This window comes from Hemicordylus capensis, chromosome 3 (assembly GCF_027244095.1).
Source record: "Hemicordylus capensis ecotype Gifberg chromosome 3, rHemCap1.1.pri, whole genome shotgun sequence".
In the NCBI taxonomy this organism is placed as follows: Eukaryota; Metazoa; Chordata; class Lepidosauria; order Squamata; family Cordylidae; genus Hemicordylus; species Hemicordylus capensis.
In genome coordinates, this window is record NC_069659.1 from 103521550 (window position 1) to 103665728 (window position 144179).

The 144179-nt window shown below is 42.4% G+C and overlaps 1 protein-coding gene across 2 annotated transcripts; it reads left to right on the forward strand.

The window, feature by feature from the left end:
- Window positions 1-21409: 21409 nt before the first annotated feature.
- On the forward strand, window positions 21410-74701 carry TMEM47 (transmembrane protein 47). Of its 2 annotated transcripts, XM_053310178.1 has the most exons (4): window positions 21410-22189; window positions 56693-56833; window positions 59408-59542; window positions 66271-66405. In XM_053310178.1, the coding sequence occupies exons 1-3, from the start codon at window positions 21964-21966 to the stop codon at window positions 59497-59499; spliced, it is 459 nt and encodes a 152-aa protein (XP_053166153.1). In that variant the 5' UTR covers window positions 21410-21963; the 3' UTR covers window positions 59500-59542; window positions 66271-66405. The 2 variants fall into 2 exon arrangements, with proteins under 2 accessions (XP_053166153.1, XP_053166152.1); XM_053310177.1 differs by lacking the exon at window positions 59408-59542 and having other exon boundaries at window positions 66271-74701.
- Window positions 74702-144179: the final 69478 nt, after the last annotated feature.

Genomic DNA, 144179 nt, shown 5'->3' on the forward strand with positions numbered 1-144179 from the left:
TACTCCTATTCTCCACCACCACCACCGGGATAGCTGCCCCATAGTCAATGAAGGCGCCCCCTGTCCTCCCATCTTTAGATGAACCCAAACACATTACAGCAACTTCAACCCAAGTCTAAAACAGCTTAAAACTAATTAAACAGAAGCCATCTAGCCCTCGCCCTCGTTCTCCCCCAAAGTGGCTCCCACAAAGGGGTGATGCCCTTTGGTGTCACCCCGCCGTTGGTGACCCCGCCGGTGGCGGGCCCGCCACCACAAGGGGCCTTCCTATAAAGCCCAAAACTGAGCAGGTGACCTGAGGAACAGCTGAGTCCCTCAGGGGCTGGTCCCAGTCCTGCCCACACTTCCCACAGATGTTGACCTGAGGCTGCAGTCCCACAGGGGAAGCAAAAGCAGGCAGGCAACAGCAGAAGGAACCCCAGCACCCACCTGGTCTCTCACTCCAGGCAGCACTGGGTAGGAGATAGATGGACTCTCCCTTTCCCCCTCTGCTTGGCTTCTAACCTAATAGAAACGGCAGCCCCCGACATCCAAGGTATGTAAAGTCTGCAGTTTCTAATAGAAACGGCAGCACCCGACATCCAAGGTATGTAAGAAAAAATGATGGGAGGACAATGTTTTGATTTAAGTGAAATTCCGTTACCACTTTAGGTAAGAAAGAATGATCAGTACGCATGACCACTTTGTTGGGGAAAACTGTGTATATAGTACATCCAATCTTAAAGAGGCTATTTCACTGACATGACGGGCAGTGGTAATGGCAATGAGAAAGGTTGTCTTTAGCATTAAATAATGTAAACTTGCAACATGGAGAGGTTCAAAGGGAGTTCCCATTAGGGACAACAGTACTAGGGACAGACTCCATTGTTCAGTCGGAGAGTGTACAGGGGGGTACAGGTTGTTAATACCCTGTAGAAACTTCTTGCATTGAGGATAATAAAAGGCAGTTTTAGCCTGCCATCCGGTATGCTTAGCTGAAATAGCAGCAAGATGTTCTCGCAGAGACACATTTGCTGGGCCTGATTCGTTCAGACTGGTAAGGTACAGCAGGACCTGATCCACAGAGGCTTTGAATGGATCGAAGGCATAATCCTTGGCATAATTGGCAAAACGTTTCCATTTACTGGAGTAATTCTTACATGTGGAAGGCCTGTGACAGTTAAGGAGAATCTTCTTCAATAGCCAACCTTCCAAGCCGTCAGTCTCAGCGTTTGCAGAGCTGGATGTAGGATCCGACCTCCGTCTCTTGTTAATAGATCTGGGTTGAGAGGAAGGTGGTAATAATTCTTCCCTGTCACTCTGAGTAGCGATGCAAACCACTGTTGGTGTGGCCACCACGGCGTCAACAGGATAGCCCTTGTTCTGTTTTGAATGAGTTTCCCCACAGCAGTGTGTGTGGGGCGGGGACATGTAAAGTAGACTTCTGTTCCAATTGTATTGAAACACATCCCCCAGAGGCACTCGCCTAATGCCCGCTCTGGGACAAAATCACAGAAACTTCCTGTTCTCTTCTGTCACAAACATATCCACTTGGGGAGTACCCCACAGTTAGATCAGATGGTCTAGACACGCTTGTTTGAGCTCCCATTCATGATGTTGGTTGTCAAATGTCCTGCTCAAGTCATCCGCTAAGATGTTTTCCATGCCCCTGATGTGGATGACCATCGGCAACACCTTCTGGGAAATGCACCAGTTCCACAGCGGTATGCTTAGTGCACACAGAGACCTTGAAACTGTGCCGCCTTGTAAATTGACATAAGCAATCGCTGTAGTATTGCCCATCTGAAGTTGAACTGTGGAGTCTTTTATCACGGGGCAAATGACTTCAGATCCAAAAATGCTGCCATCAGTTATAGGAAGTTGATATGCATCTTGCATTGCTGTGCCATCCACACACCTTGAGCCTGATGGCTCCTGCAATGGGCACCCCAACCCGTCAAGGAGGTGTCTGTTGTAACTCATCTTGTCGGAGTTAGAGGTTTAAAATGCACACCCTGAAGCAGGTTCTGCTGTACCTTCCACCATGGTAGGGATTTCAGAACAGGTTGGGAATCTCCAGCAGCATTTGCTGGCTGTTGACATTCAGGCAGAACAATCTCAGAAAACATAGTTGTAGCTGGTGCATACATAAGCGGGTATGTAAGATGGTCGCCTTGCATGATGCCATCAAGCTGAGTAACTTTTGAATTTGATCGGCCTGTTTCAGTGGTTGGGTCTTAAAAGTTTCCACCGGAGAGTCAATGTGGAGATAACACTCCAGTGGGAGATACACTCGTTTGGACAGTGTATCCAACACTGCTCCGATGAAATCTATGGACATTGTCAGATGCAGCTTCGACTTCTCCCAGTTGACTTGGATCCCCAAGTCTTCCAACAGTCGTAAGACATACTGGATTTGTGACTCCAATTCTGACCTGTTTTGATGTACCAGGAGTCAGTCGTCCAGGTTTGAAAAAACAATTGTCCGCAGATGCATGTGCAGATATGCTACAACTGTCACCATACATTTGGTAAACACCCTTGGTGCTGTAGACAAACTAAAGGGCAGGACCCTGTACTGGAACACTGCGCTTCCTATGGCAAACTGTAAGTTCTTCCAGTGGTTGTGTTGAATCTCGATATGAAAATATGCATCCTTGCGATCTAACGTAGTAAGCCATCCCTCCCTGGCAAGGAGTGGAAGGATACCTTGCAGTATTGTCATGCGGAATTTGTATGTATTGATGAATTGATCGAAGCCACAGAGATCCATGATCACCCTGATCCCACCATCCCACTTTGGAATGAGGAAATAACGCAGGTAGAATCCCTGCAGCCGGTCTGTCCACTTCACCTGTATTATCGTTCCCTTGTCCAACAGAGCTTGTATCTTTTCCCATAAGGTGAGAGTTGGGGGAGTTATTTTCATACCTTCGAAGCCTGGCAAAATTTCAAATTTGACTGTAACCCGAGTTGATAATTCTTAAGACCCATTGGTCTGATGTCATCTGGTGCCACGATGGAGCATGCCTGGCTAATCTGATAACATAAAGTGGCAAGGCAGGAGGTGTTATAGGCCTGCCACTGATGCCAGCATGCTGGTGCTGAATACTCCGACAAGCAATGAAGAAATGTGCGGTAGACGATCTGGGGAATCAAAGGAATGGCATGGAGGCATCCTTTCCAGGACCAGGCCCCTAATTCCTGTTCCTTTGAGCAAAGCTCTTCCTATGGTATGACTTGTACTATTTCTTTTGTTCTTTACGGTCCTGGTAATGGTAGCCAGAACATTGTCGAGTGAAGTTCTGGTAGTGGGAGAACTTTGTGCTGTCATCACTGAAGAAGAAAAACTTTTTGTTGTAAATCATGATTTCTTTACAGTTTCCATAGTTGAGTCAGTCGAGTCACTAAGAGACCTTTGCCACCGAATGGTAGATTTTCAATGCGGTCTCATATCATTTTGCAGCATTGAGGAACATAACCAGGCATGATGCTTGAGGGAGACTGCAGTAGCCACTGACCGTAATTCAGTCTCCACAAAGTGTTTAAAAGTATTTAGCTGCTGCCTGGTAAGGGCACTGGACTTGCTAAGCAATTCTTCACATTTAGCCTTGAATTCCTCTGGTTTTAATGAAGAGAATTCCTTTAGTAAAGAGTTCCACAAACCGTGATTGTATCAAGCCATGCAGGCTGCATAGTTCACAATGCGAATGGACAAGCTCGCAGTTGAGTAAATGCAGCATCCAAAAATGTCCCATTTTCTCCCTGCCTTATCCAAGGGCATTATATGACAGTGGCCCAATTTAGATGAGGCTGCACATTGTATTACTAAAGAGTTTGGAGTTGGGTGCTTCAAAAGGTAACCATTCTACTCTTCTTAAATATGGTACAGGCCTTCCAGGCACTTGGAAGTTGGGGTAGAGGTCTGCAAAACCTCCAAAACTGTTTTGGCTGCTTTTGAAATAGCTGGCAGCATGGGTAAGGCAACAGCCTGTGTCGATTGCACTGTGGCCATCATTTTGTAAACAGGGTCCTCAAGGTCTGGTGTTGGTTGTTTTATTTCCAAACCTAGAAACTCTGCTATTTGTTGTATCATTTTTGTGTAGGACTTCATCTCTGTGTTAGGTGAGGTAGATGGGTTGGGGGGAACATCCGAGGGTAGATCTGAGGGATGTTCAGGTATTTTGCCTTCATCATCAGTGTCAGGTTTGGACGAATCAGAGGAACTTTAGGAGTTGTCAGATGGTACAGGAACTCCTCTGGGATGGTTTCTGGAGCCCCTACTGGGTGAGAAAGTGGAGGTGGATGATGTTCCTCTCCAGCTGGATGTGGAACAATCAGACGTGGAGGCACAGATGGTGCCACAGGTTTGGCAGGTGCATTTACAGGAAGAGGAGCCACTTGAACCCCTTGGGCTGCTTACACGGGCAGCACAGGGGGAAGGTGAGATGGAGCAGCAGGCCAAGGAGGCAGAAGGCGGTGGTGTGCAGGAACAGTTTGCTGATGTGCAATGTGGCCCTGCAGTATCTGCTGTGCTCTCCTCATTTGAAATTCCGCAAAGTCCTATTGTGTTGCTGGAGACAAAGTGTGTCTAAAACCACACCCATGAAGAGGATCTCTTTGTGGCATCATAGGTTGCGCAGGAACGAAAGTAGAGGATGGTCTCTACAAAGATGTAGTACCCGGAAGGTCCCTGCACAAGCGCAGTAACCCATTTCTCATGATGATACTGGATCACTTCCAGATTATAATTATAACAACAACAACAACAATAATATAAGCATTTATATCTCAGGTCTAATTGTTCGAATGTTTGAGTGCTCCCACATCAAAAAAAGAAAAATCTTCCCATTCAAAATTAGCATATCAGGGGAAGGCTAGGCTAGAATGTTCTCCATTACTGATAGGTTAGTTTTGTATGCAATGATATGTTTTATTAGTATGAGGCAAGCATAGCAATAATCAATTCCTCCCCTGCAGTCTCCAGTGGTACTACAATCCAGCAACAGGTATATTGAGCCAATGGAGACTGCTGATTATGTTCTAGCAAGTCTAAGAGTGTCATGTTCAGCTTCAAAATGCTTATTTGGTTTCCGTGAGCTGTGATCATTTCTAAGGTGGAAAAACACTAGAGGATCTATAAGTAGGAAACTGAGATGAGCCACCAGGGAGAGGCAATTATTATATGTGAAAATATAATACACTAAAGAGCACAAGTAATCTCATTTAATCATTACAGGTTGGCAATGTGTGCCACTTATCTTCTCAAAGCCCCTCTAAAACTCCCTTGTTGCAGTCTTTTATATTGCAGTGTTGCTGCACTGATGCTAAGGAGTTCCTTAGGAGTTCCCATCTTATCACATTGTATAAGAATGAGATAGATCATTAAAACATTAATACTACTCATCTGATGATGGCCAAATCCTGAGCTAAAGCACACCCAACAGATGGCTGACCAGCCTCTGCGTGAAGACTTCTGAGGAGAGACTGAGAGCCCACCTGCACATGTTTGGCCCACCTGCACATGTTAGCCTACAACTCTCATCATCATTGACTATTAGCTCTGTGGCTGGGGATGTTGGGAGCTGTGGTCCAAAAACAGCTGTCCTTTCACTTTCAATAGCATTGCTTGGAGCACTGCAATCATGTTAACCCACAGCCACCACCAACTAGCCCTGTCCTCTTCTATGTAACAGCCTTTCAGGCATTTGAAGAGGACTATCATATTCTCCACTTCAGTCTTCTCTTATCCAAGCTAAACATTCCCTGTCTCTGCAGCCCAACCTTTCCTTATAAGGTTTGTTTCCCAAAGTTCTGATTATCTTTGTTGCCCTCCTTTGAGCCTGTTTTAATTTGTCTACATAATTCTTAAAGCACAGAGTCCAGAACTGGGCACAACTTACAGTTAGCCCTTAACAGTCCAAGCTGTGTTGGATGCTTAGGTTAGGAAGACAAGGATTCCATGACTTGTTGTGTTGAGCAGGGTCAACCATGACAACAGGGGGCAGAAGACTCAATTGGATGTGACTAGTCCTACATTCCTCCCAGAGCAGCTCAGCCAGTGGTAGCTGGTCAGTAAGGGCAGGAGCGGCTGTGCCCACCTTTCTGCTTCAGCCTCCCCTCTCCCAGGGCTGATGCAACACAGTAAGCAGGGACCGCATTGCAGGGGGGCGCTGACGCTGGGAGCTCCTGCAGCATGACCGGCCGGGGCGATGAGGGTTAATGAGTTCCAATGAAGGAGGAGGAGGATGCTGGACTGGTGAAGGACAGCACATGCCTGCTGTGCTCTCCTGACATTGCAGGCCAACTTACTTAATCCATTGGCTTGGTCCCTTTAATCAGGAAGATGTTTTAAGTAATAAGAAAAGCTTGCAAAGCTATTGGGAGAGATCCGAGTGGGAGAGTGTGTGAGTGAAAAGGGGGCAGGGTGGCAGGCAGTAATTGGTGCAAGGAGAGGGGTGGCTGGGAGAAAAAGAGACCTTGCAGGAGATCTCCTCTCCAGCCCTGATTGTCTCCAATGATCCTTTCAGTACCCAGTGAGCCTTGAACTGGGAAAGTCTTCTTTTTTTGCAATTAATATTTCTTTTCTTTCTATTCTCCTCTTACCCACCCCACTTCTCCTCTTTGCTTGTTGGTTTCACTTTAGATTCAACTCAGAAACTGAAAAAGGAAAAGAACGAGGTACGTGCTCTCAAGCAGCTGAGAGGCGATTGCTACTTTTTTTTTGAGTGAAAGGTCGTTGGCTTTACAAGGGGAAACACCCTCCAACCCCCCCAACTCTTAATTTTTGTTCTCCCTCTAGCATAAATGAGGCTGAAATTATATCTCTATTGTTTGCAAAGGTTTTTTTTTAATCGCTCAACGTTTGGCGAGTGGGGGTGGGGGACTTTACCAGTGAAGCTGGAGACCAGGCAGATCTTTTGGAGCAGAGGCTCAGACAAAATCGAAGGCATGAGTAAGTTTTTTAAAATAATGGGGATCAGGGGTATTTGAACACCTTCCAAACACAGTAATGGATGTGATTATATACATTTTTTCTGAGCACCCAAGTTTGAGAACCCTTGGCCTAATAATTTCCTTTCCTAGTCACTTGGGGAAATCCTTCCTTACTCTAAACCAGGGGTTCTCAACCTTGGGTCCCCAGATGTTGGTGGACTTCAACTCCCGTAACCCCCAACCACAATGGCATTTGGCCATTATGGCTGGGGATTATGGGAGTTGAAGCCCACCAACATCTGGGGACCCAAGGTTGAGAACCCCTGCTCTAGACTATCAGCCAATGGTTATGTGTAGTTCTGCTTTTTGTAAAATTGTTGGCATGTTGGAATAGGACAATGAATACTACCAGTGCAGTGTAGCCTTAGGAGTGTTGGACTTTGGAGACTCAGATTCAAATCCGCCTCAGTGACAAAACTTACTGAATTTACCTAAATGCAAAACTAATACCCCCCCACCCCCACCCAAGTTATTTCATGTTAGAAATCAGGAGAATCATTTTAAATTTAGAATCCTCTTACTTTTGGGTAAATAAGGGTATGACCTGTATTTAACCTCTATTTTTAAGGAGCTTGTCTTAAATTCAAAGTTGTCTTATATTCAGGCAAATATGGTATTAGTAGCTTTCCTTGGCTAATCACTAGCTTCTTGATTAGATATCAGTGTTACTGCTGAGACCAGCTGCAAGTTTTATTTTTGATTGTGATTTTTTTTATTTAAATAGCAGTACTTCATCCTAACTTATCTCACAGGATTGTTGCAAGGAAGTGAAAATGCATAATCAGTTTACATAATTGATCATGTCTTGACTGAAGTTCAATGCTGCAAGATGTCAAGATGGCCACTAGCTTAATGATTCCATGAACCACTGACTAGAAAGTGCTGAGGTGCTGGTGGGGCCCCATCCCTGGTATTGGCCCTGCCCCCTGCATCTGACACCAAATGCACGGGGTGGTGCTCAGTGGCACATGCATGCTTTGCACATGCATTTTTTAAAAAAGAGTGCAGGGAGATATTTTGGCCAGGGGTGCCACAACCTCTTAAGCCGGCACTGGAGCTAAAGCTGCTGAATAAATAGTTCTTAAAAGACTTTTAAAAGACTCAAAATAAGTCTGTGCAAATCAGTTGATGGGGATTTTTTTAAAAGCTGCCTTTCTCTCCTACAATGTTCCCTTGAGTTTTTTTCATCTGTGTGTGATGAGTTTGTTCTGGGTGGCAGTATCAAGGCAGTGTGCACACATTCAGAGTTGGGCCTTCCTGATTCAACCTGGATGAGATCTAAAAGTAGCATGCACATCAAAAACTTCTGTGCATGTGCACATGCAAAAGCTCTGGGTGGTGGTGGTATAGCCTGCCATCAATACTCATGAGGGAGGGGGTGCCAATTTATAGGTTGCAGGGGGGTGCCAGAACCCCTAGCACCGGCCCTGCTTAAAACATCTTCCTGATTAAAGTGACCAAGCTGATGGATTATTAAGTAAGTTGGCCTGCAATATAAGGAGAGAGCAGCAGACATATGCTGTCCTTCCCCAGCCCACCATCCTCTTTCATCAGCATTCATTAACACTCATCACCCCTGGTTGGTTGTGCTGCAGGTGCCCCTCACCCCACATCAGCAATGAGGTCCCTGCAATGAGGTCCCTGCTTACCGTGTTGCGTCGGCCCTGCTTTTTGTAGGAATACAGCAATAACAATGTACCACTGGTTCTCACTGTTCCACCAGGTTTCCATTATGTCCACTATATCTATTTTTTCATTTGCAGCCAAGCACGCTGGCTCACCCATCTTGGCTTGGAGACTGCTGGCTTTGGGATATAAACACCTTTACACTGAGGCTCTTACCTGGTGTTGGAGTGTGCTATCTCCCTCACTATCGTTTCACCTCTTTGACCCGCTCTTGTTTGTTTCCATCTGCTCTCCTTCTGGTTCTACTCTGAAATTTATCTGAAATGCTTTGCACCCTCACACTTTAGGGAATTTTGCTTGCTGAACTAGATACCATCCAGTTCCTGTCAGCAGTGCCTCTGGCATCATTTTAAAAGTTCCTCTGCAAACCTTTTTGATTTTAAGCACCAGCAGTCTGGTTCCATCTTGGTTCAAGTGGACTCTGTCCCTTTTGTACAGGATTTACTTGCCCCAAAAGGTATCCCAGTTCTTGACAAATCTAAACCCCTTCTCCTGGCACTACTGTCTCATCCACACCTCGAGACCCCTCAGCTCTGGCTGTCTCTCTTCACTTCAGAGAGTGTTACCTGGGGATCCTGGACTTCAATATGCTACTTAGCAGTCTAAATTTGGTTTCCAGAACCTCCCAACTGCATTTCCCAACACTGTTGCTGCAATGTGCACCACGGCAGCCAACTCCTCCCCAGCACTGCCTAATGTCCTATCTAGACACAGCATGACATCATCATCAATCATCATCATCATCATCATTATTATTAATTTGATTTCTATACCGCCCTTCCAAAAATGGCTCAGGGTGGTTTACACAGAGAAATAATAAATAAATAAGATGGATCCCTGTCCCCAAAGGGCTCACAAGCTAAAAGAAACATAAGATCGACACCAGCAACAGTCTCTGGAAGTACTGTGCTGGGGGTGGATAGGGCCAGTTACTCTACCCCTGCTAAATAAAGAGAATCACCACGTTAAAAGGTGCCTCTTTGCCAAGTTAGCATGGTTAGCATCCACAACCTTCACACCAGGCAGGCAAGTCACCATTCCTATTCTGTCCGCCAAAGATAAGAAAAGGAGAGTGGCCTTAAACAATGGGCAAAGAGTTTTAGATTAAATGTTAAAAACTGCAGGAGTTAGACAATGGAACAAGATGACTATGAAGTCTACTAAGAGGCTTTTTGAAAGGGCAAGCAGACACCTATCATGGATTATTTGGGTAAGAATTGTAAGAGCTGGCCTAAAAATTGCATTGCATCCCTGATTCTGTGGTATGAATGTAATCTTTTACCTGTGCAGCTCTGGTATCTCAATAAAAGACTACTTTGCACCTTGAGGCAATGTCTGTTGGCATAGAGGGAACTGGCTAAGTGGACCTCATCTTTGTTTCTATGCATGTGTGTCAGTGTGTAAACAATAAACTTGATTGATGGAGAATGCAGATAAAATGATGGGTGCTCAAAATTCATAGGAACATAGGAAACTTACTTATATTGAGTCAGACCATTGATCCATCTAGCTCAGTATTGTCTGCACAGACTGGCAGTGGTTTCTCCAAGGTTACAGGCAGAAGTCTCTCCCAGCCCTATCTTGGAGATTCCTGGGAGGGAACTTGGAACCTTCTGCATGCAAGCATGCAAATGCTCTTCCCAGAGTGGCCCCATCCACTATGGGGAATATCCTACAATGCTCATATGTGGTCCCCCATTCAAATGCAAACCAGGGCAGACCCTGCTTAGCAAAGGGGACAATCATGGCCTTCCCTACCACAAGGCCAGCTCTCCTCCCCTGAGACCAGCTCTCTTCAAGTGATACATTCTGTTTTGTTTGATAAGACTGTATCATTTATCTCTTCTTTTACACACAGAGAAGCTGAATTACAAATACAATGAGTTTGTGGTATATCCAGGAAGGAGGTTGCAGTTCTTTATATCTTGTTGTTATTTATGTCTTGTGAGGTACTCCCTCAAATAAGTATATTTTGAGCACTGCCCCTCCCCCACCACAAAGATGGCACTGGAACCATCGCAAGAATTGAAGGATTTGGAAGCATTGTCCTTTGGGGCAGAAAAGTAACCTAAAATAAACTGGCAGCTCCTTAGATGCAGGCCTACTCAACTTAAGCCCCCCAGCTGTTTTTGGACTACAACTCCTATAATCCCCAGTCACAGTGGCCAATAGCCAGGGATTATGGAAGTTGTAGGCCAACATCTGCAGAAGGGCCCAAGCTGAGCAGCCCTGCTAGAGGCTTCTTCGTCCATAACAGCCAGCACAACAAACGAATTCAAGGCCCCATGAACAAGCAAAAACAAAAACAGCAGCAACATCAATTCCTTCAGTAACAAATGGATTCCTGTTCTTGCTTGCTTCTAGGCACACATGAAGTCTCAAACGACGAGCGAAGAAATTCACTCTGTCAGCAATACAAACTGCAACAATTTGAGGGGAAGATTCCAAGATTCAGTGTGAATAGAATTCTAAGAGCAAAATAAAGCCAGTTCCTCGAGTGTGCTGGCTTGGAGGGTTCATGGTAACTCACTTGGCTGCACTGGGTAATATTATGTCAGTGGATAATAAAGAGTCCTCATAATCATAGGCTCATTCTCCTTGCTGCAGGATAAAGACATAAACATTTGTCATCCATCACCTCTCTTTCTCAGATAACCACCATTTTTACAATGTGCAGCATCTTAATCAGTTGCTGTCTGCCTTTGCTTTGTGTGTCATACTCTTGTCTCTTTTTGGTAAGAAGTAGATAAAAAATACTTCACATTTAGGATTGATCCAGAGCAACTCCCCCATATAGCCCACTGATAGACAACAGTAACAGAGTGCAAATATCTGACATAATAAATGCAAATCTGAAAAAGGTCAAAGGAATGCAAGGAATTAATTGAACAAGAGTTTTGCCCTCCAAACCTGCTTTCAGTACCCAGGCAGGATACTGATTAATTGCAGTGGTTTCGCCTGTGAAAGATGATTTCCCAGCCAGTGCAGGAATTGGCCTTGAGACACTACTACCCCTCTTCCATAGCTACAGGGTGGTACAGAAATATAGAATAGGGTGTACACAGAAGGAAATATAATGAAAATGATTTATTTTATCTTATGTTAGCTCAATTTTTAAAGTGATGCTCAAGAAAAGCGTAAGTCTATATTATTCTCAAGTTAGATAGCTAAAGCAGATTTATTTCTACTGTTATTACAGTTTCTAGAATGACCAGGGGAAACATTAAACCTTTCATGTACCTATCTTTGCCATCTAGGATTATTGTTTATAGCTTGGCTGAAGTATACCTTTATCATCTTATAATTCCATTCTCATTTTCTAATTATATTTCATGTTCTAATTAATAATTATCATCAGGTGAAAGGAATGCTGAGATTAGCCTAGCAGTCTGGTAGGCTTATGGATAAATGTCTTATTCATACTAATTGAAAGTCTACCAGACATTAAAAAATCTATATTTCTTCCAACTTTCAATTTTTATATAGCTATTTTTCAATATCAGCACAGGATCATTCCAGGTGATGAATGGTGTTAGAGCTCAAGTACTTCAGCTTTGCTCCACAGATTTCTAAGGTGTAAAAATGCTAAAAAGTTTTAATCAGACTTTAAACAATATCACAATCCTCAAATCATTTGCTTCCAAAGTATTTACACAGAATCAGCAAGACTATCCTGGAATAAGCTTTGAAGCCAACATGGTGGATTGGTTATTGTGTAACAAAGATATATATCCCCTGTTTCATTTTCTTATTTTCCATGTGTTGCCTTTTTTTTTTGTCTTTTGGTTTAATTTGGAGACTTTCTAAAATTAATTTTGGAATTAGTGCATGCACATTTCCTCACAATTTTCATTTTACACACACACACACACACACACACACTTTTAAGGTTACTGATACACAGAAGTGCACATGTACTTTGATTAAAACATCATAAAAAATAAGAATCTTGATGCAATCACATGATTCAGATCACATGAATTATAACCACAATGTGCTTGAACATAGTTGCACATTGAAAACACTGCACAAAAATGGATCTTGATCTGAATGCACAAATGTATCAGGATTCCTTTTTGCACTGTGATTTAATTCATGGAGAATATGCATTGATTAAACCAACACACAAAAAGGAATCTTGGTGTGATTATGTGATCTGATCAGATTATTGTTATTATTTTTTTAAAAACACGCTATGTTTATATTAAAAAGAAAAACAATTTAATACAATTTTTAGAAGAAAAGACATGAACAAGATACAAGAAAATAACAATGTAAGTATGGTAAGGAAGATAGAGAGGCAGTATAGTAGTATAACAGAGCTTATTTCAAAACTCAGTCACATAATGCTAACAAAGGATGCTCTGCTTTCTTTCAGGAAAAGATTAACTGATGGTACATTATTTACATATTAGATGAATGGATACCAATCATTCATAAATCAGTCCAAATAATATTGCTTATTATAGCCATCAATTTATTTTCTTAATAGTTTTTCTTAATGTTCCCATTAATGCCAGGGACCATAACTGTTGATACTATTGATTTAATGTGAGAGGATCCTGACTTTACCACTGGTGTACTATTTTTAAGTTCAATGCACATACATGCTTAAGCTCATTATTTACCAGTTAGGAGGGAAAAGCATGAACTAAAAACATGTGCAGTGATCTGAACAAAGTCCAGAAATCAGAACTGGAAGAATGGCAATTTGAGGATGCATCAGTGCCACTCCACAAACATAATCAAGTAATTCAGGACCCCAGAATCTGGAGGGAAAATTAAGATGCAGATTTTTAAATATATATAAGCATCCCTACTAGAGTGTTTAGGTTGGATGTGAGAAAGCCAAGTTCCAGTCCCTACACAGCTATGAAGATTGTGAGCAGCCTTGAAAAAATCACTACCTAAGTCATCTCACAGGATTTTTGTGAGGCTAAAATATCACCCTAAGATCCCTGCAGAAAGAATAAGTTTAAATTTTACAAAAATTAATACAATTATTCTGTGGATTTGTGCTGCCTCAGCTAAATCAACATGCTGTCCTCTTCCAGAATTGTACCAGCATTCAAAATGCTGATGGGTTGAAAACTCCATAAAGATGCTATATATAGGGGCTGCCATGACTCAACCTCCTCCAGAGAACCTGACACAGTTGCTTGCATGCCTAATTGCCATCTTACGCCCAGGCTATTTAAGAAAATGTCTTCTTCACTATGAGCCCCACCACCAGTTGCAATGCCTCCAGCTCGTCTGGTGGATAATAGGGATGCGCAAACAGATTTGATGTTGAACATATTTGATGTTGAACTGGTTCGGTTTGAAAGTTCAAGATTGAACAGAACCAAACCATGTTTGGTCTGACCCCAGACCAACAGCCACCCCCCTGACCATTCAGGGGTTCATGAGTCAATTTTTTAAAATTAGTACTTACCTCCTCCGGGGGTTTCTCCAAGGCCACGGGGATTGTGGTCTGCGGAGTTTCCCCCTCCCCTGCTGGCTCTCCTCATGACAAAAATTGCCTGGTTTGGGTGTTCTTCAGCCCTTTCTGGGCCTTTCCCCCATCAGGGTGGCCATTTTGGAGGCCGCTGCGCATGCACAATGGGCCCCTGCATGGCCAGGTCATGACCCAGCGAGAGGGAAAGGCCCAAGAAAGGCCCAGGAAAGGCTGAAGAATGCTCGAACCAGATGATTTTGGGCATGAGGAAGGCCAACAGGGGGTGGGGGAACCTCCATGAACCCCCAGCAGCCTCGGAGAAGGCCCCCCGGAGGGTATTAAAGAAAAGTACACACACACACACACACACACACACACACACACACACACAGAATTGATTCGTGAACCCACCCAAACAGAACCTGGGGGTTCGATGGAGGGCAAAACTGAACTGGCCCGGTCTTGTTCGGACTCGAAATGAACTGGGCCAGCCAGATTTATGAACACCCCTAGCAGATACACAGGGACAGGCCTTCTCTGTTGCCACTCTGAGACTCTGGAATGCACTCCTTGCTGAAATAAGTGCCCCATATCTCTGACAACTTTTAAAAAGTCTTTAAAGACACATTGATTCATCCAAGCTTTTAAACTAGATTTGTGTTTTTAAATTTTGTTAAGGTTTTAATTTCTGTTTTAATTTGTTTATGTTGCTGTAAACTGTCGTGAGACAGAGGTTTGGGGTAGTGTACAAATTGAATGAATGAATGAATGAATGAATGGTGCACTGCATAAAGGTCAACAATGGACAGAGAAGCACAGATGGAGAATGACATAATGGTAGTATGACTAGGTTTGGCATCAGTGCTGGTGCAATTATATAAGATGTGGCGATGAGCGAGAGTCAGGACTTAGCACTAGATGTTCAGACAGTGAAGAGCTAGATCTCAAGACTGTATTGCTCCACAGATAAAAGCATGAATAAATTTGAAATGATAATGATAATAATGCTGATAAATGTGTGCATGTACTGAGGAGGCCAATAAACATGATTAAAAAGCATGTACAACACTTTGTCCAAATGAAGTTATGGCCCACATTACTCTGTCAAGATCTTATTGAAAGCAGTGGAATTTTTGCATGTAGAATTTAAGCTTTCCTACAAAAGGCTATAAATGGAGGAGCAGTATGAATGTGCAGGAATAATGTATTGTGCATTGTTCAGTCAGGATATGATCTTATAACCATGGAAGGCAACATTTACATTTGTCTAAAGGAAAAAGAAGTATTTGATATTTGGCAGTTCCTGTATTTGTAATATATATCAACCTTCCTATGTAAATCATTCTGTCTCATGCACATACTTAATATAGATAGCAAACATGCTATGTGTTTGAAAGAATTTGCATTAGGTGATTTCTTTCACAGCTATGGAAGCTAGGACAAGTTACCTTTCTTTTCTTTCTAACTTTCTGTTGGCAAATGTTGTTAGCATCTTCTCTTTAAGGCAACTAAGGACACATCTGTGCAGTGGTTTGTATGGTGATGATTTGTGCTTCTAATAATGCTTCTCTGACCTTCAGAGAAGTGATTTCAATTCATCATACTCTGATCCTGCCTTTTTGCCAGCCCATCCATACCACACCTGAGGTGTTTGCAGGATAAGGATCAGCTGTGCACATACATTGCAAACTGGGATTCTTTTCTTTTTTTTTTTAACATGGGGTGGGGGAAATACATCTGATTTACCAGATACCTGTACTACCCATCTTTCATATCATTGGCTTTTGTGTGAATGTACCAAACAGGTAGCATAGTAAGATGTCATGCACAACTTCCGCATCAGAAAGAAATGAATATATGTTTGGTGTTATTAGACAAGCCTATTTAGGGGCAAGTCAAATACTTGCTTGTCTCACAGAAACAATAAGGATGGTGATTGTTAACAGACAGTCTTTCCCCTGCCCCATTCTTTGGGAAACATTGAGGCTATTCACACGAGCAGCCTAACCCAGGCTAGAGAAGCCCAGCCTAGGTTAGGTGCACGTGTGGAGAGCCGGGATAGCTCCTGATCCTGGTGCTCCCACCCCACCTAATCCTACTTTTTACCCAAGCTTTTAGGCAGGGTTGAGGGTGCAAGCAAGAGCACCCAGCTGAGGGAGGATCCCTCAATGCACAGTCTCCTGGAGTGCTGCATTGAGGGATGCCGGAGGACATCCTCCTCTGGCTCTATGCTCTGCCACTAGCTGCGGCATGTGGGAGAGTGAACTGGGGAGGGAGATCATGTGTGGGGAGGCAGGCAGGAGCCTGATTACCTGCTAGCCCTCCCCACACCCAGCTGTATAGTTGTGTACATGACCTTACTGTCCTTCTATAGAAAATGAGGGAAACAGATGGGCACTTGGTGCCAAGAGGAAATTGGCCTCTGCTTACGTCAAGCAGCAGTGTCATGCAGAAACTGAACTGCTATAAAAGCTGCCTCCAAAAAGGTGACACACCCTCACTGAATCCTCTGCATTCTTAATGAAGCCAGAGTTCTTGACACAGCAAAAGAATTCAGGTTGCAGAACCTTTAAACCTTCAAAGCACCCCAGAATGCAGTCAGAATCAAATCCCAAGTCTGTTATGCAGATGAATTTTGCTCTGAACTGCCATGAATTCATTTATGAAAAATGGCAGCATATACATCTTTTAAACAAACAAACAAACAAACAAACAAACAAACAAACAAACAAACTTTGGCATAATGCAGTCCTTTTGTTGTGTGCATCCTCTGAATAGCCATACCCACACCCTCTAGCCTTGTCTCTTTGTCCACCCTGAAACATAAAGCTTTCCCACCTTTGGGATTGTGTAGAGGAGAGAATTTTATAAAAAGTCCTGACCTTTTATAGGCTATAGGTCACCTCCAGCCTAAGAGGAAAGATTCCTCTAAATACAAATTGCAGGGGAGCAACAGCAGGAGAGAGGGCATGCCCTCAACTCTTGCCTCTGGGCTTCCCAGATATATCTGGTGGGCCACTGTATGACACAGGATACTGGACTAGATAGGCCTTGGGCCTGATCCTACAGGGCTGTTCTTATTTTATTTAATTATTTATTTAAAAAATCTATACCAGCAAAATGTATGTCTCTGGGAGTTTTACAATAAAAATAATTTAAAACATCAAATTAATTATCAATTAAAATCATTAAAAACATTTAAAACCCAGTATTAATTTTTTCAAACTATAAATCTAATTAGTAAATCTGGGTGAATAAATGTTTCTTCAGTGCCTTTTTACAAGTTGCCAGAGATGGGGAGGCTCTTATTTCAACAGGGAGTGCATTCCAAAGTCCAGAGGCAGCAACGGAGAAGTCCTGTTCCCGAGTAGCCACCAAACGAGTTGGCATCAACCACAGACAAACCTCTCCAGATGACCTTAACATGTGGTGGGGCTCATGGTGAAGAAGACGTTCTCGTCTTCTTCTTACACAGGGCCTAAGCTGTTTAGGGCTTTATAGGTAATAACCAGCACCTTATATTTTGCCCGGAAACGTATTGGCAGCCAGTCTTTCAACACAGGAGTAATATGGTCTCTCCTAGATGACCCAGAGACCAACCTGGCCACTGCATTCTGGACCAACTGCTGTTTCCAGACTACATACAAAGGCAGCCCCATATACAGTGCATTGCAGTAATCCAGTCTAGAAGTTACCAGCATATGTACCACTGTTTTGGGGACATTCATCTCAAGAAACGGATTCAGCTGGCATATCAGCCGAAGCTGATAAAAAGCACCTCTGGCTACCACCTCAACCTGGGACACCAGAGAGAGGTTCGGATCCAGAAGCACCCCAAGAAGGTGCACCTGTTCCTTCTGGGGCAGTGTGACCCCATCCAGAACCGGCAGATCAAAATAAAAATAATAAATAAAAAACAAGATGGATCCCTGTCACTAAAGGGCTCACAAACCTAAAAGAAAATATAAGATAGACACCAGCAACAGTCACTGGAGCTACAGGGTTAGGGTTAGGAGGGATGAATAGGGCCAGTTACTCTCCCCACTAAATAAAGAGAATCACCACATTAAAAAGATGCCTCTTTGCCCAGGTAGCAGGGTTTTTTAATATAACATCCACATGTGTGCAGAGGCTCAAACTAGATGACTGCCACCCCCGCCTACTCTGGGGGAGGCCAGTGGGGTGGGGAGCTGCCACTGCCTCCGCTACCACACCCCACATACCTGTCGCAGCTGGTGGTGGTGACTCCTGTAAGTACTTATTTTCTCCCCTCCTGCTCGCTCCAAAATAAGGCAAGCCCCCCTGCCCCTTTACTGGATTCCCCTTTACCAGTAGAGCTCAGAGCTGGTTGAACCATCTTGGTTCGAATTTGAACCAGTTCTGGTTTGACCAGGCCAAAAAACGTACCGGTCCAGCTTGAATCCAGTTTAGATTTGAGCTGAACTGGCAAAAGCGTACATCCCTACTGTTTCGCTCTCCATGTACAAAGAAAGAGTGACTGAATGAGGTTAATTTATGCCACAATAAACATGTTAGCCTTTAAGGTTCTATAGGGCTCTTGCTGCAAAAAGCTAAGACACTCCTTCTTCGGAATTTAACTTGCATAGCTGTTGTGATGATCAAATAAGATAGTTCCATGTACACCATCACACACTCACTGGAGGAAGGGAAGGATACAAATGAGATAAATAAAAATTCTGCTACATGCTTTTTGAAAGTGTGAATGTGCTTCCCTGATGTGTCCCAAAGTGGTGGTGATGATTGGAGATCCTGCTGTCCTGGCCTCGAAGAATCCATTCCTGCCTAAATAGAAGGTCAAATATAAGGTATTATAGGGCAGAATGTGTTCTCAGCACAAAATAGCTACAGCATGTATGTGCCTTATAATGAATTAGTAAGCCATACTTCATTGCAGACTCTGACCCAGAAACATAATTTCATCTCTTTTCTTTATTTCTTTTAGAAAATAATTACATTTGAATCAAGAATTAACAGCTGGAAACTGTTGGCTTCAAACGCATTCCTTTGCCTCTTGTTTCTTTCAGTGTTCTTTATGTTTGCTCCCCCCACCCTGCCCAAACGGATTCATTATTGACCTAGAAATAACGGTTCATCAGAACTGAAACAGACTGTGACAAGCCTCTGAAATCCAAAAAAGCTACACAGCATACAAGTATGTCTTGGGTGGATTCTTTCACATAATAATACATACAGGAGTTTAAGCCAAGCCAAGCCTGAGTAGTTTGATTAGCAAGTGCATGGGTTGACTTTTACACAGAACAGTCGCTTGAGATCAGAGGTTCTGAAGGTCAAATCACACTCTTAAAAGATGAATTGGAATCCCTTTTAAAAGGCTGCCAGGGCCACGCATTCAAAGGAAGCATCCGTTTGCACAGTGCAGTGTTTATTGCTTACATGACTTGGAATCTAGCATGCCTCTCAGCCAAGTTGGAATCACTCCCAAACAAGCACTGTGTGGATTTAATCATACTCCTGAAAGTGTTTGGTTTTGGGTTTTGTTTGAACAAATTGCTAAGAAATGAATGCAGCCAAATTAAAAAGAGAAATGGAGGTTGGGGAAAGAACAAGTGTGGGGATATACTGGAAAATGGATTGATTTCAAAACTGTGAAAATTGATTTTTAAGTCTACCAGGGATTCAAAGGTCTCTGGGGCATTAAAAAAAATGATGAAAAGGCATGACAGGCATAACAAATGAGGATAGATTGACAGTGTCTAGAGTACAATGTAAGTGGAACAAAGCAGTTTGAACTCTTGTGTTGGATAAACATTTTCTTCTAAATTTTAGAATGCCATCCATTCTAGAATTTAGAAAATGTTTATCCAACATCATCTAGGATGGACTGGTTCTATTCAGATTCTAGAGAGGAATGACACTGTGAGAGAACGACAATGGAAAAGAAATATCTAGAAAGGAATGGTGATGAGATAGCATGGGCCTAGTAAAATATTTGTTTAATGACTATTCTAGATTGGATTGACTATGGCGTCAGTTATCCCAGGCAGAATGGATATCAGTGTCATTTCATTTACCACAGTTTGCCTACCAGGTGGAAAGGTCCACAATTTCCCCATTTGCTGACTATCTGAATGGGATATTTTTAACACAGTTACCTGTGTTAAGTTAAATAAATATCGTGTATATGAATAAATATTGTATATAAATAAATAATGTGTTAAATATTAATTAATTAAGGTGTGGTCAGACACACTAGTGCAGGGCTAGGCAACGTGTGCCTCTCCAGATGTTGATGAACTACAGCTCCCAGCATCCCAGCTGTAATAAATTTTGGCTGAGGGTGATGGGAGCTGTAGTTCAACAATATCTGGAGAACCATATGTTGCCTACCTCTGCACTAGCTAGAGGTTTATCCCTTGCTTGTAACTCACTTCAACCTCAGATTTGCCCATATTTCCAGCATTTTATTACGGGTGCTGCCATTTTCATTTCCTTACTGTCATAGTGCCATTGCTCCATTTTGGAACCTGTCAATCCACATTGATTTCAGTACAAATATTGTCATTCTTTCTTTAGGCACTCTAACATGCTGTCATTCTGTTCTAAATACTGTAACTCCTCTAGTTCTCCGTTATTTGCTTCTGTTAACATTCCCCTATAAATCATTTCTGGATTGGATTGAAAACACTCCAATCCAATCCAGAAATGGTCATTCATTCTAGGGGCTGTCATTCCAATGCACTCCACTCGAAATGAGGAGACTCCATTGTCACTCTCTACAATGACATGTATTACCCCTGTGCTCTATTATTTGACATTTCTTTAGCACAACGACGTATTGGGAGCTTAGAAAGCACACGAGGGACAGGGTTCCACCTTGAAATTTTGCAATATATGCAGTCTACATTAGTCTGACAAATGAGTTGTTGGCTGGGAGGACTAGAGAGAGAGAGAGAGACTCCCTAGGGCTGCAGTTGATTTGAAAGTGCATCAAATAAACTGAGGAGGGAGACAAGGAATAGATTATGGAGACAGGCTGGAAGAGGAGCGTGCCAACAAGCCATTATTTTCCAGGCTGTTCCATGGTTCGGCTCTTGCGTACCACCAGTCGCGTTGTTCTGCTCTTGCTTTTTGGTATTTGTTCTGGATCTGGAACAGGGGAACTCTCCCGCCACCGCCAGGCGTCCCTGCCCAAGGGAAGCCAAGGGGCACCCAGTAGGGAAGCACAGGAGAGAGAGCAGAGATGGAAAACAGGCGTAGCCCTAGAAAAGCGTAAGTTCCCCAAACTCCGCCCCCACCCCAATCTGTTTACAGGTGCAAAAGTCCCCGGAGTAAATGAAGGAAAAGTGGGAGCGGAGGGGATGAAGCGTTGAAAAAGTACTGGGCTGTACCACAGGGCTCTCTCCCAGGTCAACTCAGAAGCCAACAAGGCTACAGCGACACCCCCTGAATTCCCGCCCCGCCGAGCGGGACTTAATCGAGACTGGAATGCGCGATTCAGTGTGGCTAGAGTAGGCGGAGGAGGACGAAGAGGCTCCTCTCTTCCCGCCGGGGCAGCTGCTGCCTGCGAAGGGGAACCAATGCCTCCCCCAGCCTCCTTCCCTGGAGGAAGCCTTGGGAGTGACGTGTGTGGCTCGACGCTGGCCCCCGAGCAACTCCTCCCGCCCCTTCCCTAGACAGGGGGAGGGAAGATGGGAGGAGTGAGGTGGGTAGAGCTGGGCTGTGCGAGCCGCGAAGTGTTGACTGGAGGAAGCTGCCGCCGCCAGCGCTGCACCTGAGCGGCTGGGACTAGAGAGAGGGGCACAAGCAGCGGCGCTCCCTTGGCGTCGGCGGGACTAGCAGGGGCGTCTGGTTGCCAGAGGCGGCTCGTGCTGCTCCGCTCGTCCATGGCTTCAGCCGGCAGCGGCATGGAGGAGGTGCGCGTCTCCGTGCTGACACCGCTCAAGCTGGTGGGGCTGGTGTGCATCTTCCTGGCGTTATGTCTGGATCTGGGAGCTGTGCTGAGCCCGGCGTGGGTGACGGCAGATCACCAGTCTTACCTTTCCCTCTGGGAGTCCTGCAACAAACTCAGCAACCCGGGGACCTGGACCTGCAAAACTACCTTGAACAGCGGTGAGAGAGGCGACCTTCCCTGTCGCTGGTGCCCACAAGCCCAGGGCCTTTTGCCTTCTCCCCTCACCCCACCCCTCCTCCTTCTCCTCCTCAGATTCCCCCGCACGGTGTCTCTCCCTAGCTTTCCTCTCTGACCCCACCCATTGCAGCATCGTCCCCGAACATCCCAGTAAGTACGATCTCCTCCTTCCCGCCCCCTACCCCACTCCTGTAATAGCGTCTGGATGCCCCCTTCCCACACACACTTTACTCAGGTCAGCAGCCCCCCTCCCGCTGGAGCTTCCAGCCCCCTGCATCACCCTGGCTAGCCTTTCTCGCTGCAGCAATGTACTTCTCCCCTGCCCCTGTTGCACCCGATTCCCCCATTAGGCTTCTTGACTACCACCTCTTAAAAGAGCAGATAGATTCTTCTTCTGCTGCTGCTGCTTAACTCGCTTCTATCCATAGCCATTTCCTTTTTTGCCCCCTCAAGTGAGTAGCTATTTGTCTAATCATCCAAGACCGAAGAGTTGCTTGTTGTACATATGTAGGGGCATTGCGAATGACTTGCACAGCATCTCCTGCCCACCAGGATCCAGAATAAACCACCCTCCCATCCGTTACCACTTTTCTATCCCACCTGACCTCCTCCACAGCACACCGATCCCTGCAGCCTAATTTGAATCTTTTAAAGCCTGTCATTTATTTCCAGGATCATTCTTCCCATCTCAGGCAATCAGAGATCAGAATACTACAATCTCCCTTAATTTTTATTAACCTATTTTACATGCACCTCTTCCGAAGTAATACACACACCTCATGCCCAGTCCTTCCCAGCACCCTATGATATGAGTCTCTAGTCTGCCGTTCTGCATTCCAGTCATCTTCTGCCTTTTCCTCCTGCTTACCCCCAATTTCTTGTTTTATGTTTGCCTGCTGTCTTCCACAGCTGTCCCTCCAAGTCTTATGAGCCCCAAGTAGGCAGAGAAGCAATTTGTTTAAATGATGCCTCTTTGAAGCAGACTGTTTTGTGGTCATATAGAAAACACACACACACAGCATGCTCTTTCTCTGTTTTGGAAATCAGACTGTATCAGAGGTTGGTTTATGCTAAATGTTTTAATTGAGTGATCCCTTGATTTTCTGACTGTGCTTTTTTAGTTCTTGACTGAGTCTGAAATCTTGTTCAGCTATAGAGGTGATTCATGGAGTAACTGGTTGTTGTGTTCAGCTCTCACACTAGTATTTCATAAACTGTACTTGATTCACAAACCCCCAAGCTGCAATGGACTAGAAAGTTGTGGCTTTTCCAGCTCCTTGAACCTTCAGCCAATCTAAGAAGCAACATTCTTCTTTCACGTTGTATTCTGACATATTCTAGATGCTGTTATCCCCCTAGCAGAAGCTCTCCTCCTCTGCAGCATATACATTTTCTTCTCTCATGCTCCCTTTCCCTGTTTTCACATACCTTGTTGGCTTCACTGGTAGCATATTGTCTCATAGCGTATTGAATAAGGCAAAATTATTCTCCCCTAACTGAAACTTTGCCAATTGAAATAAGCAAGATTTCAAAATAACTGCCCCCCCCCCACAACCAAGTGAGTGGGTTGCTCTGTCTTTTTGGTGTTCCTTTGTCCTTCCACTGTGTCGCAACAACTTTTAGAACCTCCTTTGGAAACATTTCCAAATTAAACTGTAGCCCACACAGAATTAACCCCAAATCAGCTTTTGTGTCATGTATTGCCCCCATTTTTTTCTTTTTAGAAATTGTGCAAGAAAGCATTGGTTTTCTACTTGTTTGACTGCACATCCTCTGTTTTAAGTTTGTTGCTTCTTGCCCTTGCTTTTCTTAAAAAAAAAAAAAAATTATGGCAGAAGCTTTCTTTGGTTTTTAGACTTCTTATCATACCATCAAGTAATATTTGGTTTTTACTGAGGTTTGCTTTCAGCTGTGTCATTTAAACATAGGTTTTTATTTTTACAAAGTAGCTTTTCTGTGCAGTTACTAAGGGAGTCTAAACAAACTTTGTAGGAGAGCTTTATTTTTCTCTTCCCCCCCCCCCCGCCCTGAAATTTATGTAGGAATGTCAGCGTTGACATGTCTCCTTAGCAACAGGAATCCTTTGCCCCCTTTCTCTGTCTCCTGAAATAATATCCCCTTGATTGCATAAAGACCTTTCAGATGGACTGGGTGGGGGCATGGGTTACTGAGTTTCAACTCTACCCCTCTTCTTCTTTTTGTTTAATTTCATCACCTCCTAAAGCATGTGGGACTTAGCAGCACAGTCCTATGCAATTAAATTTAACTGTTCAGTGGACTTACTCCCAGAAAGTTACAAATAGGGTTACAACTTTGGTCAGTCTAATAGTACACAGAACAGCATTGGAGGATTGCTAGATCTTCTCTAATTGTATCTGACAGTAACCCACATTTTCAGGCTGTTTTTTTACAGGAGGTGTGGGAGAAAGGGTAGATAGAAGCTATAGGCTGGACACTGATGGTTTTTTTCTTTTTTAATAGATGGGTAGAGCAGATAATTGTTGCTATATTTTCCTGCTACTTTCAGAAACTTCAGGACTCTTCAATTCCATCTAAGTTCAGTGAGGTTTGCTCATTTTTGCTAAAAATAGTTTCTCAGCTTTTACAAGCTGGCAGGAAGGAAGGAACATTGAGGTTCTCTGAGAAAGACCTTTTCTTTCATTGTATCTTGGCTGAGGGTCATGCTTTGAAATATCTCCTGAAACAGGAGAATCTGCACTGTTTGCACATACATGCCCTCATGCGTATATAGATACTCGTCCTTTGGTACAAGCAAATCATCTCAATTAACCAGGAGATGGTTCACATTGAGTCCACTCTGCTGGGTAATGGGTCAGGCCCATGATCCTCAATGTAGTTTGCTCTGCATTGGTGGTAGCCCTTTGTCACTGAGAGCTTATATTCTATTTCTTCTCCATAAAATTCCCTCTTCTGTTGTATCCATCCACTCTTCAGACATTCCTTATGACTGCATGGCATGTGTACAGCAATTGGGATATACAGGAAATAAGCAGACAGTTTCTGTGAGAAGACTGTTTAGTTTTGGCACCATAATTGGAAAAACTGAAGGAACCATAGGCACAAGACATTTTTCCCACTGTCTGAAAGCATTTGCTTCATTGTCCCTTGAAGGAGAGCACCTCAAGTGGCACTATCAAGGGCAGGCACACGCTGGAGCCTGCTAAAGCATAGCCAAGGTTTAATTAAAAACCTTTGTCTTAATTAGACTTTAGGCCCCGACTGGTCTCAGAAAGGGCAAATTCAGTTGTGTGTGTGCAGCAAGGGATGTACTCTGAGCGATTATGTCAATTGTAGCAGAAAATAGTCCCTTTGTCCAGTTTTGCTAACGGCCAGCATATCCCTTGTTAACTACATAGCATGCTTTTAGCCTTGCAGGTCTTTCTGTAATGCTAACTGAGCATCAACATGTTTCAGCTAACAGTGCTAATACTAAAGCAGAAGTGAGGGTTGTGTATGCATGGTAAATATTTCAGGAGAAGCCTAACTGTATTCAGTTTGTCTGAGAATCAGTTTAGCATGCTGTTGTCACTCATCTGAACAAATAATCTGATAAATAAATCAAGATATAAAAACATTTTGATATGTAATTTTAAAGGAAAATTGAATCAAAAGATTTCAGCAGCAATCTCAGATTACTTCCTCCAGAGCAGCCTCTTTTGTTTCTGTGGGGCTGCCTTGGAGTAAAACTGTGGAAAATCACAGCTTGGGAGTCTGACTTTGTTCTGATGCAGATTAGGTGCTTTTAAAAAATAAAGTGGTTTCTTACATCAGAGGGGTGTGTGCGCGCACACACTCTTATTGCATTAACTAAGTAAAGAATGTACTCTGCATGCATGACATAACTGCATAATGTTCTCAAGGCACAAACTGTAGAATCATATGTTGGTGAATTATAGACTGATATGCTGTGCTGTTTATTACAGATCAGCCATTCAAACACTGTAGTATTGTTGAAGTTTGTGTGGCAGTTTGAGATATGATCTCCTTGGAAAATGTAGGGTTTTTTTTGTTTTTGTTTTTTTTACATAAATACACACATATGTATTTATACTCAAAAGCCATGTGGAAATTTCCTGTGATATGCTAAGTGATCTAAATAATAATGCACACAGAGAAATATACTCAAAACATTTTTGCTTTATAGGACATTATTGTTCTTTCTGGTGAACCACACAATTTAATGTTTATGCAGCATTCATATCCTTGAAGAGGGTGCTCCTTTTAACTTTTAAAAACTCATGGGACCAAATAAAAAACTTGTTTGTATAGCTTTAAAGATAGTTTTAAAAAACCAACAATGTTAGGCAAAATCAGTAACTTTTCCATTTTTCCATTATACATTTAAAATGTTAGCGATTCAAAATTCAGCTTCTATGAATTGTTGCGCTTAACAATAAAAAAGCACAGACAATTGCTCGTTAAAGGGGAAGAAAGGGAAACACTTGAAGAGATTTAGCCTTATACTGTATGTTAAATGATCTGATCTAACCTCAGCTAGATAATTATAAAATTATTCATTAAATCAACCTGGTTTCAACAGTCATAGTTGACATGTATGCTTATTTTGCATGAAGAGTAGTTCCAAAGCAAAACTGACAGCTCAAAAAGAATCCCCTCCTGAGAATATGTGGATCATGGCTCTAAGAGAGTTGATTGTGATGAATATTTGCAAATAGCTCTGCGAGACTGGTAGTCACAACACACTGTTCTTTCCTGGCTTACTAAAAATGTCATAAATGGCACAAGTGGTGTTTTGTTCAGGTTGAAACATAGCAGAATAGAAAAAAGTCAGAGTTAACATTATAAAGTTTTACACAGTGTCCAAAAAGCTGTATAAAAGGCAAGTTCATAACTTACTCTTATTAACAGAAGATGGGGTTTTTTTTACGTTCTAGATTTCTAGAACATACTCTCTTATCAAAGGAGTAATTGTGTCTTTTCAATATCCTTTTCTCAGTGGTTGGAGGTGGTGTTGGAATCCCATGTCTACTGCTTTAAGATATTTGCTGTTTCCTCATTCAAAGCAAGAACAATCTATGTATGGACTACCTCTTATGAATGTCTTTCTCTGCAAATCAGATGGTGGAGTAGGATGTAAAAATTACAACCAGTTATCTGTGTGCGTTGTACTGACCTGCAACCACACCACCGAATATATGGTTGCTGCAGCTGGGAATTTGTACTTAAAATACATGTGCTCAAAAGCAGACTTAAAAAAAAAAAAAAAAAAACACCTCCACAAACCTCATGATTCAATTCCAGAGATCCTCATGTACAGTGGATTGTGCTCTTGGCTCTGGACGAAATGATTTGACTCGGTATAAGGCAGTTTCATATGTTCACTTCTTTTCTTACCTCCAGGTGGACTATAAACACTGTCAAATCTGAACAGACCATCTATCAGTTAGATGCTTTGTTGTGCTTTTAATCTGGGCAGGTTTAATATGAATTGATGATTCAAGTTGTGGTGGTGGATACAGTGGCTGATATGCACTGTGTCTCAGCAATATGTAAGGCAGCCCCAATGCTGTTGAGGATGGGTCATTGTGCAATCAGCACTGTTGCTGTCACATTGCAGAGTAGTGATGTGCATGAATGGGTTCATGCGCTCCCGGGAGGTAGGGGGGGCTTTAAGGGTCAGGGAGGGTGCCCTTCCCTTCCCTACCGCTTCCCCCTCATCGGCGATGTGCAAAAAACTGCTGGTGTGTGGGTGGAGCGTACCTCCCTGCAGCCCCAAGTCAGTGACATACCAGAAGTGGCTGACATGCGTGCCATGTTGGGAAAGCGGTGGGGAAGGTAACGGCACCTTCCCTTCCCCTTAAAGGCTCCCTGCCCCTTAAAGGCTTCCTGCCTCCAAACAGGCTCGACTGCTGGACTCCATAAAGGAGCACCGAACCAGTTCATGCACATCCCTATTACAGAGAATGGGTAACGTATTTGTTACTGCAACAGTGCTGATCGAACTTCCACTTGTTCTAACAGTGTCAGGACTGCCTTAGGCACCTGTAGGAGCCCTGATGCAGTTTTGCAGCACCACTGAAATGTACATCATGTCAACTAGTGGCTAACATACCATGAAGTGTTCTGGGGGCACTTGGTACACCATGGACTCTGGTGTATCTTCTAAATGCAAGTTGCACTAGAGTACACTTGTGCAAATGTTGAAATCGTGAGGGTGTTGCACAATCACATTGCCGTTGGAAATAATGGTGAAACTTCTTCACAATTTCAGCATTTGTGCAAATGTGTTCTAGCACAGCTTGCATTTGGAAGATGCAGCAGCATCCATGGTGCACAAAACCTCCTCAAAATGCTGCATGGTATGTGGCCGGTGAGGTCATTCAAACAACCTAAAACTGGGTAAGACAAGTGTCCTACCCAGGTTTGGGAACTGTGTGTATTCCCAGTTTTTGGTTGTGTGGGAGCAAACAACTAGGTCAGAGGAGAGAGAAGTGATTGTGTGGAATCAAGGTAGGAGGAAAAGCTGGATAGAACAGTGCTTTCTTACCCAGCATTTGACCAAAGGCATGAGGAAAAGTTGCCCTACCCAGCTTTCTGGGTATCAAGCTTCCTATCTTGATTCCACACTATCACTTCTCTCTCCTCTGACCTAGTTGTTTGTAGGGATATGCATGAACCTGTTTGGAACTTCAAGGGTGGGGGAAAGTACAGCCCCCCGCCACATTTCCCCTGCTGGTGCTCTATAGTTGGAGGGCTATAGGCCACCTCCAGCCTCAGAGGCAGGATGCCTCTGAGTACAAGTTGTAGGAGAGAAACAGCAGGAGAGAGGGCATGCCCTCAGCTCCTGCCCATAGGCTTACAGCAGCATCTGGTGGGCCACTGTGTGAAACAGGATGTTGGACTAGATCGGCCTTGGGCCTGATCCAGCAGGGCTGTTCTTATGTTAGGTTCTCTTTGTAAAACTGGTCCGGTGGGGTGGCAGTATACATCCCTGCTGCCCTGTCCTCTCCTCAGACCAGAAGTAACCCGCATACGTCTGGTCACTTCCAGTCCAAGGAGAGGACGAAGTGGTAGGGAGGTACTCTGCCGCCCTGCAGAACCTGATTTGCAGAGAACACCAGCCATGGTGCCATGCCTCTCTCTGTCTCTTCCCCAACTTTTCCAGTGGCCAGTTCATTCTTATTCAAGAACTCTGCTCAACAAAGGTGTTTAAAAATAGGTAATTTTTTTGTGGGCGGGGGGCAGGCAACAAAAAACAGTGGCAATGCATGTGCCTGTGATGTTGATTTGTCCATAGTTAATTCATGTCATCATCAGTCACCATGTTTTACCAGTGGATAGAATTTATCTTCCTACCTAAGGCTCAATAGCAGGAATGGCTGTAATTATTTCCAGTTTGAAAGAGAGAGAGAGAGAGAGAAAGAAAGGGGACAGGGTGGGGTGGGGGGCGCAATAGGAAAAGCTGAGTCCCCTTGAATCCATTGAGCAAATTGGACTCTCTGGGAATCAAGAACTTTGTGAGACAGGGAAGGTTGCCTGTTGGTTCTTAGCAGAGTCTGCCAACACAAGTATTAGAGAAGACATATTATTGCTTATATTGCATTAACTTTGACATGGTGTATCTCTGAATTATCAATTGGTCCATCAAGAATGTATAAAGCACACACGCATGCATAGAGCGCACACACATGCACTGAGTGGTGGGGTGTCAGGGAACAGTTCACACATCCCTTTGAGACTGCTTCAGAAGCCACGTTTTGCACTTCAGGGATCATGGTTGTAGGTAAGAATTCTCTAACATTGTTACAGGAAGTTACTCAAGTCAGGAGGGGATTTGTTGTAGACCCCTGTAGCTAAGAGACAGCAAAGATAAGTAGTCAGGCCTCTTATTCCTCTTCATGGATCCTGGCAGATGATTTGGAAAAGAAATGGCAGGGAAAGAGAGGGAACAGAGCTGCAGAAGTTCAGGAGCTTTACGATCTCTAAGGAAAGAACACAAAGGTAACACAACAAACAGCAGCTTTACGTAGCCTCCACTAAACCTCTATTGGTCAATATAGAATTGTGGAATCACAGAGTTGGGAAGGGCCATGAATGTCTTCTAGTCCAATGCCCTGCTCAGTGCAAGTATAATGAACGAAGGCACATAGCTGCCCAGATTACTTTAGTTAACATATAAGAAGATGGCAACAGATCCAAATATCCAGTTTTGAGACAACAGAAATTTATACAAAAATAAGAAAAAGAGAATGGGTAAGAGGAACAGGAAGTGGCTTGACCCTTCCCTAAAGGGTGTTTGTATTACACTGAGAAGCCTGTCTTTAGGCAACACATCTCCTATTTTGGGTACTCTGATTTAGGTGTTTGAGAATGTTATACTGTCAGGGCCTAGCCGCATTGTCAGTCAAGCTGTGGTTCAAGTTCCAGGATGGGCAGGCAACAGCTAGAAGGCAGTCTGGTGCCCAGGTTCTGGAATGGACTGACAGAGATTCAAGGGCTAGAGACATTTTGATGTGGTTAAGGGTGGGTCGTTCATTCCAGCACAGGTAAATAGTAGTGGTGGGGAGCAAGGCATGGACTTTTTGGAAGGACAAGTTGCCCAGGTTGGAGAACCAAGCCCGAGACTTGTTATATAGGGACCAGCAGGGCCCTTATATTGTCTTACCAAGTCGTCTGCGTCTTTTGGGGCTGGTGGAATTTCTCCTTTCCCCTCCTGCCACTGTGAGGGGTGATGCTGTTGTATAGCACAACTCAGATCTGACATACTTGTAAGGTGTCTCAGTGGTGCAAATGCAAAGGCATGCGGGCCCCACTGCCAGCGCCCCTAGCTCAAGCACCTTACACATGTACTTCTTGAACCTGTTCGAGATTATACAAAATGATTACACCACCTCACAATGTTTTTGTTTCTTTAAAACATGGTAGAAATCGTAAGTGAAGTGTATTCTAAACTAATTTATCTTGCTGTAACTGCTTTTGTATATAGCTGCATTTAAAATTTTAATGCCCACTACTCCTTTAAATATTTTTTAATTGGACTCCCGAAGTTTTAAGGATGCCTTTACTGCTCATGATAATATAAAGTAATCTAAATATTTTATGAGGTTTATATTTAGAACCAAGCGGACTGTAACCTTGACTCATAATCTGCTGGAAAATATGGCGGCAGTTGGATTCATGATCATAATCAGTTGGATGCAGGGTCTATGAGATTGTATTATTTTATGCAATGTTGCTTTCTTCAGCAATACAAGTAGTAGTAATTACTGTATCATTGCCAAAATGAGAGATAGTAACAAGTGGCATCCAACAAAACCGCTTCAGTTCAGTGCTGTCAGCATTTCATTATGACTCTGATGGAGAAAAGGAAATATTATCCTTCAAGGACACCATCCAACCAAAATTAAGACTTTTTTAAAAAAAATTGCACTAATTTCAATAGAAAGCTAGGCTCATGACTAGCTTTTTCTCTACTGATATCAGTGAGATGTAAAAATGTTTAACTTTGGCTTGATCATTCCCCAGATTTGCAGTTCTATGAAATTAATGGGAACTCCAGATATTACAGAGGCTGAGTTAAACATTCAGATTACCTTGACAAAGAAAAACACACCGACTCATGAACAACACATTGCCTTGTTGATTCAAGAACAGGATGCCCATGCTGCCTCTGCCCATCTGAAAACTGCATTAACACTGCTGAAGAGCCTCTGCTACTCTTTAAAATAGCATCAGTGCTTAGCAATTCCATTACTGCTAATCAGAGGTGCACCTAGGTAATCTTGGAGCCTGGACCTAAAGGCTTTTGGAGCCCCCCACAGTATTGTTAACATAACCACACCACACGGAACAGACTAAAACGGATTTGGAGGGGCCCCCAGTGGTGTGGAGCCCCTGGACTTTGGCCTGGTAGTCCATGGGTAAGAGTGCCTCTGCTCTTAATAGAAGAGGCGTCGCTAAGCCCTGATGCGGTTCTAAGGAGCCATGGAGGCACTCTATTAGTGTCAAAACATTTTTCAAATAGATGGAAGCAGCGCGGGTGTCACACACTTGGATTAATGATATGTGTGTCACCAGTTAGAGTATAGTGGACAGGATCCAATCTGCACACATATACCATGAGTGAGCAAAAAGTGCTTCCTCCTGTGCATATGGAAAGGTGCAAAGCTTCCTTCCCGTGGCATCCTTTTGTGCCTTACTTAAGGGGTGTCATTCCAGATGATCCTTGATCTGGGTGAGCTTTTGTAGCTGTAGGGGTTGCCAATGCAAGGGGGAACTTTAGTCCCCAAGTACAGACAGGGCACCAGCATGCAGTGGTTTAGGTTCTGGACAGTGATATACAATTCTGTAGGTATAATGTGTACAGCATTCCCAGCGTGTAGTATGCATTGTAGAAGTTTAAATGCCATATGAAAACAAATGACTTCATTTCTATTACAATTATGTCTGAATTATGGAAAATAGTCTAAATATGTCTCTGCCATGTGATACTGATGGAGGGAGAGAGAATGTTGGGCCATATCCAAACAAATATGGTATGTAAGACACAGGAAGTACTGGAACTGTCTCAATACCACAAGAATAATGTCAGTTTTTAATCGCTTCATTATAAGAAGGCTACAGAAAACCTCCAGATTATTTAGAGAAAACCAATTACTAAGCTTTTAGGATGTATGGAACACTGAGTTGCAAACTGGAAAATAATGTAAAAAAATATATCTTGTGCCTCTAACAGTAACCCACTTTGCTTTCAAAGGCAAAGCTAAAGGGCTGGTATAGAAGATGTTAATTCTAATGGCACATGAGGAAACGTATATTTATGGAAGAGGGTTGTTAGCAGAAAGACTTATCAGACTACCACAAAGAAGAAAGATAACCAGTGTTTACAAGAGCCAAAGAGAGAAAGATAATAAACAGTAGTTTCAAGATACCACAGGCAATCTTTTGTTGTTGTTGTTGTTTCAGAATGAATAAAAAGCACGATTCAGCCAAAATTAAGCACAATTTAAGTCCCATTGACTTCACTGGGGAGCGAAATCAAGGGAGTGGAACCATTTCAAATCTGAGTTCAGTTCAAGTTCAACAGCATTTTTAAAAAACTCTGATTTAGTTCCAATTCAGACATTCTGAATTGGTTTTGAACCAGTTTAGAATGCATTTCATATACAATAATAACAGACTCTAGCTTGCAGTGTAAATCTACAAAAGAGTTCAATAACAACTATTAACCTGAGAAAAATATTTATTTCTTGTTGCTCATTGTCAAATGTTTAAATCAGTTTTTCATATCCCTCTCCCCTCTTTCCTTCTCCAAACTCATCAAGGCTCTATCTAAATATCCATTTCCTCTCTCTCAGGTAAGACTCTATCTCACCTTAACAAAAAGGATATCTAGCTAACCTAGCTTAGGATGGATGGCAAGGAAATAATAAAAGAAGCTTATAGAAAACTTGAATTTTCTTCAAATGTAGCTGGAATAGAGAGGAGCCCTCGCCACTCCTTGAAAAAGAATCGCTGAGTGGCCAATTATTGAATCGCTTATTCTGAATTATTGTTACTGCATTTCCTGTTTAGGAGTTCTGTTCCAGTTCAGGACAACTGTCAGATTTTAGGTTCTGGTTCAGTTCCGCTTCACTGAAAAAGCCTCTCTAAACTGTTATTTGGGTTCAGGTTTTGTTCGACTCTTTGCTTACAGCTTTCAAATGTAAATTAATAGGGGTTAGGCTGCAATACTATACACTAGAATTGTGTTAGTTTTGATGGCTGAATCAGAGCTGAATAGCATTGGCCCAATTTGACCTGAATTGAACCACCATCTAATTTGTGTCAGAACTGGGCCCACTACAGGGTGCTTCAGTTTGGCTCCAGTTTGGCAGTTGTAACCATTTCAGTGGTTTTTAATTTTTTTAATGGACAATTTAAAAAATTGGATTCTAATTCCTAATCACTGGCAATCAATATGATTCAATCTTTACTCAGTGCCAGTATGGATCCTTTTTGCTCTGTAAGTTAGGCTTTTTCAGGGTTAAGAGGGGTGACAAACATATTTCTGCACAGAAATGCTTTCATCTATCTGCCTGCAGTTTGGGGTGGGGGGTGGGGATACCATTCTGCCAAATTTTTTGTATTTCTACCATGAAATGAAAAGGTTATAGGCATTTTAGCAATTATTTCTATCAGTAAAGCTTCTAATCCAAATCAAACTGACCCTTTAAATCAGGTAAAATCACTGTGGAATGCCTTGCCAAATAGGCAAATCAATTCACAGTCCCCTTCAAAATCTGATCCAAATTGAATTTTTATTTCATATACATTGACCAGGTATGAGTACAACCGAAACCAATGGGACTTATTTCTAAGCAGACACGCATAGGATTGCACTGTTAATATGTTTAATTTCGGCTATGTTGTTCCCAAACATGCTTACTGAAAGAAATAGTTTATATTGGAACAAGTTGTCTGGAAAACACAGGGAGCTTTCCAGAATGTGATGGCCAAAGAATAATTTGTTAGAGTAACTTTATCAAGTCTGTAATTTGTTCAGCTGTGAGACCTACATCATATCTGTTATTGTAAAATGAAGCAGGAGGCTGCAGCAGAGTTTAAGCACGTGTAATTATACATTTGTCTCATTTTAATTCTCCTTTTTGCACATTATTATAAGGTGTTCATGTTGCTCTAAATATGCAGTGAATGCCCAGTAGGTAGTCACTTAAAATATTGAACCTTGGAACAGATTCCTATTACCCAGTGCAGGGAATTCTTAAGAGCACAATGCACTTATTCTCCATATGATGAATTATAGACTGCATGATTTCCTGTAATGCTTTGCTCATTTTGTACTTGGGCAAATGCTTGGGGAACTTGACAGATGATGTGTTTTCACTGAACAAACATTAAATATTTTATATCAAACACTTTGGTGTTTGGTTTTTAAAAAAAAATTCTTTCCCATTGATCACCCAAGGAAAGTTTCTTTTAGGTTTGCATCTTTCTTTCAGTAATGCTTAAAAATGCAGACAAGCATATCCACAAAAAAGAACAAGAGTGGCAAGACTGGCCAAGCTAAGGCTGAAAACCTTTGTATGCTCACTTGGAAATGAGCTCCATTGTACTCAGTAGGTTCTAGTTCCAAGTAAATATGCAAAATAAATGGACCAAAAGATTCATTCATTAACTACCAACTTAATTTCTTTACTCCCAGACAGGATGGGATTTCTTTGCATCCACAGATAAGTTAGGTCGGTGCATACCTTTCTTATCATCCACTGGTGACTTTCCATTTCACCATCTGTGTCTGCTGTGTATTATTTTATTAATTGATATTTTTTATATCGCCTGTCACTAAAATCTTAAGGCAGTTTACAAAACGTTTAAAAACATGAAACCATATAAACTACACAATAAGAATTAAATGGAATATAAAAATACAAATCTAATGAACAGTTTAAAAAACATGTACAATATAACCATAAGATGCAAAGCAGCAGCAAACAAAACATTCATTTAAAAGTAGGGATGTGCATGAATTGATTTTTTTCAATTTAATTTGTGCCTGAATCAAATCACCCCAATATGTTTTGTGTTCAAATCTGTTTCCCCGAATCTATTTGGATTTGATTTGATTCAGATTGATTTGGACCACTCATAAAGGTCCTAGGGGCACCAAATTTGGTTGGTGGGTAGGTCCCCATGGCTGCTACCTACCACCCAAATTTCAAGGCAGTGGGGCGCTTGGTTGATTTTTAATGATTTTGTAGATTTTGTATATAGTTTTTACTGATTTTGTAGATTACCACCATAGGAAATAGAGTGACCTCGAATCTCCATTACCCTAACATGGATCCCCAGCTTGCTTGATAAATAGATAGATAGATAAAAGCTAATCTCTAGCCCTTGTAAAAGTGGAGTTATGGAGCAAAATGTGCAGCCACTGTTTTTCAAGCGTTTGGATTCTTTGGTGTATAACAACTTTTCCTCATAATGAATCCCTCTGAGGATTCATTGCACACCTTCATTTCTTCTGTTCATTTTGACCCCACTGCTGTGAGCATGGGGAATTAGTGGCATTCCATGTGACAACTACCCCTCAACCTGCAATCTGCTGGGTACTCAGTTTATATTTTAGGAATTTTTGAGGTGCTTAGACTCTATGATGTGTAATGAATCCTTATAGGGATTCATTATGGGGAAAGGTTATTAGACACCAAAGAGTCTAAACACTTGAAAAGATTCCTAGAACATTAACTGAGTAGTACCCCACTGCCTTGCTGGTGGTAGTGGGGTGGATAGTCGGTACTGTCCATGGACAGTCAAAATGAATAGAAGAAATGAAAGTGTGTAATGAATCCTCATAGGGGATTCATTGAGAAAAAGTTATTATACACCAAAGAATCCAAACACCTGAAAAATAGTGACCACACATTTTGCTCCGTAATTCCACTTCTATAAGGGCTAGAGCTTATCATATCTTAACTTTTTAAAAACAAAAGCTGAGAATCTGGAGAAAATGATAGGAGGAATCCGCATCGAATCTGGCACGATTAGATTTGGACCTGAATCTAACCAATGGACCACAGGGGTGATTTGTTCTGTCTCTAAATCATCTGAATCAGTTAGATTTGGGTACAAATCGATTTGCACATCTCTATTTAAAAGCCTACCACCTTAAGTGGCACAGCTGGGAAATGCTTGACTAACAAGCAGAAGGTTGCCAGATCAAATCCCCGCTGCTACTACTGTATATCAGATAGCAGTGATATAGGAAGATGCTGAAAGGCATCATCTCATACTGAGCAGGAGGAGGCAATGGTAAACCCCTCCTGTATTCTACCAAGGAAAACCACAGTAGGGGTGTGCACGGAACCGCGGAGTTGCGGTCCGGCACTGGGGTTGGGGATTCCAAACAAGTTCGGGGGGGGCTTTACTTACCCCCTCAAGAATGCCTCCGTATTTCTTGAAGTAAGCGGGCGGCATACCTCCCTGCCGCCCACTTCATTCCCCCTCCTCCGCAGCTGCTAGTGCTGCTAATCTATCTTCGCTTTGGATCAATACTCAATCGGGCGGCAGGGTATCTCCCAGTCCCTGCTGCCCGGCTCTTCAATGCCCCCCGACTTAGGTTGAATAACCCTGCCGCCCCAGGACCCCTGCCGCCCCTTTCCTTCCCTTCCCTTCCCATGCTCAGGGGGTCGGCGGGAGAACTCCCCCGCCGACCCCGTCCCCTTCCCCGGGCGGCTGCGCTCTAAAGTTAGAGCGGGCGGCGGGAGAGCTCCCAGCCGCCCGCTCGCTTCCCCGGCTGCGGCGCTGCAAATGGCTTCTTGGAAGTGCGCCTGCGCAAAAGGCTTCCAAGAAGCCATTTGCAGCGCCGCAGCCGGGGAAGCGAGCAGGCGGCTGGGAGCTCTCCCGCCGCCCGCTCTAACTTTAGAGCGCAGCCGCCCGGGGAAGGGGACGGGGTCGGCGGGGGAGTTCTCCTGCCGACCCCCTGAGCATGGGAAGGGAAGGGAAGGGGCGGCAGGGGTCCTGGGGCGGCAGGGTTATTCAACCTAAGTCGGGGGGCATTGAAGAGCCGGGCGGCAGGGACTGGGAGATACCCTGCCGCCCGATTGAGTATTGATCCAAAGCAAAGATAGATTAGCAGCACTAGCAGCCGCGGAGGAGGGGGAATGAAGCGGGCGGCAGGGAGGTATGCCGCCCGCTTACTTCAAGAAATACGAGATTTTACTGGAAGGGGTGAGTAGAGCCCCCCCTGTTTTGAATAGAACCCCCCACCCGAACCAAAACCACCCCCTGCCCGGACCGGTCTGGAGGCCTTTAGAATGGCCTCCGAACCGGTCCGTGCACATGACTAAACCACAGGGCTCCGTGGGCTCCAGGAGTCTAAATTGACTTGATGGCACATTTTACTTATTTAAAAGCCTGGGTAAAAAGCCAAGATTTTGCTTGCCTTCTACAAACTGTGATGGAAACTGGGGAGTGGCAGCCCACCAGGAGAGCACACCAAAGGAATTGACTATTATAGGAATTACAGCAGGTGCCCAGCATTTAGATAAAGTTTTCATGGTAGCAAGAGCCAAGTACAAAACTGTAACCATTATACAAAAGAAAGGTTAATTTAAGAAACTGCAGTTTCAAGTTCATAACTGCATTCAAGTGCATAATTAGAAACATAAATAAACATTCTAATTGATTGCTACCCTTATTCCCAGTGGTAGAAGAATAAGGTTTTCTGTCTTGGTGACAAGTTAGTTCTTTTAGTCCATAGTGAATACAGGAAGAGCAGTCTGTCTTCCAGCCTCACAGAGACTGTTGCAAAAGATCATGTTCATGCAGCTGGTCACTCAAGATGACCCTGACTCAAATGGGACTGCTGCTTTAAGAAAACAACAATTTGTTGAAAATGGAGTGACATCAAAGCACTTTGTTGGATGAATCTTATCAGTCTTTTTTTTTTTTTAAGTCCTCACACTAATAATGGATGTTTATGTAGGGCTTTCCCCTGCTTCTAGAAAACACAGTGAATTGGCTCTTCACAAACCTACTTGGGAAAGAGCCATTACTCAGGTAGATGACATGTTATGCAGGCGAGGATCTGAGGTTTGATCCTTGGCATCTTCAGCTTGGAGATACTCTGTTGAAACCCTGGAAAGCCACTGGCAGTCAGTGTAAATAAGTAACACTGAGTTATATGGAACAAGGCAATTCCATACGTTCACTTATGTACGTTCACTTCAGTGGTGGCCACTGAGGGCAGGGCTGGTGGGGTGGCGAGAGATGCATTTAAAAAATGATTACCAGCAGTACCACTGGCACCTGCAAGCTGCTGTGAACAGCAGTGTCCCATGTAGCACCCTGAGCTGTGGCTGCTGCAGCTCCAGCATTCTCCTGGTCTCTGCATGTGCGCAGAGGCCATTTGTGTGGACAGCATGGTGCTGCTGACCCATGCAAATAGCCTCCACACACATGCAGAGGCCAGGTGAGTGTCAGAACTGTGACAGCTGCTGCTCATGGTGGCTTACAAGTGCCGGCCATACCACCAGGAAACACTTAAAAAAGGTACCTCTTGTTGCCCCATGACCACCACCCTCGCTAGCCACCACTGGCTTACTTGAACAGTATATTTCAGATAGTGGGTGGTGCACTATCTTTTAAGTAATATTTTAAATATTTAAGCTGAGCATAAAATTGTTGCTAGAGGTTTCTTTTTTCCATTAAAGAGGGTCCCATGTTTCAGCTTCACAGAATATAACAGGTAGGTAGGTACTCTTGAACATTGGATCATTCTGTTCCCTACACATGCCTTCATTCTGACTTCCTGCCTGCATGGTTTTGCACCTTCTCCCTACTTGCAGAATTCTGTGACCTCTCATTTTAAATACCATCCTTACATAGTAACGTAGGAAGCTGCCATATACTGAGTCAGACCATGGGTCCATCTAGCTCAGTTTTGTCTACATAGAATGGCAATGGCTTCTCCAAGGTTGCAGGCAGGAATCTCTCTCAGCCCTATCTTGGAGAAGCCAGGGAGGGAACTTGGAACCTTCTGCTCTTCCCAGAGCGGCTCCATCCCCTAAGGGGAGTATCTTACAATGCTCACATATCAAGTCTCCCATTAACATGCAAACAGGGCAGACCCTGCTTAGCTAATGGGGCAAGTGATGCTTGCTACCACAAGACCAGCTTTCCTCTCTTTGCCCTTACCTATGTTTGCCCTTCCATAACTTTGAAGCAGGGTTTGTGGAGGGAGGAGAAGCTGAGGCACAAAGTTGAGATTCTATGTTTACTATTAATTTTTTTAATTTGACATTATTGTTTATTAACAACTTAAATTTTTTGGCCACCCCATAAGAGTTGTTCTCTGAATGGCTCACACACAAGGAACAAAACATACAATTAAAAGCACATTGAAATTTTAAAAAACTGCTCAAAAATACCAAAAGGTTTTTTAAAAGCCTGGGTGAACAAATTCTTTACCTGGCTTCTAAAAGAAAATAATGATGGTGCCAGGTGAAACTTACTGAGGGGGTTGCTCCATAAATAGGGTGCCACTGACAAAAATGTCCTCTCTCTAGTGGCTACCCACCTCACCTCATTTGGCAGGGACAGTTGGAACAGGGCCTCTGAATAAGATCTTAAGGTACAGGTAGGGACATACAGGTGAAACTCGGAAAATTAGAATATCGTGCAAAAGTCCATTAATTTCAGTAATGCAAATTAAAAGGTGAAACTGATATATGAGACAGACGCATTACATGCAAAGCGAGATAAGTCAAGCCTTAATTTGTTATAATTGTGATGATCATGGCGTACAGCTCATGAAAACCCCAAATCCACAATCCCAGAAAATTAGAATATTACATGGAACCAAGAAGACAAGGATTGTAGAATAGAACAATATCGGAAAGTATACAGTGTACTGTGCTTGATTGGCCAGCAAACTCGCCTGACCTGACCCCATAGAGAATCTATGGGGCATTGCCAAGAGAAGGATGAGAGACATGAGACCAAACAATGCAGAAGAGCTGAAGGCCGCTAATGAAGCATCCTGGTCTTCCATAACACCTCATCAGTGCCACAGGCTGATAGCATCCATGCCACGCCGCATTGAGGCAGTAATTGCTGCAAAAGGGGCCCAAACCAAGTACTGAATACATATGCATGCTTATACTTTTCAGAGGTCCGATATTGTTCTATTCTACAATCCTTGTCTTCTTGGTTCCATGTAATATTCTAATTTTCTGGGATTGTGGATTTGGGGTTTTCATGAGCTGTACGCCATGATCATCACAATTATAACAAATTAAGGCTTGACTTATCTCGCTTTGCATGTAATGCGTCTGTCTCATATATCAGTTTCACCTTTTAATTTGCATTACTGAAATTAATGGACTTTTGCACGATATTCTAATTTTCCGAGTTTCACCTGTATGAGGCAAGGCGCTCTTTCAGGTAACCTAGTCTCAAGTCATTCAGGGCTTTAAAGATAAAACTAGCATTTGAAATTGGCCCTGGAAATAGACAGAGAACCGATACAGCTGATGAAGAACTGGTGTGATGTGGTCAAAGTGCCCAGTCCTGGTTAATAATCTTTCAGTCCTATTGTGGGCCAACTGCAATTTCTGAACTGTTTTCGAAGGCAGACCCACATACAATGTATTGTAGAATCCAGATGGGACATTAACAGAGCATGCATAACTGCAGCCAAGCTATTTCCATCCAGGTAAAGCTTCAGCCTGCACATCAGCTGAAGCTGATAAAAGGTTCTCCAAGCCGCAGAGGCCATTTTAGCCATTTTGCTGAGTTCTCCACCACTTGATGAGTCTGAACACTTATGATTTTATTGATCACATGGATGCAAGGGTGGCTTCAGAGGAGGGCATGGAGGCAAGCTCCCCCTTTCAGTTTCATAAATCTACTACTACTACTACTACTACTATATTTATATATCGCTCATTAACCAAAGTTATCAAAGCGATTTACATAGAAAAATACATTAAGAATAGGGGTGTGCAAGGAGCTGCGGAGCTGCGGTCCGGCACTGGGGTGGGGGGTCCCTTTAAGGGCGAGGAGGGCTTACTTACCCCTCCCGCCGCTTTCCCCCCTCCGGCACCCGTATTTTATTGAGTAATTGGGGTGGCAGGATACCTCCGTGCTGCCCCTTCTCCCGGTGCTTCTCTGCTCTGCTGCTGCAGCGCATGCACGCATATCTTCTTGAGTAATTGGGCGGCAGGATACTTCGCTGCCGCCCCTTCTCCGGTGCTTTGGGAATTCTTTTTACTAAAATCTTTTAGCAATTCTTCCCTTGCTTGACGTGCAGTGCAGTGCAGTGCAGTGCTGTGCAAAAGGCTTTAAGAAGCCTTTTGTGTGTGTGTGTGTGTGTGTGTGTGCGTGCGTGCGCACGAGTAAACGGAGCAGCAGGATATCTCCCTTCTGCCCATTCTCCCACTTTGCTGCAAATGGGAAAAGAGGCGGCAGGGAGATATCCTGCCGCTCCGTTTACTCGAGCAAATACCTGCGTGCATGCACACACACACAAAAGGCTTCTTAAAGCCCTTTGCACAGCACAGCACTGCATGTCAAGCGGGGGAAGAATTGCTAAAAGATTTTAGTAAAAAGAATTCCCAAAGTGCCGGAGAAGGGGAGGCAGGGAAGTATCCTGCCGCCCAATTACTCAAGAAGATATGCGTGCATGCGCTGCAGCAGAGCAGGGAAGCGCTGGGAGAAGGGGCGGCAGGGAGGTATCCTGCCATCCCAATTACTCAATAAAATACGGGCACCGGAGGCAGGAAAGCAGCAGGAGGGGTAAGTAAGCCCTCCCCGCCCTTAAGGGGATCCCCTACCCCGAACCACCCAAATCCGAACCGCCCATGTCCAGACCGTTCCGGAGGCCTTTAGAATGGCCTCCGAACCGGTCCGGGCACATCACTAATTAAGAAGATGGTCTCCTGTCCCCAAAGGGCTCACAATCTAAAAAGAAACATAAGGCAGACACCAGCAACAGCAACTGGAGGAAAGCTGGGCTTGGGTTGGATAGGGCCGGTTGCTCTCCCCTGCTAAATATAAGAGAATCACCACTTTGAAAGATGCCTCTTTGCTTTGTAAGCAGGGGTGATATAGGTGGTATAGGTGGGACACAGCTCACGCACCCATCAATTCACTTTGCTCCTGCTGTGCCCCCCTCCTCAATCTTTTTTCTGAAGCTGCCACTGCATGGATATAGTCCTTTTTTACGGTGACACTGCAGGAAAATGCTCCTCTTTATCTGACAAAGGAAAAATGGTCCAGATTTGAGCATGTCAGCACAGTTTTGCAATGTTTCTTATTTTTTGTGTATATTGTGGCTTGACTGGCAGCCTTAACTTAGGGCTGTTTAGTTATCCTGAATTGTTGTCTAGGATAGCAATTGGCAGAGGGGCAACACCACCGGAAACACATGTAAAGATCACATAGGACTCCAGCAAGTGAGTGTGTGAGAGAAGGATTGCTGTGGAAAGTGGGAGTTCTGGTACTGGAGTGGTGAGTAGTGTTATGTGGTATAGCTGGTTTGAGACCGTATAAAGTTATTTGAGTTGATTGTATTGGAGTGGAAGTTCATTAGGGGAATGAGAAGCTTCAGCATAATGTGCAGAATCTAGCAATGTCTTGACACGGTAGGTAAAGGTGTTTGTGAGAGATGAAGCAGAGGCACTCCTGCCCCCAGACCTCAGGGCCCCAGCCTGTGATCTCCAAGCCCCGAGGGAGGCTCCTGCCACTGCGAGTTCTTCTCCTCACCGCCACAAGGCCAAACCACTCATATTCTAGCCACTATGTGCACAGCCAGAGGGAGGTGGGGGTGAAGCGAGCAGGCCTCCCCCTGTGGCGGCAACGGTGGACGGAGTGGGAGCAGCCAGTCAGCGGACACTCAGGCTTAGGGAGTGGACACTCAGGCTCAGAGGCCGCTCCCGCGCTGCCTGCTGTCGCTACTACCATGGGGGAGAGACATGCTCACCTCCCCCCCTCCACCTCCCCAGCTGCACACATGGCAGCCAGAGTATTGGTGGTTTGGCCTCACAGTGGCAGGGAGGAAGACGCATGTCATCGGCGATAGGGGGCCTTACGGCAGGGGCAGTCTGGGTGCCCAGATTACCTAGGTGCGCTACGGAGAGGGGGAAGTATGGTGTCTGTTTGTTTATGGAATTTCAAGGTGGCAAAGTTCACAGAGTTCCTTGAACTGCCTTCTTATTTCATCTATGGCAGTGTAATACTGAAAAAGCGACACTATGTTAGAGGAAAGATTAAGATTGTTCTAGACACCAGCACCATCTTGCATATCCCTTTTCCCTGGGGGAAGGAGAGAGTAGGCAGCTGTGGCAATGGTATGAGATGCATGCAGCGGCTATTTATTTATTTAACAAATTTCTATACCACCCCAAACTCAAGTTTCTGGGCAGTTTACAATACAAATACCATTAAAACAAAACTAAAACAATCTAAAATTTAAAACACGTTAAAAGTGTTAACTATTAAAGTTGTAAAACTAATTAAAAGCCTGGTTGAACAGATGTGTCTTAACTAACCTTTTAAAAGTAGTCAGAGATGGGGAGACTCCTATTTAAACAAGGAGCGCAATCTAAAGCCTCGGGGCAGCTACTGAGAAGGCCTATCGCTGAGTAGTCACTGGACGGGCCAGTGGCAGCTGTAGATGAACCTGTCCAGATGATCTTAATGGGCAATGAGGATCATGGCAAAGAAGACGTTCTCTTAAATATCCTAGGCCTAGGCCATTTAGGGCTTTATAGGTTATAACCAGCACCTTGTATTTTGTCTGGAAACTAATTGGCAGCCAGTGTAGTTCTTCCAACGTAGGAGTCATGTGATCTTTCCTAGATGACCCAGATCTGGTCATTCTGGTAAACCTGGCTGCCGCATTCTTTACCAACTGCAGTTTCTGGAGTATATACAAAGTCAGCCCCACATAGAGTGCATTGCAGTAGTCAAGCCTTGAGGTTACCAGCATATGCACTACTGTTCTGAGGTCATTTATCTCAAGAAATGGATGCAGCTGACGTATCAGTCGAAGCTGATAAAAAGCACCTTGGCCACTTGCTCAACCTGGGATACCAGAGAGAGGCTTGGATCCAGAAGCACCCCTAGACTGTTCATCTGTTCTTTCTGGGGAAATGTGATGCCTGCCTCTGTTGATTCCCAATTGTAGATCATCCATCAGGCTGGCCTGGGCAGTCTCCACCCCATAACCACCCGAAAGCCAGTTTGAAATGGGTCTAGATAATCAGTTTCCTCCAAGACTGTCTGTAGCTGGAAGACCTCCATCCTCTCAGTTACCTTGCCAAACCATGGAAAGTTAGAGAAAAGCCTGTAATTGCTTAATGGGCTTCTTCAAAAGAGCTCCAATAATTGCCTTCTTGGGACAAGGAGGCATTCTGCCCTCCCTCAAAGAAGCCTTTATAATCTTTACCAGGCCTTCTACAACAACCTGCACTGGTTGATAATATAATATAAGCCAAGTTGGACGAGTATCAAGAGAACAGGTGGTAGGACATACTGTTCCAAGCTTGTCCTCATCTTCAGGAATCACAAACTGAAACTTATCCAGCCTTATCACATAAGAGGAGTTGCTAGACACCCGTGCATCAGACACTGTGGTAATTATGAGATCTGAATCTAAGTTGGCCCAAATACGAGATATTTTATCCACAAAGAACTCGTTAAAAATGTCACACTGGGTAATCGATGGTTCCAGATTCTGAGTCAAGGGAGAAGGGACATGGACTAGCCTCTTACCACCTTGAACAGCTCAGCTGGATGTGAGCTTGTGGATTCAATACGGGCAGAAAAGAAACACTCCTTTGCCACACATATTGCCTGATCGTCTTCAGATGTGTCTATGTTTCGTAATCTGTTGGATTTGATTCAAGCCTCCACTTGCACTCCAGTCGTCTACCTTGCCGCTTCATCTGCTCTAGTTCTTCCTTATACCAGGGTATCAATTTGAAGCAGGTTAGAGAGGATGCTTAGGAGCAACACTATCTACTACCCTGGTGAGTTCCAGTTCTCTCCCAGGGCATCAACAGATCGCCGGCATAGCCAACACTAAATCCCACCAAAGCTTCTTGGAATCCCAAATACAAGTACACACATTAAATATGGTCAGACACTTCAACAAGGATAGGAACATAGGAAACTGCCATATGTCAGACCATTGATCTATCTAGCTCAGTATTGTCTTCACAGACTGGCAGCAGCTTCTCCAAGGTTGCAGGCAGGAATCTCTCTCAGCCCTATCTTGGAGAAGCCAGGGAGGGAACTTGAAACCTTCTGCTCTTCTCAGAGTGACTTCATCCCCTGAGGGGAATATCTTGCAGTGCTCACACATCAAGTTTCCTATTCATATGTAACCAGGGCAGACCCTGCTTAGCTATGGAGACAAGTCTCTTGTTAATGGAGATGTTGTTCTTATAGACCACGGCCACTCCCACTTGCCGCCCACATCCTCTGACCTGCTCCTCGACAGAGTACCATGGAGGGAGAAACTGGGATCAGACTCGGCCAATGGCCTCCTCCAACCAAGTTTTTGTGCTGTAATACATAGCAGTTTGTCCCCTTCATCCAGAATCAAATCATGGGTGGTTCTTGATTTATTCTGGACTGACCTAGCATTACAAAGGAGCAAGATGAGGCTCTGTAGATGGTTGGCACTGCTCCCCAAGGTCAAAGCACTGACGACAGCTGCAAGGGGAAACAGCTATTAGATTTCTGATTCTTCTTCCCCTGCAATGGCCCACTGACCTGCCAATGTTACATCTTCTATTCGCCATCACCACTGAAATAGCTGCCTCAGTAGGGATGTGCACGAACTGGTCCGGAGCCTATTCTAAGGGCCTCCGGACCGGACCGAACCTGGGGCCAGTTCGGGGGGGACCTTTAAGGATGGGGGAGGGTGTACTTACCCTCCCACCGCTTCTTCTCCTCCAGCGCTCCCGGTTTTGAAAGCATTTGGGGTCGCAGCGTACCTCCCTGCTGCCCTTTCCCCTATTCCTCATCAAAAGGCTTCAAAAGCCTGACTGCGTGTGTGCGTCACGTCTGTATGTCGCGTGCATGCGCACATCAGACGGGCATGCACGCGATGCACAGACATGATGTGCACATGCAGTTAGGCTTTTGAAACTTTTTGACAAGGAACAGTGGAAGGGGCGGCAGAGAGGTACCCTGCCGCTCCAAATTCTTTCAAAACTAGAAGCACTTGGAGGGAGAAAATGGTGGGAGGGGTAAGTACACCCTGCCCGGCCCTTAAAGAGCCCCCCTCCCCAGTGCCAGACCATGGAGGTGTGGTTCCATGCACACCACTACCCCATAGTCAGTGGATATGCCTCCGTGTCCCCATCTCCAGATAAACCGAGGCACATTATCAAACAATCCCACCCAGGACTTGAATTAAAACAGAAGCCACATAATAAAAGCCCACCCCCCACTAACACATACAGTCAAAATCCTAGGCCAGGGAGCCTGGAGCTCACCCTCGCTATTCCCGAAGTGGCTCCCCCAAACGGATGACCCCCTTTGGTGTTGTCCCACTGGTGGCGGGCCCGCCACCACAAGCACCATCGCTACAGGCAGCATGCCCAGAGATGGCCAGTCTGGGCAGGTGATACTGAGGGACTGCTAAGTCACCCTGGGACTCAGTCTTGCGCAGACTCCCCTCAGTAGCAGCAGTAACCACTAGGGATGTGCATGAATCAGTTTTTTCATTTCAATTTGTACTCAAATTGAAACACCCCTGAATTGTTTTGAGTCCAAATCTGACCCCCCAATCACCCCAGATTTGATTTGTAACTGAATCTTCTTAATCCAAAACTGAATTGATTCATATAAGAAAAGGGTCCTGGGGCCAAAAGGGAGGGGGCAGTGGTAGTGCCCAATGGGTGGAAGCTACCACCCAAATTTCAAAGATATTGGGCAAAGGGGTGATTTTTAAATGAGTTTTGAAGTTTACACATCATTAAGCTTTTTCCCATAGGGAATAATGGGGATTTCAGCAGCCTTAGTTATAACTCCCTGGGGGGCGGTGGCACCAGGTGGCCCAGAGAGGGTTGTGGTGGGTGGTAGTGCCCAGTGGGTGCAAGGGGCACCCACAGTAGCATGGGAGAGAAGAGTCTGACGTAAAGGGTTATGGAGTAAGGGAATGAAAAACTCCCTTCATCTCAGCTCTCAAATCCAGTGAAATCTCATGGGCCTTTTAAAAGCATCATGATAATATTCTGTACTTCATTTGCAATGTGTTTTAATCATTTATTATTCTTTGATTTCAGTGTTGCAATTCAGTTTCTAAAGGAGGGTGATCTTATTTTAAATCTGTAGTAGGAACAGAAGCAGTGTTGAAGCATTAGAGAAAAATCTGGAAGTCTTTTAGGAAAAGACTTTTTATGGGGAAAACATTCCAGATAAGTCAGTTCTCATAAGCACTTTATTCAGACTATTATGGCGGCTCATCTGAATCTTAGCTAGGAAAATGTCAATGCCGCTCATAGCTACTGTCACAGAAACCAGACATCTTTTTTTCTCTTTTCATTTCATTCTGTGCAAGTAAGGGAAACGAAACATTCATGGTGGCTGTTCACATGACCACATGGGCGGCTGGCCGGCGGGAGGCAGGGTTTAACCTACTTTCCCCCAGACAGCCGCTCATAGCCTGGGTGGCACACAAGCCATGCACCCACACAGCCAGTGCTGCCAAGAACAGTGCAGATGAATCTCCACACTGCTCCCAGCAGCTCTGGTAAACAGAGACTGGGACTCGTTCAGGCCTCTGTGAATCTCACAATGCACCACGCGGTACATACAATGCATTGGGGGATTACACCAAGAGACGGGCGCTCTAGGCACCCATCTCTGTGTGCAGCTGGGCTAATAGTAGCCTGGTTTGCACATGAGCCCATAGCCCTGGTTAAGGGAGCGCTCACTCCTTTAACCTTGGCTAACAGTTGAGCTAAGAAGGAGACAGTAACTGGCATAGACTGTTCTTAACTCTACTGTTATGGGTTTTTTTTTCTTCTTATGCTGGTCAAAGACTGAAATAAAGGGATTGATTGATAGATACTTAAAACTGAAAAAGGGTAGCCTGGGATAAATAAAGACTTTATTAAATAACGCTACCTTTGAATATGCTAGTCTAGGCACCAAGGTTAAATTTCTAGGTGCCATGACTCCCTGGCACCTGAGTTTGTCAAGCTCTGTGATAAGGGTTCCAGTGAAATAAATGAGAATTGTTTCTAAGTTAACTTGGGCTGTTAGGGTATTTTCAAGAAACAAGCATGTTATGCACTGTCATCATTCAGAATTTCCTGCACAAATCATGCAAGCAAAATTGTGTCCAGTTTGGCAGATGCTAATGTGCTTTCAGTAATATTTTCTACTACTGACAGGCATTACACTGAGGAGGAAGAAGCAGGACTATGGACTTCCTTTATGGAAGTGTATGTTCCCTTTTCATTAAGTGATGGGGCCTGCCCCATTCCTTTGCAGATTGTCTCTGCGCATCACAGTCAAAAGAACTACTTCTTTTCTGGAAAGAGAGCAGCAAGAACTCTGGTATAGGCTCAAAGGACATATCACTAAACATGTTCATCCTTGTGGGTTAAAGTGTATTCCTATACATAAATGCATACCTGCCAACTTGTCCCTATTTTCCTATTCACCTGAGTGGAAAATAGGGACATGTTGGCAGATATGTAAATGTGTAACTAGAAGTGGGGAGAAGCTAAAGGTAAGGTACTGCTCTAAATAGGTATGTGCAACTGGAGTAAGAAAAGGGGCTATTAGGTTGGCTGCTTCAACTGTGAAATGGTTCCCCTTCTCTCCAACACATGCTTCCTTGTGAATTGTTTTGTTCCCTTTTGCAAAAGGATGTGAAAGTCACTAAAAGGGGGATGGGCATATTTCACAGGGACTGAAAAAGTGTGCCTCAGCACTATTTTTTCTCCTTCATTGGATTTTTTCTACTTATTGATCATCATCTGTTTTCATGTTTAAAAATGCCTGTGCCTTGTATTTAGAAATCATGTATGTATTTAGTAGAGTTCTAAAAGTTGTCAACCCGTAAAACAAGGTTTCCAGAAGAGCAGTGCTTGCCCACCTGAAAGAAGAGAACCCACCTTGTGTATACACAAGGTGGGACCATAGTGGTAGAACCTGAACCTTTAGGAGCTTTACAGCACCACATTATTAATATATCCCAGGTGTGTGGATGGATGCACCAAGGTTGAGTGGAAAGGTGGAAACTCAGGTAATGGAGGAGTAAGGTTTGCACAGTCCCTAAAAGTATATAGAGGAATTTGTGAAAACAGTTATAGAAACCCTAGTTATAAATTGCACTGTAGTTGGCAATTCATTCCATAGTTTCCAGATCCCTCACCAGAATGAGGTAGGTGTGTGAGTGAGAGAGAGAGAGAGAGAGAGATCTGATTGTTAGGGCTCATTCTGAATGGTTAATTTTGCACATTTCCTCAGAAGTACTGTAGCAAGCTCTAGCCGTAGTCCTGTGGGAGCATACTTCCAAGGAAACATGCATCTGGACATATGCCCCCTTGAATTCCATAGTGTTTGTTATAAGAGAAAACACAGAGCCTCAGGCTGGCCAGCCTGCCCAGCTGCGAGCAGTTCAGCTTGCTGAAGAATGGTGTTTGCACTGGTGCTGAATGGGGTGCTTTATGTTCTCAGGTAGCAGGGGAATAGCCCCCAAGGGAATAACAACTGGGATGTACTAAAATGAATGACAAGAATGCCCACTGAAAACAGTAGGTGCTTCCTGAAGGTTTATTGGAAATACTGGAAGTCATGAATACCAGTTGACATGCCTGGTCTCTACAGAAATAAAGTCATTATTTTTTTAGTATATCCATTTATAACAATAAGTCACAATAATAGCAAAGTAAGGTATATAAAATAATTAAAAAAAATCAAGCATAGCATAAGAGACAGCCAACAACTATTGCATTACAAAGGTTATGACTGGCTCTTCTCTCCTGTCCTCTGCACCGTGCACCCCCTCCCCACTCCAGTGAACACCAGCCACCATGGATTGCAGCACCTTGATGTGTAAAAGGTTTGCACACTGGGAACTGACATAACTTGTGGCTTTATCAACTCCAATTAATGCTCAACTTGTATATCTTGTATAAATGTATTATAAAGACACCATAAGCTCCAGTGATATCTCCTTCAGAGGAAACCAGAATTTTTCACTGCTCAGAGAAGTGGGGTTGAGAGTATGTAAGAATATTAGCAGCACACACACATACCCCACTTCATACAATCTCAGTTAACTCTGTTGGGTAAACATGAGGTTCGTCCCAAGTGCAGCCTAAACCAAGCTAGGAACACCCAGCCTGGGTTAGGCTGCACATAGAAAGTGGAGACAGTAACTGTAAAATTAAAGCTTATTGTTGAACTAAAATCTGTGGTATATTATAAATTTAATTAAAATGTGATCAAGTAAATGCATAAAGGTTAAGAAGTTAAGAGAGTGTGGACATAAAACGAAAATCTGTGAGAAGTTATAAAATAGTTTAGAGTTAAAATTTGATTAAAATATGATAAAATAAAAACTGTATACAGGCAAACCTTGTTACTTGCAAGAGTTCTGTTCTTCACCTACTACCACAAGTAATGAAACTGCGAGTAATGAGGCATTATTCCCAAGGGAAAGTGGGGGAGGTATGTTCCAGAATGGAGGGGAAATGCTTAAAAAGGGGGGGAGACCAGTGAAAAAATGCAATTTTTTAATATACCATGCTCCTCAGGATCTGCATGTGCCCCCAAAACCACAAAATGCTTTCCAAAACCATGCAAAATCATGGGGGAAATGAAGAGGAGGAGGAGGAAGAGGAAGAAATGAGCCATAAAATGGCTCCCATGGACAAAATGGCGGCTGGAAGTGGCCACTGCTGTCACTTCCAGCCCTCTAGGAAATGCGGATACATGGGTTTTAACCATTTATTTATTCATGTATTTATTATATTATATTTTATTTTACATGTTTTTATACAGCCCAAAACTTACATCTTTAGTACCTACAGATAATGAAAAGGGAATCAATTAGACACACACAGACATGTGAAACCATGAATGGTGAGTCCACAAATAGCGAACCCTGTAACTGGGTAGCAGGGGCGACAGTGCAGGTATGAAGTGTGTCAGGCCTGATTAATTCTTGCTAGCTGTCAGATCCCAGCAAATACTGTATGCTGCCGTGCAGTGCTTAGCAACATTATGTGTTATAAAAGGATTGCAGTCAGAGAAGAGTAAGTAGATGTAGGACTGGCTTGTGTGGCCTGGCAACCTTGTAAGTAGTGGGAGAATAAGGGTACATAAGAACAGCCCTGCTGGATCAGGCCCAAGTCCCATCTAGTCCAGCATCCAGTTTCACATAGTGGCCCACCAGATGCCACTGGAAGCCTACATGTCATCTCTCCTGCTGCTACTACCCTGCAACTGGTATGCAGAGGCATCCTGCCACTGAGGCTGGAGGTAGCCTATAGCCCTCAGACTAGTAGCCGTTGAAAGACCATGAAGTTATCCAAACCCTTCTTAAAGCCATCTAGGTTGTTGGCTGTCACCACATCTTGTGGCAGAGAATTCCACAAGTTGATTATGCATTCTGTGAAAAAGTCCTTCTGTTTGTTGGTCCTAAATTTCCTGGCAATCAATTTCATTGGATTACCCGTTTCTAGTGTTATGTGAGAGGAAGAAGAATTTCTCTCTCTCCACTTTCTCCACACCATGCATAATTTTATAGACCTCTATCATGTTTTATAGACCTCAATTTTATAGATCTCTATCTCCGCAGTCATCTTTTTTCTAAACTAAATAGCCCCAGGTGTTGTAGCCTTGCATCATAAGGAAGGTGCTCTAGGCCCCTGATCATTTTGGTTACCTTCTTCTGAACGTTTTCTAGTTCTACAATGTCGTCCTTTAGATGTGGTGACCAGAAATGTACACAGTACTCCAAGTGTAGCTGCACCAAAGTTTTGTATAAGGGCATTATAATATTAGCAGTTTTACATTTTCAATCCCCTTCCTAATGATCTCTAGCATGGAATTGGCCTTTTTCACAGCTGCCGCACATTGAGTTGACACTTTCCATGAGCTGTCATCACCACCCCAAGATCCCTCTCCTGCTCAGTCACTGACAACCCAGATCCCATCAGCGTATATTTGATGTTGGGGCTTTTCATCCCAGTGTGCATCACCTTACACTTGCCAACATTGAACTGCATGTGCCATTTTGTTTCCCACTCCTCCAGTTTGGAGAGATCCTTTTGGAGCGCCTCACAGTCTGTTTTGGATTCTACTACCCTAAATAATTTGGTGTTGTCTGCAAATTTGGCCACCTCTCTGCTTACCCCTACTTCTAGATAATTTATGAATAAATTAAAAAGCACCAGTCCCAGTACAGATCCCTGAGGGAGTCAACTTCTTACTCCCCTTCCTTGTGAAAACTCTCCATTCATACCTACCTCCTGTTTCCTGTCCTTTAACTAGTTAGCAATCCACACATATACTTGTCCCCTTATCCCATGACTTCTAAGTTTTTTCAAGAGTCTTTGATGAGGAACTTTGTCTAAGGCTTTTTGGAAGTCCAAGTATACTATGTCAACTGGATCACCTTTATCCACACACCTGTTGACACTCTCAAAGAACTCCAAAAGGTTTGTGAGGCAAGATTTACCTTTGCAGAAGCCATGCTGGTTCACCCCCAGCAGGGCCTGTTCTATGTGCTTAACAATTTTATCCTTGAGGATGCTTTCCATCAATTTGCCTGGAGCAGACGTTAAGATAACTGGCTTATAATTTCCCAGATTGCCCCTGGATCCCTTTTTGAAAATTAGTGTTACATTTGCTACTGATTGTAGGGATACGTTATATATTTTTTCAAGGAAGTTGACAATTTCACATTTGAGATTTTAAGGACTCTTGGATGGATGCTGTCTGGCCTTGGCGATTTGCTAGTTCTTAATTTTCCCAGACATTTACTGTGGATGTGACTATAAAATAGGCAGGGTAGGAGGACATGCCCGGTGGTTTCTACTTGCCCAGCGTGCACTTAAGGCATGCTGTGCTGTGATACGTTGATCGATAGATTCACCAGGCAGCTGGAATCTAGAATAGAACTTTGAATGTTCAGCAATTACATTCAAAGTAGGGTTGAAATGATGATCTAAGGCTTGAAGAACAGCTTCATAAGAATTGGCATCCTCTTTCAAGCTGGCAGAATAGGGCAAATGATTATATTCTCTGGGCTCCAGGGCTTAGGCAGTGAAGCAATAAAGCCTTCTGCTTTGCTGGAGTGAAATCAGGGCTCAGTACGCTGAGGAGGTACAGGTTGGGTATCCCTAATCTGGACATCCCAAATCTGGAATGCTCCAAAATCAGGACGCTTTTTTTAGTAAGTACAAAATATTATTTTTACATGAAATCTGAATTTCATCTCCACCTAAAATGCCATGTTTGAGTCTAACATGACCAGCAACATTATTGCATTGAAAATTTTCTCACAATTAGTTTTCATTACATTTATACCTACCTGTAGTTATCGTAAATTCATTGCTTATTTGTTTTTATACTTTAAATAAAACCTTTAAAAAAATACAGGATACAGTAACCTTTTGTGTTTAGACTAGACTTGGATCCCATGCCCAAGATAATGCATTACAGTATGCAAATATTCCAAAATACAAAAAAGTCAGAAATCTGGAACACTTCTGGTCCCAAGCAGTTCAGAAAAGGGATACTCAACCTGTGATTGTAGAAATAGGACTTCCATTGTTTCCAGGGAAGAGGAGGTTCTTCTGGGGTGGACAAGGGAAAAGGTGGTGGTGGGATCTGAGCCGTTGTGAAGTGGGCATCCGGTGAACACCCAAATCCAGCATTGATAAGGGAAAAGTACCTTCAGGGATTGTGCAGGTCAAGAAGCTGGAGAAAGCATCAGCAGCAGTGATAGTTGAAAGGAGTGCAGGAATGTAGGCCCAGTGATGCCATTTGTAGACACATGCTTAGTTGGTCAACATCTTGTCACCACATGTGTTATAGCTTCTTCCCTCAGCTGTTTCCCTCATACACACAAGGAAATCTTATGTGGATTTGACTGAAGGTTTATTCAGCAACAACTCAATTTTCTCCTTCTACTTTCCCTCCCTTTTACTTTCTGACTCCTCTCCCACACTCTCTAGAGGATGCCCCTTGGGACAAATGTCCAAACTGCAAAAGATAACTGGATAGGATACAACATACACTTGTTGGGTTGAAGTTTGAACAGGTTTCTCTATCCACAGTTATGAAATTGCTGGACTTCAAAAGTGTAATTCTCCATGGTATCCTCATGTTTCATTCATCATCCAAAAGTACCTGATGATTATTGGGCCATTAATAGCTATGTGGTCACTAAGAGTCGACATTGACTTGATGGCACTTAATCAATCAATCAATAGCTCTGGTTAACCAATTGTTGAAATCTCTCTGTGTTGATCTGCAAATAGCTTTTCATGTTGATTTAACTATCCCCTATCTATTTTAAGTTTGAACTGGTTTTATAAAGCTCCTCACTAGAACAAAACTTAAGTGACTAAATAAGTAAGGTGAATGCTATTAACTTGTGTAGTGTGCACAAAACTGACTTGGCCTGTTTGGTTCGAATTCAAACTAGGGTGGGTAAGTTCGGTTTTGGTTTTGCTCGAACCCACACTGATTCGGTTTGAATTTGAACTGGTTCTAAGAGGTTCTACATAGGGTATAATGGGGACTTGAATAGGCCCATTATTCCCTATGCAGAGCACCTAGGGGCACAAACTGGAGTGGCAAAAACTGGAGTGGGTCGTAGGCACCCAGAGGTGCCTACCACCCACTGAACCCCTAAGCAATTGGACACTCCTGCAATTTTTAATGATGTTTTGAAATGCTTTACATTTTTTGCATTTTCCCCATAGGGAATAATGGGGATATGAGGATGCCCAACTGCCTCCCTGGGCAGTTCATTATTATTATTTATTTTTTAAAAAAGTTTAGCCTGTCTCAAAGCAAAGAAGAGGAATTTCTCCCCCACTCAGAAATATAGAACAGTGACCTAATGAACTCTATGTGAGCTCAGAGTTTGGGCTGGGGGGGGGGAGAGATAGGCTAAAATATTTTTTAAAAAACAAAACACTATGAGCCCCAACAGCTTGGGACTGCTGGCGGGAGTTGTGGCACAAGGTTCCTTGTCCCCAAACCCACTTTGGTGCCCAGGAACCCCCCAGGGGGGCAATTGGGGCATCCTCAAATCCCCATTATTTCCTATGGGGAAAATGCAAAATATGTAAAAATCTTCAAAAACATCATTAAAATTGCATGAGTGCCTGATTGTTTTGTGGTTCGATGGGTGGTAGTCACCCCTGGGTGCCTATCACCACCTCATTTTTGTGCCCCTAGGTGCTCTACATAGGGAATAATGGGCAAGTTTGAGTTCCCATTATACCTTTTGGGAAATATGCAAAAAATTGTTTAAATCTTCCCAAAAAAAATCATTAATCGTAGGAGTGTCCTATTGCTTTGAGGTTTTGGTGGCAGTTGGCACCCATGGGTGCCAACTTAATTTGTGGTATAGGAAAATCATTAATACATAAGTGGCCAAGAAGATAAGCTGCTAACGTCTTGCTCAATTTCTTTTGCTCTCATCTTTGCTCTACATCTTTTCATTACACAAAATATTGTCGTTTTCCCTTGTGTGCCCAAAGTAGAATTTGCAGTGAAAGCATCCTAAAATCTAATGAAGATAACTCTTAAAAGAGTCTGAGTGAAATTGTATTTTCTCTTAAAAGAAGCTCTTAAAAGAGTCTGAGTGAAATTGTATTTTCTGTTTACAAACAGCCCCATTTCTGTATTTGCTAGAGTCCTGGTATATCCTTTATGATGGATAGTCATGCTTCTGTGTGTGTTACTATCTAGTCTCAACTATTTGTTTTTCTTTCTCTTTGTAGACTGGCAGATCGCTACACTTGCTATGCTGCTGGGTGGTTCTGCCATAATTCTTATAGCTTTCTTGGTTGGATTAATTTCTATATGTGTGGGGTCACGGAGGCGGTTCTACAGACCGGTTGCTGTCATGCTGTTTGCAGCAGGTAAATAAATTGCTTGCCCAAGGTATATGAATGCTTGATAACTGCAGCATTACACTTGCACAGAAAATAGATGTGACTTGTTATGCATTGTAATCCAAAGATAATTGGCTTGATTCCCAAGGTTGTTTCACAAGTTGATGACTGTCCAGCATCATCAGCCTATATGTCAACATGCACAGGGAGTCCCACAGTGCTTTAGTCTCACCCCCAGATCTCATTGCCAAGTCAGTCTCAGGTCAATATGTGCTATTAATGAATTCTCAACTGCACCTTATGTGCAGACTGCAGCGTTATCTTGCTATTGTATAAATGGCTCCTTGTTACTTTGTTGAAAATGGTCCAAAAGTTCTCCAATGGAACCTTTTCAGTTTGTTTCACTGATTTAAAGGGTTGTTACCAGTATTAGCTCACCCTTTCAAATTCATCCTACAGTTGTACATAGGTATTTACCTGAATGGTGAAAATCTATTGTAAACAAGGTAGCTGTGGAAATAATGCAGAGAGTTGTGATCGCATCCACACTTTTTATAGCAATTGCAAAGACAGCGATGGTGGCTGATTCCCCATATTTATAGTGTGGGCCACACTTGGCTTTCTCTACTGGGTGAGGTGAGGTGCAAGAGCATGATAAGGACTTTGTCCAACTACCTGTCAACCCACAGTCTAGCTATCTGGTTAAATAAAACTTAAGTTGTATTATTATTATTATTAGTAGTATTATTATTACATTTTATATCCCTCTCTTCCTCCAAGGAGCCCAGAGCGGTGTACTACATAATTAAGTTACTCTTTCACAACAACCCTGTGAAGTAGGTTAGGCTGAGAGAGAAGTGACTGGCCCAGAGTCACCCAGCAAGTATCATGGCTGAATGGGGATTTGAACTCGGGTCTCCCCAGTCCTAGTCCAGCACTCTAACCACTACACCACGCTGATATTAAAGGTTAGGCATGTATTACTCATTCAATGTACCTAGGCTAACATCTACAGTTGACCTTGGTATGGAGCAGGAGTCCTTGGTCTGGGACAAGGAGTGCTTGCTCTGGAGTAAAGTGCTTTCTTTGGAGTAAAGTCTCCTCTTCCAGAATAGGAACAAATGTGGACACTACTCATTCACAGTGGTACTGTTGCAGTTTTGAAATATATTATGGGCCAATAACAGTCACTGTTGAAATTCTAGCTATGTGTAGAGACTGCAAAGTCTATGTGGTAGTTAATACGGCCAGGCAGATGGGAGTACGGGTGGGCGGGGCGGGGGGGGAAGGCTTGGCTTCACTCGCCTTCCCCCAGATGATTGGAAAAATGTTGGTGGGAGCCATCCACGTTCCCACACAATCCATTGTTGGAGAGCCGGGATGAATTTCCTGGTCTCTGGGTATCCCACAATGCACAGTGCACTGAGCACAGTGCATTTGGGGTATTCCCCCAGGAGACAGGTGCTCTAGACACCCGTCTCTGTATGCGGCCAGGCTGGAAGCAGCCCGAGCTCACACACATGCAGGAAGCCTGGCTTAACCTCAGCTAAAAGCCTGGCTAAAAGTGCTGCCCCGCTGGAATCGAGCCCAATCCCAGCAGTTGCCATGTGCAATTTAACCCAGGCTGGGCTTCCCTAGCTTGAGTTAGACTGTGTGTGAAAACAGCCTCTATGAGTCTTTAAATGCAGCCATTTTTGGTGATTTGCTCACGTTTTTTAACATTAGATCTTGACTGGGGCCAGACTCGCATAAACTGATTTCTCTAAAATAAAATCTTTCTTTCTTTCTTTCTTTCTTTCTTTCTTTCTTTCTTTCTTTCTTTCTTTCTTTCTTTCTTTCTTTCTATAAATTTTAACACTATTCTTTTCAGATTTGTGATTGAAACATTTCTTTAAGTATTAGCCCTTGAAACCATTCACATGGAAATAAATAGGATTAAACTGAAAGGTGTTTATATCTTCTCCATGCTCCACAGGAAGATTCAATTTCATTGTGTCAAGTTTGCATTTTTGTTATTAATTTAACAGTCATCACACTGTAAATCCTTTCTTTTTCAAAGCATCAAAGGAAACGGTTTATGTAAAGAAATACTTTTTAGAGACACACATAAACAGCCAATTCCAAAGGATATTCTGTAACACAATGCAAATCATAACTTGGTATGCATTCTAGTGTCTTTTGGGTTAGCCACTAACAGATAGAAGGGTTTTTTTAACCTGAAATTTTCCAAGCATAACTTCCCTTCATTCTGTCAATCATATCTATGCTGGAACTGAAACAGTAAGCCTGTCTGATAGCCCATAATGGAGAGAGTGACAGAACCATGCACTCTGCTGGATGGATTTAAAAAATCCATTTGCAAGGATATGGGGGGGAAAGGTTTGAAGGTCCTTAGTATTTGAAGCATTTAATCAATTATAAAGAGAAGTATCTTACTGCCCCCTGCTGTTTCCATTATTTAATTAAATCATTGCAGAGAAAGGGGCAACATGTATTTATGTTTATATACTAGGGATCTATATCTCACTTTACTTTCAAATAGATTTGCAAAATGGATTCAGACCTTCTTAAATGAAATAGCTCATTTTGATCTTCATACAGATTTACCAATTGATCACAATAAGCATGAAGAATTAGAAAGAAGACGACGGCAGCAAATTATACTACCAATTCCTATGGCTAGTCTCTGCTGACTTCTCTTTTGGCCTTTGACTCCACATCTCATGGCTTTGTAAAGTAATTATCAAAACAATTGTTATAGGAGAGGGCATGGAACATGAAAGAGAGAACAGGCATCAAAGAGAGAGGAAGCAGGATCAAATAGATGGGAAGAAGGGAAATCTGATTTCTGCCAGTAGGTATTTGACAGAAGACATGGGAAATTTTATAGGACTTCCAACTAACTAGGAAACTGGGCTGAGAGTTAAAAAAATCAATGAAGCAAGTCAATATGAAAAGAAGTTTCTACTACTTTCCAAACCATTGTTTCTGGACCCTACAGGAATTGGTCACAAACTGATGATACCTCACAAACAGCACCCCACATTATTGGTACTGAAAATTCATTTGGAGTCACCAAGCAAAATTTACTAATTAAACTGCAATTCCTTAAAGAAAAAAGAACTACTTAGACTGCAATTCTACACACACTTGCAGCGTCCCTTTGAAATCAAACTACATGAGGGACATCAAGAGCTTCAGATAATGCAGAGGTGATCAACAGATGAGAGCAGCAAGTATAGTTGTTACTGTATTGATAGAATCTTTAAGTATGTTTTGTTTAAGGTTGGTCTGAACAAGTCTCCCTCATTTTGCTCACTTATTCACAAGTGAAAATAGAGGCACAATTTGGCATACATTCTTCCAATATTTGGATGCAGGGGGCAACATTTAAAAGAACTTCAGGACACCTTACTACTACTTCAAAATCTGAACTTCGTTTTGGTGGTGGTGGTGGCAGGACTGAACATTGGGTAATAATGGTGCACATCTGGCCACATGGGACATAATTGTTATACTGAGAATGATCCTATGTCACACCATGGCATAATTCACCAGAACATTCCAGAAAGAGGATTGCTTCAAGTCCTACTGCTACAGTACTGCCCAGTATTTCTTATCCACAGGGTAACCAAAGTATCATATTTCCTAAAACCAGGCCAGAAAGCAGACTAACATGGAGCCAGATAATCAGCTTCATCCAAACATTTATTTGGTTATAAATGTGTATTTGGTTATCTGATACACATTTCATGTGTTTCTGGTTATCTAACCACTTTCATTGCTAGTTGCTATCATCCTGAAGAGCAAGGCTCAGGAGTACACATCATGGAATTGACTTCTCCAAGCCCCTTCTTAGCATCCTCAGGCAAAATCAGTTGATGCTCATCCAGGCACTGGAGGCTCCCTGGGCTAGCAAGAGTAGTTGGATCAGTGTTTTTTCTTCTTCCAAGATATCTAAGACTGATTGAAACTTTATTGAGGCTAAGAGGGCTTCCTGATGGGATGTAGTGCAAACTTGCTATTTACTCATTAGTTTAGACTCCATAGTTGATGGTGATGATTTATATACCCATTTCAAGACTCATTTCAAACTAGACCCATTTTGGATCTATTTTGGATCTCTCAGTAGCTTTCGATACTATTGGCCATAGTATCCTTCTGGAACGTCTGAGGGGATTGGGGGTGGGAGGCACTGGTTTGCAGTGGTTCAACTCCTACCCCACGGGCAGATTCCAGATGGTGTCTCTTGGAGATTGTTGTTCTTCAAAATCTGAACTTCGTATGGTGTCCCTCAGGGCTCCGTATTGTCTCCGATGTTTAACATCTACACGAAACCACTGGGAGAGATCTTCAGGGGATTTGGTTTAGGGTGTTATCAATATGCTGATGACACCCAAATCTATTTTTCCATGTCAGCATCATCAGGAGAAGGCATAACTTCCTTAAACGTCTGCCTTTAGGCATTAATGGTCTGGATGAGGAATAACAAACTGAGGTTGAATCCAGATAAGACTGAGGTACTTGTTGTGTGGGGTAGAAACTCAGGAGACAATTTTGATCGCCCTGTTCTGGATGGAGTCACACTCCCCCAGAAGGAATAGGTACACATCTGCGGGTGCTTCTGGATTCAAACCTCTTCCTGGTATCCCAGGTTGAGGCGGTGGCCAGAGGTGCTTTTTATCAGCTCTGGCTGATATGCCAGTTGCATTCGTTTCTTGAGATGAACAACCTCAAAACAGTGGTACATCTGCTGGTAACCTCTGGGCTGGATTACTACAATGTGCTCTATGTGGGGCTGTCTTTGTATGTAGTCCAGAAACTGCAGTTGGTTCAGAACGCGGCAGCCAGGTTGGTCTCTTGGTCATCTAGGAGAGACCATATAACTCCTGTGTTGAAGGAATTGAACTGGCTGCCGATACGTTTCTGGGCAAAATACAAGGTGCTGGTCATTACCTATAAAGCCCTAAATGGCTTAGGCCCTGGGTATTTAAGAGAATGTCTTCTTCACCATGACACCCACTGCCTGTTAAGGTCATCTGGAGAGGTTCGTCTGTGGTTGCCGCCAACACGTCTGGCAGCTACTCAGGAACGGGCCTTCTCCGTTGGTGCCCCTGGACTTTGGAATGCGCTCTCTGTTCAAATAAGAGCCTCCACATCTCTGGCAACATTAAAAAAGGCACTGAAGACACATTTATTAACCCAGGCTTTTAATTAGTTCAGTTCAATTCAGTTTATTATTTACAGTCATTGACCAAATCATAGAAATTGAATGAATGAATAATAAATTACAAAAATACAATGCAAAAACAATTTAACTTTCCTTCATAACAGTCAGGGAAGTACGCACTCTAAAAGCAATATAACAAAACTTTGCTACTGCATTAGAGACAGAAGGAACTCTATCTGAAAGTAAAAAATGCACTAAATAATCATCAGATTGGCTTGACAGTCTGGGCAATATAGGAAAAATTAAACGATGTCTGAACTCGCGATAAAATTTGCAATATAATAAAATATGTGCTACTGTTTCAACTTCTCCAGCATCACAACAACACAATCGAGCCTCCAGATTTATAGTTTAAAAGAATTTTAGTACTGGGTTTTAAATGTTTTTAATCTTTTAAATGATTTTAATTGTAAACTGCCCAGAGACACAAGTTTTGGGTGGTATAGAATATTTTAAATAAATAAATAAAATAAATATACCACTTTTCATTGAAAAAATTCTCAAAGTGGTTGGTGTAGTAAAAGAATAAGATGATAGTCCCCTGAAAAAGGCTCTTGGACTAAAACAAAGACACGTTATAAGGTACACACCAGCAACAGCCACTGGAGATATACTGTGGTAGTGTTGAATAGGGTCTCAGTTGCTCTCCCATTGCAATATATAAAGAGAATGGTGGAATCTCTAGTTGTCATTGCACTACAATTCCTATCAACCGATGTCCAAAGGCAACAACATCTGGGAACCCAAGGCTGGGAACTCCTACAAAAGGTAATAGAAATATTACCGTCAAGTCGGTGTTGACTCTTAGCGACCACATAGATAGATTCTCTGCAGGATGATCTGTCTTCAGCTGGGCCTTTAAGGTCTCTCAGTGGTGCATTCATTGCTGTTGTGATAGATTCTTTCTGCCTTGCTGCTGGTCATCCTCTTTTTCTCTTTCCTTCAACTTTCCCCAGCATTATGGACTTCTCAAGGGAACTGGATCTTTACATAATGTGTCCGAAGTATGATAGTTTGAGCCCGGTCATTTGTACCTCGAGTGAAAATTCTGGATTGATTGTTCTATGTTCCATTTGTTTTCCTGGCTGTCCATGGTATCCTCAATAGCCTTCTCAAGCACCAAAGTTCAAAAGCGTTGATGCTTTTTCTTTCTATCTTCTTCAAAGTCCAGCTTCCACATCCATAAAGTGTCATGGGAAAAACCATTGTCCGAACGATCCTAATCTTTGTAGGTATAGAAACGTCATGGCACCTAAATATCCTTTCCAAGGCCTTCATTGCAACCCTACCAAGTGCTAGTCTGTGGCGTATTTCTTGACTATTGGATCCTATACTGTTGACGATCAATCCTAAAAGAGAGAAGCTTTCCACAACTTCAATGCCATCATTGTCAATTCTGAGGCTAGTTTCTGTGCCTGTTGTCATTAGTTAAGTCTTCTTTACATTTAGTTGTAGTCCCATTTTCTGGGACTACAGATCACGCACATTCTCAGCGATCAGAGTGGTGTCATTAGCGTAGCGCAGGCTATTGATGTTTCTTTCTCCAACTTTAAAGCCACACTCATCTTCTTCCAGTCCAGCTTCTCTCAGTATATGTTCAGCATGTAAATTGAATAAATAGGGAGAAAGTAAACAGCCTTGTCTTACTCCTTTGCCAATCTGGAACCAGTTTGTTTCACCATGTTCTGTATGGACTATTGCTTCCTGTCCTGTGTATAGGTTTCTCATGAGAACAATGAGGTGTTCTGGAACACCCATTTTCCTAAGGATATTCCTCAACTTGAAATGGTCAAGGGCTTTTCTGTAGTCAATAAAGCACATATTGACTTCTTTTTGGTATTCTTTTACTTTCTCAATTATCCACCGTGCATCAGCAATGATGTCTCTTGTTCCTCGGCCTTTTCTGAAACCAGCTTGCTCTTCTGCATGATATTAAACAATTGCAATTTATATTATCTTACTTATATTGGTTTTTCTTTCTTGTCAGTCACCTGAGATTTTACTACCTTAATGGCAATATAGACATCTTTTAATAAATAATAATAAATAAGATCTAATTCATAACCCCACTTACAGTCATGTCAGTTAAACTTCATAGCCGAGTAGCAGATGGGACTTAAATCATCCGCATCCAGAACCAACACTCTTTATTTATTGAATAACACTTCTTCTTGGGCATCACTTCTTTACTTTATCTTATAGACAGTTCACATAGACACGATAAATGAAAATTCTGACTGCCACAACTTTGCTTTGTTAAACATCAACCAGAGCAAGTCTATTTTTTTAATCTCAGTACTTACTGCACAAAACAAATATGTTAATTGTACAAATTAATAAAGAGTTTTTACTGCATTACCATAGAAGAAGAAACAATGTGGATTTGGCTGAAATGTCAGATATTAATCACGATTAGTGTTGGAGGTTATATGCATGTGATACACAATTCTATATGAATTCTATTGTAATTAGATGCTAATTAATATTTCTTATTACAATGAGTCATACAAGATAAATGAGCTTTTGGTGGATGATATTTCTTCATTACTCTCTATTCTTTTCTCACTTCATTATGATCTATTTATAGACACCATTAACTTAATCACCTGTGTTCTGTTATTGTCAAGAAAGTTTAAAATGTACAAAAAGGGGGGGGAAAGACCTTGCAATATAATGCTATTGCCTTCTTCCAATGACATGCATCGACTATTGAGTACATTTGGATTGCTATATTCTCTGTGGACTAAGTACAGTTTAGATTAAATGCTCTCTGCATCAACCAACATTCTACAAGGAACTGAGTGTGAGGTGTTTTTCCTTTTTAAATTTAATGAATGACACTTGATATGAGCTGGCATTAATGGGACTGTGCTCTTTTGCTACCCCTTACATTTCTTTCTTTTTCTTACAATTTATAGTACGTTTATTAAAGTTTAAGTAAAAAAACCCAGAAAAGGTTACATCTCTGAGAGTATAATAATAATAATAATAATTCGATTTCTATACCGCCCTTTCAAAAATGTTTCAGGGCGGTTTACAAAGAGAAATAACAAATAAGATGGCTCCCTGTCCCCAAAGGGCTCACATTATACATGATTACACACAGAAATTTATCCAGCGTAAACAAAACTCCTCTATATGCAGTAAAATTACGAATCTAACAGTTAAACAAAGTACAGAGGGGAGAGCCGAAACGAGCAACAACAAAAAGGAACAAGGCAGGAACGTATACATGAGTATTAAGGTTAAATCAGGCAGAGCAAAACTTCCACTACAGGGGTCCCGTCCAGTACCTACAAACTCAAAGATATTAATAAACATATTATTGATTAATACTATGTCAATAAAAGCTTATGATTAGCCAGGAGAGAAGATAGAAAGAAAACTTAAAACCCTGCAAAAAGTAGAACCTTCATGAATATGAATGTAACTCACTGAAATCCTTGACTTCAGTAAAAATGGTCAACAGGGCCCCTGTTCTGGATAACTTTACATAAGATTCTGCCCATGAATTAGAAACGATATACAAGTTTAGAACAAGTAGCTCTAACTGAGCCTACCTTCCATTTCTTTGAACATGGTGATTCTTATCTAGAACTTTCTTCCATGTGGTGTGAATTTGATTTGTACCTGTTAGCACATGGCTTACAAAGAGCATTATCAGTGATCACTCTCTTGAATGTTTGTTTAGGTATGCATGGAATTCAGGGAGTGTGTCACCTTTTAGCTGTTACACTTGTTCAGGATTTGCTTAGCACCACTGTTTGGTCCAGACAGAGGCCAACTTTGATCCCGACACCAAATGCTTGTCCATGCCTCGCTCAGATTCATGTCAATCAGAAGTCAGAGTTTTCAGAGAGGAGGGAGAGACATGTCTGGCAACACTGGACTGTACCACTACACACTGCAGGTGAACGATGACATATTTCAGTGTTTTCTCCCATCAAGACCTCCCAGTACACACAACACATTAAGAATATTTGTAGCTTCCTCCATGACATGCTGGTTTTCTATTTGCTGGAAGGTTTTGATGCTAGGGTTGATCAAATCCTGTTATTTCCCCAATCTGCAATCTGAACTGGTACAATCCAGGAAGGTTTTTACCATATGTAGTTCAGCTCCAGCATACACATACAGTTCCACCAAAAGGAGTACTTATATTTTAGTATTTGGTTCCTTTTAAACAAATAGATGTAGCCTCATATTTGACATATATTTCTCTCTTTTCTTTCAGTGGTTCTTCAGGTGTGCAGTCTCGTCCTTTACCCAATCAAGTTCATTGAAACTGTCAATTTGAGAATATACCATGAGTTCAACTGGGGCTATGGCCTAGCTTGGGGTGCAACAATATTTTCATTTGGGGGTGCCATCCTTTATTGCCTGAATCCTAAGAACTATGAGGACTACTACTAAAAGGAGCTACTTTTGAAAAAGAAACCGAATAACAGAAGGATTGTTCTGTCTTTTCTAACTCAGTGTTTTTAGAACTTTTGTAGAGTGTCAAGCAGTCTGCTCTGATGATTTTATCAGCCTTTACCCTTTTGGCTACAATTACCTCAAGTAGCTTTTTAACATCCTTTTAAAAATTGCAAGTTACAACTGCTGATCAGTACATAGGCAAATATTCTAAGCCGCTGATACATTCCATTGGAAATGGCAGTTGCCATTGTGAGAAAACTGGTTGGAATGAAAATACAGCGCCTTCATTTGTTACACTCTGCGGTGGAATTGCTGGCACAAGAAACGTGCTGAAGCTTCTCTATATTACACATGATTCAAATGTTCTAGTGGGTCATCAACTTATGCCACTGTGTTGTATTAGTCCTTTGAGACTTTTGCTGAAATAAACTGCTAAGCAACCAGCTGTTGAAAAAAGTGAATATAACTGATAAATGACTCCGCTAATATGTACACTCAGCCATTTCCTGCAACACAAGTTTGTATATTTGGCAGTCCACATTTTCCAGCCAGCTGTGATATATCAGGAAGTCAAAACTTGGAAACACATTCTTCTAATTATGTGGTTGGACATTGTGTCTCAGCTGTAACCAAGTAGTGGAAATAACATGGAGAAGGACACTGAATCTGTTGTCTCCCTTGAGAAAATAAAACAGAACAGAATACATGCATGAGCTGCATTTTGTCCTGAGCATCTTTTGATTTCTATACACCATGGTAAAGTTTCCATACGCAACAAGCCCAACTATTTTTATAGAAGACATTATTGGTATGATATTACTATAAAAGACAAAAGTATAGAAAGAATATATGACATCTAGAGCTAATCCTGAAAGTTAAGAGTTCAGTGGCAAAACCTCTAGACTTTCAAGAGCCTTCTGTAGGACTACAATATTTTATTTAGTTGTTTCACATATTGCTTGAGCTAAAACTTGATGCAACAGCAAATAAATACTTAGAATGTGGTGGGTGGATCAATTGCTGTTGTGCCACAGCAAAGTTAGAAAACATGTCATTATTTCAATTTGGCAAAACAATTGTGATGGTGATGGAGACAGAGATAAAGGCCAGTGTGGTGTGATTCCCTTTTTCCTATTTTTTTTTAAAATATAAGCATCTATAAATATTATTATGATGCAATGCAAAAAATATCGCTCTGATTCCTAAATTGCAGCTTTGAATGACAAGATGGGTTTGTTATTGGTCTGCCAATGGGTGAATTCCATTGGTACATGTGTGACCTTCTGACAGGAGTCATATTGATAATAGGTTCCAGTGAAAAATATTATTGGAGAGTTTCATTGGTAATTGGAACCACTAAATTTAAAAATGCTCCATATGCCACAGCAAAGGAGTTAGATGTGGGGAAAGAAGTTGTTCTAATGTGAGAAAGTGGCTTAATTTTAATGTAGGAAAAAATATAGTGAATGTCTCTTTTCCATAGGAGATAAGCAGGGACTGAATTATGATAGTTATAGAGTATTATCAGCATAATATACAAACTATTTTCTCCTTGAAATGTTATTGATTCGCTGACAGTTATTTGCATCTATCTTAGCATGTTTAATTTATTTCTTACTTAAATCTTGCAGAAAATTTTTAAGAACCAAATTAATTTGAGGTGGAAATTCTAAATTGATTTATGCTACATAACATTTATTTTTGTTTACAATCTGCTTATTTGGGTATTTTCAATTACTTCTGAAAATATTTTTATACAGTATATACAGTTCTAACAGACAAATTTAGAAATAGTTATTTTTGTTATATGGAAAATAAAAATTACCCTAACATGGACCTCCTTTGAGAGCACAGTCTTAAAAACTATATAAATGCTGCTCTGTGAAGTTACCCTGTAATATTTTTACAGATTCTTCAAATATAGGGCCAAACTACACATTACGCAGTGTGTAGTTTGACTCTGAAAGTTATTTTTAAAAGTGTAAATAGGAACCAGGAGAGGATGATCAGGAATGGAGGAATGGTATATGAGGTGGGGATATTGAACCCTTTCGCTCTCTTGAACCACACTCCCAACAAAATCCCTCCCCTAAGTTGTGATTAGTCCTGGGAGGCAAGCTCACATTGATGCCAATGGGAGCGTCTTTCCTGGGATAATAGAAACTTCCAGGGGGTATTTTTGTTGCAACCACGGCAAGATGGGAAAGGGTTAAATATTCCCTTTTTATGTGCTATGGTCCTGATCATACCTCCCCACTGACTGCTGTTTACACTGGGGTGGGGGGAGGGACATATATGCAGGGCCAAAGTACACATTTAGTGTAATATGTCATTTGAGCCTAAGACTTCATCAGTGTAATAAACATTTAATCTTTGCAAATCACTGAGAAAGAGAAGAAGTATTCTGCAAAATGTAAAACCATGAATATGTTTGTATGTCATTAGTAACTAACACACCCTGATCTAACAAGGGTGATCTGTGCTTTAGGATATGTTTCTGGCACAGGATCACCCTGGGAATCCACCACCACCCCATGCACACAGATGCTATGGCATAGGGGTCGGGTGAGGGCACAGCCCATGTGCTTAGAAGCAAGAGTGCATACCTAGTGATTCTTCACTGTATATATGCTTCAAAACAGATTATTAGTGCAATCAGCTCCCATGACCTGCAACAGATGCTACTTGCGCGGATGGGTTGCTGGGTAAATATGAAAATAGTAAATGAGCATTTCATATGCACATAATTCAAAATCCATCCAAAGAGAGAGAATAGGGGGTTATTTAGAAGATTGGTAACTGAGGCCTGGAATGTACATTTACTAGTGGCTGAAAGTTAAGCAGAGTACATTTGGATGTGGCAAATGTGGTGACAACACAATACTGCAAGATATGTCATCCCAGGCAGCATCAAAGTGACGTTAGGCCAGGATTTGAATACTCAAAGTTATCAGAATATATATTTTTAATTATGAGAATATAGAACTTGGAGTGTGAATGACTGATCTACATCAGGACTAGTAAATCTAGGCTGGCACAATGATGTTGCACAGAGAAAAAAAATCTATTCCAGATTAATGAATATGCTAGTGGAAGATAATGATTTGTTGCACCACGTGTTGCACACCAGGTTTCACAATTTTGTATATATCTTGGGAAAGGTCATCTTCTAGTGAGTGCACAACATCGCAGAGCACAACTTTGCACAGCTTTGCAAGATTCTTAAGTGTGTGTGCAAATTCTTTTGTAGCTCTAGTGCACTGCTAGTCTAGATGTCAACCACTGGGCTGGGATCAGTGGTGGCCACATATTTAGTAAGCATGCCACAATTTTTTGTCCAAAATATGCAAGAGTGCTCTTCAAATGCACCTTGAAATGTGCTCAGTGGCCCCATAGCTCAGCTGGAGAGCACATGGTTTGTACATGGAAGATGCCAGGTTGACTCCTTGGAGCTCCAGTTAACAGTGCTGAGAAAGATCTCTGTTGGAGAGTTTGTGGAACTGCTTTCAGTAAGCGTAGGCAATATTTGACTCAATATAAAGCAGTTCCATATGTATATGGAACTTATATATGCAGCCCCCATGCCTCTGGTTTACTCTATTACTTTATCTCTAGTTTATGGAGTAAGCAGCACAGTGCAACACAGCTGAAGCATAGTCCTAACTCCTATGTCATGACAGGCCCTCCTGCTCCTTTCCCAATGTACCATAAACTCACACTGCCAATGCTATTTGTTGCATTCCAGGTGCATGGTAGTCTTCCACACAGGGGCAGAGCCACCATTGGGTGAACAGGTTCAAAGAACCCGGGCCACCACCAATCAGGGGCCACGAGCGTGGCCCCAGACATGCCCCCTGCATCTGATGTCAGACGCGGGGCGGTTTTTTTTGATATTTCAGTTCCAAGTGGGGCAGTGTGGCCCCATTTGGAGCCTAAATCAGCCTGCACTGCATTGGCAGTGTGGCCAGAGTAACTCTCCCTGCCTTAAAGGAAGGGAGAGCCACTCCTGGTCCCGCTGCCAACGCAGTGGGGCCATTCGATCTCCCTCCACAACGGGGCCGTGCGGCCCTGTTAAGGAGAGAGATCGGCCCATGCTCCATTGGCAGTACAGCCAGAATGTCTGTCCCTGCCTTTAAGGCAGGAAGAGTTGCTCCGGCCCATGCTGCCCAATGCAGCGCAAGCTGATCTCCCAAATGGGGCCGCATGGCCCCGTTTGGGAGGGAGACCATGTTCCCCACGTCTAATGTCAGATGCGGGGGCATGGCTAGCCGGGCCCCTGCGTCTGACATCAGATGTGAGGGGTGGGGCCACGGCAGTGGCCGCACACGGGCCACTGCCAGCCTCCTTATGCTGCTGCTTCCACAGATTAAATCTATGAACAAAACTAAACAATGTTCTTGATCCTCAGCTAGTGTAACTTCCATAGAACAGAAATGGAAGCTACAACTGCTCAATGCATCTAACTAATTAGACCAGACGAGGAGCATGGTTATAGGGTTAGGTTGGGATATAATCATTCTGCAAGTCTAGGGCAGGTTTGTTGGGCTGCAATCTTCAAGCCTTGAGTCTTTAAAGTAGTCCCATAGAAACCACTGGCACAATTCTGCAGTTTCAAAATTGCAACCTTCCAACCTGATTCTGATCATGTGGAAATACATCCCATTGAATGGGAATGTAGGGTAGGCTAGGCTAGGCTATCCTGGTTAGGGTAGACCAGCCCTCTAAGGTGGGCTGATGCACTGAGTCTGGAGCAGAGGGCTAGTCTCCCTCTGATCCCAATTGATTTACCAGCTCTCCCTGGGAATAAGTGCCATTTTGAGGCCTGTTTTTCCAGCAAAACGGACTTCAAAATACCATTCGAATCACCTGAATCAATTCAGGTTGAATTGTGGGGTAATTCTCCTTGACCTCAAATCAGGCCCTCTATTTTGAGAGTGATTTGGTTTGGGGTTGAATTTGTGAATCACCCCCGATTCGACCTGAATCTGTTCGAGGGCTAATTGAATTGCGCACCCCTAGCTCATGTCCAGTAGCACTATCTCACACAAAAGGATGCTATTTATAAGAATGTAAGGCATTTCATGCGACAAGTACTGCACACTTCCATACCAAACATACTTCCATATCTCCCCCTAGAAATGTTTGTCCCAAATCAAACCGACACTTAACCTCCAAGACGAATCTTGTAATTGTGCTCAACACTTACCTGGTTAATTGGATGGCCATAAGAACCATCACAGAAAAGCTATTCCTGGACTGATATTTTTATATGAGAAGAAAAGTGGGCGGGGGGCTTGTCCACCTCATTTCTTTAAATCATCTTAAGTGCAGAGTTTGCTCCATCATTTATACCTTTTTAAAATACAGATAATTCAATCAGGCATAGGATTGCAGCACTGAATTACACATAGATGCAATGCAAAACAGATTTTTTTTTTCTGCCTGTAGAATTTAAACACTTGAGTGTTTTTGTGACAAACCACATTGTATTATTATTATAATTATTATTATTGTATTGTATTGTATTAACACCACAGTTGTGTTTGGCTTTGTCCCAATAGCAGGATGAATTCTCACATCATGCATCTATTGTTTGTATTGCAAATACCACACAGACACAAAGCCAAGCTGCAACCAGGGCTAGTTATTTGTATTTTTTAAGCTTAAAGGATACTGTCCAGTGCTGACATGTATTTAGCACCTCTCTTGGATTTCTTGCACAACTACATTTAGCTTTTGTAAGTTCAATATGTAAATTTTAAAGACATAAATAAATATAGAGAGATCTATGTGTTTGAAATATAAGTGATATATATATATATATGGATTAGCATGTCAGCTGTATATTATTAAACATGCAATGAACTGACTGGTAAGTGAAGTTTAATCTTATGGCTAGCAATGTAATTTATTCAGACTGTATTTTTGTACAGAGCAGTGCACACTAACCTATTGCCTCTGTGTCCTCTATAATGCCTAAAACTGTGCCTAGAGATTTGATTTCTGTCTCTTGAGAACAGATGATGGATTCTTCATGCTGCTGATGGTATTAGTTACTTTAATGTTTTTATAATTTATGTTTTTCTAAATGTATGCTAAGTTTTATTAAAAGATCTATCAAATCACTTTAGTCACTGAAAAATACATAAATTTACTTTTTAAAAAAATAAATCAAAACTGGGTGGGTTTTTCCGTTTAGTTCATTGTTTTATTACCATTTCACAATTTTTGTAGCTTACATAATGTTGTATGTTAAAAAAGTAATCCAAATAATTAAAAAAATCCTGTTACATGAATGAAATGCACATTTTGCTTTGTGTACATATTTTAAATGCTACCAGCATACTTGTTTTTACTTAGCAATACAGTATGTGCAATGAAATAGCATCAAGGTTGGAAATCTGTTCTACCAGAATACTTGGCAATATTCTTTTTTTATTGCCTCTCTGAGACTAAAATGACATGATTTGTACTTTGAGACTGACATCCTGGCACCAGCATAGCTTCCGAGCAGAAAGTGCCAAGTCATGACCAAGAGACTAAAAACTAGCCACTGATGGGTTTCCATTATTTAATAACTGCTGTTCCTGCCTCATCTCACTTAGCTGATTAACTTGCCATTAAACTAGTGACTGTTCGGTCTCCTGTACCAAACATTCTGACTTCTTGTGGTTTACATAATGTCCCTTTCGGAGAAGCAAATACTTTATACCATTATTTCAGTTTATGCCACATGTCTTCATTAAAGTGAGTAAATGGAAGCCTGAAAATGCGCAGTGAACATTATTCTTTTCTAAGTTACAAACAGTTCCACACAGCTCCAACAGTTCCACACAGCTGAAAATTGGGAGCGCACACAGCTCCCAAACCCAGGTAGAAAACAGTTTTTGATTGTGTGAATGACCACAGGCTAACAAAATGTGTGTGTGCAGCAAAGGAAGTAAATGTGCAGCACTAAAAGAGCACAGGCACTCAAGTGGAGGAAGGGGTTTTGCCAGTCTCCCCTTTTTTCTGAAGAGCTCTGTGCTATCTGAAATGCTTGAGGGGCAAGCAGCCCTCAGGGACATAACTTCAGGTCCATGGGGACTCTAGGTCTTCTTCTGTATGAGTGCCCACACTCCTTTTATCTGAAACACAGCACACTGCAGACATTTTGCTAGAATGTATGTTGGCCAGTGTCTGCATTTGTCACTGATTACCTATTACGAATTGGAAGCAAGACACAAGTCAAACAGGAAATCATCATTACGGCTCTTGAGTTCAAGATGTCAACTTGGGCTTAAAAAAAAAAAAAGAGGCCTTGTTTTTCAGCCTGTAATATTTGAAATGCTGGTTTGAAAGTGGTCTACAGGAACCAACTGGGTAATAACAGAAAATAGAGCAAAATAGTTTTTTCCCCTTACAGAAGTCCAGATTGAAGTGGTATACATATTACTCTGAATATTATATGTGCCATTTCAATCCGAACTTCGGCAAAACAAAAAAATACTATTTTGTTCTATTGCCCACTCTAATGACTTAGAGTTTACAGATGGCTGAGTTCTAAGAAAAGCTAACTTGGCATCTTATAGGTTTCTGTGCTACTGCTGAAAACAATTCAAAGAGGTACTCTCCTTCCCTTACCCATAAAAAGGTAACTTGAAAAACATTCACGGGCTTGGTCTCAAAAAGAATGTTGGATTGACATGCACCCCCAGAATTTTGTATTGTGACAATTGTTTGGTGTGGGGAACTGGTTCAAAATCTAAATTAAGAAATTATATATTTAAATAGCATATATATTATAATAATACAATTTGAAGATCTGTAACAGAAAAAAATGTCTCTTGCCCTGCTTATGTATTGTTCACTCTTTAAGAACCACAAATAAAGCAATAAATAGTGTTTAAGGGGATATGTAATTTGCAAACTACAATTTGCACCACATACAATTATTGTTTCAGTAACATGTGTTCTGGGGAAAGATAAAATGGTTAAATGTAGTTATGCTGAACAGAATAAGAACTACAGCATGGAGAAATCTACTTAATAATTAGATTTTATAATTAGATACTGTTTTAATAGTTTGATGATTTTTAATAGTTTTAACATTGTTTTAAGTTTTAAATTATTGTAATGTTTTAACCTTTTTGCTTGGTTTTTATTGTTTTGTTGTAAACTGCCCAGGGACTTGCATTTTGGGTGGTATACAAATATATGTTAAATAAATAAAAATAAAATAATAAGTGAAACATTGACAAAGAAAAGGTCTTACATTTTCTGACCATTCATAATTAAAGACATTGGAGCTCTTCTTACAGTCAGTGAGAAGATGATCCCCTCTCTTTTCCTGGGTGGGCAGATTGCCAGCTGCTCTGAGGGTCGGGGTGCAGAGAAGTGCAACCACACAGCGTCCCCCACCCCCGGAGCTCCACCATGAGTGTGCCCTGCATTATTGGGACCCCCCCCACCGAGTGTGACAGACACACAAGCAGAAAATGAGGTTAAGGGAGCGCTTGCTCCCGTAACCTCATTTTGAAGGAAGGATACTTAGATAAGTTTGCTGCCATGTAGCCACTGGGATCGGGCCCAATCCTGGCAGTTCACACATGCATGCAAAACCAGGCTGGGCTCTCTTAGCCCGGTTTTGCATGCACGTGTGAATTGCCATAGTGTGCAATAGTACGTCAGCCTCTAGTAACTTTGCATTTATGCAAGTTTATTCAATTCTTATTTATTTTTACATTTATTTACTGCTTGCCCCAAGGAGCCGAGAGCAGTGGACATGGTTATGTTTATCCTCACAACAACCCTGTGAGGTAGATTAGATGGAGAGATAAATGACCCAGTGAACTTGCTGAACTTGCACAAGTTACAGAAGCCACACAAATGCAAAACTGGAAATAACGGACTTATTCTCAAGTAACATCATTTGCACAAAGTCTGCATTTTCACAACTTGTGTAACTTACACAACATATGTGCATGCCAAATTGCTAGACCAATGTACCATTATGCAGTATATAAGGCATCATGACTGTGCAACCCTCAGGAACATATTTATAGAAGTGGAAACGGCTACTGAGCACGACCCAGGCAAGGTTTCCATCCCTCCAAGGCAAGTGCACCATATCCAATGGAGAGACTGCTGTGGTTGACAGGCAATTACCTTGATTCAGTGGCTCTAGTGAGATGTTGAAAGGGATCATCTTATACTGCGCAGGAGGAGGCAATGGTAAACCCCTCCTGTATTCTACCAAAGAAAACCACAGTGGTCTGTGGGCACCAGGAGTCAAAATCGACTTGACGCACACTTTACCTTTAGTGCACACATGCAGCTTCTGATGTATGAAAGGAGCTCCATCCATGCACCAGAAGCTTTTATTTTCTGTGAACTGAGACTTCCCATTACACAGAGTATCCCATGTTCCATGGAAAAGAAAGATAGCCTCTGCTTGGTAAAGCTTCACAGAGTTTTGGAGTGTAGTCATAGTCACCTATGACCCCACCAGTGACCCAAAAGAAGGGTTTAAGCTAGAGTAGGTAGGACTTTAAGAATAAAAACACAGAAGGAGGGAGAGGAAATGTCACTAAATGACACTGATTCTGTAGAAAGAGATAGATGTATGTTTCTATTAATTACCACAATTTCTCAGAACTGTTATCTTTGATTATTATGATATTTTCCATACTTGGTTTTCATCCAAACCTGTGTTTTAAAACAGGAAAAATCCTCATATAAAACATCATTAACAAATCTTTGATTTTTTTTGGAGAACAGGGAGGATTTTTCAAAAGAAAAACTTCTTTGTAAAGTAGGTTTTAAAAGATTTCACAAGTGCTTGAAGTTTGAACATTGGCGTACAGCTTCGTTCTTACAGGAACTACTAAAAATAATTCTTTGTGGGTAAAACTTTGACTCATGAGTTCTGTAGATTCTTATTGCGGGGAAGGAATTACTTCTACATTTGAAAGGACTGGAAAGCTGACTGACTCACAATTATTTTTTTCAATGGGCAATTAGACAATCTTCATTTTTCAGCAGAAAAACTCAATACATGTTAAAAAGAAACAGGAAAAAAAATCACATACTCCAGATTGACATTAAAAATATGTTACCTGAAGGATCTGCACATGCCCAAGATGATATTTTTCTTTAAATACCAGTTTAAATCTTCACATTTCAAAAGTATTTTGCATTGCAGAAATGCAGAGATAGTTACACGGTTCTGTGGATTGTGACCATTAAAACTGATTCTTTGGTTATGTTATTAAAACAGTGCAGAAACTAGCTGCAAGTGGGGGTGGGGGTCAAAGAAAAAACACTTTATATTCTTCAGTCTCTGATATGTAGTAACTAACCATTTTATTATTTCAAATGTTTCTGGAGCAGATATAGTCAGTGATGTATTTTTAATGTTCTATCACCCCTTCAAATGTATTTTGCACCTGTGAGTAACAAAGGTTATTGTTGTAACAAATAGCTCACCTGCATGATGATGCCTCCAATAAAATCAATCTTCTCTACCTCCTCAGTACTCTCATAAAAGTACTACAGCCTTTGCATTGCCTTTCCAATTTAACCTTCAGAGTGACATGCTCTCAATTTCCCCCAAGTCACTGAAATGATAGGAGTTGATGGGCTTTCCCGCAGCAGACTTGGATTCAAGCCAACTGAGTATCACTGAAGACCGATTTAAGCCATCTGATTTCCACTAAAAACTAAATCCAGTGAAATCTAATTCCAGTTTCAAGTATTGGAGAAGATCAGATAGAAACATTTGAGTAGTAAGAAAAGAGATCCTTATAAAGATAGCTGTGTATTGCATGTAAACATCCAAGTTTGGTTAGTTAAAAAAGAAAAAGAAAGTTGTCCGGAACTTGACATTAAGCATTTGAAGTCTGGTATAAATATAGATACCAATAAAAATGGAAAAAAATAGCTTTTCCTGGAACATTGTACTGTATACCTGTAGATAATTAACTGAAGTGCTACAATGTGCTTTTAGGCAAACCTTTTTAAAAAACAAACAAACACTGTTTTATGCATTTCTGAGAAATCTGAATAAAATTTAATTATTTAATCATTATACAATAAAGCCAACACAAAGTTCTGCACTAAGCTGAGTGGATACACTGGTATTCTGACAGGTTACATAAGTAAGAATAGTGCAGTTGCGTCTCATTGCTGCCTTTCCCTTGGTAGCTGAATAAAAATACAAAAGATCAAGATTAACCAAAGATGTGTCCATAGTCAGTTCTATCTGTGGATCTCAAAGCAGAGCTTCTCCAGTAGCTAATTGCCTGTCAATCATCTGGAATTCTTAAGGTTCACACATTTTTGCTATCAGTCTAGCATATTAATCGTACAACCCAAGCTAGGGAACAAAGGCTAAACTGTTCAGTGGGGAAGGCTAATGTGTGGGGTTTTTTCCAAGCCAAAACTAACAAAAAGCAGAAAAATGGTGCTCTTTGTCAAGCTAGGGCTGCAGCTGACCTAAGCTCTGGCAAACAGACTTTGTGAGCTCACTGCTATTTGCTTGTTAAAGTAAAGACAGAAGAACACTTTAAAAAAAACTTTAAAAGGCCAGTAATATGTTTTCCCAATGAAGTTTGTAGCATTTTTAAAAAATGTATTTCTGTTTCAACACATAACAAAATAGCTAAAACGTTTTGGGGACCGGAAACAAGGAATGCTACAGAAAACTGAGATAGATAGATAGATAGATAGATAGATAGATAGATAGATACACTAATTATATAACAAATATTCATGTGTATATTACTCAGTGAATATTTGTGTATGATCACGTATTTAGATATTGTCAATACATATGTAAGTACAGTATTCTCATTGCAGCTGGAAGATGCAGTGTACTTTGAGTGGGCTTTAATGGATGGTTGATTCAGGAATGGTTCTTCCATTAGACCAGGTGATGCAGCTTACCTAAGGAGACATGTTTGGGGTAATATTTAATGGCAGAAAATGGTTAATAGTTTAGTTTATTATTATCTTTTTATCAAATGGGGCACTATATAGATTTTCTGCCTCAGGTACCAAAATGATTAGAGAGGTTTAGGGACTCAGACTAGGGGTGTGCATGGACCGGTCCGGGGCCATGCAAAAGGCCTCCGGACCGGTCTGGGATTTGGATGGTCTGGCGGTTTGGCGGGGCGGGGGGGAATGTGGCTTTAAGGGCAGGGGGGTAGTACTTACCCCCCCTGCCGCTCTTCCCCCCCCCGGCACTGGACTTTTCTAAAACTTATTTGAGGCAGCAGAGTTCCTCCCCACCGCCCCTGCCCCCATTGTTGTCTTCAAAGTTTAGAAGCAGTAAAAGCTGGCGCCACTCATGCGTTACAATGACGTATGTGGTGCGCACGCTGGCGGTGGCGACAGGCGCTTGCGTGGCACCAGCTTTTACTGCTTCTAAACTTTGAAGACGACGGGGGCAGGGGCAGCAGGGAGGAACTCTGCCGCCCCAAATATGTTTTAGAAAAGTCCAGCGCCTGAGGGGGAAGAGCAGCGGGGGGGGGAGGATGTACTAACCCCCGCCCTTAAAGCCACACTCCACTCAGTGCCGGACCACGCCTCTGTGGTTCCGTACACATCCCTAACTCAGACTAGCATGAGGTAAACAGGACATGGATGCCAGTCTCTAGGGGTGTGCGTTTCGTTTCGGATACAAAGCGTTTTGTGCCCCAAACAGGCCATTTTGGCTGTTTTGTAGCCGAAACAAAACACCCAATGTTCAAAACAGAAATTTTTGTAGCTGAAACAAAACGTCCTTGTTTCGGATACAAAATGCTTTGTTGTTTCGACTGTTTTGGAACTCCGTTTTGCAATCGCAAACAGTCTTTGTCCTTCAGTTTCCATTTTGAGTTTTGACATCCGTTTGAATTTCCGGCCCTTCCAGCCTCCAGATTGGCCAGCAAAAGCATGGGCTGATCTGCTGGCAATTGCCTCCTTATTCCTTTTAAGGAAATTTAAGGGTAAAATTTACCCTCATTGGCCAGTGGAGCAGTGTACGCACTGCGTGGGGGCAGTGTGCATTTCATTGTAGTTGTTTCACACTGTTGTGTGTAGATAAATTGCATTTCTGGGAGGGATGTGGATGTGCATGACATTTGGAAATCTGCCTGGTTCTTTGCAAAGCTCTGCCATTGTTATTGGTATGTGATGTTGATGTTATTTGGGGTCAATTTGGGGCAGAAAGGAGGCTTTGGGGGCAGAAAAGTGGATCAGGTGGTAGTGCCCCATGGGTGCCTGCTGCCACCCAGATTCCAAAGGAATTGGGGAAAGGGCTGATTTTTTAAGAATTTCTGAAGTTGACATGTCTTTAGGGCAGATTCTGGGCAGAAAGGGGGCCTGAGGGGCAAAACAGTGGGTTGGGTGGCAGTGCCCCAAGGGTTGCCAGCCACAACCCAGATTCCAAAGGAATAGGGCAAAGGGCTGATTTCTTAGGAATTGTTGAAGTTCATGCATCTGAAAATGATATATTCAATGACAAACCATGAATCCACTCTCATATGCTACCAGAGAATCTACACGCAAAATGTCTCAGAAACAACAGAACCCAGTACCCCATGGGTTAGCAACCCATGGGGGTGGTTGGCACCTTATGTGCTCTACACCACCACTCGCTCTGGGCCACCCCAGTGCCCCCCAAGTGCAGTTATGGGGCTGCTGAAACCTCCATCATTCCCTATGGGGAAGAACCTTAAATAAACTCCATTAAATCTTTAAAAATCAGCCCTCTGCCCAATTCCTTTGAGATAATTCTGGCAGCTTCCTTGCCCCCACTGGGCACTACCATCCAATCTACTCTGCTCTGGGCCACCCTTTTCCCCCGAGGTGAAGCTATACTTTTGCTGAAACCTCCATTCTTCCCTATGGGAAAAATCTTCAAAAAATCACCAAAAATCAGCCCTTTGCCCAATTCCTCTGAAATTTGGGTGGTAGCTTCCACCCAATAGGCACTACTACCCCCACCCACTAGTTTTGCCCCAAGGCCATTTTTTAAAATCCAAAACATTTCGGATTTTGCAATTTTGAACAAAGAACAAAATTGGGGTGTTTCAGATTGGCTGATTTTGAACAAAGAACAAAATGGGGGTGTTTCAGATTTGGGCCAAAAACAAAACAGAAAAGAAAAAAAAACAAAATGCACAACCCTACCAGTCTCTCTTATTCCAGATGATGGGGAACAGGCAATGTTTACTTACAATTACGGGGAATGTTCTATTCAAACATGATGTTCAATCCATGTACAATCTGTGTACAGTGTACACACATGCATGTTTGCACACACATACAGTCATTCACAAGTTATGTTCAACACATGTACAATAGTATATTTCCTGTTTGTATCCTGCCTTTGAAGAACCTGAAAGCCAGGTCACTTTTAAAGTGAACTCATGTACAGTTATTCACACAAAAATGTGTATAGATATCTATATGCATATATAGCACAATACTGAAGCGGGCTCAATTCACTTTTTAATCTTGCACCTGTCTCCAGGCTTAGAAACTCTTCATTATTTATTCCTTAACGGGTTCCAAGGATGATTCTGGTCCCATTCAGACATTATTTTGAACATTATTACAGACATCTATACATGTGCACATGTTGTATGAATGACTGGGCATGTATTTATCTTAAAAGTGAACCAGGGTACAGACTACCTGAAATGCTGGGTAAAGATGGTCAAGATAGGAAATGAACCACAGCACCTGTGTTGAATATAATGCCTCAATAACTGTACATGCATTGAGATCTGTACATCAAAATCCTCTACACAGATTGTACATGTGTTGAAGACAAAGTGTAAACAGGGATTCTATGATACCAAGCACCACATTTTTAAAAGGACATTTCTAAACTGAAATGGGTTCAGTAAACAACAAAAAGGATGGTGAAAGGTATGGAAACTGTCCTTTGAGGAGTGTTGAAAATTGCTGCTAGAGTAGACTAAGAGGAAATATGATTGCCATCTTCAAATATCTGAAAGGATGTCTCATAGGAGAAGGAGTGTTCTCTGTTGCTGTGGACGAAAGTGGGTATAGATAATCTGTTTCCTCCAGAAATCTGTGGAGCTGCATTGCCACTTCATGCTCAAACCCCTCGTCTCCCAAAAGGGATGTTCAAAACAGACTGGTGGTAATGCCAGTCCTAACCGCCATACCAGCTCAATGCGGCAGGGGGTGAGGTTGTGCCCCCGGCATACAAGGCAGGCATGGTGCTGCCATCTTGCCTCCCCCTCCACGTGGCCAGGATTGGCCAATCAGGGAAGGAGGGTCGGTTGTGGCACCGGCCGCCTCCATTCTGCCCAGTTGCTCCACAGCTTGACACCCTGTACTCAATGAGGGATAGCCGGTTGCCTGCGGGGGCCAAGTAGGAATGTTTTGAGTTGCACCAGATTGGCAATAGGCGTGGCCTTTTTTTTTTTTGCCTACTTCTCACTAAGTCCTTTGGGTTTGGGTCATAGGTATGCACTGAAGGTAACTGGTCACTTGGCAGGAGAGTGTGGGTGTTGGGTAGGTAGATTGATTAACAGTGTTTGACTGGAGGGCCATTTGCGGTAAGGGGGCCAAGGAACAGTCCTTCAGGTTGTTTGCGGCCTGGAGGGTTGGGAATGGCCCCTGCTTGGTGGTGAGTGTGTGGCTCAAGACCCCAATTCAGAGTTCGGTGGCTTGGGTTGGGTTGCCCCCCCCCTCAGTGTGTGGGGGGAAGCTTCATAGTGAGAAGACTTCAGGACCTGGTGCCTGACCAAATTAGTATCCGGCCCTTCCCCCGGTTTGAGCGAGCCCTCCCTAGGAGGCAGTCCTACACAGTAGGAGTACCCACACTCTGGTTAGTTAGGTACCTCGTTGTAAGTCTTATTCCATTGTACATTAATAAAGTGGCCCTATTTTACTCCAACTAAGCATGTCCTATCTTTATTGGGTCTGGAGGAGCAATTATCCAACACAGTGGGATCAAGGGATACTTGCCTACTATAAGATATTACTTTAATTGTCATGAGCCTTTCTGGAAGGGCGGTATAAAAATTGAATTACATACATACATACATACATACATACATACATACATACATACATAAAACAAGCTTTTGCTTGTGTCAAAACAGCTGAAGCGATGACTTCATAGTATTAGCTTACATAGGTTAGAAATAAGGCAAGTTGTTTTCTGTATTTTAAATCCAGCACCAGCCACATGCCTTCATTTGACGGCATGTGTATCCTTCTTTTAAAGACTTCAGTACACAGTAATTATGTTCTCAATATCTTATTGTATCTACTGATCTGGGCTTCCTTGCTGTCATTTGTATTCTGGGTTCTTCACAGTGCCCTTGTGGAGATTGTTAAAGCTGTAATCTGGCAGATTTTATGTGATAGAAAATAAATTAATCATATACCTTTGGGAAATACAAGTATCCTTCCTGTCTTTAAAAACAACTGATGCAACAGAATATTGCAATAACTTGGCTTAGCCTACAATGTTTCATTAGCCTGCTCTAGACTTGAGTAGAGCAGGCCACATCCCTGGTGGAGTGGTTACACACTCTCAGATTATCAAACCTGGCAGTGTACAGATACCATAATATATGCCCTTTAGATTACAAGCCTCTCCCTTTTCTGGCTTAAAAATGAAAAACCTAGAAGTCTGAATGCTTCTAACCCCTGCTAACTAACCAAAGAGGCATCTTTCAAAGTGGCGATTCTCTTTATATTTAGCAGGGGGAGAGCAACTGGACCTATCCAGCCCCAGCACAGCATCCCTCCAGTGGCCGTTGCTGGTATCTGTCTTATGTTTCTTTTTAGACTGTAAGCCCTTTGGGGTCAGGGGACCATCTTGATGTATTATTTATTTTTCTATGTAAACCGCTTTGGTTGACAAGCGACATATAAATATTGTGGTAGTAGTAGTAGTTCTATGGCAGGGGTGGGCAAACTTGGTTTTCCAGCTGCTGTTGAACTACAACTCCCATTGGGAATGATGGGCGTTGTAGTTCAACAACAGATAGAGGGTCAAGTTTGCCCACCCCTGTTGTATGGTTTTAGAGGGGGAGAGATGAGAGAAAAAATATTTCCGTCCTACCATAAAGTTTTCCACTCACTAAGTTTTTGTCTCCAAATTAGCCATATGAAGTGTGCTTGTGTATGTGTGTGTGTATGCGCGCGCACACATTTACAATGAGTCTTAATACTGATAATAACTAATACAGCTTACTATGCCTTCCCAGTTCTCTCCATTATCAGGGCCCAGGGGTGCAGACAGAGGGGAAGTTTGAGGAGCAATGCCTCACTTAAATTTGAGGTGTGTGTGTGTGTGTATGAGGAAAGTCGACAATGACGAATATTCATATACCGCTTTTCAACAAAAGTTCCCAAAGCAATTTACATAAGGAAATAAAAATAAATAAAGATGAATCCCTGTCCCCAAAGGGCTCACAATAAAAAAAGAAATATAAGATAGACACCAGTAACAGTCACTGGTGGGATGTTGTGCTGTGGCTGGATAGGGCCAGTTGCTCTCCCTCGTTCAATAAAGAGATTCTTTGAGCTCTTTTAAAAGGTGCCTCTTTGCTCAGTTAGCAGGGAAATTGGATGGTTTAATGCCTTTCAAGTGTGACTTATTCTTACTCAGTTTCAGCTGGGGTTGTAATTGTACATTGCACATATTTTCTGACTGCCTAAACAGGGCTTATTTCATCCTTAATATGGGGAGAATAATACCAGGCTAGTTTGGGTGATTGGCCTTGTTGGGACCATCCCCTCAGCACTGAAGGGGCCAAGGATCATCATGATTCCTCCCACAGCACAGCAGAGGCCAGACAGATTTTAGTTCTCCACACAAGTGTATTGGGCGTGTTTGGCAGTGCATGTGGCATCACCCCACACTAGCACCTTGCTTGCTCAGCTAGGCAATGGGTTAATTGTTTCATGACCAGTTTACCATCCCCAAGTCTCTCATCGTCTTTGCTGTCTACATTGAAGCCCTCCAGCTCACATTGCGACCATAGTTCTGTCAGAATATTGCATTCAGTCCAGGAGCTTTCCCAGACAGCAGGCTTTACAGTGGGTTTTCTGCAAGGTTTTACTGTGAATTTGAAGTTGCCCCAAAAACTGATGCAAAAAGTGGATTTTTTTACTCCAGATATAAATCGGGCTACACTCTAACACGCAATGAAAAATCCAAATTGTGTGTGAAGTGCTCCCTGATAGCTCACAGAGACTTTGGAGTAAATTTAGCCAATATATGAACACACACCATCATTCTGGAGGAAATGCAAACTAAAAGCAGGTTGCAAGGGCGGAGACACCATTGGGCAAATGGGTTAAAAGAACCCTGGTTGCCACCAATCAGGGGCCGCGAGCGCGGCCCCAGACACACACACCCCCGCGTCTGACATCATATGCGGGGGCATTATTTCAGTCCCAAACGGGGACTGCATTGGCAGTGTGGCTGGAGTGACTCTTCCTTCCTTAAAGGCAGGGAGAACCACTCCAGGTCTTGCTGCCCACGAAGTGGGCCGATCGACCTCCCTCCCAAATGGGGCCATGTGGCCCCTTTTAAAAGAGAGATCAGCCCACGCTGCATTGGCAGCATGCCCGGAACAGCTCTCCCTGCCTTTAAGACCCTCCAGCTCACATTGCGGCCATAGTTCTCTCCCTTTAAGGCAGGGAAAGTCGCTCCGGCCCATGCTGCCCAACACAGCACGGGCCAATCTCCCTTCCAAATGGGGCCATGTGGCCCCATTTGGGAGGGAGACCATGTCCCCTGCGTCTGACATCAGACACAAGGGGTGGGGCCAGGGGGCCATTGCAGCGGCTGCATACGGGCCACCACCAGCCTCCCTACACTCCTGGCTGGGTGTGAAAAACCTCCTGGCCACTTGGCTGTATTGGTGAGGACTGCAAAATCTCCTGCTGGCCTTAGAGCTAAATAAAGAATTGAGTTGTCCCCTCCCTCACCCATCCTGCGCTCCAACCTTCTGACTGTACATACACTGTAGCTCTCTCAGAGGTACTCCAGTACTCACCAGGTCCTAGTTCCAGAGTATACAGCAGGCTGTTTGAAGAAAACCAGACAGTTCAGGATGCCCTAAGTGGCAGCAGCACAAAGCTCATAGGTCTCATTTAAACCATATGGGGGAGTGTACCCACAGCTAGTCATGCAGGGAAAAGGGGTTTTATCCAGATTGCTCCTCAGTAAGTGGCTTTAATACTCCTGCCCCCCCAAAGCAATTAGGCAACAATGTGTTGGCATATCGTGTGAGGGAAAGGCAGCTGTGCCCATGCTTCTCCTGCATTGAAGTAAATGGACTGGTCAGAATATTTGAACTGTTCCACTGAACTGTCCCACTTTACTGAACTGTCCCACTGAACCACCTCAAAGAGGTATGATAGATAGATAGATAGATAGATAGATAAAATGCCGTCAAGTCAGTGTCGACTCTTACCAACCACATAGATAGATTCTCTCCAGGATGATCTGTCTTCAGCTTGGCCTTTAAGGTCTCTTAGTAGCGCATTATTGCTGTTGTAATTGGGTCCATAAACGTTGCCGCTGGTGGTCCTCTTCTTCTCTTTCCTTCAACTTTCCCCAGCATTATGGACTTTTCAAGGGAGCTGGGTTTTCACATAATGTGTCCGACGTATAATAGTTTGATCCTAGTCGTTCGTGTCTTGAGTGAAAATTCTGGATTGATTTGTTCTATGATCCATTTGCTTGTTTTCCTGGCTGTCCATAGTATCTTCAATAGTCTACTCCAGCACCAAAGTTAAAAAGCATCAATACTTTTTCTATCTTGCTTCTTGAAAGTTCAGCTTTCGCATCCATACAGTGTTATGGGGAAAACCATTGTCCGAACTATTCCAATCTTTGTAAGTATAGACATGTCATGACATCTAAATATCCTTTCCAAGGCCTTCATTGCAACCCTACCAAATGCTAGTCTGCTGCGTCTTTTTTGATTGCTGGATCCTTTAGTGTTGATGGTCAATCCTAAAAGGCATAAGAACAGCCCTGCTGGATCAGGCACAAGGCCCTTCTAGTCCATTATCCTGTTTCACACAGTGGTCCACCAGATGCCTCTGGGGAGCCTACAGGCAAGAGGTATGTGCATGCTCTCTCTCCTGCTGTTGCTCCCCTGCAACTGGTATTGAGAAGCATCATGCCTCTGAGGTTGGAGATGGCCCACAGCCACCAGACTAGTAGCCATTGATAGACCTGTTCACCATGAATCTGCCTAAGCCCCTGTTAAAGCTATCCAAGCTGGTGGCCATCACCACATCCCATGGCAAAAAATTCCACAGATTAATTATGTGCTGTGTGAAAAAGTACTTCCTCTTGTCAGACCTAAATTTCCTAACTGTCAGTTTCATGGGACGACCCCTGGTTCTAGTGTTGTGTGTGAGAGAGAAACATTTATCCCTGTCCACCCTCTCCACTCCATGCATAATTTTATACACTTCAACCATGTCTCCTCTTAGTCGCCTCTTTTCCAAGGTAAAGAGCCCCAGATGCTGTAGCCGAGCCTCATAAGGAAGGTGCTCCAGGCCCCTGATCATTTTGGTTGCCCTCTTCAGCACCCTTTCCGGTTCTACAATATCCTTCTTAAGATACAGTGACCAAAGCTATACGAAGTACTCCAGATGGGCCACAGCATAGATTTGTATAAGGGCATGATTAGCATTTTTATTTCCAATTCCCCCCCCCAAAAATGATTCCTAGCATGGAATTAGCGTTTTTCACAGCTGCCGCACACTAAGATGACCCTTTCAATGAGCTGTCCACCACAACCCCAAGATCTCTCTCCTGGTCAGTCACCGACAGCTCAGATCCCATCAGTATATATGTGAAGTTGGTGGGGTTTTGCCCCAATGTGCATCACTTTACACTTTCTTACACTGAACCGCATTTGCCATTTTGTCGCCCATGCAACCAATTTGGAGAGATCTTTTTGGATTTCCTCACAATCCATTGTGGATTTCACTACCCTAAATAGTTTAGTGTCATTTGCAAATTTGGCCACTTTGCTGGTCACCCCAGCTTCTAGATTGTTTATGAACAAAGAGCACTGGTCCCAGTACCAATCCCTGGGGGACCCCACTTCCTACCTACCTCCATTGTGAAAACTGTCAATTTATTCCTACTCTCTGTTTCTTGTCCTTCAACCAGTTACTGATCCACACACTGTCCCCTTATTCCATGACTGCTAAGTTTACTCAAGAGCCTATGGTGAGAAATTTTATCAAAAGCTTTTTGGAAGTCCAAGTATACTATGTCAACTGGATCACCTTTATCCACATGCATGTTGACACGCTCAAAGAACTCTGAAAGGTTAGTGAGGCAAGACTTTCTCCGGCAGAAGCCATGTGGTTCTCTTCTATATGCTTAACAATTTTGTTTTTACGTATGCTTTGCATCAATTTACGTGGCACCAAGGTTAAACTGACCAGCCTGTAATTTCTCAGATCCCCTCTGGATCCCTTCTTGAAAACTGGAATCACATTGGCTACTTTCCAGTCCTCTGGTACAGAGCCTGATTATAGGGACAAGTATATATTTCTGCTACGAGATCGGCAATTTCACATTTGAGTTCCTTCAGAACTTTTGGGTGGATGCCTGATTCTCCAGCCAACTACCAAACATATAGTCCTTGTGCACTTTCCTTTCCCAGTTATAAGATGGAGGATAATCTTGAAAAATACCACCAGTCACTGCACATGTAACATAGCAGCCCTTTATAGTTCTCATTCCAGTTTCTATGCAGCAGACAAAATGCCTAGGAAAGCATTCTGTAAGGGGAAGCACTTTGAGGTAGCAGTAGATGGGGGCAACCTTTCCTTTCACAGAGCAAAATTATTTATTTGTCACATTTGTAGTTTGTTCTTGCTGCAAGGCGCTTGAGTTAGAATCTGCAGGGTTCTAACTGGAAGAACAACCCTGTGAGACAATTTAGGCTGAAATGCTGGCTCTCCTCAGAAATGACTCCCCAGTGTTCACTGAATGCAGGAGGGAAAAATGACCCACTATCTAGCCATGCCCTCATACCAATGTACCTTTTGTACCCATTGGTGCAATGTACCAATCAGTCAGTCAGTCATCCTTTATTGCGGTCATAGACCAATATTTAGTAAAACATACTTACACAAAACTCAGCATAATAAAACAAACAATCAATGCAATACTGACAGGTTAAAATTAGGACAGAACTTACTGAAAGCCAAAGAGAGCAGAGCACCCTCCATTACAATCATAAAATAGGAATCACGGAAAGAAGAAAGCAGAACATTATTGAAAACCTAAGCGGATGTTACAAATGATATAACAGTACCTTTCCATTTTGCTAATTAGGTTGTCATCAAGACTGGACAGTAAATACTTCAAATAGAAGTCATCCAAACGCCCAGGAAAATGTTGCAGCAAAGGGGACACTAGTCTTAAGCGGGCGTCCCTATAAAAATTACAGTATAAAATGGCATGCGCACTTGTCTCCACTTGACCAGACCCGCAAGGGCAAAGTCGAGCAGAGAAAGGGGTACCTTTAAATCTTCCCTCCATAACAGCAGATGGAAGTGCATTAAGACGGGCAAGCGTCAAAGCACGTCTAAATTTAGGAATGGTAATTAGACTCAGATAACTAGCTGGTTTAATGTTAAATATTTGATCCCCCAGAAAGATATTCTTGGGCAAGGAAGCAACTTCTTCCTGCAGTTCCATGTCCATGATACGTTGTTTGATCTCAATCCTGGCTCGATCATATCCCATTTTGATAATCTCATCCTGAGAGAAACCATAATGAGCCAATTTGTCAATAATCTGGGTCTTCCACTTAAATCTGAAACAATCAGTCTTAATAAGGGGGGGGGGGCAATCCTACACAAGAGAAAACAAATTTTAACCAGAATAATATGATATTCCTCCAATAACAAGTTTCCAACCTAATCATACCCACCTCTTGTCTTAACGCAACATTAGGCACGCATCGGGGGACTAACAATATAGATCTCAGAAATTTAGACTGCAGGGCTTCTAAAGCCGTAAAGTTGCTAACAGGTCCTATTTGGGCTCCGTACAGCACTTGAGAGTGGACTTTAGAAACAAATAGTTTAACTGCAGCGGGGATATAAGAAGCCCCCCTCGAGAAATGAAAAGATGTAATTGTCTGCAGAGTGCAGTGCACAATGCATGGAGAATCTTTCCAGGACTCCAGATTCCAGATCATTTTTATTTATTTATTTTTATTTTTACATTTCTATACCGCCTTTCGTTAAAAGAAAACCCCAAGGAGGAACCCCATGTGGAGGAACCCTTCTTGTACTACCCTCTGCAACAAGCTCTGGATGTGGGGATGCCCAAGAGGCATAGTCAATGAGTGGGTTGACAGCCATGAGTACAGCTCGCCAGCATACTCCCATTTCCCTCTCCTTGTTTCAATGGACAATATATGAAGAGAATAACTTCTAAAGGGAGTACTTGACTTGCCCGAGAATACTTAGTAAGCCTCATGACTGAGTAGAGATTTTCACCTGAATCTCTCACAGAGGAGCTAGTATAGGGTGGTGGCTAGAATGTCAGCTTTTGATGTAATTCTGCTGAGAAATGGCAATAGGAAGAAGAAGAATGAAAGGCTTTTCCCACAGAGAAGGATGGAGACACTGGCAAAGGGTTCAGTTGTCCACATAGGAATGGTTGATGCTCAGTAGCCCATTGACACAGAGACCAGGACTTAGAATAAGCCTACATGTTACAGACCCCTTATATGTTGAGGCTTCAGCAGTGTGAGGCCTCAACGTATGGGTGACATCCAGACCTTCAGACTAAGGATGCCATCCGGACTAAGGGTGGCACCTAGACCATACTACTGGCAGGTCCATGAAGGACCCCTTGCATGAGCACCACTCTCTGTCCATTCCTGAAGAAGCTTCTACTAACAGTGCATCTAAGGTCTGCATCTAAGGTCTTCCAAAATATATGAGGGGTACAGTAAATGCTCTTTGTTAAGAAAATTGGGGTGTTACAAACACACCCCTCTTTTTATGTGACGTGTTTACGGATATACATACATATATTAGTATAAGTGACCCTTGTTATCCATGATTTCAGCAACCACAGTTTTGTGGGGTGAGGTTCTAGTGAACCTCACCCAGTGAACACTGCAGTGAGGTCCTAAATACTTGGTTGTCTTATCCAAAAGTGCAGGAATTGTGATTTTTGCCTATCCACAGTTTCAGGGTGACTGGAAATGATGTTTGAAGTTACCCCTGCTAACTGGGCAAAGAAGCACCTTTCACTATGGTGATTCTCTTTATTTAGCAGGGGGAGAGTAACTGGCCCTATCCACCCCCAGCACAGTACTTCCAGTGACTGTTGCTGGTGTCTATCTTATGTTTCTTTTTAGAATGTGAGCCCTTTGGGGACAGGGTTCCATCTTATTTATTTGTTATTTCTCTGTGTAAACTGCCCTGAGCCGTTTTTGGAAGGGCGTTAATTAATAATAATAATAATAATAATAATAATAATAATAATAATACTAATAATACAAACATCTGCCACACAATACACCAGATATAACTGTAGTCAAGAAGAAAGAAAAACAAGTCAAAATAATCGACATAGCAATACCAGGGGATAGCAGAATAGAAGAAAAAGAAATAGAAAACATCACAAAATACAAAGATCTGCAAATTGAAATTGAAAGGCTGTGGCAGAAAAAGACCAAACTAATCTCAGTGGTAATTGGCACCTTAGGTGCAATTCCAAAAGAACTTGAAGAGCACCTCAACACCATAGGGGCCACAGAAATCACCACCAGCTAATTACAAAAAGCAACTTTACTGGGAACAGCCTATATTCTGCGACGATATCTATAATAATAACAGCAACAACATTAATAATAAAATTCAGCCATCCCAGGTCCTTGGGAAGGACTCGATGTCTGGATAAAACAAACCAGTCAATAACACCTGTCTGACGGTGTAAACAAGAAATAATAATAATAATAATAATAATAATAATAATAATAATAATAATAATTATTATTATTATTATTATTATTATTTTCTGTGGTATTTCCAATCTATAGGCAGTGCAGAGCCATCCTCTCTCTCTCTCCCTCTAAATGAGGGTAAGGTGTTGGGGAAATTTCTGGAGAGCAAAGTACATTATTTTATTTCTCTTTTATCTGCCTTCTGCCACTTTTTTTAGCCTTCTCTGTGTGTGTGTAGGAACCTAACCCCTGGATTCCCATAGGGGTAAGTTTTCTTTATTCACAGTTTCTGTTTTCACGCCTATAGGCAAGAATGGAACCCCTGCAAATATAGAGTGCCTCCTGTACATATATTTACTGATGAATGAATGCCACTAGTTTAGTGACTGAGGGTGTGGCAGCTGTATTCCCCACCCTGTTACTTGCTGCCTGAAATAACTACTTTACTTTGCCTTGTACAATTGCCCTGAAAACATCCATGTTTGGAAGTAGAGAGCTGGTCTTGTGGTAGCAAGCATGACTTGTCCCCTTAGCTAAGCAGAGTCCACCCTGGCTGCATATGAAAGGGAGACTAGAAGTGTGAGCACTGCAAGATATTCCCTTCAGGGGATGAAGCTGCTCTGGGAAGAGCAGAAGGTTTCAAGTTCCCTCCCTGGCTTCTCCAAGATAGGGCTGAGAGATTCTTGCCTGCAACCTTGGAGAAGGTGCTGCCAGTCTGTGAAGACAATACTGAGCTAGATAGACCAATGGTCTAACTCAGTATATGGCAGCTTCCTATGTTCCTAAGTGCTTCAAAACTTTATTTTTGTGACACTTTTCTTGAGAATTCCACACAATCTAATGTTCAGATCCACTTAATCGAAACCTTTATAAATTACCTGCCTGGGGACATATTTCATTCAAAGCATTTCAGTGACTAAATTGGTGGCATTCATTTACTCTGTGATCCCAAGTAAATATATATCCCCTAGACAATGGATAAATGGCTCAGCAAGTTGTGAAAAATCAATGTAAATGGCTCACCTAGGGCCATCTACATGCCCAGCTGCATTGGCTTACAGGGACAAATTGGTATTTAAGAGGGCCCATTTCCTGCTGTGTGACCCTCTATATGCCGCATGCTTATTCTTCAACTCTGCTCTACTCACCAGACAAATCAATATTAATAAAGTTTCTAAAAGGTTTATGTTCTGCATACAGCTTAGTGAAATGATCTCTAAAAGAAAGGGGACAATGAATGTTTCCAACACTACATATACCTATAAGCCATTGATAATCCTGATAATTGCTAAATTGGCATGATTTACTTTCAGCTGAAGTGTGCCAGTTCTTTACTATAATGATTAATTTATGTTTTTCCTTCCAGATACTTTTTCCTTAATCAATATATTTTATTTGGTTCTACTCAACAGTTTTTGTCTTCTTCCCAGGCTTGCGGGATTATGCTACTCTGGCTACTTAACATAGACTGTGCTCCATAGTTACCAAAATGGCGTGATTGTGGCCATTTATATCACATCCAAATACTTTGAATAATTTCCTTTTAGAGCAATATTTTTTTTTAGATTCCGTAAAACAAACTATGTCCACCCCTCACAAACTCACAAAATAGGTCATTTTTTTTTAGTCTGATTCAGACCCCATTATACGCGCAATAATGTCACTGGGAGAGCAGCAGGATCCAATCTAGTACTGGTTCTGCATATTGACAGAATAAAATATCCACTGGATATTCAGGTCCAGTGGGGGATTTGAGCGGAATTAATGGTGACTGAAAACTGAGAATTTTTTCAGGGGGCCGTTGTTGGAAAATGTTCCCATCTGCATGTTTGAAAGCCGCCTCCCACACCATCATGTTCCCTATAGGGTTTCTGGGAAGGTGGGGTGCTTGCCACACACATGTTCTTGACGTGCTTCTTTGCCCCTTCCTGCCCTTTCTCTTTGTCTGAGAAGAGAAATGAGGAAGGAAAATGGAACTTTGGAATCTCTGGATGGAACATGCATAAACTGACCATGACTTCATGGTCAACCATTGCTCATCTTCAGAATGTTTGGCCAGCTCTCCATTCTGTATTGTTAACTGCAGTTTTATATAGTTTAAATTAAATGTGAAAAATGTTCTATTTTTAAAATAACCCAAAATCAATGGTTATTCTTTTGCCAGCATTTTATATAGGCAGGACCAGCTTCTGGGCTTCAAGACAACTTTGCTGACATCTGAGATGTTACCAGTGTTCTTTCAGTTCAGGCTCATAGAAGAACCCTGGGAGGAGGAGAGCTGGTCTTGGGGTAGCAAGCATGACTTGTCCCTTTAAACTAAGCAGGATCCGCCCTGGTTGCATACGAAAGGGAGACTAGCAGTGTGAGTGCTGTAAGATATTCCCCTTAGGGTATGGAGCCGCTCTGGGAAGAGCATCTAAGCTCTAAGTTCCTTCCCTGGCATCTCCAAGATAGGGCTGAGAGAGATTCCTACCTGCAACCTTGGAGAAGCCGCTGCCAGACTGTGCAGACAATACTGAGTGAGATGGACCTATGGTCTGACTCAGTATATGGCAGCTTCCTATGTTCCTATGTTCCAGGTTGGGCACAGCCACAAGGCCCAGGGCTGTCAAAGAGCTCATAGCTGATTCCTGAGAACCACATGGAAGGTGCTGGGATAAGACGGCAGTGGCCATGTGAATTCATGCTTTCACTGCTGCTGCCCATTCCTGGCTCTTTTTCTATCAGGAAATAGGAAAAGATGTTCTTATTTTAAGGTGTGTGTGTAGGGGGGGTGTCTCAGCCAAGAGACCCACATAGCTACTGCCTTCTCTCTCCCCACTGGCCAATGCGCATCCTACCAGAGATTGTTCCAATTGGAAAGGAGGAGGAAGTCAAAGTCAGTTCTCCACTTTGTATTGGTGGCTTCTCACTCTGCCCATTTCTCATCAGTGAATAGGGAGGGATATGGCAGCACTGGCAGCAATTTGGAGGAGCTTTCCGAGTCACTGCATCCCCTTTAGGGGGAGGAGAAGAAAAGAGCACACACCCCTGTCTGACTGCTGAGAAGGAAGAAGGAGATTTCCTGTGGAGAAGACACCAGAGTTGCCACTGACCAAGATGCCACCAATTTTCCCCCACCTGCCAATTCACCAAGGTAACCCCAGAGACCACTGGCACTTATGCGCTTGAAAACCCCATTGACTTGGAGCTGGCCTTGTTTATATGTCCCTAACAAGACAGCAAGCAAGCAAAGAAAGACATTCTTTTCCTGCTCTTAAAAAAATATTAATCAGATTTGTTTCCTAGATGCCAAGAAATAAGCAAGAGCCTATTTTCATTTGTGGAGATTTCCCTGCAAACAGGAGAGAAATGCTGAATCACTAATAAATAATTCACTTAGGCTTGATGTTTTTGGTGTGAGCCAATTGCTAAATGCTGCAGACACTGCACACAGCCATTCACCTTGTCCTGCTTCAGGTCAGAGGGAGCAGAGAAAGCAGATCAAAAGTGGCAATCCAATCAGGACCAGTATGACCTTCCTTTCTCTACATTTTAGCCAGCTCATCACATTAAATTATTCATACCATGCCAAGTTACGTTAAAGTCCAGAGATATTTCAGTTTGACTGCAGACTACTGCAGAGAGAGAGAGAGAGAGAGAGAGAGAGAGAGAGAGAGAGAGAGAGAGAGATTCCTTCATCCTGGAGAGTGTTGGGCAACACAAGCACCTGCAGGTCCATGATATCTTTTCAAAACTCTGTAAAAAAAATATAAAAACTGGGCTGATCAGAGTCTATATGGGAGACAATGTTTATGTTTTCAACACTAGTGTAGAAGGGGGATGTTATAAGTTCCATTTCCCACTTTTGCAGTGGAGATACATAGCATTTCCAATAAAGGAAATCCCATTTCCTTTAGCACATCTAGGTTTGGTTTAGCAGTCTGAACCAAACCTTCTCACATCCTGTATATACCAGCAGCAGAGTTTAACAATCTTTACAAAAAATAACATGACACTAGAATGCAATACATTAAATAGAGATGCCTACAAGTGAGGGAATGAAACAGAGGGGGAGTTTACACAACACTTGGAACCAACTTGCAATCTCAGCTATCCAGTTTTCCATGATTGTATGAACCCACACCAAGGCAAGAACTTGAAGTTCACTGAGGGCCTCAAACCTAGATCTGTAACCAAGGTTTGAAGTTGGCTTGCCGTACCAAGTGCTGTTCCCACTGAGGTGCATGTTACATCTGAACCTGCACTCTTCATGAACCTGTGGTTTAATTCCAGGTGAACCCACTCACTTTGCCATCAGGTGACCAATGACTGAGGTGGCACAAGGCAGACTGAGATAATACCCAGGACCTCATTGTGAGGTGTGTTCAGGGGTGTACCTCTAACTCAACTCAATATGTTCCAACAAATAACATATGTGATTGTTTGCAGCCTAAGTTCAGGTTTCCTCTATATCTCAGCCTAGGGGAGCATAAGGTTCCATGTGATGTGTGGACCCATTCAGAATAAAAGGTCAGATGAAGTGTAGCTATGTTATTATAAAATGTATCAAAAAACAAAATAAAGGAGAAAGTTTCTGATAAATTGAATACAGTGAGAAACTATTTTTCAGCTCATCAAAATAAAGTAACTCCTCTTAGTTCTTCTGGCCATGGTGAAGAGAAAGGAAGGGTTTTCATATCTGTTAGTGCAAAGGAGAGAGGTTTATTCTTGGTAATAATGTCCTTCTGTACAGATATCAGAGTCCTAAGTGGCAGAGGGTCTGTCTTTTATAGCCTGATTAAGGGCTAGCTACATATTATGCTCAAGCCTTAAAAGTAGTTTTACTTGAAAGGTAGCTTCAGAAAGGAGTGACTAAGAGTAGTAAAGTGGTTGAGGGCCTTAACCCTTTCCCTTCTCCTGAGTCCAGATTTCACTCACCCCACAGCAGCTTTCCCCCCTCTGTTTTTAACTTTGTTTGCATTTGGGGGAAACAGGTGAAAGTCTGATGTCAGTGGGGCAGTGGGAAGAGCAGGTGTGTGCGCAAGGGGGAACAATTTAAAATAGATATATAGCAGGCAAGACAAGAGAAAGGCCTTCACTTAATCTGATGGCTCCCCATTTTCAATCCCTCTCTCCTAAAGCTGCATTTTGAAAAATTAGAACAGCACTGGGATTCAAATATGCATGCTTGTAAAAATAAAATATAGTTATTCAGGCTCTTTAGTGAACCAAAAGGGATCTTCAGATAACATGATCCAGAACATTTAAAAGCATAATTTAATTACTAATGAGTCTGGCAAGAGTCCCAGATTAACAGATGATTGTCCGTTCTTTGCTCTGTGTACCTCCTTCTACATGTAAACCATCTCTCACAAGTCCCATGCATGACACCCTTCCTGCAGCCTTATATTTTGTATTTTAACTTTGCCCAACTGAACTTAACCTATAGTCCTGAAAGCAAAATAAAGAATTACATAGTGCTATAGCAGGTCTAAATGAGCAAAACTACTGGCCACTACAAAGATCCATCGCCTTCCCACAATGGCATGCGAAGCTGTTTTGCCAAACATCTCCTTTCCTTGCTACTGTTAAAAATACAAAGGTGTCTCTTGATTTTGACTATTCTAACACAGAGAATGTGTTAGCATTATCAGTGGGAGTTACTTGAGGGCTTTTCGGGGGCTGGGTGTAGGGGAAAGGTGGCAGGATCCTATACATGCTGTAATTGTACGTATGATCATTTGGTCTTTGATGTCACAGGAATACTCTGCCCAGTAAAAAGTGATGCAGTCAGCTATGGCAGTGAGTTTGGGAAAACCCCTCCACCCTGGATCTGAACTCAGCTGCAGAATCCCAAGGCCCAAACCACCCTCATCCAATATCAGGGCTTAGTGTGTACAAATTTCTTCCCATAAACAAACACCTCTTTCCTACACATCTCATTTCTAGACAAGCAGCAGTGTTACAGCTAGGTACTCTTCAGCAGGTATTTCCTTGAATGTTCTCAGGGTTTCTGAAATGAAATGTTCTCATTCTAAAAATAGATATTGAAGCCTGATAGCAGCATTATCTTGTGAGGCCAACTAAAGCCCTTTTATTAGCATCTTGATGATGATGATGATTCATTCTCTCTCTCTCTCTCATATTGATGATAATGATCTACCACTCATTTGCAACCTGATAGGCAACAATAGCTGCAGACATTTTAGAACAAATTAATGTCAGAAACTCCATCTTTCTCAAAGCAACTTCATACGGATGGGGTCTAATCACTGCCCCTAGCTGCCTTTATGGCACTCATTGCTGGATTAGTAAGGGTAACATTTCCAGCACCAAGATTAATGTGAATTCTGATCCCAGACAATGCTGGTTCCACAGTCATTCATGTTTGTGTCGTTAATATACCGTCTGGGGAAGTTCTGATTGAAGAGGCCATGTATTATTTTTGCCAGAGCTTCTGTGGCTGATTGAGTGGCGGTAATTTTGGTTGAAAGTGATTATATTCTTCTGAGTGCCTTGCTTCCCAGTTAACATATTTAAACGTATGTGGATTCAATAAGATTCATTTAGACCAACCATGTCTGCTTTCTTACTGAGAATCAAATGTTCTTCTCATGTTTACATTTCAGTGATCACACTATCACCTTTGTATTTGTTAAAATAATCTGATTAATTTACCCAGGAATAGTGTCTAGTATGCACACTCCTATTTTTTCTGTACTTGTGGCTTCTGCTTGGTTCATGGTTAGGGGCTGACCTCATATAAGCAGAAGGTAGAGTTTTGTACATCATTATTATGAACAAGAGTTCCCTTTATACAGAGCCAGACCATTGGTCCATTTAGCCTAGTATTGCATACTCTGATTTATGTATTTATTACATTTGATTGGCAGCAGCTTTACAATATAGATCCTTTTAAAGTGGAGATTCCAGGAATTGAACCTAGGAACGTTCACATTCAAAGCATATATCCCACCACTGTATCATGGCTCTCAGGCACAGAGCACCTATTTTGCATGCAGAAGGTCCTAGATTTAACCCCTGGCTAGGGAAGGCTAGAGAAGACCCTTGTCCAAATCGCTAGAGAGCTGCAACCAGTATAGGCAAATTCTGAGTGAGATGGATAAATGGACTGACTATATGTTTAGATTTAGATATTGCTTCTAAGATGGGTAAAGAGTTCCCCTTTCCTCCTAAATCCTGAACATGCAACACTCTATTCAGCAAATGGGCAAACCAGCTGGCCACATAGCATTCAACACACATTGTGAAGGCTTGCAGTGATGGGCAAAATTTCACTTTCTGGTGAAATGAATCAAGATGACTTCCTTGCCATGACAGCAGGCAGCTGCCAAGGACATAATAAGTCGGCTGCCATGAGGTGGCTGCTGAAGTGCTATAGATCTGTTAGCACTGGCCCTCTGTATCTTATGCGTTTTGTTAGACCCCTCCAGGGAAATTAGAATTATAACTTTACACTTATATTAGCAATTTTCATTTTCAAAGTCAAGATGAACTTAATATGATTTCTGTAGCAATGCAATTCAGCTCTTCTGTAAGAATATTACAAAGCTGGATTTCATAAGAAGAGTTAGCATTTAGTAACATGCTCGACATGGGACTGCCCTTGAAGAATATCCGGAAACTGCAGCTAGTGCAAAATGCGGCAGCCAGGGTTTTATCTGGAGCTGCCTGGTGGGATCACATCATACCCATTTTGAAAGAGCTGCACTGGCTATGAGTTTGTTTCCAGGTCCAATTCAAGATGCTAGTTTTGACCTTTAAAGCCCTTAATGGTTTGGGCCTAGGATACCTGCTCCCAAGGGTTGCTGCCCGCTTGACGAGGTCATCTGAGGGGGCTCTGCTCTGGCTGCTGACAATGAGGGAGGCTCGGTTGTCATGTATCTGGGACAGGGCCTTCTCTGTTGCTGCCCCCAAACTCTGGAATGCTCTCCCGGTGGCTATTCACAGCTCGGTCTCCATCACAGTTTTTAGAAAGCGTGTTAAATCTTGGCTTTTCACCCAGGCTTTTATATGATGGTCTCTACTGCTTCTTCTTCTTTGTATTTTGTACAGTTTTTATGATGGAATTTTAAAGCTTTTTAATCAGAATTGTTTTATAGTTTATATTTGTTTTATAGTTTATATTTGTTTATGTTTACACATTTTAATTGTGTCATTTAATAGTCTTGTTTTTAAATTTTGTGTAAACTGCCTTGGGATTGTTTTAATGAAAGGCAGTATACAAATTTAACAATAAAATAAATAAATAAAATAAATTTACTGGATCATCCTTCTTCTTCCCCTGCCGCTCCCTGAAGAATATTGAAACTGTCTTATAATAGGATAAGCTCTCATTTTCTTTTGGTCAAATGCATGGCCGTAGTGGTCTAAGATGTTTCCATTTTCTTTTTCTGAGCATTGTCGTCTGATGTTGCTGATACACGGGAATGGCATTCACTAGCATATTAAAGCTATTTACAGAATTCTTCAAGGCAGACAGCAGCATCTGCAATACACTTTTCAGAATGTATTGCTCTTAGAAGCTTCAGTTATAAGGACATTTCCCCTAGTTTAATCTCTGAAATCTTCTCTTGGATGGCAGTTGTGAATGGAAGAAAATATTAAACAATAACTTCCCTACTTTATCCAATAACTGATTAACTCTGAATTTCCTGAAGCAGCTCTTCAAAATGTGAAAGAAGGAAGCAAAATCATTTCAATTTGACCTTGAAAAAAGCAATAAAGGAGATTACCACACATTTACTTCATAATTAGATGGTATCACTGGATGCATACAGGAACAGTGTTTCATCTTATAGCTGTGTTTTGCTATTGGTAATATAAGAACATTCCTGCCCTGAACTTCTGAATGGAAATATTATCTTATACCTGAATTATATTGGACTTGGTAAAAAAAAATCCATTCCTGACTTTATTGAATTGCTTTTTCAAACATTAAAAGAGCATTTGATAGAAAAAAGTTAAATAAGCCAAACGGCCATAGTAACAGCTTGAGTTAATTTGTTTATTTCAAAATTTAGTTTAAGATCACAGCTCTCCTGCAACATATACCAGACAGAACACATCCAACCTCAATAATTAAATATAGCTTGTGTTACAAGATGAGTAAATCCTTAAGTGAGAAGGTTAAGGAGGGTGAGCAGATAACTTGCATCCTGCTGTCCCTAGACTTGAAGAGAATGTGCCCACCACATTATTCTTTGAAATTTCCCACAGGGAGAATATGGGGTGGGGGAGGAATTCTGATGAATTTCTACTGATGAATTCATTCTGATGAACTTCTGATGATGAACACTATGAACACTTCATTATGATGAACACTAGCATTTTCTCCAAAATTATCATGAGGGTCTTTTCTTCAGCAAGGCAGCTGCCTTTCAAGAAATGATGGTATTTCCCCCCAGCATGACCCTCATTCAGGAGAAGAAACTGAAGAAAAAGCTATAGCAGCCAGCCACCATTGAGGGGGACAGAAAGAAGTGAGACTTCTTGGATTGTTGCTTGCTTTCTATAAAAGTGCAAGAGTATCATTCCACAAATGGCGGATAGAATCTGTTTAATTCTATTAAAGTGATATTTGTTCATAAACTTAGTTCATAAAACCAAGTTTATGAACAAAATCACATTTGAGAGGAACAAAGTTTCTCAGTGTTTGGAAATGTTTATTTCTGGATATGTGAATTATTCCTGTGTGAAAATCCAAGAGAAATGGTGAATGGGAAATAAATTCTCCTAAGTATTCACTCCCCCAACCTGCCCACTCCAAGCAAAGAAACTTTGAAAAAACAGTGGTTGGAGGATACTTTCATCCATGTGTTAGTTCTCAAACTAAGACTCTCGTTTTTGTCTTCTCATCTTCCCCTGTCAAAGACCCTATATGGAGGCAAGCTTGAGAATTTGTTCCTCACTTCTTAGACACTTAGCCCTAAGTTTGATAGAGGGTTGTGCAAATTCTTTATCAAGTCTTATATGCTGATTCTAAAAAAAACAAAAACACTAGTAGTGGAATGGAACCTGCAACTTTCTATAAAGCAAGAATTTTGGCTGGAATCTGTAGAACAAAAGGCTGATCAGTGTGCCCCTGTGGCCTCTCCCAAGCCTCCTTGTCACAAGATAACTTATCTTTGTCTGGCTGAGCCCTCAAGACAAATCTTATTTATCGCTGATTATTTTATTCCTTGTCTTAGTGCTCCGTTCTCCTTGTACTAGAAGAGAAAATGAAATGTCATTCTGTCACTTTCTGGGACAAGAACTTAACTGTTCCTGAAAACTGCATGTCTCATTGAAAGTTCATTACTTTTCCATGTAAAAAAACCTAACTTCATACAGATTCCATTTGTCACAAATCCCCCACACCATACACATTTTTCCCCCTTTTACAAAGATTCAAATAAATTGGTTTCTGTGGTTGTTGTTTGATCCAAGTAGGAGAGCAAGGCATGCCTGGGGGTGTATATTAAAAGAGGGTTTACAAAGATGCCTTTTTGGTGAATACATTTATTTGCACGGTATGAAATGCCTTTTTGTTTCCAGCTCACAATTCAGATTCTGCATAATGGAAGCTCTAGTAAGCTTTAATTACCACCCATGGAATCCTCTAGTCTAGTCTATTGATCGTTGTGCTTAAGTTCCATAAGTTCCATTACTAGTAGGTGTTGCAGAGTAGATCTGTATAGTGTGTATATAACACATTGGGACCATTCACACGACCAGGTGTGTGGGTGTGTGAAAGGCTGGTCGAACTCTCCTTCCGCCCAGATGATCGCTAGAATGTTGCTGGGAACTTGGACCATGCTCCCAGATGCACTGCATGGTGGTGGAACTCCAGAGGCTGGGATGATATCCTAGCCTGAGTTTGGCTGCACATGATTTCTCTTTCTGCATTCCCTCCCTTTTCCTTTCTGATTCCTCCACCCCACCCCCACTCCACACACTCTGTAAAGGATCCCCACTGGGACAAACTTTTCAGCAACAAAACAAAAAAGGTTGCAAGATAGAATACAGCACTGCTGTTGAAGCAACTTGTCCTCTGCAGCTATCCATGGTGCTGCAACCCTCCTTGCCTGATCACCTTCCACAAATGCATTGGCATTTGTCCAAAATGTGGGACAGGTCCTTAATAACACAATGCTGAAGCTGGTTAAGGCATATCATCCAAACTAGCCAAATTTTTATATTTATATAATTGCCAGTACTGCTTTATTTTGGAGGAGCACTGCAAAGCAGCCCTCTATTTGATCTCTCAGCAGTACTGTATCATGGGCTCATGATCAGCGGTGAACTTTTCACTCTGCCTAAGCTAAAAAGGCAGTACTGCATTCACAAGCAGTTGCTTGCATGAGCAAGTCTGAGTTAATGTGCCTCAGATCAAACTAAGGACTCTGACCAGACAGGACACCCCCACCCCTTTCTCTTACAGAGAGGCACCAGCCCGCGAGCAGACTCTATTTCAAAGAAATCAATCAATCAGGGAGCAATTTCTTCACCTAGTCAGACAACAGTTTGGAACATTCCTTCTAGGATATGGTACATTTCCCAACTCATTATGAATAACAAATCATCTGGCGAGGACTTCGTGGAGAAGTGGCCCATTGAAACTAGCAACTCTACACATGAAGACATCCCGATCTTGAAATATGCTACTGAGCTCAACAATGTTCACTAAATGCAGCACACCTGCAAAGCTTTACCTTTGCCTTTTGTGGGGCAAAATCCACTCAAAGTGACTCAGTCCAGCTAGCAATGGACGTCTTTGTTTTGCACAAACTTCTTTGCCCCACAGGGAATGAGAATGCCCCTTGACTGATTCAGTTCAATGCGAGTTGCAGGCCTTTGCTCCTCATGCTCTCCCTTCTTTTTGTTTTCCTGCTCATGAGGAGACCAACATGCAACAAATGCACCATCTTTACCCAGGAAGTAGGGATATGCACAAAACTGGTTCGCCCAGTTCAGTTCAAATTTGAACTGAGTTCGAACCAAGGTGGGGAGATTCGGTTTTGGTTTTGCTCAAACCCCCTTTTGGTTCGGTTCAAATTTGGTTCGAAATGGTTCAAACTGGTTTGAGCCTCCAAAACTGGGTTGGGTGTTAGGTACCCATGGGGGTTGCCCAATTCCCTTGAAATAATTCTAGTAGCTTCCTTGCCCCCACTGGGCACAACCACCCACCACACTCCACTCTGTGCCACCCCTTTCCCCCCCCCCCCGACGTGAAGCAATACATTTGCTGGAATCCCCATTATTCCCTATGGGAGGGATAAAATATTGAAAAAAACTTCAAAAATTCTCAAATAATCACAGGAGTCTCCGACTGTGTTGCTGTTCGGTGGGTACCTCTGGATGCCCACCACCCACCCCAGCTTTTTACCACTAGGAACTCCACATGGGGAATAATGGGTGATGATAATAATAAAAATTTCAAAAATTCATTAAAAATTTCAAAAAATCATTAAAAATCATAGGAATGTCCAATTTCTTTGGGATTTGGGTGGTAGTTGCCACCTATGGGTGCCTACTACCTAACCCAGCTTTGGAGGCTCAAACCATTTTGAACCAGTTTGAACTGGTACAAAACAAACCAGGCTCAGTTCGGTTTGAATTTGAACCAGCAGGTTGAACCCAATGACTGGTTCAGTTTGAATTTGAATCGTTGAACTGCACCAGTTTGAATTTGAACTGGTTATAATTTGAACCGGTTTTCACATCTCTACCAGGAAGGGTAAAACTAACTTCTTGCAGTCCTAAATCTCCTTGCTTCTTTACTCCCTACTATGCCTTCCTTTTTGCTTCTTTGGCACTTTTCAAGGTAATCCTCTAGCCAGGCTCTGGTTTAAAACCATAGCCCACCTGATTGCAACTAAGATTTCCATTTGGAATACTTGCTAAGTTTTATTGCATTTGCCTAACCAACTCTTTTTACCTTCTGTACCCCTATTTTATCCTTACTAAAGCTCTTAAACTGAACTCCTGCCTTCTCATTTTTTCCAAAACACCAAAACTTGCTTAAATTGATATTGCAGCCAAACTGTTCCCCAAGCCAATCTAATTTCCCCAGTTTAAGCCATAGTTGGAATGTCTAGCCAGCACTCCAGAGCAGTTCTGGTAAAACACACACACACACACACACACACAATGTAAAACTATATGCATACTAACATTTCCAGAGGTAGATTTAAGCTGCTGTCCCAAACATACTTAGAAAGTGAGCCCTATGGTAATTTTTTACTCTCAAAGCTGACCTAGCAATCACTGTTGAAAGCAAATTTAATCAGACAATAGGCCCATTCACACCTTATGTTCAAGACTCATACGAGTGAAAAGTGTTTGCAGGTCCAGGTCTGTACACAGGTACAGTCATTCACATGTTATGTTGAATGCAGGTACAGAATAGCAATAGCAATAGCACTTACATTTATATACCGCTTTATAGCCGGAGCTCTCTAAGCGGTTTACAATGATTTAGCATATTGCCCCCAACATTCTGGGTACTCATTTTACCGACCTCGGAAGGATGGAAGGCTGAGTCAACCTTGAGCCCCTGGTCAGAATTGAACTTGTAACCTTCTGGTTACAGGGTGGCAGTTTTACCACTGCGCCACCAGGGGCTCGCCACACTTCCTATCTACAATGCATTTGAAGGACCTGTGTCAGGTTCACCACAGGTGCAGTAATTCATACAAACACATGTACAAGTGTACAGACATCTGTACACTTGTACAGCATAATATCTGAATAGGGCAGGGCTGTTCTTATGTTCTTAACCATCAAGAATGATGGATCACTACATGGAAGGCAAACTTCCATTTTGAAAAAATGGCTGGCATGTGTACAAAGAGTTACTGGGGTGGGCACAACAAAGACAACACACAAGATCTTCCCATTGATACAATGCAGGGGGAGCCTGCAGGTATGCATGGCTTGTGGGTTGGCCAAGAAAAGGAGACAGGGATTCTCTGAATCTCAGCTGCTTCCCAAGGCACTGGATTCTGCCCTTAACATGGCATTCATTCAAATGTGTTGCTAGTCTGACTTCTCTAAAGAAAGTTTTGTATCTTGTTTTAAAGCATGCAGTTCTATATTATTTAATATTAATAAGAGAGATGGTACAGTTTTTATCACTAGGAACAAGCTGTATAAAGATCATTCTGTCAGTCTAAAGCTGTTTTATAATTTTGGCTTGGGGGGAAAATGAAGAGAAAATTAATAATAGAGAAAAGGTGACATCTCAAGCATGCCATAACATTATTCTTTACTGACTACATTTTTATTATCTTACAAAAAGAAAACCCATTTTAATGAAGTAGCTTATCAAGGAGATCACACTTTTTATAATACAGTACTCATTATTGTATAATCATCTTTCATTACTGAATAATCATCTTAAATAATCAGTAACACAGGAAGCAAGCTTCAGTAGCTCAGCTAGCCTTGTTGAGTTTGACAAATTCTGCAGCACTTTCTTGTTCTTCTTATTACCTGACCAGATATATTTCATTGTGTGTCCCAGAACAACATCTTAGGAAGATATTGAGCAGGAAGGTACTAAGAGGCTTGTCAAAGTTTTATTACAGATTTTAGTATCAAGGTAATCATCGTCATTGTCGTCATCATCATCTGTAGGCTTCCAGCGGCATCTGGTGGGCCACTGTGTGAAACAGGATGCTGGACTAGGTGGGCCTTGGGCCTGATCCAGCAGGGCTGTTCTTATGTTCTTATCATCATCATAATCTCTTGTTCTATCATGTCATATAATTGATAACTTGACAGTCTGATCAAAACTAGAATAACCAATATCTGATACATCTGAATTGTGAGAAAGTCAACTCAAATGTTTAATCTTTCACTTGCAACTGGAAATGATACAGGCCAGCTGCAGAAACATTGCATGGGCTTCTGCTGATCAGTTTCAGCGCGCAGGCAAGAGGTGAGAGAATTCCCTCTCTCTTGCTGTTGCTCCCCTGCAACTGGTATTTAGAGGCATATTGATTCTGATGCCAGACATGGCCTATAGCCACCAGACTAGTAGCCATTGATAGAACTGTCCTCCATGAATTTGTCTAAATCCATAATTGTATACACCTCTATTAGGGATGTGAGAGCTGGCTTGATTCAAGCCATAGTTTGAATCAAACCAGCCTGGTTTGGCTGGTACAAGTTCAAACCAGCCCAGCCCACAGTTCTAATAACCGGCTTGCAGACCAGTCCAGATATACTTGTAAAGGAGAATCTAGCGAGGGAGCCCTCACGAGCAGGCAGGGAGCCCTGGGCGGCCAGATTGGCTGCCCACATGATGGCCGGCTCCGTGACGGAGCCGGCGGGGGTGGGGGGAGCGGGGGCCGTGCGGCCTCCGCAAGCCCCAGTATGCCCTGCGTGAGCGTGCAGGGCATACTGGGGAGACCCCCGGAGCTGGGAGGCGGCTTTTTGCCTCCCGGCCGGGGATCTACTCATGAGTAGGCACGGTGCGAAGGCGCACCATGGCTACTCACGATCCTAAAAAGCAGGTTTGCTGGAGCACTCGCTCCACAAACCTGCTTTTTAGCAGGTGTTCTCAAGTGGGTTACCCGCTCAAGAGCCACTGGGCTCGGCTGTGAGCCCAGTGGTTCTTACGGTCAACAAAAATCGGGCTAGCCTCTGCTAGCCAGTTTTTGTTGATTGTGAGAATCGCCCCATAGTTTCCAGAGCTCCTGATATCCATTCTATGTTCAGGACTGGGGAGACTTAAGTTCAAATCCCTGTTTAGCCATGAAGCTCACAGTGCGACTTTGGGCCAGTCATATATCTCAGCCTAATCTATTTTACGTCACCTTAAGTGGCACAGTGGGGAAATGCTTGACTAACAAGCAGAAGGTTGCTGGTTTGAAACCCCACTGGTACTATATTGGGCAACTGCGATATAGGAAAAAGATGTAATACATCATCTCATACTGTGCGGGAGGAGGCAATGGTAAACCCCTCCTGTATTCTACCAAAAGAAAACCACAGGGCTCTGTGAGAGCCAGGAGTCGAAATTGACTGGACGGCCCACTTTACATTTACTTTTAATCTATTTTATAGGGTTGTCATAAGGGCACCAAACTGACCTCCCTGGAGGAAAAAAGGGATATAAAAATTCCCAGAGTCAGTTTTCTGGTGTGCTCACCAGGGAACTTTGGAGACATGAGTACTGTGTAGACAGGTTAGAAAGGGATTAGACATAATAGTATGAGTGGGAAATATGAAGCAACTCATTGAGCTGCTGTTGAGAAGTACAGGTTTCCCACAGCAACTCCTTTCTTTTTTGTCAGCCATACTGCAATATGTCATTTAGGTCAACAACAACTTTAACTTCAATTATTTAGCAAGGGTTCAATATATCCAGAGTAATATCATTCATTTTCAATAATCATGAACCAATCTAACTTTTATTTCTGAATAGAAGCAAATTATTTCATATGCAGCAGTAAAACTGTAACTGGGTAGTTTGGCATTATGATCAAATCCTGTGATTTTCCAGACACAAAGCAACTGCTGGATGTAATCACTTATAATAAAAGGGTTGCCATACTGCAATAATTGGTGCTTCATGTCTGGGATGTAAGAGAGTTGTTCTATCTGCTCCAGTATTCCTGAGATAACCATCAGCACAGTATTGTAGATGGGGATTATACACAAGCGGGTGAGTAACTAACATAAGCATTTTAACACAGTTAAAGAAAAAATCGTTGCACCAAAAAAAGGGTGGGGATTATTATTTTACAACTTTATGATCAAGGTATTCATTTTAAGATTTTCAGATCATGTGGATTTTATGTTCCCCTTCATGGTGTTGATTCATAGTCAAGTTGTCCAGTATAAAAATACTCTTTTCCTGTTGATGTAATTCCTATTATATCTGAAGCAGCTTTATATCTTAAGTGGAAATGACTTCATGGTAAATTACAATGGAATTTCTGTGTAATGTCACAATATAGCCACAAAACAGAAGCACAGAAGAATTCCTCAAGATTGTTAATACCTGAATGAAATGCAAGATAAGGGGCACCATTCAAGCATGTTCAAGCCCAACTTGAACCGGACTACCGAACTGCGAGTCAGTTCAAATCAAAACCAGTTCAGTGCTTCGAGGGGGCATGCTTGTAAAGTGGAATCTGGTGCAAAATGGGGAACCCTGCCTACCTTTTAAAAAAGGTAATAGGTGAGGCAAGAGTGCACCTGTACTTGGAGCTGGTGGTGTGGCTCCTTGGGACCCTACAGATCAGGCCCAGCACTGACTCCAGCATGTGCTGGATTCCGCTTTACAAGCATGCCCCCTTGAACCGTGAACCAATTCCAAACTGGTTAATTAGAACTGGGCACAGTTCATCTTGAACTCAGACCCTCACCCCTTTTGGGGGGCCTGGTTCAGGTTGCATCCAAACCGGTCAAACCAGGCTGGTTCTATTTGAAACAGTATTAAATAGAACCAGTTCTGGACACCCTTATTCTCTGCTTGTTTTTGGAAGCCTGGTTAGAAGCTTTTGTGGCTCCACATTTCATCTGACAGGGCTCAATGTCTCCTTGTGAGGTGAAAACATGATTTCTAGACAAGGCAGAGTAGAATTCACACAGAGCAAATCCTTTGATCTCACATGAAACCATGGTATCACTAAACACTGCATGCCATCTGAGACATACACAGTAGATTCCAAGCACTCTGGAGTTTGTCTTATGGTGAGATTATTTCCATAGATATTCCCCACTAGTACAATTACTGAAGCAAATGCTTGCTAGCCAATGGAAGAAGTGGTCATCAACCACTGCTATTGATCATATTCATGTAGGAAAATGTTAGCATAATACATTGAAAGCAACAATTTTTCTCTTTAGCAACAAAGGCTGTGTAGCTGCTGAACATTTCTTGAATCTAAGGACCCGGATGGGAAAAGTTATAGCAGAGGGATTTTATTGCCACTTGTGCTGCACTGAAATTGAAATTATTTGACCTCAGCCATTTCTCGATGCACCATCAATGTTATTAATACCCATTACTTGCTGGAGATGAAACACATTCAGTTCTGCTAAAATTCACTTGTGAGAATTATAAGGGTTAAGTTTCTAATGTTTTCTCCCCCCACCCTCAATCACTGCTTCTTCTCCCTCCTTCACAGATGCTCTTTGAATTGCCTGTAAAATATTCATCAGTTTTAAAAGCACACTTTCTTCTTAGCCCTTTCCTAGGAGGAAGTGAACAAGAATGTACATGACAGAGCTTCATATTACCTCATGTTCAGTTCTTCTTTAGGAATCTTTTAACAGCCTCCCTAGACACACATATACACATGTGTATATCTACATCTATATAACTATACAGATAGATAGATGTACTCACACACACGATCAGACTTGGGGTTGTCACATACAGAAAGCTTCAGAAAGACAAATTGGTTCTGTAGCCAGAAGCTTAACAGCTATGTGGAAAGGACAGGAGGGATTTCTCCAGTAAGGATCTGAATGCAGATTTCAAGAGATTTGGGAAAGCTTTTATTTTTAGCTCATACATCTCACAGAATCAAGGTAGAAATCGTAGATGTGATGATGCCCTCTAGGAATATAGAGTAGCACAAAGCTACATCATTTTGCTCCCTTCTCTCTTCTTCCAGCCTGAAGAGATATAAATTATAGGTCTGAAGACTCTATGCCCCATTATATATCACTTGGGGTGGGGGGTGGGGAGAATCTCTCCTAACATTTTTTAAAGTACTGAAGAAAATAAATTATTGTGCTTTAACCAATGTTTTTCTTTTAAATAGTTATGGAAGAGAAACAAACAAAAGAAATGGGTGTATTGTATTGCTTTTAGAAATAAAATATATTCTGCAGTGAAATCCATAACTATTTGATAGTAGACCTCTATCCCCTGAGGTAGATTGAGGTTGATACCATTGAGGTTGATAATTTTGCCTTCATTGGTTAGTTCATGGGAAAGTGCATGTAACATTGGAGATGCTTTGGGTTAATGAACTCTACCATAGTAGAGATTCCTCTGAGCACTATTAACTGGATAAATCCATTACAGCCAATCATTTCACATAATTAATTCTTCCACCAAGACCTCTTTATTATGCAAAGATAAAATACCAGATGTTATAAGTTAAAACAAAACAATAAAAAAACAATTATTTTACATAACTGCAGGGAGTTGTTATGTATAATTTAGTATTGTTACTTTTATATACAATATTTTCATGTCCTTGTGCACTGGAAGCTAGGTTGGTCAGCACATTGAGGGCCTCTATGTGAAACAGGATGCTGGACTAGATGGGCGTTGGGCCTGATCTAGCAGGGTTGTTCTTATCACCAAGGATCACTCAAGTCAGAGACTACCAGGAAATGTTGGGAGAGCAAACAGAAAGAAGCTGAGGGTGAAAGGCAGGGTATTTGTAGGAGGAACTGGTAGCCAGAATTTGCTGGTGGAAGTTCTGCATGCCTGCACATATAGAAGAGGGATAAGCAAATGGTGGACCCTGGATCAAATGCAGATTCAGAGAGGCCTAACATCTGTCTGCCTCCCCAAGTTATGAAGCCGGGGAAGAGGACTGGACAGAGTCTAGGATTCGGTAGATGCATGATGGTGATGATGATGATGATGATGATGATGATGGTGATGGTGGTGATCATGGTGAATATATATATATTCATGAAGACAGGGGTGGGAACCTGCCGCCCTCCACATCTCTACTCAAAGCAGCTTTCCAGAGAAATATATTTCTGACCACACTTTTAGGTTACTAGCTATCAATGCATGAAACCTATTCTGTAGCACGAGAAGAATTTAATGCTTCCCTTAATGAAAGTATTTTAGATACATTTCTTATGAAAGCATGAGAAGCAGTGTTAAAAGCAAGCACTGTTGCAGTTTCTCCTATGGTAGAAGTGGGAGGCATTTAAAAAGGATTAACATTTCAAGACTACGCAGACTATATTAAAACAGTTTGAAAGCTGCTGATTTTAGTACAAGCCTTGTTATTGTAAGAGTATAGCATGCATGCAGCACAGTCGATATATTGGTGTATTTGTTTACTGATAAAGCAAGCTTTATCCTCTGATGAGAATAATGGAAGGCTAATGAACTCTATTGAGAAAGTGCCTTGTTAGACGCTAATCCTGCTTTTGTTTCCTGTATGATTTTTGTAGCTGTGTGATCAGCAAAAAGAAGCTATTGACAATGCACCCCCTTCATTCTCCTCTCTGAGGAAATAAGATTTGCCTTTGTAAATATAGCACTCACTTCATCCAAAGTGGCTCAGAAGTCTGCTGCGGTGTGATATCTGTAACTATAGCAAAGGGCTCAATTAAACATGTAAACAAAGTCAAGTACCATAAGGCAGAATGCCAATCATTCTAGATTAGCATGTCTTTCAGAAATACACCTTTCAGTTAGAGGTTCATTCCTAGAGAAGAGGCAATCTAGGCTTCCTGGATTTGCTGGCAAAAATGAACATTGAACTTGAATGTGATTAAAAATGGCTGCCTCCCAGGACTGTCAGTTTCCAATTAAATCATTTGCTATCAGTATTGCCATACTACCACTTACAACATAATTCTGAATTACATTTAATCATAAGGTGAAGATCTGAATTCGAGTATTTGTCAAAAGAAAGTAATAAAATTAATTTTCATTTGCCAGGGAAAAGATTTGGTTTGGTTTGGCTAGGGTCAGCTGCCCAAACTTAAGACAATAGACACAATCAATGACCAAAACAATTGGTTCCACTTGCTTCTTTTTTCCTCAGGGAGTACATGCCAGTGAAGCTCAGTGGCACGTAGTACCAGAAGAAGCATGTATAAAGAGGGAATTTTAACATTATGAGCTGAAATCTGAAGTCTTAAGCAGGATACATGGAGGTGCCCATAGATAAATCCCTCACCTTGAGACCTCTCAGATTAGGAAAGCATCATTTCCCTTCCCCCCTGCCCCCCCCCCCCGCTCTCTCCTGTGGTCATGCTGCTGGATTCTACATACTGTGGAGACTCAAGGATAGACAGGGGAAGGTATGGTGCTTGAGGAGAAGCACACTACCAGTGATGTTTTCATGCAATCTGCATGATAATCATGCAAACACAGATCATCAGTTCATCCATTGTTCCTGTTTAGCATCCCACTTCTGAGCTTCCTCATGTGAAATTTGCATCTCATTAAACAATGGTTAGTCTCAGGCTCCCGAATCTCCTTTGGAGAATCAGATCTCTGTTGTTGGCCCTCCGCTTGTAATATAGAAGATATGATCATCTGAACCACCATGTTGCTATTTAAATGAATGATATCCAGATTGTAAAACACTTTGAGGCTGTTTATACACGCAGCCTAACCCAGGCTAGGGCAGCCCAGCCTTGGCTAGGCTGTGCATGTGAAGCACCAGGATCTAGCTCTAGCCCGGGGCGGAACCTGCTTTTGAACCCGGCGTTTAGCCTGAGGTTCACTTAACCTCAGCCAGTGATTGTGTACATGATTGCCACCGGGTTCAACAGCTTCCAGCCCCCCCACCACCACTGGGGGGAAGCAGCAGCTGCGCCAAGCATGGCAATTGCTCTGATACAAGCAGCAGCGGCGGCTGGAGTCATAGCACAGGGATGCGGGAGGGGGAAATCCTCCCACTCCCAGCTCTTGACGTCACCGCTCTCCCAGTCGTGTGGGCGCTATCACTTTGCGGTGTGGCAAAGGCAAGAACGGTCACCACTCAGCTACCAGGGAAGCAGGCAGGTGAGCTCCTGCCTTCCCTGGAGTCTGTGAAAGCGGCAGCCAAAGATCGTGTGCATCACCTTTTTGAGTACTCAGCTTTATATAATGGAAATAAACCTTATTTCAGAACTTCAGTGTTCTCTTCCTCCCCTCGACTTCTCTCTCTCTCTCTCTCTCTCTCTCTCTCTATATATATATATATATATATATATATCCACTTACTTAAATTCTATCTGGAACCATCTAATTAAATCTCACCTAGGGTGGCTGAAAACATTTAGAGCTACAGTTCCATGTGTTCCTTCTAGGAGGTGGGTTGCACTTGTAGAATAGCTGATTACCAAACCCTTATTATAATCTGGTTTCCATTTAAGCAAATTTTCATAAGGACTTATTCCACCGTACAAAGAGACCCATAAGCCACTTACCAACTGTGATGAAACTGATTAAACAGATTAGTCATGGGAATTTGATTCTGATTATAAACAAAGGAACACGGCTCTAGCAGTCGCAACAAAAAGGATCCCATTTGGGGTTAATTGTGATTTCAGGCCGTTAATGTTTTGTTTCGTTCCTTTATACCAATTACAGTTTTGCTGTTTGTATTTCCAGCACTTCCAATCTTTTCCCGCCAGTCCCTATTGCCTTATTAACATTCTGAAAATGATTGTATTTGGACTCTCAGAAGCTAAAAAAAATGCTTGAATCAGGAGCTCATTTCTCAAATGGTTAGCCTGTTAAGTGCCACTCACTATGAACAAATGTATGCAAAAATACATCTCCGATCACTCAGTTTTCTGTATCATAGTATCGAGAAGGAGAAGAAGGAAACAGAGGGCATAGACTTAATATTACATTTGAAGCAATTTCTAAAACTCTGCATTTCCAAAAGATTGGCAGGTTATGTGACCCAGCATTCTGCTCAGAGGTGCTCTTTGGGGCCTAAGTCCGGGGCTTCCACATCCCTCCCCACCCCCCAAATCCTCTTTGGTCTGTCCCAGCTAATGTGATCACCATGACACACCGCTGGCCCATGCTGCACTGGGCAGCCAAGTGCAATTGTGACCTGTGCCAGATGATTTAGAGACAGAGTGGGGAAAGAAATATTCTATCTATCTATCTATTACATTTATAGACCACCCCAACTCAAAGGCTCTGGGCAGTGCACAAGAAGTTTAAAAAGACATGAAACAAACACCATTTAAAACAAACTACTTAAAACAATTTAAAAACAATTCAAAACCATTTAAAACCAATTAAAATACACCAAAACAATGTAAAAACCTTGAAGGCCAGGCCAAACAAATATGTTTTCAGGGCTCTCTTAAAGGCTAACAGTAAGCCTAAACTGTGGATATCTGACTGGAGTGCATTCCATAGGACAGAGCAGCTACAGAGAAGGCCCGGTTCTGAGTCGCCACCAGACGTACCAGTGATAACTGGAGATGGACCTCTCTAGATTATCTCAATGTGCGGTGGAGATCATACAGAAGAAGGTGATCTCTAAGGTAGACCAGACCCAAGCCGTTCAGGGCTTTAAAGGTAATAACCAGCACTTTGTATTGCTCCCAGAAACATACTGGCAGCCAGTGCAACTGTTTTAAAACAGGCATAATATGGTCTCTCTGGGTTACCCCAGAGACCAATCTGGCTGCCGCATTTTGAACTAACTGAAGTTTCCGAACTACGTACAAAGGCAGCCCCACATAGAGCACATTGCAGTAGTTGAGCTTGGAGGTTACTAGCTGATGCACCACTGTTTTGAGATCATTCTCTTCAAGAAATGGATGCAGCTGTTGAATCAGCCGAAGCTGATAGAAAGCGTTCCTGGCCATAGCCTCCACCTGAGATACATGGTGAGGCCTGGATCCAAGAGCACTCCCAAGCTGCATATCTCTTCCTTCTGGGGGAGTGTAACCCCATCTGTATGTGGGATGGGAATATGTTAAGTAGTGTGTCAAAATGTTTCTGATAATGCATATTTGCATAAATATACCTGTTTTATATTCTTACATTCTTGTGAGTTCAGTTGCTGTTTGTGCCCTCCACAACCCATGTGTTAAAAATACTGTGTGTGTCATAGTGTGTGTATGTAAGGGGATGATGCTTAACTTGCAGCTGGCGGGTGGGGTGTGTGTGTGTGTGGCTCCAAACGCCTCTAGGACCAGGCTCCAAAATTACCTAGGTGCTCCTGCTCCTAAAATATCAATGATCTGGGGCACATAGCCTCCTGTCAGCCTGATACCATTGTTTATGGTACCAGAGAGCTGTGTACTTTGCTGCCTTTTGACTCACTATTAGGATGTGCCTCTCTTGGCTCACTTTGAGTCTAGGCAGAATTGGTGATGTCATTTGGCTTTGGAGGCTGAGACTGAGAGTTCATTGTTGCACCAGAAAGCTTGATCAGGAACAGAAGCTTTTCCAGGAGAGGAAGGTGTAGCTACCTGTCCTGGGATTGGGCAGTTCTGATTGGCTCCTAATGGAGCTGCAACAATACTGCCCCACAGTAAAGGTCTGTGGGGCCAGGTTGATAGCCTGCCTCCAGGCCTGACTCCCGGTTCTACCAGAGACAGTTCCAGTTCCTATGACTAGCCAAGTTAAACAAGCCAGCGTGGTGTAGTGGTCAGAGTGCTGGACTAGGACCGGGGAGACCCAAGTTCAAATACCCATTCAGCCATGATACTTGCTGGGTGACTCTGGGCCAGTCACTTCTCTCTCAGCCTAACATACTTCACAGGGTTGTTGTGAAAGAGTAACTTAAGTATGTAGTACACCGCTCTGGGCTCCTTGGAGGAAGAGAGGGATATAAAATGTAAAAAATAAAAATAAAGGTCAATGACATTTGCTGGAGTAGCAGAGACAACCCTGACAACCCCACTGTGTTCAAGCATTTTCTAGAAGTGCTTGGGAAGAAGCTCTGCCCCCTTTCCCAGCAGAACATACTATTTAGCTGTGCTAGAACAAGCTCCTGTTTGCTTTGCTGCAACTGAAACAGCTTCATATGGCTGGGCTGCTTGTATCTTTTCATTGTGCTCCTAAGCAGTATTGTTGACATTAGTCACAAAGGGCAATTTAGTTGCTTGACTTGATTCAGATCATTTTGTTGTGTATGAAACACCAGAAAATGCAATTAGCCAGCATAAATTCTTCTTAATTTTAAGATAGCCTTGATATGTCTCACACTGGAAAAATCACCCTTTATGTTTTCTTGTTAGCACAGTATACCCTGACTGGAAAGAGGCTCTAGAGAGCAACAGAATTTGCATGTTGTAGCAAGATGAGGTTTATACCTGGTTTCTGAATTTCTGAGGCTATTATTCTCTGGTTTCAATTATAGAAAGGTGCCCTGTATGAGCAGTACATTAATGTTTCATTTCTATTCAAGTTGAAAATGAAAGGTTATACTCATGCCATTTTAGAACAAACTTGAGTCAAAGTGCAACTTTCTCACTCAATGAGAGTTCCTTGCAAATTGTTCCGAATGAATAAATGCAAAATCATAATGGGTCTAGCTTCACTTTTAGCAATTTAACCAGCAGTAGTTATGTGGCAATCTTTTATTTAGAGGGGTTATAAAATATTTACATAGAAATATTCACTCAGAGACACTATTTCATTCAAAGGACTCTTGGCAGCAAGAGGTAAGTTACACATTAAAAATAGATTAGAAACCAATGATCATTATACAAATACTAATAAAAATAAGAACACTCTGGACATATAATTTTTAGAAAATGGACATCTGCAATGAACTGCACTGGAGCATGCAAATCATGACATTTGTTGTTTTTATTCTACAACTGATCTGTTACATTTCTGTTACAATGAGGAAACACAGGAAATGACATTAATCCCAAAAATATGAGCACATTTGTATCCTCTCTCTTCCGGGGTATTGCTAAAAAGATCTGGGGCTTAGGTCCACGGCCCTCCTTTTGATAATTAAACTCAATCATGTCCCCAAAGAATAATCACATTTTAAAGTCTCTAATATTATAATGCAGCACCTACGATGGTGGAAGCAGCAGAGAACTAGGTGAGCCTAGGAGCTCTCTCCCACAGTCTGTGCAGGTGCCTCCACTGTACACTTCCTAGCCAGAAGAGCTCATGGAGAAGGAAGGTGCTGATGAGATTCAAGGATCTGAGGAATTAATTGTGGGTCTGTGCCTCATGGACTACCCCAATGAGGCCCTGCTCTCCTCCCATTGGCAAGTTGGATGCTTTACCTCCGCTAGTGGCTCTACCCCAAAAAGCACAATGATTAAGTAGACAACCTGGGAACCTGGCAACAAAAAACATAAATGGCCGACATGATGTGCAGTTCTAAAATATTCATCAGAACTTGTGGTGCCACTGCGGCAGACATGGAAGCAGCAGCACTGCACTAGAGAACCAGCAGTAGTGCTATCAGTGTTACCACAGTTTCCCACATCTCCATTTGTGATCATGGGAATAAATACAGTAATGCTGGTAGTGTTATCACCAGTTTTCTACAGTGGAGCTGTTGCTTCCACATCTGCAGCAGTGGTACCACAAGTTCTAACAGAGACATTAGAAACACGCACCATGTCCACCAAGATCTCTTCTTTTCATAATTGTGTAGAAGGGTGATGTGGAAGGGAGGTTTGTCCTGTCCTGATGTCAAAAACCCACAAGGTTTGAGAAACAGCACAACAAGGTTGCAGAATCCTGGTGAGCTCCAAGTGAACAATTTGCTCTGACAAGGGCAAGAGGAGGAAAGAGACCTTCAATGCTTCTGGATTCAGACAATCCCTCCCAGGTTGTGCCTCTCTGCCTGGAGAATGAAGAGATTTAAAGGGGCAGCCCTCTAGCCTGAAGCCTACACTCCATCACATCTGTCCTGGCACTTGCCTGGACTGCTGTGCAGGCTTGAAGGGGTGTGATGTATTTGCTTCGGAAGAGGAGGATCCATCAAGAAGTTCAGCAAGAGTTGGTCTGGGGTTTCTGACTTTGGGGTCCCCTGGCTGGCAGGCCCAGGCTCCAGTCAGATCTCAGGTCTGGGACTGGGGCTGCTTCCTTATCCTCAGGGACTCTTTTCATGCCAGGGGTCATGTCAATATGCCATTCTAAATACATAAAAGAAGGCTCAAAATAATAATGTATTCCAGATCATGAGCCACCAACCTCATAGTCAGAACTCGTGCAAAGCTTTATGAGCTACCTAGTCGATTTGTACACAAATCTAGCTGGTTCGGGTGATTTGGAGACAGAACAAATCACCCCTGTGGTCCATCGGCTAGATTTGGGTTCAAATCGAATTGTGCCAGATTCAATTCGAATCAATTCAAGATTTGGATTCCTCCTAACGTTTTCCCCAGATTTCCAGCTTTCTTAAAAACACACACCAAAAAACAAAAACAAAAAACCAAAAAACCGAGCAAAGCTCCAGTCCTTGTAGAAGTGGAGTTATGGAGCAAAATGTGATCTGGATTTTTTGTTGTATGGACAAAATACATAGAACAAAATAAATACAACAAAATACAATACAACAATACATACAACACTTTGGTTTATAATAACGTTTCCTCATAATGAATCCCTATGAGGATTCATTACATACCTTCATTTCTTCTATTCATTTTGACTGTCTTTGGACAGTTCCAACTGTCAACTGCCATGTGCCAACTACAACCCCCTCCCACCCACAAGGCCGTGGGGTACTACTCAGTTTATATTATAGATATTTTTTCAAGTGTTTACTCTTTGGTGCCTAATAACCTTTCCTCATAATGAATCCCTATGAGGATTAATTACACATCAAAGAGTCTAAACACCTCAAAAATCCCTAAAGGATAAACTGAGTACCCAGCAGCTTGTGGGTTGGAGGGTAGTTGGCATATGGGATGCCAATAATTCCTCACCTCCACAGTGGAGTCAGAATTAACAGAAGAAACAAAGGTGTGCAATGAGGACTCCAAAGAATCTAAGCTCTTCAAACATTCCTAAAAAAAATAGTGTGTGTGTGTGGGGGGGGGTAGTTGACACATGGCATTTGACAGTTGGCACTGTCCAATGACAGTCAAAATGAACAGAAGAAATGAAGGTTTGCAATGAATGCTCATAGGGATTCATTATGAGGAAAGGTTATTAGACACCAAAGAAACCAAACACTTGAAATGTAGTGACCACACACTTTGCTCCATAACTCCACTTCTACAAGGGCTAGAGCTTAGATATAGATAGATAGATAGATTAAAAAAAAACTGGGGATCCATGTTAGGGTTAGGATAGGGTGGCTTCGAATCCCCATTATTTCCTATGGCAGAAATATACAAAATTACTAAAAGTTGTTTAAAAAACAAACAACAACAACAACAAAACCCAAGTGTCCCACTGCCTTGAAATTTGGGTGGTAGGTGGCAGCCATGGGGACCTACCCACCACCCAAGTTTGGTGCCCTTTATAAGTTGCCATTATAAGTTGCCAAATTCAATCCAAACTGAATTGAATCTGGAGTGATTCAGGGGGACAGATTTGGACCCCAAACAAATCAGGGGTGATTTGATTTGGGCACAAAACAGATCAAAAAAACTGATTTGTGCACATCCCTACTACCTAGGGCTATTTTTGTATAACTGGCGGGCCCCTGCGTGTTCAATTGTGTTTGCAGTATCAACCCCAATGACTGGCAAGCAATACAGAACATCTGGATTGGCCAAAACTAGTAAAATACCAGGAACCTTTGTATATAAATTCTAGTATCACTTTCTGCGTTTGCACCTGTTGTATTTCAGGCTCTTGGTTGCTGATTTTCCATACCCTCCAGACATACATTCAAGTATAGCTGTTCATAGCCCGGGATGGGTTAAGATGCACTTCCTTATTCTCTTCTCCAGCTTTCAATCACATCTCATCTTTACTCAGTCATTAAGAGTACAGATTTTGTTGAATTCAGTTCCAAATGTGTGCTGCCAGTGAAACAACTGAACTTGCCAGGACTTATTGGCAGATGAGTAATGTATTTGATGACGTTCCTGTGCAATATGGTCAATTACACCTTAAAGAAATACATTCCCTTCGTTAATTATGGAAATGTGATGCCTTCATAATTGAGCTCCTTTAAGGGAAAGGGAAAAAATTGCATGAGGTGCTCTATAATAAGGAATATCACAAATTCTTTTTTATGATTCCTGTCAGAGATTCAAGTCTGGAGGCCTATTCACATCACCTTTTTAGCTCCATCACTGCCACATTTTTTAGTTAGCCTGCTAGGGCTGTGCACAGAACTGGTTTCCACAGCTTGGTTCTGGACCATGGGTTCAAGAACCCAGTTCAATTTAACTAACTGCTGGTTCAGTTCAAATTTGAACCAAATTCAAACCAGTTTGAACTGGCTCGACCTTACAGAATAATAGAGGACTCAAACCAGCCCATTATTCCCCATGGGTTCTGATCATTTAAGGGAGATATGTCATTCTTTAACAATTAAGAAGTTCTAAAAGCACACTTTACTTTCAGACAGTCAAAATGAACAGATGAAATGAAGGTGTGCAATAAATCCTCATAGGGATTCATTATGAGGAAAGTTATTATACACTAAAGAATCCAAACTCTTGAAAAATTATGACTGCACATTTTGCTCCATAACTCCACTTTGTCAAGGGCTAGAGCTTAGCTTTTTTTAAAAAAATGAAAGCTGGGGATCTGTGTTAGGGTTAGGCTATGACAACTCCAAATCCTCATTGTTTCCTATGGCAGAAAATCTCAAAATCTGTAAAAACTAAAACAATTCATTAAATACCAACCAAGTGTCCCGCTGCCTTGAAATTTGGGTGGTAGGTGACACCCATGGGGACCTCCCCACCACCCAAATATGGTCCCCCTAGGACCTTGTTAAGTGGTCTGAATTGGTCCAAATCAGAATTGAATCAAAGCAAATACAAATTGAATCTGGAGTGATTTGGAGGGGGTAGATTTGGATACAAAACAAATTGGGGTTACTTGCTTTGGGCACAAATTGAATAAAAAATCAATTTGTGCACATCCCTAATGGATAGCACCTAGGGGCATCAAAGCAGGTTGGGTGATAGGGCATGATGGGTTCTACCTACCACCCAACCCACAAACCAATCAGATGATTAGTCAGGCCAAAACATGCTCTGCCGGTTGACCAGACCTGCTGCTGAGCCGATCTACAACTCCAGTCCTCAATCAACCTGCCAAGGCATGAACTTCCATACCATGTCAACATGGTCTGGAGTTCACTCATCATCTTCTCCAGGAGAAGAGAGGAGGGAAAAACCTTGCTCAGTGCTTCTGCCTCAGCACAACAGTTCGGACATGAGCTTCCAGTCCAGGTTGGACAGGTTGCACACTCCCAAGGTACAGTTCCTTGCAAGGCATGAATGACCGCCTCTTGCTCCTGCAGGTGCTGAAGGAAGAGAAAGATGGAGTCCCACTGTGTCTCAACATCCCTATGGATGATGTGTCCCAGTAGGCCAAGCTCAGACTGCTTGAAGCTCACACTACCATCATGAATTGGTGTAGATGACTTCATCACAAACTATGCCACTGAGGTATCCCTGTGTGTCACTCACTGCAACTGTACCCAATTTGGTTCAATTTGGTTAGGGAGTCCACATATTAGCCCACTTGCACCTCAGATGTTCACACAACTGCAATTTTGAATTGGAGTAGTTGACACCATCATCACACCATGCCATTAGGGCATCCCTATGTGTCTCTACAGCTGTAGCAAATTTGGTTCAAAACAGTTAAGCAGTTCACAAGTTAGCCCACTTGCGCCTCCAAAGTTTATAGATCTGCCATCTTGAATTGGGCTGGATGATATAATCACAAACTATGCCATTGAGGTGTCCCTGTGTGTCACTCACTGCAGCTGTAATCAATTTGGTTTAAATGGGTTAGACAGTCCACAAATTAGCCAGCTTGTGCCTGAGACGTTCACATGGCCACCACCTTGGTTTGGGGTGGATGACATCACCACAAACTATGCCGTTGAGTTGCCCCTATGTGTCACTCATTACAACTGTACCTAATTTGCTTCAAATTGGTTAAGTGGTTTAAAAGTTAGCTCACTTGCGCCTAAAACGTTTACGTGTCCATCACCCTGAACTGGTGTGTATGACATCATCACAAACTATGCCATTGAGGTGTTCCTGTGTGTCACTCACTGCAACTGTACCCAATTTAGTTTTAATCGGTTAGACAGTCCACAAATTAGCCTGCTTGTGCCTCAGATGTTCACGTGGCCACCATCTTGAATTGGAGTGGATGACATCATCACACACCATGCCATTTAGGCATCCCTACAGCTGTAGAAAATTTGGTTTAAATCGGTTAGGCGGTTCACAAGTTAGCCCACTTGCATCTCAAAAGTGTATGCATCTGCCATCTTGGATCAAGGTGGACAACATCATCACAAACTACGCAGTTGAGATGTCCCTATATGTCCCTTCAACTGTACTTAACTTGGTTCATATTGATCCAGGCATTGCAAAGTTGATAGCAGGGGACACACGGACATACGGACACACACAGAGAATGCTGGGTGATCTCATAAGCCTACTGGAAAGTAGGCTAAAAACAAAACACCTAAAGCACAAAACCTTATACAAATGAATCAAACTCTAAACCTGATACCATATCAAAAGCACAAAACCTAAGAACACTTAACCAAATTCTAAACCTAAAACTACACCAAAAGCACAGAACCTAAATCCAAACGCTAAACCTAAAACCAAACAAAAAGTACAAACCTGGGGTGCTTACCAATCTGACATTTTCAGCTGGGACAATCAGACCAAGCAGCACTGACACTCAACAGCAAGGTAATCCACCACGACCACCAGCAGAAGAGCAGAAGCCCACCACCACCAGCAGAAGAGCAGGAGCTGACCACACCAGCAGCAGAAGAGCAGGAGCTGACCACCACCAGCAGCAGAAGAGCAGGGGTCTGCTTGGGCAACAGAAGCCATTCTGTTGCCACTGGGCAACAGAAGCGCAGGTGCTCAGCATCAGAGATGGGGTAAAGCAGAGCAGGCCCAGCAGCAAGGCTCAGCCAAAGCAAGGTGGCAGCAGCAGCAACAACAGCAGCAGCTGAGCAGGGCAGCAAGGCAAAGCAGCAGCAATGCAGCAAGTGAAGTGACTTTCTCCTTCTCTAAGTCTTTTATTGCTCAGTTTTCTTACTAGATACACTTTGGAAACCACAGATTTCTTTTTATATAATCCCTTCAGAGTTTCCCACACATTTTTTTGTATTTTATTTGTCTTTTAACAAGCAGTAAGATGGGGTCACTCACTGCCAAGCAAATAATTCCTGATGTCTTTTCATCTGCTCTGTCCCATTCTTTCTGCTCCTTTTCTGCATTAGCAAGACTCTGGGTGTGCAGAATACTGCCAAGTCCATGACTCTTGAGGAGCATCTCCATCTTGAAAAACCAGAGCTCCTACCTTGCAAATTTTCAATCATCTGGAATCCTTGTGCTGTCTCCATTTTTGAAGCTTTACTCTTTGCTTTGCTTTCTGTTTAACTCTCTATGCTTTTCTCTTTTATTTACCGGCTTCTGGGCCTATAACCCTTTGTAGGGGAAGAATGGCAGTTCAGTCCCGAAATAACAAAGCAAAACCAGTTTGTGAGAAAGCAGAAAAGGAAGAGGTCTGGAGATAGTTCTTTAGTACTGAAGAACTACAAGGATTTATTTAAAGAAAAGGTTACAAACAAATGTGAAAAAGCCTGCAGCTAATTTCAGCTATAGCTCATGGCTGAAAAGAGAGACCAAAACAAACAGCCATCTCTGGAGAGACAAAGATAGAGACTAACACTGGAAGAAGAAAGAGGGGAGGAGTCCAGCACTTTTATCCATGACCTTAAACACCACCCTCCCCCCCCGCCGTGGTCATGATGAGACATTGCAGCTGAGAGCTGATACTCCCAGGGTCCTAGCTCCAACAGAGAAAACCCTAGATTTTTAATCTAGAAACCTTGCCCTCAATGTCTGCTTATTATCTCAAGTAGCTGCAAGTGCAGGTGAAACTCGGAAAATTAGAATATCGTGCAAAAGTCCATTAATTTCAGTAATGCAAATTAAAAGGTGAAACTGATATATGAGACAGACGCATTACATGCAAAGCGAGATAAGTCAAGCCTTAATTTGTTATAATTGTGATGATCATGGCGTACAGCTCATGAAAACCCCAAATCCACAATCCCAGAAAATTAGAATATTACATGGAACCAAGAAGACAAGGATTGTAGAATAGAACATTATCGGACCTCTGAAAAGTATAAGCATGCATATGTATTCAGTACTTGGTTTGGGCCCCTTTTGCAGCAATTACTGCCTCAATGCGGCGTGGCATGGATGCTATCAGCCTGTGGCACTGATGAGGTGTTATGGAAGACCAGGATGCTTCATTAGCGGCCTTCAGCTCTTCTGCATTGTTTGGTCTCATGTCTCTCATCCTTCTCTTGGCAATGCCCCATAGATTCTCTATGGGGTCAGGTCAGGTGAGTTTGCTGGCCAATCAAGCACAGTACACTGTATACTTTTCAGAGGTCCGATATTGTTCTATTCTACAATCCTTGTCTTCTTGGTTCCATGTAATATTCTAATTTTCTGGGATTGTGGATTTGGGGTTTTCATGAGCTGTACGCCATGATCATCACAATTATAACAAATTAAGGCTTGACTTATCTCGCTTTGCATGTAATGCGTCTGTCTCATATATCAGTTTCACCTTTTAATTTGCATTACTGAAATTAATGGATTTTTGCACGATATTCTGATTTTCCGAGTTTCACCTGTACATCAAACTAGGAGCATTGTTTTGCTTCTATACTCTGTAAATGTTTTTTAAAAACTCTGAAAAATGCTTAAGATTTTTCTGCACATTCGTATCTTTCTCAGGGTGGTCACCAGCCTATCCACTTGCTTATAAACACTACTTTAGCTAATTCACATAGGGCCTCCCCATTCACTGACAGGATATAGCTACTTATTCTAAAACCCATTTTCTTTCTTAATATCCTCCTTCTGCCCTTTGCTAAGAGTTTGACTTAAATAATTTTTGGGTAATATGATCTGTCTATGCTTTTAAAAAATGTGAAACTCACACCCTTATGCAAGATACTTGAAATTCAAAGCACTGAGTTAGGTTAATAAAGCTGACTAATTCTTCCTAGCTGTAAACCTACTGTAGCATAGAGGTAACCATAAAAACTCTTGACATCACAGTATTTCCTTCTGGCAGTCTCAGCGGAAACAATTTGAAAACACAGTGTGAGAAAGATGCAGGCTGAATGCACATCTAAGTGGTACTAGAATATAAAAGCTCAAGAGTATTCTGGGAAATATATTTCTGGAGAAGTGCAGTTTGAGGCCCATCCTAAGGTCCAGTGTGCATAAATAAATAAACAGATACATTAGAAATCTATTTATAAATGTTTTTAAATAAAGCATGTCTTCTTTTTTGCCTATTTATTTCCCTTTTTAAATTTTCTTTCAAGATGTGGATTCACAATACATTTCCTCTGTGGATTCACAAGTCACTTCCTTCTGTGGATCCCCAAGGCATTTACTTCCCAGGTTCACCTTGCCTTTGCTAAGCAAAATATTAAAAGCTGTTTAATGCACTGGAAAGTTGAGGTCTTGTTTTGATTCTCTGTTGGAAGCTTGTGACTGGATTTTCCTGAAAGCACTTTCCCCCAGACTCCACTTCAGTTGGGAGGACTGTAGCATGTTTCTCTTTTTAAATTTATATATTTGCCATATATAAATAGTAAACAACCACTGTCTGTCTCACAGAATTATTGTGGCAATGCATGGGATGAGAACAAATCTACGCTAAGCTATATGCAACTTTACTAATGATCAGAAATATACCCCTGAGCCTCCACATTATATATGCATGGCCTTTTGGGCATGGTGGAGCTCCACTGAAGGTACAACAGAAATTAAACTAAACAGAAGACCCAGGCTGATTTCCATGATGCTATTGGATCTGATCACAGTCATGGAACAGCTTACTTCATAGTAGTCTCTTTGGAATTGGGAAATGCAACTCTGATACAAATAATGGCCCAGATGGATATGCACCCCGCCCCCATCTGTATCACGAGATGCATCCAACTTGTTCAGTGGGGATGCATGAGCATGACAATGTGCCTGTAGTTGCACCCAGAGGCACTCTAGACTTCTGGGCCAAAGTCCAGGGCCTCCACACCCCCTGGGCAGGGCCGGCGAGAGGAGGGGGAGCTGGTACAAATTACTGGGGCCGGAGGGGGCCCCTGCTGGGTTGTGTGCATAGGCAACAATAATGCTCCTTCAGGGACCCTCGCTGCTGCCTCTTGGTTTTCAAGCAAGGAATTACAGCCTTCCAGGGAAAGGGAAGCAGAACGTGTGGGAGGGGTGGAGGGCTCCTGGCTGGCTTAGGGCTAGAGAAGCTGGCAGGAGTTCAGCTCCTCCCTGTGGGATCCTTTGAAAGACAAAGTGAGAGAAGAGAATCCACCCCCAAACATACACACACACAGAGCTCAACTTGCTGCCTTGCCTGCCTGCACTGTAAGACAAAGCATGAAGGAGCAGCAGAGCTGCAGAGAAGGTGGGAAGGAGTGGAGGCAGAGAGGCGTACTAGAGTCTTCACTTTTTGTTCAGCTTTGAAGGGGTGAGAGATAAAGAGTTGTGTGAGTGCATGCATGTGTGAACAGGCCACCTGTATACTCCAAGGGAGAAACCCAGGACACACAGCGATACTCCCACTCCCCTGCTTACTTGATACTCCTCCTCCCCTTTCCTGCAGCCTGCTTGAGGACAGCCATGAGCCATCTGCTCCCCGTGCGTCTCTCTGCAGAACGTGAGCAGGGCAGGCTTGCAGTTGCTAGAGAGCGGCGGCCCACGTACACACCAGCAGAGACCAAGCAAGGAGGTAGGGCCCCCTTCCCACCCCCTTCCCTGGGGTCTTCCTCCTCCTGACGCTGCTCATACCTCAGGGGCTTTGAACCCCACTATAAAAATGGCCGTAGTGAGCCCACCTGTATTCACTTTTTTCCTTCAGAAGCCTCCTCCATCACTGCAGCATTTCTCCATCGATTCTGCCACACACCCCATCTGCTTTTTCCCTTCCCCCACCTTCTCAGGGAATAAGTTGGCACCCATCCAAATATTTCCAGTTTCTCCTTCTGGTGCCTGCTCTAACCTGGGCAAAGACCGAACAGATTCCATTTGTCAACAGAAGAAAATTAACATCACTGCCTGAATTCAGCCTGTACTTTCCATGACCTATGCTGACAAATGGTTTAACTTAAGCTAATGACATCATTCTTTCTCTTTCATATTCTATGAATGTGTATGACAAAATCCTTGTCTTTGTTACAGATTCATTCTCTAAAACTCATTTTTAGGGTGAATACTGAGATGTCACTGACTACTGAACAACATTCTTGTAATATGTAGAATGGGATGGTTAAAGAATGGCAAAAAAGGTGGAATGAGGATTATACTCTATCTTAGTACCTTTGAGTACAGCATCAAGGAGTTCTAGTTTAAATGTTCCAGAAAAAATACTTATGTGGTTTTATGGCTGAAATGTAAGCATTACTGCCTTGACTTCTACAACCATTCTTCCAACTTGTGTTACTTCTTTCCCCATTCTTCTGCTCAGTGCATTGTGGTGTCCTCAAACTATCCTCAATGAATTAATAATCCTCTTCTCACCTTTCTTAGGTTGTTCCCCCTCCCCCGTTTTACATATATTTTTAAATGTTATTCTTTAGTTTATTTAAAGAATAAAACTAAACTTCAGGCTAGTTTATTAAAATTAAACTTTAGTTTTAATTAAGTTAAAATTTAATTTTTGGTTTATTCTTTAATTACAAAAGGTTAAATGGCCTACATATATATTTTACACCAAAAAAACTTTTAAAAAAATATTTCTAACTGTGTTTTCTCTTAGTTTTCAAATAAACAAGATCAAAATTATAAAAATGTTCTTTAAGAATAAATATTTTCTATTCCTGTTCCATGTTTTATTTGTATACCAGGCAGGGCATATTTTTTGTTGTTGTTATTTTGCACATCAATTCAAATCTTGTGTAAAGTTTTATGGCTGCTCCACTCTTGTTGGGGGGCCCAAATTTCCCCCCCCCCACAGGGGCAAGAACTATCTCTCAGCGGCCCTGCCCCTGGGTGCCTCCAAATTCTTTTTAGTCCAACCCAGGTGGTGTGGTCACATTAAAAATGTGTTAAAATAATGTGTGTGGGGGAGTGAGGGGAGGCCTCCAAAGGCCTTTAGGTCCGGACTCCAAAATTACCTAGGTGCAGCTCTGGTTGCACATCATGGTCTGCACTGGCTGCACTCACAGAAGTCTGCTTCTGCAAACATTCTGATCTTAATGGATCAAGGTGATTGACTGGTATAATACAGATGCATGTGATGCTTATATTAGAAAGTGGATGTAAAATTTGTATCTAATCTACACAAAGCACACAGAGAGGGAGAGAGGGAGAGAGAGGAAGGGCTTCCGCTTGGCTAATCACCCAATCCATCCATGTGACTGCAGGACTAGCACAGATTCTGCAATCTAGATGAAGTTTCAGGATAATTTTCCTAAGTGTGGCAACTGCTTTCCTTAACTTATTTAAAACTGGTATTACCTCACTTCTTCATAGCAGCCTGCAACAATGAAACTGCAAAAATCAAATCAAGCAAGCAGAACCAGGGAGCATTTCATTCTTATGGGGTTCACGTGTTTTTCTTGCTCTTCTAATAGAAGTCTTGGGTTGTAAATCCAAATACCTTTATTGACTGTTAGGCAAAATAATTTCAGCAATAACTACCATTGGTCTTGTTAATCACATCTTGGTCTTGTTAATCACATCCTTTATATACCCCAAGACAATAACAAAAATAATCTTAAGGGAGATCACAGCTTGTAATATCTTTAATACTATTAGTTGCTTTCCTCCAGAAATCTGTAATTTTTCTACACCTCTACAATAAGCAGAAATCATCTGCTTAAGGCTTGCCTCATTTCCTAATCCTAATTTTTGAGACATGTTTCCTGGCTTTCACTAACTCTTTTGAGCACTGTAAGAAGAACACAGCCCCCTTTGAGACTCAAAGTGGGCATGATTCTGTATGTTTATGTAGGCTCTCTTCCATGGTGCAACCAGTTTTGTTTTGAGCAAACAGATTTACCTGGATACTAAGTGGAGGAAGAAGTAGAAGTAGGCTGGTTAATGCCGGTGGCTTACATCCACACAGCATAACGTTGGGGGTAGGGAGGTTCCAGAGCGATGTCCACATTGCTGAGGGGCTCTGAAAAAGGTGATGCTGCTGCACAAGGGGGTGTCACCAGGATTGCTGCCTCTTGCACAATACCAGTGTGCACAACTTCAATTGGAAATAATGGAAGTCACACATGCCGCGTGATAACACAAGAGGCAGCAGTCCCAGAGCAGCTCTCTTGCACAGTAGCATCACTGTGTGTTTTAGAGTTCTGCAGCTGGACAGTTGCGCCTGGCATCACCCACCTGATGCTGCCGAACATGCAAGTCATTATATCGATCACTTCTGAGTTGTTCTTACAACTTTCTTTTAGATGTTCACATGCTGTGTTAAATGCATGTTCAATCTGTGTGTGGTATACACCAATATGGATCTGTACATATCTACAGTTATTCATACATTGTGTCCAATGCACACACATGCTATCTGTAGCCTGCTTTGAGGGGGCCTGTACCCAGGCTCACTCTTAAAGAGAATGCATGCACAGTTATTCACACAAGCCCATGTACATGTGTATAGACATCTGTACATATTACAAAATGTCTGAAAAGGGCTAAAAAAGAAGGTAGTCAATCATGGTGTGACATGATGTATAAAGGAACAAGTGTTGCTAACTGTCAGCCATGGTGCCTGCAGAGAAATGAAGATGCAAGAATCAATGCAGACAGACCTTCCTGGGGCTTGCCAGTAGAATTGCCCTGACAATTTGGTTCTCACTTAATACTTAATTTTCCAGTTAAATGGAAAATGAAGCTGATGCAACTCATCCATTAATTGCTATTGCTTCTTCAATAGGCAAGATCAGGAGACCTCAGAAGGAGATAGGCTATGTGAGGAATTGGAAGAGATATTTGTTACAGAGGTCTATGTGGGTGGTTTTGCTTATATGAACCTGCTTATATGATCTTCTCAGGAGCCTGAACCAGATGGAGCAATAATGGAGACTGTCAGATATGGTTATTTTACCATCCCCAGTTTTTGTGCCCTGGGCCTTTCAAGTAAGCTGTAAGCAATAAATAGTTGAGTTATAAGAAGAAGTCCAGTACATGTGGTTACTCTCATGTACCCAATGCATTTCCCCATGCTATTCCCTTTAAAAAGAATGAGGAAAAAGTAGCTTGCCATCTTAATGCTCACAGGAATATTTTAATGACTCAGAATTACTCCTAATGTGTTCTAGACTCCTTATGGGCTCATGTACTGTACTCTCCTTTGTAAGACAGAAAAACAACAACCATAGCCATATTTAATATTTTCCCTAGCTAGAAAAAAAATATCTGCATGCTTAAACTCCTTTACTGTAGTGCAGCAGAGGCGAATTAAGGAATGCTGCCTTCCTCTGGGGTAAACAGGAAGTAACATGACTCATTCACTCAGGTGAAACCCTTTCTGCTTTATTACTATATTCCCCCCCCCCCCCCGGAGTAACCATGCATTAAATGCCACCTAATAGCACAGCGGGGAAGTAACTTACCTAGCAATCAAGAGGTTGCTGGTTCAGCTGAAAGACCATCTCACACTGTGTGGGAGGAGGCAATGGTAACCCCCTCCTGTATTCTATCAAAGAAAACCACATGGCTCTGTGGTTGCCAGGAGTTGACACTGACTCAACGGCACAACTTTACCTTTTTAACCATGTATTAATAAGCATATGTTGGGGTAACTGGATTCTACCTTGATGTGTACAGGCTCCTCTCTCAGCTTCGTAGAACAGCTATTTAAAATGTTTTCATATAATTCTGATCAACACAATCATGAGGGCAGTACTATGTATCAGCAGGTCAAATGTATCAGCAGGGCAGAATAGCTGCAAAATAAGCTATCCTAACTAGGTGAAATGACATTCAATTTGGGCTAGTGTAATAGGAGCCCTGTAGGAAGAGGACCAATTGAGACTGGAACCATGGCAGTAGCAAAGGCTTGAACCTCTCCTTCAGCACCACAGCCCCAAACTATAAGAGGCCTAGTTTGGTTGCTATTTCCCTTTTTTAGCAAGCACATAAGCCCCAGTTACTTCCTTTAAGCACTGTCTTGTTCAGGGCTATTATCTAGTTCTAGTTTTTTCTTCTGCTCAATGAACGGAAGTATAGCAAGCAGGATGATTACCAAAGCAGACAAGCTCCAGTTGAGGTTTTCCTTGGTGGTAAGCCACCTAATGGTGTAGTGGGGAAGTAACTTGCCCAGGGAGAACATAAACATAAGAACATAAGAACAGCTCTGCTGGATCAGGCCCAAGACCCATCTAGTCCAGCATCCTGTTTCGCACAGTGGCCCACCAGATGCCGCTGGAAGCCACAGACAGGAGTTGAGGGCGTGCCCTCTCTCCTGCTATTACTCCCCTGCAACTGGTACTCAGAGGCACCCTGCCTTTGAGGCTGGAGGTGGCCCACAGCCCTCCGACTAGTAGCCATTGATAGACCTCTCCTCCATGAAGTCATCCAAACCCCTCTTAAAGCCATCCAGGTTGTTGGCTGTCACCACATCCTGTGGCAGAGAGTTCCACAAGTGGATCACGCGTTGTGTGAAAAAGTACTTCCATTTGTTGGTCCTAGACCTCCTGGCAATCAATTTCATGGAGTGACCCCTGGTTCTAGTGTTGTGTGAGAGGGAGAAGAATCTCTCTCTTTCCACTTTCTCCACACCATAAATGATTTTATAGACCTCTATCATGTGTCCCCGCAGTCGTCTTTTTTCTAAACTAAAAAGCCCCAGGTGTGGTAGTCTTGCCTCATAAGAAAGGTGCTCTAGGCCCCTGATCATCTTGGTTTCCCTCTTCTGTACCTTCTCCAGTTCAACAATGTCCTTTTTAAGATGTGGTGACCAGAATTGTACGCAGTACTCCAAGTGTGGTCGCACCATAGTTTTGTATAAGGGCATTATAATGTTAGCTGTTTTATTTTCAAGCCCCTTCCTAATGATCCCTAGCATGGAATTGGCCTTTTTACAGCGGCCATACATTGAGTTGACACTTTCAACGAGCTGTCCATCACGACCCCAAGATTCCTCTCCTGGTCAGTAACCGACAGCTGAGATCCCATCAGCGTATACTTGAAATTGGGGTTTTTCGTCCCAATGTGCATCACTTTACACTTGCCAACACTGAACCACATTTGCCATTTTGTTTCCCACTCACCCAGTTTGGAGAGATCCTTTTGGAGCGCCTCACAATCAGTTTTGGATTTCACTACCCAAAAGAGTTTGGTATCATCTGCAAATTTGGCCACCTCACTGCTTACCCCAACTTCTAGATCATTTATGAATAAATTAAAAAGCACTGGTCCCAGTACAGATTCCTGGGAGTCCCCACTTCTTACTTCCGTCCATTGTGAAAACTCTCCATTTATACCTACCCTCTGTTTCCTATCCTTCAACCAGTTAGCAATCCACACATGTACTTGTCCCCTTATCCCATGACTGCTAAGTTTCCTCAAGTATCTTTGATGTGGAACTTTGTGGAAACCTTTTTGGAAGTCCAGGTATACTGTGTCAACTGGATCACCTTTATCCACACACTTGTTGAAACTCTCAAAGAACTCCAAAAGGTTTGTGAGTCAAGATTTACCTATGCAGAAGCCATGCTGGTTCTCTCCCAGCAGGGCCTGTTCTATGTGCTTTACAATTTTATCCTTGAGGATGCTTTCCATCAATTTGCTTGGAACTGACATTAAGATAACTAGCCTGCCATTTCCTGGACCACCCCGGATCCTTTTTGAAAATCTGTGTTACATTTCCTACTTTCCAGTCCTCTGGTACAGAGCCAGATTGCAGGGATAAGTTATATATTTTAGAAAGGAGATAGGCAGTTTCACATTTGACTTATTTGAGGACTCTTGGCTGGATGCCATCTGGCCCTGGTGATTTGCTAGTTTTCAGTTTTTTCAGACAGTTTAGAACATCTCTTGTCACTTCTATCTGACTCAGTTCTTTAGCCTCCATCCCTGAAAAGCCTGGTTCAGGAACAGGTATATGCTCAGTATCCTCTGCTTGGGATTTCACTACCCGGAAGAGTTTGGTATTATCTGCAAATTTGGCCACATCGCTGCTTACCCCTGCTTCTAGATCATTTATGAATAAATTAAAAAGCACCGGTCTCAGTACAGATCCCTGGGGGACCCCACTTCTTACTTCCCTCCATTGTGAAAACTGTAATAGCAAACTCTAAACTCTATAAAACTCTAAAGCAAGAGGTTGCCGGTTTGAATCCCCGCTGGTATGGTTCCCAGACTATGGGAAACATCTATATTGGGCAGCAACAATATAGGAAGATGCTGAAAGGCATCATTTCATACTGTGTGGGAGGAGGTAATGGTAAACCCCTTCTGTATTCTACCAAAGAAAACCACATAGCTCTGTACTGTGTTTGCCAGGAGTCAACACTGACTCGACATCACAAATTTACCTTTTACCTTAATAGGATGGAAATAATCATATGTTTGCCAAAACTGGATGATGGATTTCAGTAGATCTATTCTCATGCTTTTCTTGAGTAGATAACATGGGAGTGCTAAAACAGAGCTTTACTTTATGAGAATTTGAGGCTTTGAGTCCAAATAGCTAAAAATGGGGAAAGTATGTTATTGTTTAATGAGGAAGTCAGACAAGATCAGTTTAAAAAAATCATTGTTTTAAACAGCATTGTTATGGCTGACTGCATATCTGCAAAAGGCATGGAGCAGACGCGTTATGGCATATCTGGAAACAGAACAGATCCTTAGAGACTTGGTGTATACTAGTGCTCAATAAAAGAGCCATCTAGTTTCCATTTTAAAATACCAAATAGTGTGCACAGTCTGCTTTTAACAATGCAAGAGGACAGTATCTTAATAACACTGGAGGGTGTCATTAGGTCATCTTTAAAGAATCTCACATGTCATTGATGCGTGTTGATTCGTAAAGGTAATCTATGGAGAAGAGACATTATGTTAAGATTGCATTAATTATCTAAATCTATATTACTTCCTTAGGGTTTATCCATTATGTAATGGAAAGATAATGTTATCTTTGCCTGAGAACAATGCCATTGCTGAGCAAATGCCAGGGGTTGATATCTAAAGCAGTAGCATTAGCAATAAATGCTAAATCCTAGCACTTTTCACTCAAAGATAAAAGAGATAGAGAAAGTATTTAAAATTGTATTTCCTGCTGGGAATTTGACTTGCTCAAAAAGAAAAGGAGAAACAGTTGTGACAACCCTATTTTCCTAGGATTGCTATTTTCCTAGTTGATAATATATCCCCAAAATTTGTATCTATCTATCTCATTCTGTCTCATCACCCTTAGTGGAGCGGAGCTGGGACCTTAATGATAGGTTTAATGGACATGGCTTGACCTCAGAGGTGGTGGGGAGGGGGTTGGTTTTCACCTGGCTCTCCTCCACCTGTCGTGGGCATCTCCTGTCCCAACTGACCTCCTCATCCCCAGTGGCCTCATCCTTAAATAAGGTCTTGCATTCAAGGCAATTCTGCCTCCTGCTGGCCCAGCTGCCCTGCCATCCCCTCAAGCCCCACCCCCACTTCCAGCATCGTCACACCAGGTTGCAGCAAAGGGGTGGGGGGCAACCATACCATCACCACTGCCAGGCAACAACCGAACCCAAGCCGGCCACCTCCCCTCTCCTTCCTCACCGCTGCATGACCGGGTAAGTGTCGCAATCTGGGTAAGTGGCCTGATCTTTCGGGCATTGGAGGGGTCCTGATAATATAACTTTAAGGTCGTACACGTGACCATGGCAGGAGGACAGGGGTGGGCGGGGAGGAAGGCGGGGTTGACTACTTACCATCCAGATGGTTGTCCTGCTGCTCTTCAGCCTGCCATCATGCACCCACATGATCTGTACTGCTCTGAACAACGCAGATCGCCACAGGCCAGAAAAATGATTCTCAGCTCCAGGAATCCCAAGATGCATCGTGCAAACAGTGTGGTGCATTGAGGGGTTTCCCCCTCAAGCCAGGCGCTCTAGGCCCCTGGCTCTGTGTATGTTTGAGATGCATGTAGCCACAGTATACACATGACCTGGGGTTGAGGGCGTGCTTGGGCCATCTTGGTCTGGTTAAGGACTGGGTTAAAAACTTGGGCTTGCACGGTCAAAAGCACTGGGATTGGCCCCAGTCCCAGCGCTCCACATGATCAGCCCAACCCAGGTTGGGCTGCCCCAGCCTGGGTTAGGCTGTTTGTGTGAATAGCTCATCTGTGTTAGGCTGTTTGTGTGAATAGCTCATCTATCTATCTATCTATCTATCTATCTATCTATCTATCTATCTATCTATCTATCTATCTATCTAATAAAGGTAGTGATTGTCTCTTATATGACTAGTATATGCATGCAACAGCAATATTTTATCTCTGTTTTATTTTATCTCAATAAGACTAAATTATTAAACTTTTCCAAATTTTGCTGCAGCTACAGGAAATATAAGTGATTCTTCTTCTTCTTCTTCTTCTACTACTACTACTATTACTACTACTACTACACATATTTATTTACTGCTCTTTAACCAAAGTTCTCAAAGTGGTTTACATAGAAAAATAAATAATACATAAATCAACAACAGCCACTGAAGGGATGCTGTGCTGGGGTTGGGCCAGTTGCTCTCCCCCTGCTAAATAAAGAGAATGACCACTTTTAAAAGGTGTCTTTTTGCTCAGTTAGCAGGGTTACTTACTGTGTCTTTTTGCTCAGTTAGCAGGGGTAATTACTAAACATTTTAATAATTAATTCTTGTGAAATTTGGGACCGATGTCAAATCAAATCAATCTTTCTTTTGGTCTTAAACCGAAAGTTAAAAGGGGGGGAAAGGGAGGGGTGAGGACATATAACATTAAATGCAGTTAAAAGCAATTAAAAGTGATAGAGTCTATGCCTAATAACATAAAGACTGTGATTTTACTATAAAATTACTGTAAGATTACTACAAGGCTAAAATCTATGAGTGACTGTAGAGAGCAGTAGAAGAACCGGAAAAATGTTAAAATAGTAGCATAAGGACTAAAGAGTCACAGTAAGGCTAAAATCTATAAGGTGCTGTTAAAAAGTGCATACTATAAAATTGATGTAGTGCTAAAACCTGTAAGACAATGTCTGTAAAATGTTCTGGATAGTTAAAAGATTAACTGAGACAGTAAGACCAATAGGGCTGAAAAGCTGAACAATTAGTTCTTGCTGGTGGTGAGAGCCTGATGATTGTAGGTAGGCCTGGTGAAATTGGCAGCCAGAGTTTGGCTGTCCATAATCAGCTACTGGCTGAGGCTATCTTATTTATTTATTTATTGTTGCATTTCTATACCGCCTTTCGTTAAAAGACAACCTCAAGGTGGTTTACAAAAGTTAAAAACATACAATAAAAAGACAATAAAAACATCAAGCTAAAAAATATAAAAACATATTAAAAACATACATAAAAACAATACAAGTAAAAACACATAGAAGCAGCAATAAAACGATTATGTAAAAGCCTGGGTAAAAAAGCCAAGTTTTAACAAGCTTTCTAAAAGCTGTGATGGAGTCCGAGGAGCGAATGGCCACTGGGAGAGCATTCCAAAGTCTGGGGGCAGCAACAGAGAAGGCCCTGTCCCGAGTACACGACAGCCAGGCCTCTCTCATTGTCGGCACCCGGAGCAGGGCCCCCTCAGATGTCCTCGTCAAGATGTCCTCTTTCCAATGGGCCTAGCCCCCTCAACATTGGTGGATGGCTTCCAATCCACATGGCAGTGAACTCTGTCAGCAAAACTATCCTTACTTGGGCTCTCCTCTCCCCACCTACTTGGGTTACGAGCAGGCCAGAACTCTCATTAAACAGCACATAATTGATACAGAATGCCACAATGACATACACAGGTCCCCGAACTGTCTTCTCTCTGAATGTCCAAGGTATATAACCATACCTGCTGGATGCTTCACATAGCTAGAAGTACCTAACCACAGAAAGGCCTTTACCCTGGCTCTCTGTGATGCCCTTCCCTTGGCTGTCCGAGAAGAAAGGTACAGGAAGATCCCCCTTCCTGAAACTTCTGTGCCCCTGTGAGACTATTGAGCATGTCCTCCTTCACTGCCTATTCTATAGAGACATATGAAATGTCCTTATTCTTCCACTACTTGACAGTTTGCCAGGCCACTCGGGCCAATCCTAGGCCTCCCTATTATTCTCTGATTGTAACCTCTGTATAACATACAATGTTGCCAAGTTCTGCTACTAAAACAAATATGTATATACTGCTTTTCAACAAATGTTTCCAAAGCAGTTTACACAGAGAATTAATCAACTAACCAATCAATTAATTAATAAGATGGCTCCCTCTTTCCAAAGGGCTCACAGTCTAAAAATAAATCGTTTTTAACAGTTCCTTGAAGTGTCAAACCCAGGCCGCTGGGGAAATGAAGCTGTCCAAGTGCATCAGGCCATTGCTAAGATGATCTGCGGTGATACACCAGAACAGGGCTGAGTCTTTGTATCAGACTGCTTGAATAAGGTGTGACCAAGCAGCTTTCATAATATCTCTTATGTTTGAGTAGTTGTTTGTATTGCCTCTTCTGCTTAAGGAGGTCCTGGGCCATAACTGGCTTTGTGTTGGCCTTTTAAATGTTGTATTTAGTGATTAGTTAGTTAGTTAGCTTGTTTTGGCTTCAACGCATTCAGAGTTGAACCACAGTTTGGAATGATGCAGGTGCTGCTTCGGGCAGCCATTGTTTCTGTGGGTTAGGTGTTTTTGTAGTTCCTGTACTAGGTTGCAATAGCTTTCTAGGATTGAGCTAGAGGATTCTGCCGAGAGCAAGGAGAGGCAAATGAGTGGAAAGTATTCTGAGGAAAGTTGTTCTGTTATTGCTTTGTCCAGTTGGGTAGACCACGTGATGTGACAGGTTCTTCCTCCACATAGGATGTGAGGTTGGTATAGGGCTTCTGCATGCAGCTGCTGACTGAAAAGTAGCTAATGTCACTCTGATTTTCAAAAAAGGGATCCAGGGTGGACCCTGGAAATGACAGGCTGGTTAGCTTAACTTCGGTGCTGGGTAAATTGATGGAAAGCATACTTAAGGACAAGATTGTTAAACATATAGAAGAACAGCCCTTGCTGCAGGAGAGCCAGAATGGCTTCTGTGAGGGCAAGTCTTGCCTCACTAACTGTGAGGGCAAGTCTTGTGAGGGCAAGTCTTGCCTCACGAGTTCTTTGAGAGTGTCAATGGGCATGTAGATAAGGATGATCTGGTTGATATAGTATACTTGGACTTCCAAAAAGTTTTTAACAGTTCCCCACCAAAGGCTCTTAAGTAAACTTAGCAATCATGGGATAAGGGGACAAGTTTATGTGTGGACTGGTAACTGGTTAAAGGATATGAAATAGAGGTTAGGAATAAATGGACAGTTCACAATGGAGGGAAGTAAGAAGTGAAGTCTGCCAGAGACCTGTGCTTGGACCAATGCTCTTTAATTTGTTCATAAATGAACTAGAAGTTGGGATAACCAGCAGCCAAACTTGCAGATGACTCTAAACTATTTAGGGCAGTAAAATCCACAACAGATTGTGAGGAGCTCCAAAAGGATCTCTCCAAACTGGATGAGTGGGTAACAAAATGACAAATGAGGCTCAATGTAAGCAAGTGTAATGTGACTGGAGCAAAAAACAAACAAACCCAACTTCACATATATGCTGATGGGATCTGAGCTATCAGTGATGGACCAAGAGAGAGATCATGGTGGACAGTTTGCTGAAAGTGTCAACAGTGCATGGCAGCTGTGAAAATGCTAATTCCATGCTAGGGATCATTAGGAAGGGCATTGAAAACAAAAATGCTAATATTATAATGCCCTTATACAAATCTAGACAAATCAGCCACATTTGGAGTACTACATTCATTTCTCCTCACTGTATCTAAAAAAGGATATTGTAGAACTGGGAAAGGTGCAGAAGAGGGCAACCAAGACAATCAGTGGCCTGGAACACCTACCTTATGAGACAAGGGTACATCATCTGGACCTTTTTATTTGCGGGGGGGAAGGTGACTACAGGGAGACATGATAGAGGTGTATCAAATAATGCATGGAGTAGAGATAGTGTAAAGAAAGACATTTTTCTCCTTCTCTCACAACACTAGAATCAGGGGTCATCCCATGAAACTACCTTGGATTTGGCCACTGTGGTTTTGAGTATGCGCAAATGGGATTTTGCAGTTGGTCGTTCCTATCACGACCTGAGTATGCATGAGTTATCATGCAATTTGGTTAGAGAGAAGTGTGAAAGTGAGAGAAAGAGGGGGGGGGAGAGAGAGAGAGAGAGAGAGAGAAGAGAAAAATGAGGAGGAGACAGAGAGATGGAGAGAAGCAGATGAAAGGGAGAGAAAGAGGAGGAGGAGAGAAAGAGGCAAAGGAGAGACAGAGAGGAGAGAAAGAGAGAAAGATAAAAGTGTAGGAGGTGAAAAGAGGTGTAGGAGAGAAAGAGAGACAGAGAGAAGCGGGAGTGAGAAAGCAAAGAAAGGGAGGGAGTGTGAGGGGAGGCAGAGTGCTATCAAGTGGAATCTATTGATGACCACAGAGGAAGTCACTGGAGTGGTGTGAAAGGTGACAAAGAGCAAACATTTTGAGTTTCTAGTCCATGGGGTGGTGAGTGACTGGACGAGCCAATGGGTGAGCGACCAGGCGGGTAGAGAAAGTTGATCTTCTGCTGCCTTGCTTGGGCTGGGACAGACTGGGAGTGAGTTTTTAGTGCTTTTCAGTGCCCTATATTTCCCTCATTTTTTAGGTTCCTTTGTGACCATGGTTCCCCTACTCCCCATTCCCAAATTATTTCTATATCCCACCAAAATGCCCCATTTTGTGAGAACGTAACCCTCACAGTTGGTGAGGGATGATGGAATGGAATTCTCTGCCATTGGATGTGGTGATGGCCATTGGCTTTAAAGTTTGGATGGCTTTAAAGGGGCCTTAGAGAAATTCATGGAGGACAGGTCTATCAATGGCTACTAGTCTGTTTGTCTGTCTGTCTGTCTGTCTATAGGCCACCTCCAGCCTCAGAGACAAGATGCCTCTAAATATCAGTTGCAAGGGAACAACACAGGAGAGAGGGCGTGCCCTCAGCCCTTGCCTGTGGACTTCTCAGAGGCATCTGGTGGGCTACTCTATGAAACAGAATGTTGGAATAGATAGGCTTTGGGCCTGATCCAGCACGGCCTGTTCTTATGTTCTTAGGTGTTAATTATAGTTAACAAAACAAGAGCCAATTGATATTGTGATGATTCTAACAAAATAATTATTTTGACTGCTATGCCAAAGAGATTTGTGCTTTAATTGCTATTAACTTGGTGATATCATCAGGATCTCAGATCTTGAACAGGATAGAATAGTCAAAGGTCTGTGACTGCGGAAACATCAAGACCAGTTAGTCATGACTATGACCTAGTGAATTCAATGAGACAAATTAGTCATAATTAACTAAAGCCCCATTAATTTCAGTGGGTTTTAGTTATGACAATCTGGATGTTGTCTAGGGAATTTTTAATCCCATTTCATGGTGCAGATGTATAGTAAACACATGTCAAAACATTGAAAATATGCAGAAATTCAATGTTTTTGTTACTATTTTCTTAAGTCTATGGGTGTGTATTTCAGCACAGCTAATAGCTGACATTCTTTCTCATATTCAATCTGAGCAGTTCCCTTAGCCTTCCCTTGCAAAAATCAGTGGCCAGTTTCTGTTCAAGAAGCAACCTTCTAGCTCAGATTAGATTGATGATCTTTCTTTCCGATCCTCTTTCCCTGCGTCATAGGGACATGATGAACTGTCAGGAGACTTGATAGGAAATTAGCAAATGACATCAGGTAGCTTTTTCCTAAAGAACAGTAAATGAATCCAAAGCTTATGCAGTCACATCCCGCTGTATTGGCTTGTAGCTTCCTCTTAGACTATTAGGATAGCAATGTTTATGTGTACACAAACAGAGTTCTTTGGAATAGCTGCAGACATCTTTGTTGAAAAGGTTGGCTACAGACAGAGGCGTAACTATAGGGGGGGCAGGGGGGGCACGTGCCCCGGGCGCCATCTTTTCTGTTCACGTGGGGGGTGCCGCCATGACCAATTTTTTTTTTAATTTTTAATTTTTTGTTAATACAAATGTTTCCTGCTCAGTGCAGCAGCAGTAAAGGGAGTGTGTTGGTGCCCCCTTCCCCACGAGCGGTCCCTTCCACGCCGCCTGCGCCCCCCCCATTGCTTTGCTGGCACCTGGCAGCCAGTCAGTGGCCTGGCGCGGCGGCGGCGGGCGCTTGTGAGGAAAAACCTAAGTATAATGTAGTATGTTGGGGGGGCGGCAGGGAGGGCGGTGGGGGGCGCCATTTCAGTGCTTGCCCCGGGCGCCGTTTCCCCTAGTTATGCCTCTGGCTACAGAATACAGATTTGGTTTCATCTCTGCAAAATCACTAATTCAGAGCAAGATATACTAATTCTAGAAATTGCCTCATGTGTCTGCCATGATGGATTTAATTTTTGGGGGGTGGGTGGGTGGTGAAAAGACTGTTCTTATTACTGAGAGACTGTGCATGCAGTATAGTCATAAATACTGTGTAAGTGTGTGTGTGTGAAAGGATTGCTTTGCACCTTAATCAGTTCTGAACTGACATTAAATATTACCAGTTTATCGTTCTGGTGGTGTGCCTGTGCATGATTTTTCTGATTTTTTGTTTGTTTGTTTTGCATTTTAAAACATATCATACACATGCCAAACTCTCCTCTAGTACTAATGTTCATGTACAAAGCTTTGGGGTATTATCTTTTCATCCCATTTCTGTTCTCAAGAAACAACAGCTGACATCCAGAGCAACGCTGTCCATGCACGTCTAACAGCAATGCTAGCCTTGGCATGAATGCAAAGCATGGGGACTTTTGTGCAAGAGTGCAGTGATCTTTGCCATTTTCTCCATGCTCTGGAGGTGCCAAGGCTAGCACTGTGCATGTGCTGCACAGAGGAGCAGCATTAGGACATCAGCCATTGTTTTTTGAGAACAAAAATTATGATTATATTATGAAACAACAACAAAAAAGTTCTATACATGAACATTAGTGCTGGGGGATTAAATGGCTTCTGGAGCACGGGGACAGGAGCTAAAATTGTCACACGCTTGTGCAAATGTGTCCACGATTCTGAAGAACCAAGGCAACTGTTATGCATGTGCTGCTGTTAGGGTTATGCACACAACATTAGTCAGGATGTCAGCCATTGTTTTTATTATTTTCACTTTGACTGATTGATTAAGTGCCAGCAAGTCGGTGTTGATTCTTAGCAAGCACACAGGTAGATTCTCTCCAGGATGATCTGTCTTTAACTTGGCCTTTAGTAATAAAATAAAATAGGAAGTATTTATAAGAAAACTAAAATCAAAGTATCTTTTAAAAAGTGTCTTATTGGTATAGTGTTTGCGGAAGGCCACATTCTGGAGGAGGAGGAGGAGGAGGAGGAGGAGGAGGAGGAGGCAATACTGATGGAATGGAAATCATGAGGCAACCAAGCTATGAAGAAGAAGACCCAGTTTAGATATGCCTACAACAACTGTAGTGCAAGAAGGTCCCTCCCTAGCATCATGTGTGAGGCAGACCCCATTAGGAGGAAAAACTCAGAGAACTCGAACAACTTTAATGCCTTCTCTGCAAGACTGAAGCCCAAAGTCAGCTGGGTCAGAACCACTGCCAAACACCCAAACCTGAATAAGTGTATCATGTCTAATACGGCCAAAATTTACCAATATGAAATTACTTCACCTACTCATGGTCTAAACAAAAAAGAGAGAGATTTCTCTCTCTCTTTGTGGGGGGCGGTGACCTGAATTTATTTGTGGTGATTGTCACCATAAAAATGAAGTATGAGAGATAGTAGCGTGGTCCAAAGTGGTTGGCGGGGTGTGTGTGTGACCTGTATTTATTTGTGGTGGTTGTCACCATCAAAATGAAGTATGAGAGATAGTAGTGCAGTCCATACATGGTTATGTTTATCCTCACAAGAAACCTGTGAGATAAGTTAGGCTGAGAGACACACGACTGGCCCAGGATCACCCAGTGAGTTTCATGGCTAAATAGAGATTTGAACTCTGGTCTTCCCAGTCCTAGTCCCACACTCTAACCACTACACCATGATGGCTCTTTCATAGTGTTTCCAATACTGACATTGCATTGTAAAGCTTGCAAACTATCAACATCTAAATTAACTTTAAGTAAGTAGCAGAATATTTATCTATTTATCTGAAAATTCAGTTTTCTTATAGCAGTAAAACTGAGTTTGAGGTTTTGTAATCATGAGAATGTCAACTCTGGGTCAGGCCATTGCCATGGTGAAGGAAATTGGTTTCAAGCCAAAATGAAAAAGGTTCTGTTAAAAGAGGGTGTAGATGCGTGACCAGCTGAGTTTCCTCCTAATACCAGTCTTTTAAAATGTCATAGGATTATCTGGGTGCCTTCAAAGCAATCTGCATTTAATAACTGGAAAAAATAGCACTTAGAATGTCTGAGTTTCTAATATATATTTTTTCAAAGAGAAATTGCTTGAGCAGAAATTAACAGAACTTGTATCACAAGGGAACAGAAGTGTGGTGGTGTCAAGAACACTGCTTTGTCATCACAGTGAATGTTGGCTCCCTTGCCAAGAGCTGCTATATACAGGATCATGCTCAATACGCCCTTGCTCACCCATGTTTAGGGTTGTTTCTGTAGCATTCCAGAAACTCTGTTATCCATGTAGTGACACCTGCACACAAACGGCTTTCCATAGGCCAGAGAACCAATGTGCAAAATAGTTTCCGGTGGATT

Excerpts from the sequence above, each read along its gene's own strand:
- TMEM47 (XM_053310177.1), top strand. The coding sequence starts at position 21,964 with ATGGCTTCAGCCGGCAGCGGCATGGAGGAGGTGCGCGTCTCCGTGCTG. Across the intron at positions 22,190-56,692 it reads CAAAACTACCTTGAACAGCG|ACTGGCAGATCGCTACACTT; the intron begins GTGAGAGAGGCG and ends TTCTCTTTGTAG. Across the intron at positions 56,834-66,270 it reads TGTCATGCTGTTTGCAGCAG|TGGTTCTTCAGGTGTGCAGT; the intron begins GTAAATAAATTG and ends CTTTTCTTTCAG.